The sequence below is a fragment of the Micrasema longulum genome, unplaced genomic scaffold, assembly GCF_059751315.1.
Source record: "Micrasema longulum isolate JH-2025_06_02 unplaced genomic scaffold, ASM5975131v1 h1tg001217l, whole genome shotgun sequence".
NCBI classification, from domain to species: Eukaryota; Metazoa; Arthropoda; class Insecta; order Trichoptera; family Brachycentridae; genus Micrasema; species Micrasema longulum.
In genome coordinates, this window is record NW_028278404.1 from 156,419 (window position 1) to 300,597 (window position 144,179).

The 144,179-nt window shown below is 32.4% G+C and overlaps 6 protein-coding genes, 1 non-coding gene and 1 pseudogene across 8 annotated transcripts; 3 read left to right on the forward strand and 5 right to left on the reverse strand.

The window, feature by feature from the left end:
- Positions 1-13,832: 13,832 nt before the first annotated feature.
- Positions 13,833-14,840, reverse strand: LOC148276445 (polyubiquitin-like; annotated as a pseudogene).
- Positions 14,841-21,402: 6,562 nt separating this feature from the next.
- Positions 21,403-25,478, forward strand: Ubi-p63E (Polyubiquitin-63E). The gene is made up of 2 exons (XM_088234245.1): positions 21,403-21,500; positions 21,898-25,478. Exon 2 carries the CDS (start codon positions 21,906-21,908, stop codon positions 25,329-25,331), a length of 3,426 nt encoding a protein of 1,141 aa, XP_088090371.1. The 5' UTR covers positions 21,403-21,500; positions 21,898-21,905; the 3' UTR covers positions 25,332-25,478.
- A 5,268-nt stretch (positions 25,479-30,746) lies between these two features.
- LOC148276447 (46 kDa FK506-binding nuclear protein-like) lies at positions 30,747-42,273 on the forward strand. The gene is made up of 8 exons (XM_088234249.1): positions 30,747-30,856; positions 34,666-34,893; positions 36,204-36,382; positions 38,116-38,297; positions 38,717-38,873; positions 39,828-39,977; positions 40,799-40,971; positions 41,264-42,273. The coding sequence occupies exons 1-8, from the start codon at positions 30,847-30,849 to the stop codon at positions 41,343-41,345; spliced, it is 1,161 nt and encodes a 386-aa protein (XP_088090375.1). The 5' UTR covers positions 30,747-30,846; the 3' UTR covers positions 41,346-42,273.
- A 650-nt stretch (positions 42,274-42,923) lies between these two features.
- Positions 42,924-52,307, reverse strand: Daao2 (D-amino acid oxidase 2). Its single transcript, XM_088234244.1, has 7 exons — positions 52,136-52,307; positions 50,835-50,938; positions 48,718-48,918; positions 47,760-47,988; positions 44,704-44,762; positions 43,880-43,997; positions 42,924-43,287 (listed from the first exon to the last, which is right to left on the reverse strand). Exons 1-7 carry the CDS (start codon positions 52,214-52,216, stop codon positions 43,069-43,071), a joined length of 1,011 nt encoding a protein of 336 aa, XP_088090370.1. The 5' UTR covers positions 52,217-52,307; the 3' UTR covers positions 42,924-43,068.
- Positions 52,308-56,333: 4,026 nt separating this feature from the next.
- On the reverse strand, positions 56,334-79,409 carry LOC148276449 (transcription initiation factor TFIID subunit 6-like). Of its 2 annotated transcripts, XM_088234247.1 has the most exons (11): positions 79,082-79,409; positions 78,677-78,965; positions 76,252-76,403; positions 72,837-73,016; positions 70,933-71,102; positions 69,148-69,316; positions 67,043-67,215; positions 64,521-64,708; positions 62,846-63,225; positions 60,022-60,117; positions 56,334-58,568 (listed from the first exon to the last, which is right to left on the reverse strand). In XM_088234247.1, exons 1-11 carry the CDS (start codon positions 79,322-79,324, stop codon positions 58,476-58,478), a joined length of 2,133 nt encoding a protein of 710 aa, XP_088090373.1. In that variant the 5' UTR covers positions 79,325-79,409; the 3' UTR covers positions 56,334-58,475. The 2 variants fall into 2 exon arrangements, with proteins under 2 accessions (XP_088090373.1, XP_088090374.1); XM_088234248.1 differs by lacking the exon at positions 60,022-60,117.
- TRNAT-AGU (transfer RNA threonine (anticodon AGU)) lies at positions 73,742-73,815 on the reverse strand. Its single transcript has one exon. It is a non-coding gene; the product is annotated as a tRNA-Thr (tRNA).
- A 292-nt stretch (positions 79,410-79,701) lies between the features above and the next one.
- IleRS (Isoleucyl-tRNA synthetase) lies at positions 79,702-83,855 on the forward strand. The gene is made up of 4 exons (XM_088234246.1): positions 79,702-79,851; positions 79,926-80,031; positions 80,177-80,378; positions 80,520-83,855. The coding sequence occupies exons 1-4, from the start codon at positions 79,724-79,726 to the stop codon at positions 83,705-83,707; spliced, it is 3,624 nt and encodes a 1,207-aa protein (XP_088090372.1). The 5' UTR covers positions 79,702-79,723; the 3' UTR covers positions 83,708-83,855.
- Positions 83,856-84,022: 167 nt separating this feature from the next.
- mRpL2 (mitochondrial ribosomal protein L2) lies at positions 84,023-91,116 on the reverse strand. The gene is made up of 6 exons (XM_088234250.1): positions 90,350-91,116; positions 88,332-88,444; positions 86,418-86,553; positions 85,768-85,848; positions 85,556-85,687; positions 84,023-84,277 (listed from the first exon to the last, which is right to left on the reverse strand). Exons 1-6 carry the CDS (start codon positions 90,579-90,581, stop codon positions 84,069-84,071), a joined length of 903 nt encoding a protein of 300 aa, XP_088090376.1. The 5' UTR covers positions 90,582-91,116; the 3' UTR covers positions 84,023-84,068.
- Between the last annotated feature and the right edge of the window lie 53,063 nt (positions 91,117-144,179).

The following is a 144,179-nucleotide window of genomic DNA, read 5'->3' on the forward strand; positions in this document are numbered from 1 at the left end:
TGAAACTCTCGACCCTTTCGATTACTTGGTTCGACAGAATCGGGGGATTTAGGGCATCAAGGCATGAAGTGTTACACAGTACATGGGTTTTTGCAATATTGATTTTTAAACCCATGCATGCAGAGTACCTATTTAGGCTATCTACAGTGGCCTGAAGAACCTTGACTGAATCGTCAATTATAACCGCTTCATCGGCATACTCTTAAGTCGCAGAGTTTTCGGAAGGAGGAGATGGTTTTTCCTCGATCTAGTGGAATTGACTTCCTTAAGATGAAGTACATGAGGATTATAAACGGGATATTTTAGCTTCGCTTAAAAATTATTCTTCATTTTAAATGAGAATATTTACTTCATAATTGCATTGTGAGTAATCAGTAAAATAATTTTAATTGACTCAATAGTTTTTTGTGATATTTATTGTCCTGTTTTATTGTGGGTTATTTTTATATATTAAATATATACTTTATATTATTTTAATATAAACATTTTCGAAACGATTAATTTTATGACATGTTTTAGGAATATCTTGTTCGTTGATTATGTAAAGTGGTTAGAAAGTTATTTATTCTTTGGGTAACCTATTATTCTTTGTAAACTTTATATGCATTCATATGAAAACAAAAATATCTTACCCTTAAATTACAATAAGACAACTTATTTACATCAAATTTGTAAACCTTTAAGACCGTTACGATTCTGGAACCCCAAAATTATTTCCACTAAAATCATTTAAACCGTTAATAACCAAAGCATATTCTATCAAAATAATTTAAATGAAAAATAAATCAGTTTTAGTTAAGTATGCAAACACGATGTCTAAATATTATTTTATTAAAAAATAATAAAAATGTAAACCTTGGCACTCATTGTCTCCTTTTAAGTAAACTTATTTGGTCTGTTTTAATCTGATTTGATCCAAAATTGGGGTTTCTCTTTGTTGCACTTAACTTAAAAATAAATAATTTTATAACGTCATTCACTAACTACAATCGATTTCGGTCGGTAATGGCCGACCGATTGATTAAAGTTAAAACTGGTGAAAAAAAATCTTACCCACAATGAACTTTTGATAATATTATTTGGTAATCGTGTCATACAAAATCTTTCGATAACGGTACTTGCTTACTCGATAAAATTAAAACAAATAAATCGAAAATAGGTCGACAAATTAATTGTTAAGATTATCGATTTCAGTAACTTCTGTTATGAAATTTAACGATTACATTTTTTATCTCAATAGTATTAAGAAGGATCAAGTACATTTTAAAATAATTTATTTTTAAGCGCTTTGATTTTTCTTATTCCTATTAGAAAAACACATATATATTACATACTTTTCAGTGGGAAAACAGATCTCGTAATTTTCTCAATCAAACAACTCTGAATTTTAACTAATTTTCAAAGCATTCTTGTGGTAAAACATTTCACTAGTAAGTAATTGTATTTATCTTCCTACTTTTCTGCAAGTTAAAGTTAGCTACTGTGTTATATTAGCACGTTGGTTTTAAATTTTGTGCAACCACTATGGGTAAGCCGGATAATGGGATTTTCATATTAAAGTGATTATTGTTCTAAAACTGGTAGACATAGACAATACATAAAACAAAATCATTTAACTCTTAAATTATTAATAATTTCATTTTTATGAGACACCAGAATTAACAATATATTTAAAAAGTACAATCTACACAGATTATATTAATGAGTTTATTGATGTGTATGTGGGAATTACGTGTGTGAAAATGAGTATATTTGTGTGATTAACTTACTGTTTTTTTATCTCAGTTTTTTCTTCTAAAAAACATTCATTTCTCCATAATATGCATATTGATTTTGAAAATACAATTAGTTATTCTCAATCTATTTCACATAATATTTTTATCGGTATTCGTAGTATGTGATATTTGCCTAAAGAAGACAACAAATTTTCAGATAATTGAAGATATCTCTAATTTTATGTACGAAAATGTGCATATTTTTATTAAAAATGTAAGTACAATACATATCTTCGACGGCAGCCTGCAATTGGGCACGTTCAAAAAATTCCATGAATATTTATTTTTTCATACTGACGTAACAAAAGTGATCAAGATACGCTGCGATTGGTGTACCAATGCAGTGCCCTATGCACCACTAGATCAAGAAAGGGAATGCTATTTAACATTTAACAAAATTTGGTTAAATATTTGTATAAAGCAACTTACCGACTTTTCCATGTCTACCGGTTTCGAGACGTACCTGTCTCTTCGTCAGGAAACCAATTAAACCAACATGCAAAACTCACTACACAGCTTCACCAATTTTTAACCCACCCGCCAAAATCCACTATACACCTTCTACATTTTTTTATATCCTCTCAACCGTAATTATAATAATACTTGCTAATTATCACAATAAATAGAAAATAACTCTTTACGTAAATACTATATACACAAATGTATCAATTTTTTTACCAAATAATATCAAACCTAATTTTTAAATAAATAACAATATTGGTAATTTTTTTACTAGTAATAATATTTAAGAAAACATCAAGAAATGATGATATTCGTTTTAAAAAACATACGAGGTGTCTTCACAATAACAATTTCTCCGAATTTGCAAATCACCTAATCAATTTTAACCATGACTTAAATAAATATATAGGAGTTAAAATCTCACATATAAATAATAAAGGATTAAAAGTCAACAATATAGAAATATTTAACATTTGAAAAGCTTAAAAAAGAATGTTACTTTGATAAAAAATCAAACAACTTTTCAATATATCCCATTATACGGTGTTCCACTGTAATGGTCACCCTATACCTATTAAACTCACGCCCCTCCCTTCATCCCCTCCTTTTTTCATAACTATTTCTCTGACTATTTCATATTTCCATAACATAATCAGTGCATGTTTGTCTTAATCAGTGCATGTGTTTATTAAAATGCATGTCGTGTTGGTTTAATATTTTTGTGCAACAACTATGGTGAAGGTGTATAGTGGGCTTTGCATGTTGGTTTGATTGGTGTCCTGACGAAGAGACGGGCACGTCTCAAAACCGGTAGAAATAGAAAAGTCGGTACTTACCGACTTTTGTTATATACAAATATTTAATAGCATTTATATCAATTTAAGTTTACGGACAATTGAACATATTTTTTAAATCCAGACGATGACAGATTATAATTATAGTAACGTTTAGACTTATGTATACTCAATGGCTTCATCTCTAAAAAAATATCATTTTATAAAGATTACTCTTATTAATAACTTCCTATTGAAATGTTAGCCCGGATAATGAAATGTTTTAAAATATCATCTATAAGTGGCAGGGAATTTTGATGAATAGGTATTTGAACATTATTTTTTTGTTACCCTCTTGCAAATGTGTACCAGGTACTGTGCGAAAAAGACAACTGCACATCGGACTGATTATGCCTAACTAAATTCAACATTTCGTTGTCCCGTTCTCCGCAACCTAACTCTGAACCAATTTTAAGAAAATTTCTGTGTCGGTACTTTTGCGTTTTCCAAAAAAAGTTATTATTTTATTTTTATATCGTTCGTCCAAAGAGGGCAGATAAAACTGGGCGCTTTGGGTTTTTGGATGTCGTAATCCCATTTGTCGGCCTCGTGGTGTAATGGTCAGCGCATTTGCCTACCATGCAAGAGGTCTGGGGTTCGATTCCTGACATGGTTGATATGAAATATTATTTAAAAATGTGTTTTTACACTAGAATATTTTATAGTCCCTAGACTGGTACCTGAAGCGTAAGCCTGATCACCTTACCTTCATGTAAGAAAAATGATCGAAATACTATATTAAGGGCGGAAAGGGAATGATGATGCACCCCATAATAAACAATTTATTGAAAAATAAAAAAACGAGAGAGACATGCCAATGGTAAATATCTATAGTGTGTAAAAAATCACTGCTCTGGTTGCATGATCCAGGGAGAAAATACGGGGATACGTTTGTGTGAAGAAAGGTCAGACCGCGTTTCTTCTTAAAATAAATATCTAGCTCTACTTGGATAATTATTTGAAGATAAATTATGCACGTGTATCAAAGGTGTCAACATGTACGTATGTCGCGCGTCGTATTATGTTTTCTGATAACACGTTGTTTTTTATTAATCTAGAAAATATCTCGGCACGCGAACATTGGCAAGGCTAGTCTTGGCGGAAATAACTGATTTTCACATTTCCACGAAGAGTTCGTAGACATTTAGGTCATTAGCAAAGAATCGGAAAATGAATGTATTTATTTCCGTGAAAAGTCGAGTGAATGAATGTCTTCAGAGAATTTCCCCGCTCTTGTGCCAAGTAAGAACATACGCAGATATTCAAAACCATACAAGTTTCAAGAAGCTGTTAAACCACAAAGAAAGCAATAATAGCATTATATCGACGACTTACAATTATCTACAGTAGCCGGCATTAAATATATATGGAGATATAGATTGTTTAATGTTTTATACCTATACATTAGGGTGGGCCGATACTATTTTTTTTCGAATTTTGAAATGAAAGGGGTCTAAAAAGTTGCCTTTTGGATTACTTGGAATGCAAAAATTTCAAAAAAAAAATTCGATACTACTTTTGGCTCTCAACCAGAGCTTGAAATTTTCGAAAAAGTCGATTTTTTGCGCTAAACCGGCTGTCAATTCGTATTTAGGTAAGAAAATCAGTCCAATTAAATTTTATAATGTGCATTCAACCTTATTAAATAAGCATCTAAGGGCGTGAGTTGCACTTGTTTTGTGATAAATGGGTAGCATTGTTTTCGTCAATATTAGCCAGGCGCTCAACGGAATCATTTCCACGGAGTGTAAACTTTTTTGCATTTTGGTAGTTGTAAAAAGTGTTCGAATTTGTAATGAGATTAAGTTATATCTTGACTAACAAAAAAATAATTTTATCAATATAGATAAATTACAAAATGTTCAGACACTGATAAACTTCAAACCTCGGTTGAGGGCCAAAAGAAGTATGAAATATTTTTTTAAATATTTTTTACGTTCAATGTGATTCAAAACGCAACTTTTTAGACCCCTTTCACTTTGGTGTCTAAAAAAATAAAAAACTTCATACATCACCGGCCCACTCTACTATACATCTATTCGTCCCAACTCAGCACAGGACTTTGGTTTCACGGATTTGGGACTTGTGTCTTAATAAATGTTAAATTAATATATTGTAAATAAAAAAAATAAAAAAAATAAGATTCATCGGGCTTAAGAAAGAGATTGCCGCCCTAATCGGCTTTGTAGAGCGTTGTCTTTGTCATTCATACAAATACCGGACTCGTGCGAGTTGACAGAGAGGACGCTCTACAAAGTTGGCAGTCTCTTTCTTAAGCCCCATGTATCTTAATTACTGACGGGTACTGTACGCAGAAGCAGAATATATTGAGTTATTTATTGTTAATTTTTTTATTGTAATCTAGAGGCAACAGTTACAATTATAGGTACGGAATTCTCGCAAATAAAAAAAAGTAATTTCGTATTTTTTTTTCAAGTTCGCGTATACTACATACCTATATGAAATAAAACAATGTTTTCATACACTTAGAATTTATATTTAATATTAATAAAAAGTTAACATTCTTGTAGTTTCAATATTTGACTCTTTTAGAGTCGTTCTTCTGTCCGAATCGACGACATTATATTTACTAAGGAAGCGTTCTTCGTCTACGTACGCTGTTAGTTGGACTCCAAATGCTCTGTGTCGCTGCTTGAGCAGCGCCAACGGTTGCATTTAGTAACCCACAATATGTCCTTAACAGTAGGATCTTCAATCCTGTTTATTGATTAAAGCATTATACGATGAAAATTAGTATACCCACCAATGAGCTCATTTTACGGAAGTACTCTGAAGAAAGGCATTTTTGAGAAGTTTTCGAGTACTGTATTTTCATTTAAGGTGGTCTTACTTGCAGCCAGCAGAGATGGACAATATAACTGACCAATACAAAAGTAGGCTACATTTGTTGTATAATCCCATGTGCTGAGAAAGTTTATTTTAACTTTTTACAGTCGCGGTTTTAAGTATTGTGTTTAGAGTCAAATTTTCTCCACAATTATTTAGGAGCAAATATGACGTTTTTACATCAAAACACCCATCGTTCAAGAGTTGCTTTCATGTCTCACGAGCAAATGAGAAACTTGAACCTCCAATTAATTTAATTATTTTCGGGCACTAATTTTTATAATTTTTAGTCCACCCTTCGGGATTCGAACATTTTTATATTTGACTCGCAAAAAATGTTTTTGCAAAAACGTCATTTGAAATGGGATCCAAATTCGGATCCCGGCCAAAAACTTGTTTTTAAAACTACCGATAAATAATCATTCTACGAATGCAAACACGTGTAATCTAAGAAATTTAACTATGTTTATCTCGTTCAAGCTCACGATATATACATTGAAAGTAAGTGGGATGTAATGATGCTATTATCGGGTTGAAAACACGCCATGCAAATATTTGAGTTACAAAAGTTATCACGTATATATTTAGAATTTAGATCATTATTTTAGTAAATAATACGTATGTATGTCGCACGCGATTCGATTTTTAAATACTTTTAGAGGTAGAGGCCCATTTTGTATAATCATAAAAAAACAAAGTTGATGTTTAGTATTTTAATTGTTCACGATTTATTTATCTGGTCTACAAATCATGAAAAATAATATTTTTAAAACAGAAATATTTACAAAAATAAAGACGCTACATATTTTTCACTAAATACATGTAAACATTAAATGAAAATTTAAGACATTAGTAGATAAAGGTGTTATGTGACAATAACAAAAACACAGAGATAACTGGGGTAAAAGTTTTGAACACCAGCAGAAATGTTTTATTTTATTTTATTATATATTTATATTTTTTTATTTTTTTATTTTATTCTATTTTATTCTATTTTACTCTATTTAATTCCATTTTATTCCATTTTATTCCATTTTATTCCATTTTATTCCATTTTATTCCATTTTATTCCATTTTATTCCATTTTGTTCTATTTTATTCTATTTTATTCAATTTTATTTTATTTATTATGTTCACTTTGCCTAGCTAACAAAAGTACATACCCCGTTCCAAGCTAGGCAATTACATTTTTTTATTATTACAATTCATGAATATAAAAATGCATCTTGAGTACTCTTCTTTAAATTAATCAATCCGCTGCGCAGTGGAATTAAATTCAGAATTCACGATAAAAAGTAGAAAGAATAAAGCTTTTTTAATATATTTTTTATTATTTTTAACTTATACACAGATACATTGTGTATTAAAGTGCGTTTTCAAAATAAAAAATGGCCGTCATGCGTTGACCCGATGCTTCAGTCGCATTGCAATCGCGAGCGGAATCGTGTATCGTATATTGGCGTGATGCGACAATTCCCCGTGTTTTATTGTATTTATTTATTTACAGATACGCCCAATTGGCATTTTTATGGACACATTTATATATGGAAAATTATTATAAAAAAAGTAGAAAGACTCAATGGTTTATAGTAGACTTTGTGGGAGTGGAAGCGGGCTGGAAGTTTATGCCGATTGTATTTTTTTAGTATTTTTCATTGAATTATAAAGCAATTTATATATTTTAAATAAATATAATACACATATTTTTAGATAAATATTTAAGTAAAATATAGGCAAATTTTGTTTTCGTCTTTTTGCAACAAAAAAAAACGCGTTGACATATAGTACACTTTCGCCCCCTGCCCCAGATATCTAATTTTGCAGAAATGTTCCTTGATATGTTTAATAAAAAAAAAATTAAAATTATATCCGAGTTCATCTAGCTTTTTTAGATATTTTTTTACGTAAGCAGATTGTTCTGATTTACTGAAATATTTTTCATCAAATCATTTTTATTCAATATCATTATTCATTTTTATCTTACAGTTTATAAATATATGAATATATATCTGTATCTCAGAGGCAGACGGATGCAAATCCAAACGTCAAATGTTGAACAATGGCCTAAAGAATCTACTTTCTCTAAGTGATTTCTAATAATTCAGAACATTAATTTGTATTTTCAGTATCTTAATACATTGGTTATTTCATTATAAGGCTTATATTTTTTCAAAATCAATGGACATGATCATAAGCTGGATACGAAAATCGAAATGTCATTTCATCAAATTCTGGATTTGCATGCGTCTGCCTCTGAGGTACAGATATATGCCTCAAGAAGAGCTATTTGATATTATGAAATCTAAAAAAAAAAATGTTCTCAAGAGCAGTGCAGGTATTTACGAAAATTATTGGAGATACGCACCAATTGTCTACTGGGTCGTTTGTTTATATCATAAATCTTAATACGCCATGATTCGTGTATTATGGATACTTAAAAAAATGGATTGTAAGTCATTACAGTTCCAGCATATTTAAAGAAAAAGAGGAGAAATGTTTAAAACGGGTACAAAACAGAATACAGCGCCACAACAGACCGGGAGGCCCAATTACAGTGGTGAATTACACCCAGACTAGAAAAAAATTACATTTATTTTTTGTGTTCTCACCGGGAATCGAACCCGCAACCTTCCGTGTGTGAGTCAAGCGACTTGACCGCTACACCACGGAGGCCGCCTATGTAGCAAAGTGATTTAAATAAAATTTCAAAAGTTTTACAAACCTTAATATATGAACAATATTTTGAGTCTGTCCAAATTAATTTTCTTGAAGACATGAATTGGATTCAACCCGCTTGGATATTAATGAATTACAACATAGATGAAGAACTTTTTTTAAACCAGCTAATAACAGGTCATAAGCCCTGTAAATACCAATACTTCTATATTACCCTCTTTAAAATGTTTTTCAACTCTGTTCTGATTTGTGAAATATTAATCGTAATTTGTTATTTAAATTTAATCAGCCGTGTACTTGAATTTCCACAAATGAATCAATAAGTGTATTTGCGTTTTTATACAAATATGCGTATTTTAATCAATTACGTAAGTGGGTATCAAAGTTCTAATGGATACCTGTTTCCTTATATAAAATTAATTTATCTGAGAATGAGTATGTAAGCTAACAGCATAAATATTTAGAGAATACAGGTTCTGACTTTTCTTTAAACAAATATATTCCTGTATTTTCTCCCTGGATTACGGCACTAAAGCAATGATTTTTTACTACTATATATCAACTATTGGCGTGTCCCCATCTTTGTTTTTTTTTTTATGATAAACCGTATTTCATAGGAGCTAGAACCTTAAAAGCGCCTAGTTTTATCTGCCGTCTTTGAACGTACCGTATATAAACGTGAAGACTATTTTTGAAAGAAGAAAAACTTGCCGACACAGAAAATTTCTGTTTGATGCTATTTAAAAAAAATCGGTTCAGTTTTGGGGTGCGGAAAACGGGAATGCGAGACCTTGATTTTGCCGATTTTAGTCAGGCATAATCAGCCCGACGTGCAGTTGTCTTTTTCGTACAATATTCGGGGAGGCACCGGCGAGAGAGTGACAGAAAAAACTTTAGTCAAATACCTAAATATATATTCATCAAATCGATCTTTGACCGCATATTATTTTAAGACATAGTAATAAAAAATATTGTTTTAATAACCTACATTGTGTGAACGCTTAAAATACAAAATATTCTGGAAAAACAGCATGTTAAAACAAAAACATGTTTTGTTTTGCAATAATGCTTTGTCTCGTATCATTAAAATGAGATATATTGAGTTTACCCTTAATGTATTTTTATTTTATGTATCCAATAATAAAATGAAATATAAAACAAAAGAGCTCGAAGGCTGCATACCAATACCAATTTTACATAACAATAATTGATATTACTAATTTATTTAGTTGGGATCAAAACCTCGGACTAATTCATTATATTGATTCGAACTCCGCAACACTACTACGACACCACAACCAGATGTAAGTTTTAGACATAATCAATAGTGACCGACCGAAGTGTAACAGTCACCATCTGCCAATGTAGTTTTTCGTTTATATTATTTATTTATTTTAACAATAAAATTAAATGCATAATTGTATTTGTTGTTCCCGCAAAGGTTTGTCTACGGGTTACATTACAGTTTTATTTTTTTATAAAAGGTAGGTACGGAGTTTAATAAAAAATAATACAATATTTATGTGCACACTTAAGATTCACTTATTTTTTAAATATGTTTTTGATGATTTAAAAAAAATGTAATGAAGTTTTTTTCCTCTCGATTTTCAATAAGTGAATTAGTTTTGGTACTACACTCCCCATTGTTCTATCTCCATAATAGTTTTTATGACAAGGCACTGTCAGCTGCTGTGCCGATACTTGTTGGGAATCTATTTCTTCAATTCTTCCATCTGTTGATGTTTGTGAAGTTAAAGAGCTGAAGCCTTTATTGATGCATCTGATCGAATAATTTCACCTACATAAGGCAAAGCCTGATTTTGGAAAAAAAATAAAAATAAAAATATTTGCGTTCTTACGATTTACCCAAATATTTCAATTTAAGGGCTATTTTTAACGAATTGTAAATAACTCACTATTAAAAAATGGGAATCACGTTGTGGTAGAGTGGGGTTCGAACCTTGGACCTCTGATCCGTGATTCAGTGACACTAGCCCCGGGACCATAATCCGGCTAAATAAAAAAATATATTTCAAATGATTTTTTAAAATTGTATACTTCTTGGACCAGGATTACAATGGGAAGATCACATTTATCTTCAATTTTATCTACAAATTAAAATTAAATTTTCCGTATAAAAAACAGAATATGCATACATTTTTTTCTTTTTTTTAAAACATGTTCAATTATACAAATATACTCACTTTCGTACACAAATATCGGGGATTCTTAATAGATAATCTAGGATAACTTTGTTAACTTGCCATTATAATCGGGGCCCAGATGGTTTCAGGTTATCGACAATGTTTTGGATTTGTCCAAATTTTAGTAGACATGGACTGGATTCAACCTCTAGATAGCTGTAAATATTAACAGCTCCCTAGGGGGTTGAATCCAATCCTTTTTTTACAAAAAATTTGACTATCTTAAAACATTGTTAATTTAAAACCTTTTTTTTATTATAAAGTAGTATTGAAATGACTTATGTAAACGGTGATTTACTAGTCAAGGCGTTTGCCTACTGTGCGAGGGGTCTCGGGTTTTATTCCCGACATAGTTGTATGTGGTATTTATTTTTAAATGTGTTATATAGTCCCTGGACCGGTACCTACCTGAAGCTTAGGACTGGTCATCTTATCTTCACGTAACCAAAATAATGATCTAGGTACGATCCCATTGATACCTATACCATTGCAGTGACCTATGCACCATTAGGTAAGATAAGGTAAATAATTATTATTTATTATTATAAATTTACATATTGGTAAATATTTAATAAACATTTAAATGGCATTAAAATTACAGTGGTCTCTCGGTAATCCGGCAGATATCGGATCTAACTCGGTTTAACTCTTAAAAGACTGTGGTAAATAATTCATTTGCGCGCGGCGATGTAACATCGTGCTACCATAAGCAAAAGACGGAATATCCCAAAGTTTATACATTTGAAAAAAGAACATGGAGAAATCCTGTTTAAAAATTCATTTTCCATAATTTATAAAAATAAACATGTAATTTTGCTATAACGGACCCAATCAAAAAATCATGAATACGCAAGTCATTTTACATGCGTGCGTCCCCGACTGTCAATAGCCGACTGAATCTGTTTCACACGAACACTGGCCACAGAACAGCGTCTCAGTCTTCCTTGTTATGAGTTCTATATTCGTGCTCTCTCCTGTACATATTAATTGCTGCATTGGCGTCACATTCATTCTTCGCGTAGCAAAAGTAAATATTTTTTGTTCTAAAATCCAGTATGGTTATGCAAATTTTACTTTCTAAATCCGGTGTGAAAACGCCCATTTGACATTTACAAAAAATACAACTATATCATTTGAAAAAATTAGAGATATATATTAAGTCTTGTATCGTAAGTGTGTATTATTGTATACATGTATGAATAATACCAGGCAGTATATAAAATACATCGGGCTTAAGAATGAGACTGCCGATTTTGTGGAGTGTCGTCTCTGTCCCGGGAGTTCGGTATCTGTATGCATGTATGTATGACAAAGACTGCGCTCTACAAAGCCGCAGTTTACCGATTACACCGGTAGTCTCTTTCATAAGACCGATGTACTCTATTTAATGCCGGCTACTGTATATAATACTGTATTATACACTACATACACGCAAGAGTTAACATAAACTTAAACTACAGTAACGAAAACTTCTCACTTCAACGGAGATTACCGAGCTACATTGACAAATCAATACATAGACACGCCCTATAAAGTAAAATATATTTTTTTTAAAGTGACACCAAAACGTACCCATAGTTCCAAATTTTTATACCAGGGCTGCATTCAACGATCATGCATATGCTACCAAAAATTGGCGGCTACTCATTTTAAGTATATAAAAACGTTTGTATTTTAACGTTAATAATCAACAATAGTTTTTTATGGATCCCAGATGGATTCTTTCGTTAAATGTCTTATAATTTCGGCACGTTTATTTTTTTATACTGGATTTCGGGGAACGCAAAAATAATATTGACGCACGCTTATTATATTTTAAAAACATATTCCTATCGGTGCAGCCCTGTAAACAAAAAGAGCTTCGCAGTTGCGCCGCTAGGCGTAGTGTGACATTTAAAAAACATGAAAAATAAAATAAAAATAAATGAAATTTATATTTAAATACCAATTGTTTTGAGCTTTGTGATACACTCGTGAACAAATATTTATCAATGAAAAGTTACAAAATCCTATTTACAACGTTTATCCGAAAGGTTTTTACACGCTTTCAAGGCATTTTGGTTTCTATTCTAAATGTCTCGCCTGGCTAGCGGTCGAAGAACGACTAAATACGCGTTGGGCATTACTGAGCGTTTGGGCATGAGTTAAGCCTCATCATTTTTGAGGACTCAGGGCATGTGTACGTGTATTATTAATATGTCAATTCTGAGCTACCCGCTTGGTAGCTACCTGTATGAAAACGCCGGATTACTGGCAGGACCGGAGAAGTGAAGTGCCGGATTATAGAGGGAATAGTGTATTTATATATTGAGCTTGGATTACATTAGTAAAACATTAATTGTTTATTTTTATAAACTTACAATATTTTTTATTGTAAAATTTTACAGTGCACAATGAAGTCAGACAAGAAGCCATTTTTGTCAGTAAATAGGTAGACCTAGAAACAAAACTTTGTTTTAATTGGATCATAATATTATATTGTTGTTTTTTTGCTTATCACTGCAATACGCAACTTCCGTGTATTGAAAGAAGTCTTATATTCGTAAACAAACCGTACCTGCGTACAAATAACGTACTAACTTCCAGTGAAAGTAAACACAATATTAAGACTTTACTGTCAGAATGCATTAAGTCATTAAAACAAGTTACGGGATAATCGCATTTAAATATTTTTTATTATTTCCACGAATTATTTCTCCCACAATATTCATTTATTAAAAAAATTTCAAAGCTTCAATAGAGTCATCTTTATTCTAGGCATATTTTGAAATCTGAAATCAGCATCTTGCACCTACGAGTATATTAAAAAATATTTGAAATATGTAGACTGTTGACTTAATGCATTCTGTCAATATAGCCTCCATGTATTGTAAATAAAATACAATCAAAGGAGGCCATGAGTAAATTTTTTGGAAAACTATGAATTTGTTGGCAGAAACTGGAAATACCAAATAGAACAATGATATTATCGAAAAATAAAGTCCATATTTCATTACCTGTAAAATATCTGATAACAATATTTAGAATAAATGCTTTTAATTGCCACCACGCAGACGAAGTACCAGATGGAGGGTTGATTCCTTCTGGATGTATTAATCGAAAAGAGTGCTCCATCTTCCAACTGTTTGCCGGCAAAGATCAACCTCTGCTGGTCTGGCGGGATCCCTTCCTTGTCCTGAATCTTGGCCTTCACAATCTCAATTGTGTCGGAAGGCTCAACTTGGTCTTTCCAGTCAAGGTCTTGACGAAGATCTGCATACCACCACGAAGACGCAGTACCAGATGCAGGGTGGATTCCTTCTGAATATTGTAGTCAGACAGGGTGGGTCCATCTTCCAACTGCTTGCCGGCAAAGATCAACTTCTGCTGGTCTGGAGAGATTCCTTCCTTGTCCTGGATCTTGGCCTTCACATTCTCAATTGTGTCGGACTCAACTTTTAGGGTGATGGTTTTCGAGAATCCATCGACTCAACAGTCTTTATATATACACCAATGTTCAAGTATGTACACACGCTTGCAGACAATGCAGACTGGCTGGATTTCCTCCCTTTACTTCACAAAAGTCAAAAGATGGAAGAGTTGAGGGAATGTGGATGTTCAAACATAGGCAGAATGGTGAATGTTACACAGTATGTAAAGTGGCCACTTAAACCAGCCAATGACAGGTCATTAGCCGTGTGGATGCCTAGACTTTTATATTTCATTCTCTATAAAGTTTTTTATCTCTGTTGTAACATGTTTATATTAATAGCTCCCTATATATATAGTTGGATAATTTATATAGCGCCATTTTTGTGAAAATCACCTCAAGGGCGATGTAAAATTAATAAATATCCCAGTACGTCTTGCAGCTACAGAGCGCATGGACGGTTGGGATTCTAGTTCCTCGTTTTCAATTAAGATCAATCAAAAATTATAACAGGTAGGAGCTAGATTACAGAATGTCTTGCAGCTACAGAGTGCATAGACAGTTAGAAATTTAGCTACTATCTGTTCAACGAGACTGGACCTCCGTCCACGTGCACATCACGAGCCGAGGGCATGCTAGACGTCGGCCACATTTGTCTAGACGGTCTGTAAAATGAACATCTGCAACCCATAGGTCAGTTTTACTAATACAAAATAAAAGGAGAAAAAGGTCATAGGCCCTGTAAATGCCTAGACTTCCATTTTCCCTTCTCAAAAATGTTTGCCCCTCTCTGCTGCGACAAATTTAAAGTCTTTCGTATTCCTCTTCACGTGTCATGTCGGGTCCCCCCGACGTTGACGATCACTTGGGAGAAAGCTTCCCTATCCTGAACAGTGCGAAACAGCTCCTTCTCAGTTCTAATCCTGGTTCATGCTCGGATGTTTCGAAGCCAGGAAAGCTGTTTTCTTAAAGTCTTTATATGTTTTAAATATTTTTAAATATATTTGCAAGGTGTTGATTTCAAATTTTATGCTATGCCTAGAATAAAGATTACTCTTTTTTTAAGCTTTAAAAAACAAAAAAAAGAAATAATCTGCTAAAAGATTTTAAAAGTTTTATGAGATTATCTCGTAACTTGTTTAAATGACTTAATGCATTCTGTCAGTAAAGCCTCGATATTGTCTTGTTGGAAAAAATAAGTCAAGTATGTGATGCCGCACAATATGATTTGGGTGGTGTTATGTAAAAACATGCCAAGCCACAATATCGAAAAAATTAAGCAAGTGTCAGCATCATGATCCAAAAGTGTCTCACTTTAAAAAAATTGTTTGACGAGTTTAAATTTACAAATTCTCTCTAATACCTCGATGTCGAGTAAACTAAACACCACGCAGCTGGACTTAAAATAATGTAGCACTGCTTTAAGATGCCTAACGTATTGTTGCGAATATAGAATTAAGAATAGTTCAGAAGGAGTGTAGAATCATATTTGAATTCATCGGACTGAGTCCAATAATTCTCCCACTTAGACACACTTTCGCCGCGCGCATACTTGAAGTCAGCGAGTAATATTGCCAGATCGCGAAGAATATAACCATAACACAAATGTAAGTTAAAAAAACGATTTGTTAATTTTTCTAAAATTTTATTGTGCACTCGGAAACATTGATTGACACAACAGAGTAGATAAGTCAGGTCATTTAATAAGAGTAATTGAATTAATGAACTTTGAACTTTAAATGTTAAACAAATTTGACATAAAACGGATATTTTTATATGATGTTAAATAATATTTTATGTTTTAAAGATAATGTTGGCCAAATGTCCACCACGGCGTTGTTTAATCCGAGGTTCAATTTTCATTATTTTTCGTATTATATGAGCAAAGTAAGGTAAAAAAATTTACTACTCTGGCAACACTAACGAAATTTTCATTTTGTTTCTTCGACAATCTGACAGATGGAAAAATAATTCTATTTTCAAGTAATGCATTTGTGACAAAAACATTTATTTGATAATTACACATGAAATGTGATTGCATCCTGTTTCTTTAAGATCCTAGCAGTGTTTCTACACTTTAAAAGGACACAACATGGCATGGTTAAATTCGAATCAGGAGTTGCGTACTGAGCGACGTCTACAGAGAAACTAATGGGTCAAAACGTAAACCTAGTCATTTATGAGTAGTTGAGTCACCTTTTGTTTGATGTGCGTATGCGGTTTCTGGACTATTCTTAATTCTATGGTTGCGAATTAAGATCAATATGTGGCTAACGTGATAACAATATTGCAAAAATGTGTTAACCCCGTAAAAGACGCTTTCTTTGACAATACTGCCGGCAAGTTTTGTTCATTACAAACGACAACTAACTATTTGTAATTTGGGGATTCATATTGGAAGTATATTTCAAGGTATTTTTACAGTTTAGAAAAAGAACCTCAATAAAATATATACTTTTAAAAATCTTACATTTAAAAAAAAATAAAAGAAAGAAAAGATAGAAGAAACGTTGTGTATTTATATTTTTGCGTTATTTTTATGACAAAGGTAAAAGTTTTTAAGGTGTTCTGTAAAAATATGTCATTCCACTTTTTTGTTAAATTTTGATATAAAAAAATAATAAATATAAATTTTTATCACCTTTTGTGTTCTATTAAGTACTTTTCATATATCAAATTCAACAGCCAAGCTAAATAATTAATCATATTTTTGAAAAATCCGCCTGATGTTATTTTTTTATTTTTTATTTATTTATTTGGAAGTTCAACAAGGATACATAAAATACATACATTTTTTAAGTAAGCATTACTAACGTTCTTTATATATATTCTCAATTATAAAACTCCACCATCTTTCATAAATTACATAAAATAAGTGTGTAAAATCAATTCAAGTAATAATACATATTAAGTTTAGTGAAAGATAAGAATAAAGATTGAGTTAAACATAAGAAACTACTTTTTTTTTTAAGAAAAGAAAAGAGAAAATAAAATATAAGATGTAATAAAATATACTAAAATTAATTTACATACACAAAAATAAGGGTATATACATCAATATATTAGTTTGAGTTGGCGTGGATTAACACATTTTTGCATAACACCATCCAGCTAGAATATTACTTGACTGACGTGCTAAAGCTAGGGTTTCCTAGGACAGCGGTGCCCGTATCTTAACGGCCGTAATGAACGGTGATGCGGTGGACAGCCGTCGTAGTGGTGACTAGAGAGTAGTTTTATTTTTTAACGGTGTTATCAACACTATTTTTATAGGAAACCACTCTCCAGTCACCGTTACGACGGCTGTCAACCGCATTAATGTTCACTACGGCCGTTAAAATACGGGCACCGCTGTCCTAGGAAACCCGAGCTTAAGTGAATTATTAAATAAAATAGTCAATAACCAGAGTTTGAAGGATAAACATTATATTAGAGATATATAATATTTTATTATGATGATATTTAGTAGTTTATTGCTGATATGAATAATTTAGTAGGTCGGTGTTTTTGTTTTTACTATACATTCGTGCGTTTTTTCTTGTAAAACTTTACTGATATTCCCCGGACACCATAAAGTCGCATTTGTTGTGTGTTGTGGAGCGGACTGGGGATTCACTCGGAGCAGCAACAACAGCAGCTCTAGAAATATACCTTTAAATATTTTGGTTTGGTTTAGTTTAAACTTATAAATAGGCTGGGTAAATGAAAAGGCCGCGAACCTGGTATTCTTCTTGAAATATTTTGACAAGCACCCGAAGCCAGTTATAATGATTTGAATTGGGATTTGGAGGCACTGGTCACAAATGCTAATGAAGATTTCTTGTCGTATGATGATATTTCAATAGTTAGCTTGATAAGATATTAATATTGCTAGAATGAATAGTAAAATTATGTACCTATGATAGGTGCACAAATGTTGAGCTTCGTGCCTTATGTAGATACCTAAGACTGAGATAAGGATTATCGATAAAATCAAGAAAGGAGTTCTGCGTCTTTTTGGACATGAAGAGCGAATAGACGGCGAAAGAACGGCTGAAAAAGAACTATGCGACTGTTGGTGGGAGCAGAAAACGAGGAAGACGTATGAATGCAGAGCAAGTGAGGTCTGTGTGCAGTGACAATGTGATATGGAGTTATATATATATATATATTATTTTTTTTGCACCACAACAGGCCAGGAGGCCCAATTACAGCGGTGAATTACATCACAGAACACCCAGGCTTGAGAAAAATCACATTTAATTTTTGTGTTCTCACCGGGAATCGAACCCGGAACCTTCCGTCTGTGAGTCAAGCGTCTTGACCACTACACCACGGAGGCCGCCTCCTCTATATATATCCTCTATGCATACTCTTACGGGGAAGCGGCGTGATTTGTGTGTTTGTTTTATTAATAGTAACGTGGGACGAGGATGATCAAGAAACAGGAGGCATGATCAGATAAACAAAGTCTAGTAGGTACCTAATTTCAAAATTAAACACATTCGATGGGCATGTTCGAGTTTGTGAAAGAAGCTAGGGTAATGTACCTATGTCAGGATTACCATACTCTCACTAACCTCTGCAGGGGAATGGCGTGATGACAGTAGTATTATAAAGCTTTGACCTCTGAGATCTTTCTCCTTTGTCTGCGAAAAGTGCATTAAACTTCTCGACTATTGATCCAGACAAACATGCATGTAAAATAAGATATAATACCTACCTACCATGCATTTATACGCGTTAGAAGTTAGTACAGTGACCTTACAAAATGTTTGTAACAAAAGTGTTGTTTTACGGTGTACACAGGTTTCTAATCATTGTATTTTTTATATTTTTTAATTCTCACTAAATTCCGGCAAAAATCCTGAAAAGGGCAGTTGGGTGGAGTTAAGTCTGCCACGTACTGTACGTAGTTGGCGCATTTGCCTACCATACTTGAGGTCCCGGGTTCGATTCCTGCCAAAATCGACATTAATTATTAGTTTAAAAGGTGTTTTACTCTGCAATATTTTACTGTTTCTGGACTGGCACCTGGGTACGTATTCTGATGGGAAATTGAAATTTATCTTCAATTTTATCTACAAAGTAAAATTACGTTTTCTGTATGAAAAATAGATGATGTTTACAATTTTTTTTTCTAAACAAGTTCACATACCGGTTACCGACGAAGACACTTAGACTTTTCATACAAATATACACACTTTCGTACATAAATATGGATGTTAGTTTAAACCGTCTCGATATGTTCCGATGAAGATAGCGTTCATAATCGCGGCCCTGAAGCGTTAGACAGATCACTACCTAATCATGTAACGCATGATCGAAATACGCGGCATTTGCTGAACCATTCGAGTGCCCTGTGTTGTGTACAGGGGATAGGGGAGAGGTATGATGATGATCTAATCTTTTGAAGCGGGTCGTGGTCCCGTCCGCGGTACTGACGCGGACTCGCGGATCAGAGGTCCGAGGTTCGAACCTCGTTCTATCACAAGCTGATGCCTATTTTATAATAGTGAGTTTTTTACAACTCGTTGAAAATGCCCATGAAAACAAAAATATTTAGGTTACTCGTAAGAACACCTTTTTTGTTTGAATTACGACTTTACTGTTAATTATAACATTGTGCTTTTAGTCGATTACATATTATGTATTAAATATCTTTAGCACTCACCAATTTCTTTTATTTATTAAATACTGTTTAACATAAGGTGATTTTTTGTTTTTATTTATTTTATGAAAATTAACAAATGGCAAAATTGAAGAAATGGAAATGTTCACACAGAGGCAGAATGGTGAATGTGTAATATAATAAATAAATAAATCGCTGTGATCGGAGAACAGCGACAGATGTGCGAAAATCGAGACACTGACTTTCTATTATGTTTGATCTTGAAATGGTTATATAAAGGCTTTGTATTCCAGGTTTGAAAAAACTAAAATATACACAACTGATTGAAGTATTAAATGCTATACTTTTGTACTCCATCGTTTTGCGTCGTTATTCTACAATTATGACGAAATATAATTTGTAAACCTGTGCTCATAATCATACCTAATAAATATATTATAATGAAATCCTATTGTTTTATGTTTTATGACTCGTGTACTTTATAGAGGAGTGCTGACAGTACACATAGGTACAAAATGTAAAAAAAATAGACGATACCTCCTAGGAATGATACATTTAAATGCAATATGCTCTGTAAATACTTAAATTTGATAAGAATCATAGAAAATAGATTATACATAGATATATATATACAAATATATATATATATATATATATTGTATTTATTAATTAAATAAAATATGTGAGATTAGAATTTAAAATTAATGTGATTGTTTTCCTTTGGCCTCAACTTTGACCAAAATTACAATATTGTTCGAAATTTTCCGCGATTACATAATGTAAAATCAGATTATTATTTAGGTAAGCACGAATTCAACGGTTTTATATTATATTTTACTTATGCAAGAAAGGTAACGAAATCCAAATTACTGAATTAATCATATTTACCTAGACGATTTGTTTTTATTAGAAAGGCGATTACCCACCTATATTTAAAAACGATTATTAGTTATTTATAAACAGAAAGTCAAATAATTAGATTGGGGCCATGAAAAACACATGGTGAGAAACAATTTTTTTTAAAAATGGGAATCGAATCCTAAGCCAAACGCGCTAGGTATTAAATTCTTATCACTACACAAGGTAGATAATATTGCAAAGTAAAGTTACAAAGTTTAGGTACCCACAAAAGAAAGAAAAATATTGTTTGATTTCCAAGGTCTGTTATTATCGATACCTACCTACTCAGCTGATACCTACCCGTTGTGAACTGTCAAAAGTCAAAGCAAAAAATGTTTATATTTTCAAAATGCATTCTGTATTAACAGTTTTTTGGCAAATAGTAGTGTATAATTTTATCTTCCTTGCAACGTGATTCATTATTACGATTAAATTCAATAACCTGCAGAAACAAGAAACTTAAATTATTATGATGAAATACGACAATAATACGACATTGTCATCCTTCCAGAACATTTGTTTGTGACGTCAATGCATTAAATCTTCTTAAGAATAAACTACCGTAGCAGTTGTTTACTCGTTTACTACGGTATATTCAAAAGAGACAACACTATATACAGTATGCCATTTTCATTATTGATCGCTTTTGCGAAGCTATAAAAGCGACCGCGGCACCCCCTGGCGCATATTACGCGAAATAAAATTGACAAGTGAATTTTCAGAGCTGCTAAGAGAGTTAGTGTTTTGTTCCTGATTTTTGTGATAAATAAACTGATTTTACAGGTTAGTGAAGTGAAAATATTTTAATTGTGTCATTAGTTATTCATATTCTATCGAAAATCCTATTTTGCAGTTTAAATTAAGTAAGATAATATTTTTTCCCGTTCACGAGTTCTAAAAATGACGCCATTTTATTTTATGTAGGGCGTTGTTTTCCTGGTAATTTGTTAGATGATTTAGTCAGTAAATTTATCGAGTCTCATCGTTTATTTTAGCGTTTATTGGCAAATTAGAAAACTTATAGTTTTTTCATGGTTGTTTCAATGACTTATATGACTTCCTAAGTTGTACACGTCTCCATCTTGTTAAAAGTCTTTGTTACATTTTTCGCAATTATAAAACGCAATTTTAGTATTTCTGTCCAGCCTTGATTGTATGATAAAATATAATTTTTTTTCAGGCTGAAACATGCAGATCTTTGTGAAAACTTTGACTGGAAAAACGATAACCTTGGAGGTTGAGCCTTCAGATACTATTGAAAATGTAAAGGCTAAAATACAAGACAAAGAAGGAATCCCTCCAGACCAGCAGAGGCTTATTTTCGCTGGCAAGCAGTTGGAAGATGGACGCACCCTGTCTGATTACAACATCCAGAAGGAATCTACCCTCCATCTTGTATTGCGTCTGCGTGGTGGCATGCAGATCTTCGTCAAGACCTTGACTGGAAAGACCATCACCCTAGAAGTTGAGCCTTCTGACACAATTGAGAATGTGAAGGCCAAGATCCAAGACAAGGAAGGGATCCCGCCAGACCAGCAGAGGTTGATCTTCGCCGGCAAGCAGTTGGAAGATGGACGCACCCTTTCCGATTATAACATCCAGAAGGAATCTACCCTCCATCTGGTACTCCGTCTGCGTGGTGGTATGCAGATCTTCGTCAAGACCTTGACTGGAAAGACCATCACCCTAGAAGTTGAGCCTTCCGACACAATTGAGAATGTGAAGGCCAAGATCCAAGACAAGGAAGGGATCCCGCCAGACCAGCAGAGGTTGATCTTCGCCGGCAAGCAGTTGGAAGATGGACGCACCCTTTCCGATTATAACATCCAGAAAGAATCTACCCTCCATCTGGTACTCCGTCTGCGTGGTGGTATGCAGATCTTCGTCAAGACCTTGACTGGAAAGACCATCACCCTAGAAGTTGAGCCTTCCGACACAATTGAGAATGTGAAGGCCAAGATCCAAGACAAGGAAGGGATCCCGCCAGACCAGCAGAGGTTGATCTTCGCCGGCAAGCAGTTGGAAGATGGACGCACCCTTTCCGATTACAACATCCAGAAGGAATCTACCCTCCATCTGGTACTCCGTCTGCGTGGTGGTATGCAGATCTTCGTCAAGACCTTGACTGGAAAGACCATCACCCTAGAAGTTGAGCCTTCCGACACAATTGAGAATGTGAAGGCCAAGATCCAAGACAAGGAAGGGATCCCGCCAGACCAGCAGAGGTTGATCTTCGCCGGCAAGCAGTTGGAAGATGGACGCACCCTTTCCGATTACAACATCCAGAAGGAATCTACCCTCCATCTGGTACTCCGTCTGCGTGGTGGTATGCAGATCTTCGTCAAGACCTTGACTGGAAAGACCATCACCCTAGAAGTTGAGCCTTCCGACACAATTGAGAATGTGAAGGCCAAGATCCAAGACAAGGAAGGGATCCCGCCAGACCAGCAGAGGCTTATTTTCGCTGGCAAGCAGTTGGAAGATGGACGCACCCTGTCTGATTACAACATCCAGAAGGAATCTACCCTCCATCTTGTATTGCGTCTGCGTGGTGGCATGCAGATCTTCGTCAAGACCTTGACTGGAAAGACCATCACCCTAGAAGTTGAGCCTTCTGACACAATTGAGAATGTGAAGGCCAAGATCCAAGACAAGGAAGGGATCCCACCAGACCAGCAGAGGTTGATCTTCGCCGGCAAGCAGTTGGAAGATGGACGCACCCTTTCCGATTATAACATCCAGAAGGAATCTACCCTCCATCTGGTACTCCGTCTGCGTGGTGGTATGCAGATCTTCGTCAAGACCTTGACTGGAAAGACCATCACCCTAGAAGTTGAGCCTTCCGACACAATTGAGAATGTGAAGGCCAAGATCCAAGACAAGGAAGGGATCCCGCCAGACCAGCAGAGGTTGATCTTCGCCGGCAAGCAGTTGGAAGATGGACGCACCCTTTCCGATTATAACATCCAGAAGGAATCTACCCTCCATCTGGTACTCCGTCTGCGTGGTGGTATGCAGATCTTCGTCAAGACCTTGACTGGAAAGACCATCACCCTAGAAGTTGAGCCTTCTGACACAATTGAGAATGTGAAGGCCAAGATCCAAGACAAGGAAGGGATCCCGCCAGACCAGCAGAGGTTGATCTTCGCCGGCAAGCAGTTGGAAGATGGACGCACCCTTTCCGATTACAACATCCAGAAGGAATCTACCCTCCATCTGGTACTCCGTCTGCGTGGTGGTATGCAGATCTTCGTCAAGACCTTGACTGGAAAGACCATCACCCTAGAAGTTGAGCCTTCTGACACGATTGAGAATGTGAAGGCCAAGATCCAAGACAAGGAAGGGATCCCGCCAGACCAGCAGAGGTTGATCTTCGCCGGCAAGCAGTTGGAAGATGGACGCACCCTTTCCGATTATAACATCCAGAAGGAATCTACCCTCCATCTGGTACTCCGTCTGCGTGGTGGTATGCAGATCTTCGTCAAGACCTTGACTGGAAAGACCATCACCCTAGAAGTTGAGCCTTCCGACACAATTGAGAATGTGAAGGCCAAGATCCAAGACAAGGAAGGGATCCCGCCAGACCAGCAGAGGTTGATCTTCGCCGGCAAGCAGTTGGAAGACGGACGCACCCTTTCCGATTACAACATCCAGAAGGAATCTACCCTCCATCTGGTACTCCGTCTGCGTGGTGGTATGCAGATCTTCGTCAAGACCTTGACTGGAAAGACCATCACCCTAGAAGTTGAGCCTTCCGACACAATTGAGAATGTGAAGGCCAAGATCCAAGACAAGGAAGGGATCCCGCCAGACCAGCAGAGGTTGATCTTCGCCGGCAAGCAGTTGGAAGATGGACGCACCCTTTCCGATTACAACATCCAGAAGGAATCTACCCTCCATCTGGTACTCCGTCTGCGTGGTGGTATGCAGATCTTCGTCAAGACCTTGACTGGAAAGACCATCACCCTAGAAGTTGAGCCTTCCGACACAATTGAGAATGTGAAGGCCAAGATCCAAGACAAGGAAGGGATCCCGCCAGACCAGCAGAGGCTTATTTTCGCTGGCAAGCAGTTGGAAGATGGACGCACCCTGTCTGATTACAACATCCAGAAGGAATCTACCCTCCATCTTGTATTGCGTCTGCGTGGTGGCATGCAGATCTTCGTCAAGACCTTGACTGGAAAGACCATCACCCTAGAAGTTGAGCCTTCTGACACAATTGAGAATGTGAAGGCCAAGATCCAAGACAAGGAAGGGATCCCACCAGACCAGCAGAGGTTGATCTTCGCCGGCAAGCAGTTGGAAGATGGACGCACCCTTTCCGATTACAACATCCAGAAGGAATCTACCCTCCATCTGGTACTCCGTCTGCGTGGTGGTATGCAGATCTTCGTCAAGACCTTGACTGGAAAGACCATCACCCTAGAAGTTGAGCCTTCCGACACAATTGAGAATGTGAAGGCCAAGATCCAAGACAAGGAAGGGATCCCGCCAGACCAGCAGAGGTTGATCTTCGCCGGCAAGCAGTTGGAAGACGGACGCACCCTTTCGGATTATAACATCCAGAAGGAATCTACCCTCCATCTGGTACTGCGTCTGCGTGGTGGCAATTAAAAACATATATGCTATTTCCTGTGATCAGATATTTTACTGGTAATGAATACGGACTTTACTTTTCGATAACATCATTGTTCCATTTTGTATTTCCAGTTTCTGTCAACAAATTCACATTATTCCAATAAATTTACTCATTGCCTCCTTTGATTTTGTTTTATTTACAATATGTCAAGGCCATATTGACAGACTGCTTTAAATATTTAAAATATTTTTTAATAAAGGTGCAAGATGTTGATTTTTTTTTTTCTATGGCCTTTAATAAAGATTACTCTTTCAAAGCTTTAAAAAAAAAAAAAAAGAAAATTGTGCAAGAAATAATGCGTTGAAAGAATAAAAAAGCTTCAAATGCGTTTATCTCAGAACTTGTATTAATGACTTAATGCATTCTGTTAGTAAAGCCTCCAAATTCATAATAAAAACCTTCTATTTATCCGGTTATTTTGATTTATACATTAATATTTTTTTTATTATTGAGATACTTCTTTATGCGACTTTAATTTTAAAGAGCTTTTACCCACTCGCTGGTTGATATGTGTACAATGTGGGCCAGTTCTGTGCATCTTAATTTTCTTTGATTCACACACTCAAAAACTTGCATAGCTGTGGAAAATGATCATTGACTGTTTTTACAAGTTCCGATGTACCATTATCGTCTATATGAATTATATGTAAAAACTGTTGTTTTATCCCAAAAAATTAAATACAGTCAAAGGTATTTTAGTGGGGTTCCACATATCTTGAGCACACAAATGGCCAATTGTTATATTTTTTGCAATTTTGAGAATTTTTCACCAAGTTTCGGTGCAGGATGTTATCTTTTACTGAAAAAAAACCTAATTTAGTTTTTTTACAAGATTGATAATGAGGAAGTTCAGTGTATTTTTCATTTGGTGGACTATTCAATATTGTTTAATATTTATGTATCGTGTAATCAGTGCTATCATTTTTTCTGTTTTTGAAATTACTTGGCGTGTGTCATCTCAAGTTGTCTTCCCCTCCCGATGAGTTCTGCTAATTTGTCAGTTAACTAACCCGGAAACTTATCACAACTCTCTTATCATTGGCTGATCTGGAAAAACTAGTAATTTCATGCAGAGTAGTTTGTTTAAATCAGAATATTTTTTTTTATTCATTTTCAAGAAATTTCGCTTTACAATTGAATGCTCTAATTTTTATCACATGTAAGAATACATTTTTATATCCGATTTCCCGTAGGGCTGTACTTCCTTATTGTTTATTGATCACGTTAGTCTATGGACATCTGCTACAGGAAATTTAGACAAAATCATAACACTTCCATACCAACACAATACATTGATAAACTTTTGTGCATTTAATGCTGCTATTTAGTAAACTTAAAATCAAAAGTGTACCAAATAGAAAAACTTTTAGTTTGTGACTATAGAAAGACTTCAATCTTGATTTGCCAACAAACAGGATTTCTGACTTGGCCAGTTTTCCTTGCATGCTCACGATATGCAACATTTCTGGTGGCCTCGCTGTACAATTTAACGACGTTTTTTTAGAATCTCCATGAATTCACTTTATTTCATTTTAAAAGAGAAATATTTTAATTCTTGTGAAATATTTGAAATTTTTGTATTTTCGGGGCCATTTTTAAAGAGTTATATTTGCTATCAGAAAATGGGATTCAAGCTGTGGCAGAGCGGGCTTCAAACCTCGGACATCTGATCCGTGAGTCCGGAACCAGAACCCGGTTTCTCTCTGCCTAATTTTAATTGCCATTTGATTATTACCTAGGCAAATACATGGTCATTTTTCACCTTGGCTCTTTTTTGCATGCTTATGCATATGCATAGGTTTTAGGAATTGGGTCACAGTGTTTTGCCTTCCACCTGTCAGTTTTTATAAAGTGAAAGTACATAATACATAATATTATATTCTTATACCTATAAATTATACTTTCTTTTTCATCTCTGTAGATATATCATATGATAATCTTGAAGAGTCTCTAGAGAATTAATGAATGAATCTTTAGTTTATTTTATAAGGATTTGGAAATACCGGATAATTGCATTATTTACAGCAGAAAGCTTTGGGTCAAATAATATTTCTGTCTTTCTTTACAAAATTGAACCACTCTTAAAAACTGTGATTTTCTTGAAAATTAAAAAAAATTAAGGAAAAACATTTAATCTAGTAATAGTTGAACAGGTTAATTATTTTTAACATATATATTTTTTAAGGATACGGGCAAAAGATGAATCAGGGCTAATGTTTTTTATTAAACATCATGGCTATATTTACAAGATGAGAGTTTTGATAGAGACATGGTACAATAATTACAATTCAGAAAAGTATGTACATTTTCTAAGTAGGTTGTGCCATCAGGATTGTCAATGTAACAATGCAATAATTGGAAAATAAGTTTATTTCATAGAATAAAGCTGCTCAAATAATTCAAATTGATCATGTTGACCCCTAATTTTGTATGTACATTCTGATTCACTTGAATTTTCTAAAATATATTAATTTTCAGCTATATATTCCCGTAAGTAATATATAAGTAAGTCAGTTGGTGGTTAAAAGTTCAGTTAGTTTGTTTAGATAAAACATTGAAAAATCATGTACTTTAAAAACAAAATAATTGGATTTAAAAAAAGACACTAAAGTTTCATACAAAATTACTGATTTATGATGTTTTTATTATCTCCTGTAAAGTTATCATTTACTGACATACGTTGTATTCAAATTAAGGCATCAATATATAATATTTTTTAATTAATGTGTGAAGAGTCATGTTTTAGATAGGTACTGCATAATATTAACTTTCATCATAGGACAGAAATATGCTACTACTTCGATCAAGATACAAAGTGTATTTACTTTACGATTTTAAACTTTTATTTATCCAAAATTTTTCTGAAACCTATTATAGTATGTGTTGAAATGTCTAACAAATAATGGAAAACATATTCAATGTTTTGTTTTATCGACAGTCTTATTTCTACATGGTTAAATTCTAAGTCCATATTATGGTCATAGGAGTCGCCTCTGTGCCCACTCGATTCGAAATTCACAAAAATAATAAAAATAATTAGCTGATTTATATACCGCCATTTTGGTGAAAAATCATCTCAAGGCTGCATTACAATTGTATACTTAAACTTACATTCTAACCAAGCTAAAGTGATATATTATATTTTCCGATTTAAAATTGAGGGTATGATTAACTAAAGAAGTGAGATTTAAGTCGGGATCTGAACTGACTAGAACTGTCGATGATTCGTAAGTTTGAAGGGAATTGATTTCAGGCAGAGGGGCCGGCAACAGCAAAGGAACGATCTCCGAATCTAGTGTTTGGGGAGCGCCGGATTTTGACAAGATTTCATCTGCCTGAATCAAATGCTGACCTAAGAGTAGATTTTCTTTGACATGTATTTTCCCTAATACAAAAGCCCGATAGGTATCTTAAAGCCATTTCATGAAGGGATTTGAATACTGTCTAGCAAAGATTGTATTTTATTCTCTCTGGGCTTTTTAACCAGAGCAAATCTCGAAGCTGTGAGATGTAAGAATATTTTTTACTCCCGTAATAAGCCTTGCTGCTGCATTAAAAAAATATATGTTTATTTTAATTGAAAACAAATACATAATTTTATATAATATTCCCAAGGAGTTTTTGTAAAAAACTCATTAAGGGACATGCAGATAGCAATATTTATTAACAGACGTTTTTATATTTTTAAACAGATTGAAGTTTATCAGTTTGGTATTTTGTAAGATTTGCATATATTCCATTACAGTATAATCTAGATGCGAAACGACAAGCATTCACAAGAGCTTTAGTTGCATCTACAGGAATATTTCTCTGTATGGATTTGATTTGTCTGAGATGGAAGAAACCAGCACCTACCGTTTTATTAACCTGAGATTCAAGAGAAAGATCTGAATATAAATGAACACACAGTAGTTTAACATTAGTACGAAGGATAAGATCACAACCTTTGATTGAAATTGGAGATCGGCCTAAAAGGTGTTGTCGCTGTCAATAGAAGCTCAGTTTTAGATGGATTGAGTTTGAGTCTGTTTGATTACATCCAGTCATTGACGATTTAAATGCATTGAAACACGCGATTTTCCAAATTGTTTATATCTTAAGGAGAGCAGTAGAAATAGATTTGTTGATCATCCGCATAACAATGAAAAAGTAACCCGAATGAGTGAATAATTTTGGACACATTGTTGATGAACAATGTAAAAAGCATAGGAATAAGCGCAGAACCTTGTGGGACGCTAGATTTAAGAAGGGTAAATGAAGACTTTTTACTTGAAACTTGAACTGATTGCGTTCGCTCCAAAAGAGAAGATTGGATTTATGCCTTAGTAAGCCCAGAAATTCGAAAAGTTACTTCTAATCTTTCAATAAGAAAACTATGGTCATTTGTGTCAAATGCAGCACTCATGTCAAAGAAAGTAAGTAATAGGTATTACTTACTAGTTTTTCAGACTCATTTGCTAGAGCTAAATCTGATAAAATTCTCAACAGCCCTGTTTCAGTTGAGTGGAATTTTCTATAAGCTGATTGGAAGTTAGAGAGCAAAAGGTAATTATTTATGTAAACTAAAATCTGTTTAGCTATGATTTTTCCTAAAATTTTAGATGTTATTGGAAGGTTAGATACCGGACGAAAATTCACCAGATCCTAGGGATTCAATTGAGGTTTTTTAAAAGTGAAGTAACTATCGCTTCTTTAAATGAATTAAGAACCTGCCCTATGCTAATAGGTTTAAGTTTAAGTTCTTAAAATAATAAATGTGTATATGTATATGTGTGTATATATATATATATATATATGTGTGTGTGTGTATATATGTGTATGTATGTATGTAAATGTGTGTATATGTGTATGTGTGTATGTATAGGTATTAAAATGTGTAAAGGAGTAAGTTTATATTTTATTAGTCTGTGCTTTCTATTTACTTTGCTTAGCTTGGAACGGGGTATATACCCTTGTTAGGTGGGCAAAGTGAACATAAAATTGTAATTATGATAAAATGTTTAAATAAATAAATTTTATCTACCCCCCTAAAGAGCGTTCAGAATCAGAGTTGGTAGAAGGATGAAAGAAAGACCTGCAATATTTAATTGTAAATTTTGAATGAAGTATTTCAAAAACCCTATTTTTTCTCAGTAAAATTTTGTTCTTAAAATTAGCGAAAATATTACAATTTATTTGTAGTTTTGGCAACACTATTAATCTAAAGTATTTAAATTAAAATTTCTACAAATACCCATGTAATAAGATTTATTCAAATGAACAAATATTTTATTTATACCATGATTTTCAAATTGAATTGCATCAAATACTTCAATACATCTACCTATTCTAGAAAAAAAATGTTGCAGTGAACGAGGAACTTGAACTGACAACACTAAACAGGCAACACCGATCCACACTTTAGCAGTTTAGCACGTTTTTCGAGAAGTTGGCGCGCATCATTGTAGCGCTTTAATTTTTAAATAAGCGCCGTAATTTTCAACATTCATAATGTTTTGGGGTAAGTTAATGAAGTATTATCGATTTTCCATCCTTTGTTCATGAATCTGAGGTCATTTTGTTTCACGCATAACCGACCGGCCACATTCCAACCTCAACACGTTCACCATGCTTTTTCAACGTCATAATGCATGTAACATTAGATTTTACGTATTAATTATCAATAATATTCTAATTTAGTATTTTACCGATGATTCTTTTAGCTAAGCATTCTATGCCACACGATAATTAATCGTAAAAAATGTTCGCAATGAAACGATATTGGCCCAGCATTTCCTTTCGCATACGCGTTATTTTTTTCCACGAATTACTTAGATTTTGTAGGTACCGTAATGACAATGAATTATTTACACAATTCTTTATTCATCAGGAGTTTCGTTTGAATCTCCGATTCCAATGTTTGATTAATATTTTTATTTTATTGTCTAATTCATACACGTTTATTTAGTCCACATACTCAAAATCTTTCCAGTTCTGGTAGTCAATTTGTGACTTTGTCTGCACATTCAACACCACTACAAAATAAGTGGTGTTTAATTAGTATAAATTAAAAGTCAGCTGCAGTTTTAAAGTTAAAAAATAATTTTGTCAATTAAAAAATCAAGCAGGCTATACGTTTCTGTTAACATTTAAGATCTAAGGAATATTTTGACGCGCAGCGCCGCTGCAATGTAGCGACGCTCTAGTGCAGTTTAACTGTTAATGGAACTGTAGGTATAGAGTAGCGGTTCCCAAAAAGTGTGCCGCGGAACCCTGGGGTTCCGTGGAAGTGTCAAAAGGGTTCCGAGAGTTAAGGCGCATTGTCGTAGAAAAAAATACACAACGAACTCACAGAACCCATTGACAAATCAGACCAAACCATTCATATTAACTGTGTCGGAGTATAAGAATTTGATCAATATTAAGAATTCATCCTCTTTAAAACAAAATTTCGAATCAGATTCAAATTTAAATGACTTTTTGATTGGACTTAAAGAATACACCGCTATCATTGAGAAGGCTATCATGGTTCTGCATCCGTTTGTATCGACTTACCGATGTGAGACTGGCTTTTTAGTTCACGTCTACACTAAAAACAAGTTAAGAACAAGACTGGATGCTGCTCCAGATCTCCATTTTCAATTGTTGGACATTCAACCTAGTTTTAGTGCTATTATAAGTAAAATTGTGACAAAACAAACATTCTTGACATTAAATATGCGCAGTAAAGATTTTTAATTCAAAATATAGTCTTTTAAAGTCTAACACTATAACATGCAAACAATAAGGTTTCATGGGTCCTAAAAATAAAATTTTTGTTAATTTACTTTTTTATTGTCGAGATAGGGTTCCGTCAAAAAAGGTATATCAATTAGGGTTCTATCTGTGAAAGTTAAACTAACATAATTGATAAATTTGATGAAAATGTGCATTGTTCATTATTTTAATCTCAGTTTATTTTGCCTACTATACTTGTAAAATCTTTGGCATTTTTTGTCGATTTAAAAAAAATAAATTTTATGTCTGTTTTATGTCAGCCCCAAATAGGTACCTACATAAGTAAAATAAAATCAACTGGGTTAATAATGGAAGAAAATACAAAGAAGGACACGTTTAGTAAACATATGTTTTTAGCTATGTTTAAACGAGATTTATTTATTTTTTGTTTTATATACCGCCTAAGCCAATTACAACAGTTTTATGAAGAAAGATATGTGTAAGAAACTGAACAAAAAGAACAAAACTATATAGCAAACACAAACAAAGGCAGTTTGTTAATAATGGTATACAATATATTTTAAATTTAAAAATACAATCAAAATATAAGATTTTGAGCTCACCCATGCCAATACATCTTCATCCTGCACTGTGCTAATGGCAAGGGGATCTACAAAAAGCCGGAAGATCTATCCCAAAAAATTCAAATTTCAGTGACGAATTGACTAATCTACACATTCTGGACATTGGGGCATAAAAACAAAAGTTGCTCTTAGAAGATTTGATAAATAGCCGATTTTGGCTTCTGGTGACTCGGTTGGGAACATGAAAAGAAATTGATTGCAACTGAGATGGGACATAGAAATTGACATAGACATCTATGCCAATTTCGGGAATCCTGCATCGTGTCCATTGATTTTTTAAAGCTGTCTAGATATACTTTCGTGAAATATTTGAACTTCTTGTACTCCTATTTGTATTATTTTCTCAACTGTTGGAATAACATCTGTCTATCCCATGAACTATTTCTTCTGTATTGTATTTTTAAAAGACTTAATGGTGAAAATATGGAGGCATGGTAAATGATCGAGTAAATAAAGGATCCAGAGCATTTGTACATTTCATTTCTTGTGAAGACTCATAAATATAACAAACACAACATTGTTGACAACTAAAGTTGTCAACGATCCAAGTAGTGCGTTGCCACATGCATATGGTTGCCATATTTGCCTAGGGCCTTGTTAGGACATTCTGAAATGTGGAGGTGTAGTAACAAAAAAGGAAATATTTTTTTAAGATATAAATTTATTTTTCTTACATTACAGAAGTACTTGCTGACCATAGTTCTCAGACAATTTAACTTTTTTCAAGCAGTTTCTTTTGCCCTTTTACATATCTGTTGAACTCCGCGCAAGTCGTCTTAAAATTTACCTAATATTGCAATATTCATTCTACAGTCCCTGGCTGCAGACAATTTTTTTAACCTATCCGCTGGGCCAACATCAATGAAAATACTATTTCCACAGTAGAAGAGAGTTAAATGTTGTGAGTTTGCAGGGCAGGAATTGAAATGAAATGAAATACTCGCATAGTTTCAATAATTGACAAAAATAAATCAACTCTATCGAGGCAAGTTAGGCCTCTTTGATGTTCTTTATATACTTACATAAATTGCGGCAAGCATTTGCCACCCAATGTCGCCCTGGCCGCTGCTCCGCGAATTCGGGAGGATCTACTCGTTTGTAGTCAGTACAGTTGCGAAAGATTTTTTGTTAGTTAATAGCATTGCTGCATTGCTGCATTGTGCAAGTTTAAATCGGGACATTGTGGATTTTGTCAGGATAGAGGGCTCAGTAACGGCGACAATCCCGATACAGCAATTAGTCAAATATCAAATAATAATAGACAGATTTGAGAAAGATTTTTTGTTATGTAGGCGGCCTCCTCAGTGGACCAAATATGGGTTCGATTTGCGGTGATAACTAAATGTGATTTTTCCCAGGGTGTGTGTTCTGCGTTGTAATTTACCACTGTAATTGGGCATCTTGACCTGTTGTGGTGCAAAAAAACAAACATCATTACTATTATACCGTTCTCTGTGGTCACGCAGACATTTTTCATCTCTCTTTTATTTAATTTTTGAAATTTTAGTTTCAGTTATTCTAATATTCTGTATGCATTTTATGTTTTTACATAAATTTCTAAATAAATAGTAAAACGAAATAAAAAATATTGGGATGGATGGCAACCCTACACTTGCGATACACTTCCATTTAGTCAGCAACATGCTTACTGTTCTTTAATACGTTCGCGAAGCCTTTTTTTTTTCATAGCTTCCACACAACTTTCTTATTTTCAGGAATATTTCACATCTTGATTGGACTTTTTGATTTTGTTTTGTATTGTTTTTTGTTTTTGATTTTAGGTCAATTTTATTTGACTAGCATACTGGGACACTTGTTGCGGACTGTTTTTTTATAGGGATATCTCTTATCATAAAAATAGTTACTTCAGTTTGACTTAAGCTAAAGTCGTCCCTTCACTACCAATGTCTTTTGACGTTACAGCACTGTTTCCAGAAGGATTTTTTAAGAGTTAATAATTGGTTTTTAGGGTTGATAATGGAACCGCAGAAGCGGTACTCGCAGACGGTGAAGAAGGCCTTCCATATCTCTCACGCGGCCATGGACACAGCCACAGGAGACGGGGACATCTGCCAGGTGATGGTGGTCGTGGACGGCCAGAACTTCCTGCTCTGTACTCTGCAGAAAGGAAAGACGATCCAAACCCCTCTGGATCTCTTCTTTAGAGAAGGAGAAGTCATCTCCTTCATTACCAATGGTAAGACTACAAACTCCTTTTCAAATTTGCTAAAAATACAGTCATCAGTAGACTGCATACTCTGTGAAATATGTACCAAAACATCTGTGATTCATTTTATATGAAGTATAGTACCTACAAGGCGATACTTGTCTTCCTATTATATTTCAGTAGTTTCTAAATAACAATGTTTTTAAAAAGTTTTTTCAATTCAATTTTCTTACATTTTTTTTCATATTATTATTTTTAAAATGAGTTTATACCTTTTGATTATTTACAAATTATTCTTTAACTTTTTTCCTTTGTTTCTCTTCGTATCTCTTTAATATATTTTTCACACTTTTTGAGTATTTGTGAATTGTTGTATTAACTGTTAGTACAAATTTATTCATAAATCTTTATTTACTTGTATGTGTATTTTATAATGTATTTTTTTCCCTATATGTAAAAGCCACAAATTTGAATAATTTATTGAATAAAATAAAAAAAATATACATATTTCAATTAAACTTATTACATTCTTGACTTTTTTTACAATAAGGAAATACGTATTCAATGTTTTACACTGTATAATGGTGATTTAGTGTGTAGTGTAATTAATTGGATGACTCAAGATTGGAAAAATGAAAGCAGATTAAGTATAGAATATTTAATCTTGAATGCTATACATGGGATAACCACGCATTTATCAAAAGGAATTAACTATTATTAATGTAGAACAGGAGCCCTGTGTGGACGCGAGAACCGATGCGGGAAGAATGCCAGGAGTTGTTAAAGCCCTAGTGTGAAGTTGGCATATGGTATGACTTGAAGTTAGGTTCGCAGCAGCGTTGCCAACATGACAGTGTGTTCAGTCCTCCACAACACCTTTTTATTTTTAGTGTTTAATATACTTACATTCACTTATAATACTTATATCCACATTGCCTCTCCATAATTATCCACCCCGTGGTTTAGTGGTCAGCTAGAGGTCTCAGATTTCATTTCCGGACTGGCACCTGAAGTGTAAGACTTATCATCTAACCTTCATGTAAAAATAATTATCGAGATACACTGCAGTTGATGTACCAATGCAGTGCCATATGCACCATCAGGTGCGAAAATGGAATGATGATGATCTCTCCATAAAAGAGAAAAACTCTTGTCCTTAGAAAAGCCCGTTAGTAAATTAAAAATTATAATTCTAGACTTAAGTTGTATGAAATGGATCAGAAAACTGGTCATAGTTGTATAATATGTGCACCAATTGGTTGATACCTTGTATGCGAATGCTGCACTGGAGTTTGTGATACTTCAACGGGACCAAAACTTCAAGTATTATTCTTACTTAGGTAAATGTCACGTTCATCTAACGGGATACCTGGACTTAGAATATGAAGATCCTAGCGAGGGGGAAGAGGAGGACGATGAGGAGGAAGTTCCCGAGTTGGTAGAACAGCAGAAATCCAAGAAGGCAAAGAGGAAACTGGAGGCATCTCCAGAATTAAATAATCTCACCAAAAAACAAAAGGTAAAAACGTAAAAATATTTGTTTATGATTTAAATAAATAAAATAATGACAATACTACAACTAGGTAACTTCAAAATCAGCATTTTTGAGTGAACCACTAAAAACATCTCCATGAATACTACAAATAGACAAGTGGTGTATCCAAATCATGGTAGTATTGTGATTGTAATGTGTGGTAATATTTGGCCAGTAAAGTAAATATGTTTTACTGAAATGCTATTGATAATATTGTTATTAGCAATAATATTTACAAAAATGGTAATTTTACGCGATAAACATTTACTCAAAATTATTATTCTCGATAAAAATTCTTCGATGGTGGAGTATTTTATATTTTATTGAATTTTTAGTAAAAAAAATTTTTATAAAATAAAAAGTAACCGCTGACCGAAACAAGATTTTCAGTCAAAATTGAAACGGAATTTAGGTTTCTGTTCTAGTTTTGGCCGAAACCAAATTTTATATAAATAAATTAAAAGTCACTTTAAAACCTAGAAGTGTTCATTAAAAAACGTGTAGAATATACACAATGAAAGAAAAGGCATAAATTTAATTAGTAAATTTGTTTATTTTTAGCGTTTTTTAAGTCATTATGTTATACCTGTAACTTATGTGTGACGTTTCTTCAATGTTCGCTATAGGAACATTAACTCATTAACTACAAAGGAATTACAAAAATATAAATATGAAAGATTTTAGAACTACTAACAAATCACAAAATAGACAGTGGCAATACAATAACCAATTATTTGAATAGACAATAATCCATACGACACATCCCGAATGCACGTTTCGGTCGAGCCGAAGTTTCAGATAATTTTTGGTCGAAATCGCGGCCAAAACTCATTTTATTGGCCAAAACTGGGCAAAACCGAAATTTCGGTCTGTCACTAAAAGTACATTTTTTATTCGAATTTATTGCGACACAGAGTGAAAACATTTTTGAGAAGGGAACATGGAAGTCTAGGCATTTAGGAGACTTTTGATCTGTCATTGACTGGTTCTTTTCTCAGCCCTGTAAATGCCTAGACTTTCTCCTCTCCAAAATGTTTTCCTTAGCTGTCGCAGTAAATTTCAATTTTTGTAACTCTCCAGGGAGTGAAATCCAACCTTTCCTACAAATGTTTTGACATACTCTAGAGTTTTTGTCAATAATATTTTCAAATTATTATATCACTAAAAAAACATCATGAAAAGAAATGTAAACATGACTTATTTTTTGTATTGCCGAAATATTGAACAAAAGTAACTACTACGTGCCGTGGGGTAGTTACTACATTACTACAACTAGGTAACTTCAAAATCAGCATTTTTAAATTAACCAACGAAAGCGCATATTTGTATCTTCCTCCGTGTAAGCTATAAATAGGCAAGTCGTGATTCATTAAAACCAAATTATGATGATTTGAATGCATGATTTTCTATATATAAAGTTTATATTTGAAGCACTAACTTTGTGGTTATTCATTATAATAAAATAAATAGAACAACTCTATTTGTAGCATTCTTGGAGGAAGATAAAAATATGTGTTTTTAGCGGGTAACTCACAAATGATTTTGAAGTTACTTAGTTGCAGTAATATCCTTTTTAAGACAAAGCAAGTTTAATAGCAAGTATTTATAGATGAAAACTGCAGTGGTTATCGGAAAGAAGAATGATATTGTTAAATGAGACTAATCAGTCAATTGTCTATATCTTACTTATTTAAACTAAAATCAAAATCTTATTTTAGAAAGAGCAAAAGAAGAAAGAAGCCGAAACTAAAAAAAAACAAGAAGATAGCGATGACAGCTCTGATGATGATTCCGTAGACATTCAGAAACTTCTCGAAGAAGATGACACAGATGAAGCTGATGACTCCTATATGCCCAATGATGACTCCATGGAGAAGCTCGAAGATGATGACAATGAAAGGTATGTCAATTACATATCAGCTGTGTTTTTATAAGAACTTTAAATTAATTGAATTACCGCAGAGTTCTTCCGGGGCACCGGTTCTCAAAACTCAATAATTTGCGGCTTTGGGCCCTGGTGAGGTCCCATTATTCATATCCAAAGAGGAGAATAAGTGTTTTGCTGGCCTTAACAATTGATCAGTTTACATCCTTAATAAAAACCCGAAATAAATAATAAATTATTCGTGCAACAAAAAGTTATTAATTCTATTTTTCTTTTTAATACTTAAAATGATTACATAATATAGCGTTCTTGTACCTTGATGGAATGGACTAGTTGAAAATGCTATATGCAAATGGTTGGAAAAAGCTAAAACATAAATTATTCTCTACAGTTTATTATTTTTAAAAATTAACTAATCATACATTTAATTTTAGTGATGACGATGATGATGAAGAGGATGATGATGACGATGATTCATCATCAGATGATAAGTCTCCCGAAGTGATTACTCCCGTCAAAAAGGACAAAAAAGACAAAAATAAGCAACAACAATCTCCTCTGCAGAATGGACACTCTGAAAAGAAAAATAAGGTAGTACACAATTGTTCTTAAAGCCCATTCACATTTTGTAACAGAATATCAACATATCGATGGCTCCGTTCCATAGAGAAATAGCTAAAAAATGTGAAGTTTTGACTTATACTATTCATTGTATTTAAAAAGACCCCTTTTCAATGAGGAAGTTCAATGGTATTAAAAAAAAAAAAATTTTGTTAATAGACTGTAAAACTAAAAAATTTTTTTTCTTAATTTTTATATATTGTATTATCGGCGCTACGATTTTTCAAAGTTTTGTATTTCTGAAATAACTCCGCGTGTAACGTCAGAGGTTCATTTCCGCTTATTCTCATTCAGTTCTTCCTATTGGTCCAGAAGCGACAAGCAGACCGGAAATCTTCCATAGCTCTCAGATCATAGGTTGATTCACATAAACCAGTGATGTCATTTAAAGTAGTGCGTTTTTATCAAAATATTTTTTATTATTTTTTCTGTACATTTTCAAGAAACTTTGTTCTACAATTGAATGCTCTAATTTTTACCCCGCGTAAGAAAACATTTTTTGTATCCAATTTCCCGTAGGGCTGAAGTTCCTCATTCTACAAAGGTATAACTCCTAAAAACTATTGGTTTTCTCTTGTTAGACAGGTGTTTTCTTATGGAAATAAATAAACTGAACAATTTCTCGGCTCCTTAACTAATTAAAACGTCATGATAATTTGCATAACAACTTTAATCCTAAAACAAGTAACCATTGTGTATATATTTCACAGGAATATGTACGTATTTACTTCACCTAAAGTGATATAAATAATTATTTGTTACAAATCAATTTAGATTTGTCAAAAATTTGGTCAGCCATTACTCAAAACTTGTTGTTTAATATTTATCTCTGTATGGAACTGAGCCATTATGCATAATGCAAAGTGGCTTTCAAGAATTAAAAAAAAAATGTTTCTCAGTATCATTATCTTAATCTTATTTCAGAATAAAGAGAATGAACAAAAAAAAGGTGAATCTGTAGAGAAGTCTCCAACGACTCCCCAGAAAGAAAAGAAAATCCTCACAGGGAATGTTGCCATCGAAGATTTGAAGGTGGGACAAGGGGCTGTTGCTAAACCAGGAAAAATGGTTCAGGTAATTGCAAATCATTTAAATTTGGAAATGTGCTGCGAATGTGATGTTGCTTATCATAGGAATATGCATTTAAACTTCTAAACAAAAAATCTCTCATAAACATAGTACGAAATTATGTTCAGATGGGCATGGTTGAAATTCTCAGTCGCCTGTTATACCGTGTATATAGGCCAGATGAATTGAAGAATACAGTTCTGTATGTGAAATTGAGCCAGAATATATTTAACTCAATGGCTACTCGAGTAAATATCTTGAAAATGAAAATCGAGTGTAGATTAGTCACCATGTTTGACCAATGAAGTAAAAAAAAAAACCTGCATGGAACTTTGCGCGTTGAGTTACAAAACCTGATCCAGAGGGCTCTACTTACTAAGAAATGTCAAAAAACATGTTTTTCATTATATCACAGTAAACAACATGAGTTGCAGCCAGTTTTGCAACTCATCCGATTATTTATTTTTACTCAATGTAGTGAGATTTGTGACTCACAGTTGTCTTGTTTTGTAGATTTTTCAAAACATTCATTTGTAAATTATAATTCTTAATGTTTTATTTTTTTTAATTTGTCCAGAAAGGGTTGTGTAACTCTACGACTCAATTGAATTAGAATAAGTAATAGAAATATTTAAGGGTGAATTAGAGCCCTCGGGTGCTATTCTGAACTACTCTCGCGGCACGAGAATCAGTTTTCTCGTGTATTTTGTATGCAAATACGCGAGATAATACGGCCGCAAGAGCGTTTGGAATACCAACCCTGAGGAAATAGTTTTTTTTCTACCTTTTCCTATGATATGTACCATGAGCTGTGTCAAATGTTCCAGGTACTGTACGAGGGTAGACTGAAGAGTAACAACAAGATGTTTGACAGTTGCCAGAAGAATCCCGGGTTCAAGTTCCGCCTGGGCAAGAATGAAGTCATTAAAGGATGGGATGTGGGTGTAGTAGGAATGAGGATCGGAGGCAAGAGAAGAATTGTCTGCCCACCAGGAATGGCGTAAGTTTTACTTCATTTTAAATTCCTTCTTTAACAAGCACACATCCAAAAAAGTCACTTTTCAAAAATCATTTTATCTAAATCTTTAATTGAAGTAGATTTTATGTTGATCTCAATTCGACGGAACTCGTATGCTGTGTTGTTGAGTTGGGACATAATATTTATGATGTTCAAATAAATGTTTTATAATCATAAATTACCATTGTAATTTGGACTCGCTAGTGGATATTATACAATCAATGTGAATGGACATTAAATGTAGAGTAGTTCTGAAATAATTTTGTTATTTCAGCTATGGCAACAAAGGATCTCCCCCACTAATTCCAGGAAATTCAACACTTGTGTTTGACGTCGAGTTGAAAGCGGTAAATTAATCAGTTCACGGAATAAGAACAGTACATTGCCATCAACACTGTGAGAGTTTTAATATTAAGTCCTATTATTCTAAGATATTTGTTTAATTAATGAGAATATGTTACTTCAATATTACAACGTAAGGGTGAAAAATAACATCTTGTTTGTTTGTAATGGAAATTATGGAGTGTGTTAATTGAATTTCGTTAGTTATTTAGTTCACTCGAGGTGCTGTTACCGGTTACCACCTCTGATGTTTCTTAATTCGTTAAAAAATATATTTCAGTATTTTGGTTAAGCTGTCTAAAATAATATAAAAATAAACATTTCCTTACTTAATACAAATCTGTTTGACATTTTCAATAAGGTGGCCTCTAATCTCATTGAGTTTATTCATTAAGCTCATTTAGTTATAAGGTTTCAGGTAAATTTAGCATTACTAGCTAATGTTACCTTTATAGTTCGCACAACATATGTTTTCTTTTTATACTAAACTAATTAGTTCCTCACCGGTGACTTATTTCTCTTACAAGTCAAACATAGTTTTATCACAGAATAGGAATTTAGCTATTTGTTTACTACAGTACATAGATTGTAAGTGATGTGATACATTAAGAATATAAGTTCCATTCATTAATTAAATGTTATTTTACTTCTCTTATACCAGTAATTAATTTTACTAGAAAATTCTACCGCAAAGATAAAGAAATTAAAAGATGTTTTGCATTTAGCATTTATTTTTGTATTCCAGTTTTGGGTGTATTTTCTTATTTATACATTTTTCTCGTAATTCATTTGAAATATATTAATTGATAAAAAAATTCAAATTGTACTGTCTAATTTCAATAGTTTTATCAATTAACAGACGTAATGTGCAACATTTATAACTGATTTATTTTTCTATTGTATTATTTTTATGTTTCTAAATAAAGGTCTTAAATTTGTAAACATGTTTTTTATTCCAAATTATATTAATTTCTAACTCCAAATTACAAGTTTAGATTATTGAAAAATAAGTATTAATTATGTCCCCTAAAATCTTATTAACATTAAATATGTAGCAAAATCAACAATTATTTGTGCCTAAATTTTATATGCATACATATTTTATAAACAGTGGATGTTCGTGAAATGGCTTAACATCGGCAAAATGTCTGCTTTATTAGTAGGGTATTTAGGAATTTTTAAAATTAATCGTTTTATTCTGTAGAAGTTTTTCACATTGGTTTTTTTTTGGTAGAATTTTGCAAATATCTAAGCAGTGAATATGTCAATGTGAATTTTAATTAAATTAGAGAGGAAAATTTTGCATAAAACTGCATACTTAATTAAAACACTGTTGGACTTGTGTCCCGACTAATTAAGACGATCAATGAACGCAATTAAAAAAAAAATTAACAATGATGGAAAAGACAGATGTAAAAATTGTTACTAAAAGACACAATAAACATAAGACGAAATCAGTGTCATAATAAGCATTGTTGCAGAATATAACTTATATATTCTATTTTAAGTCGATTTATATAATACTTTATGTACTTCTCAACTAAATATTGTAAGAACTGTCGGGAGTTTAAAATAAAATAAGAAAGCACATGAATATTAATAATTTTATTATTCGCTAATTTATTTAGTGTTCTGCCATACATAGTTAAATATTCACAGGATTTCTTTGACAGAAAGATAAAATTAAATGCTATAAATTCTTAATAAACAAAAAATATTTTTTTTTTACTTCAATCTTCATAACTTTGATCTGGTCTTCTTGCCGATTGCCCCTTTCAAAATTCCTAAGACTTCCCCTGCACAGCCCCAGAATAATGTAACTCCACTTCCCCCGTGCCCGTAATTGTGGATAATTACTACCGTTTTATCCTTAGTTTGAATATCAGATTGTTCCACACAAACACTTCCTTCTCGAGACGGACGTAAACCGACCCACTCGAACAAAGTGTGGGAGTTCTGAAAAAAAATAGGCAATGAAACTAAATACAACAGACTCCCGTTTTACATGATGGATACATTCCACGCAACACTGTATAAAGAATAATGGTGAATAGATTTCCTTGTATAAAAACTAATCCAAGATAAAAAATAAAGTTCATTATCTTATTATTTTTTTTCTAGAGGCAAGTATCGGACAATAGCCATACTCATTTATGCTTTTAAACTAGTATTTCATATCGCCCTTGCCAGAAATTACAGTATGGTAGGAGAATGAGGCAGACTTATCTTCGCTCGATTTTCTTTTGCAAGATTTTTACTTGAGAGTATCTATTGAGTCGAAAACACTTATCTAGAATTCTGTTTCACATGCAGAACTGTATTCTTCATCATGAATTATTTATACTTCTCCGTAAATGCCACATAGCTACTAAACTAATAAAACAATAGATTGGTGTAGTCGTTAGAGCAATTAGCTACCATGCACCAAGTCTTAGGATCGATTTCCGAAAAGGTTGACACTTTGAATTAATAAGGTATTTATATCATCACAATATTTTCAGTTTCTTTAAAAATTATTAATAACAAAAAAATGGTTTATTTTTCTCACCTGTAATCCAGGAACAATATGTTTGCATCCCTCAAATATTATTTTACTGTCCTTTGGACAAACATTTAAATTGTAATCATTTTCTTGACCAGTTCCACCCAAAACTACGTTGAAATTGCTAAAAAAAAGCATTTTAAAACAAAACTTTTTTATTGTGAAATTTATTATGAAAGTACCTAAATATTAATTTAAACATCGACTAATTTTTGTTGTTGTTTTTAATACCGCATTCTTTAATCTCTTAATAGAATATTATGCGGTGGCTGGCAATTTTGATTAATCGGTATTCAAACATTGTTCTTCTGTAACACTCGCAAATACCTCTCCGATACCGTGCGAAAAAGACAATTGAACGTTGAACTGATTATGCTTTAAAGTACCTAAATATTTAAATGCATCAAAACATACATATTGATGAAAACATGTTATTAATTTATGATTGTACAAAACAAAATAGTTTTTATGTTTTGATTTCAATTACATGTATTAACATGAATGAAGATTTATTCCAGTAGAAATGGGATTACCTCAACATTCAATAAATTGTTGGCTTCTCCGTGCTAACTTAATTATTCTATTCACACTTGTTGTCAGTATGAAAAATTAATATAAGTATACCATAAAAATATGTCATATACCTTCATGTAACAAAAATGATCAAGATACACTGTGTTTGTTGTACTAATGCAGTGCCCTACGCATCATTAGGTGCGGAATTGGAAATGATGATGACGAAAAAGATACCTTTTAAATACTGAAACTTCTACATAATTATGCACATAGACGCTGAAGGGGCTAAAGTAAATATCCTTTAATTTACTTACTTCGGAATTATGTAATTTGGACCACAAAAAAAGCAGTATGTCAACCATGGAGTATCGACCTGAAACAAATTATTTATTTGTTAAGAGTACTAATTTTTTTTCTCAGTTTTAGCACTTTAAAAAGAAAATATTTTTAAAAGGTTGATTTGATTATTTTATAATTATTAGGACAATGCTATCACTATGCCTAGGACTCTGGATAAAGGGGTCAGAGGTACAAACACCAGGCGCATGTGGTGAATATTATCAGTACGGATGCTGACAAAAAATAATCATGTTCTTACTTTTAGTAGCTACAATAGTAGAGATATCTAATTAATATCAATTTATCATAGAATCACTTTTGTAAAGTGTGCTTGAGGTATTAATTTACCAAAATTGTGGTATATAAGTTTTCCATTAAAATAATAATGATTGATAGCTATAAATTAATGGAGCACAGGAGCAGGCGCGTCTAGCGGTGAAGCTGTAAACATTAGGGTGGGCCGATTTTTTTTTTCCGAATTTTGAAATGAAAGAGGTCTAAAAAGTTGCCCTTTGGATTACTTTGAATTCTAAAAATATTTAAAAAAAAGCTTGAAGTTTTTTGAAAAGTCAATTTTTTGCGGTAAACCGGCTGACATTTCGTATTTAAGTAAGAAAATCAGTCCAATTAAATTTTATAATGTGCATTAAACCTTATTAAATAAGCATGTAAGGGCGTGAGTTGAACTTTTTTTTGTAATAAATGGGTAGCATTTTTTTTGTGAGCCATTGTTTTCTTCAATATTAGCTAGGCGCTCAACGGAATCAGTTCCGTGGAGCGTAAACTTTTTGCATTTTGGTAGTTTTAAAACGTGCTTGAATTTGAAACGTGATTGAGTTATATTTTTACTAATAAAAACATAATTTTATCAATATAGATAATTAACAAAATGTTCAGACAGCTATAAACTTCAAACCTCGGTTGAAGGCCAAAAGTAGTATGGAATATTTAAAAAAATAATTTCTATGTTCAATGTGATCCAAAATGCAACTTTTTGGACCCCTTTCACTTTGATGTCTAAAAAAATAAAAAAACTTCATACATCATCGGCCCACTCTAGTAAACATAGACAGTATCTAAAACTCAAGATGTTCTTAAATTTTGGCCAAATTACAATAACACGCTATTAAAAACTTTATACATTACGTTATTAGTTATTAGATTAGTCGTTTTTTCTTCGCTAATGTGATCATGAGTTAAATGATTTTATCTCGATGAGTCTCGTATAACATGCGCGTGCACGTAAAATTCAAACATTTGTAATAGGACTGGACTTAAAATAAAGAGTAGTATCTAGATTCCGGCGTATACAACATATACTATTAAGGCCAAGGTAAGGTACCTCGACAGATATTCAGTATGTTGATATAGGATATACGCATACGTAGGTAAATATGTGTACTGAAAATATTATTTGGATTTATAAATCACACGCACTTTCTTTCAACATTTTCTGCTATAATTATACAAATATTTTTTTTCCATATTTACAAATTTTAATAATAAAATACATATATACATATTATTTCCAAATACTCCAAGGATGCGTCCGTTGACAAATACTACATAGACATGCCCTATAGAGTAAAATATTTTTTAAGTAGTGGCACGAAAACTTACCCATAGTTACTAGGCACTGTTTTTTTTACTAGGGCTGCATTCAACGAGCATGCATATGCTACCAAAAATTGAATGGTACAAATATTAAATAAATTTGTATATTAACGTTTATGATAAAAAATCATTTTTGGTGGATCCCAATCAGGTTCCTTCCTTAAATTCCTTATAATTTTGACCCATTTATTTCTTTTCTCTGGATTTATATATATTAAAATCACGTTTATTATATATTAAAAACGTATTCCTATCAGTGCATCACTGCAACTAAGAAGAGCTCTGCAATTGGACCGCTAGGCGTAGTTTGACATTTAAAAAATATAATATTTATATTAATTGTTTTAAGCTTTGTTAATCACTCATGAACAAATTTTACCAATAAAAAGTTACACAATCCTATTTACAATGTTTATTCGGATAAGGTTTTTATCGTTTTCATGACACAAGTAGGCATTATTGTTTCTATTCTAAACGACACACCTAGCTGGCGGTCGAAGAACGACTAAATACGTGTGGGGGCATGACTGAGTGTTTGGGCATGAGTTAAGTGTAATCATTTTTGATGGCTCAGGGCATGTCTATGTATTATGTCAATGAATGCGTGGCATCCACAGTATGTATGTATGGAATGCGCCTGATGAACACCTCTCTATCACAACTTGTTTTCCTAACACGGTTATATGCAACGCTGCGCTGACTGCTGTGGTCCTAGAACCCACTTCGTCTGCTCCAAGGCTTGGGAGGTAATCAGGGACAGGGGGTGGTTTTAGCACAGGATTGTACCTACTGGTGGTATTAGGACGATTAAGGTTTTGTGAGGGGTCAATAGTGTTATGGCGATCATGTTTTTTTAAACAGGATTGCAAGGGAATTTCATGAGAGTTTGATAGGATCATATTAGGGTCTGCGTTAGGGTTTTGCTAGTATTGTCTTGATAATTTGATGTATGCATGTTTTTCTTTCGTCGTTTGAGTGCTTATTGTATTGGGCAAATTCTGTGAATGTTTCCAGGATGTGAAGTAGTTTGTTTTGTTTGTATTATTATGTTCTTCTTACTTTCTAAGCGAGATCCGGGGGGGTATGACTACGGTCCAAATTTGAAACTCACACAGTATTCCTTAACTGTCATACGGGGAAACTAGATTAACCGCCATGTGAATTTGATTGATCACAAATTGAAAATACTGCATTGAGGGGTACAATGAATGCTTTTAAATTTGTTTTAGTTATTTTTGCGGTTTGATTTAAAAGAAATACTAAATGTTCGCTAAATTAGTATGTAAAAAATTAGTAGTGAATATTGGAAACTTAAGAAAGACACTCTGTTTTATAAATAGTTTTTGGAAAGGGCAGATATATTACGCAGTAAGTATTTAAATAAAAATATTTAGAATATGTCCATGAAAATACTAACTCTTGCAACTTGTCCCCTTGTTGGAAAAACTTTTTCATCGGGGACTATGTATCGCGAACCAAGTCCTGTACAGTTAATAACGGCATCATAATATCCCTCTTCGGCAAATTTGTTTAATGATTCAACTTCCTGTTTTACAATATTTCCTCCAGCTTGTTTAAAACGCTCCATTAAATATGGCAACAATAATGTAGGTTCACATGTGAAAGTAACATAATGTGCTCCAGATCTGCAAGAAAAATTTGTTCTTAAATTTTGTTTCTTCAGAAACAATATATTTTTCAAACTTCCGTTATTATTTTGAGAACTTTACATGGTTAAGACATCATCAAACTATACCATTAAGGGTGGCAATGTACAAACATGCTATTTTTTTAAAAGTCAGTTTTACCAGAGCTCTGTGATCTTATAGTCTAAGATTTTGATACTTTTGAAACAATGCGTGAATACTTTAAAAAATATGTAATTTGTGTTTTATCTCAAATAACAGAATACTGGAGTCTGGACTCCCCGGGAGTTATTGAGATTGAAATTTATAGCAACTGAGAGGGACACACTGTAAAGTGGCCGCTCAAACCAGTCAATGTCAGGTCATAAGCTCTGTATATGCCTAGACCTCCATATTCGTTCTCTAAAATGCTTTCCCTCTGTTGCAATACATTTCAAGAATAAAAAAGTAGTGATATCAAAATCACAAAAAATTTTAGGCTTACAAAATTTAAAATTACCTTTAAAAAACTTTGAATTATGCCATGTGGCTATGAAATTTGATCCGTCGTCTTTTCTTATTAAAGGATGAACTTTTTTCTACTAATTTTTTTATTAAAAAACCGTCATAAGATTACAACTAGATTATTTTACTGTTTTTATGTGTTGACATAAATATGTAGTAAAATTTTGTCTGACTAATCGTATTTTAAAAAAATATTTTTTAATTCTTTATGAATTGTGTACTTACTTGTAGTTCATTGTAAACGTGTTATTCCACAGACGCATTTCACCCTCAGTTAATTTCTGAAACCCATATGCTATATCCTTCCATATTGGAATATCCAAACTCGCATCGGTGCTTAGGTCTAAAACTGGAATAAGACTTGCACCGGCTAACCCTTGCTTCCACAACTCATGAAAAAATTTATGAGTTTCACTACTCCAACTCCTATGGAAAAGATGACTCAATAATTTATTTAGAAATTGTGATGGACCATTACAATTTTATGAAAATTGCGTATAGGAGTAAAAATAAATAAACGGTTATTGTTCCATGGAATGGAATCAAAAAATATCTTTTTTAAATTAAGACTGACGAGGCAAAGTTGCTGATATTTTTTTAGCGCACGGATTTTCATAAGTAAATGATTTGCTTATTAGACAGATATGATTAAAGGGGTAAGATATCAGCATCAGATAAAACATTACTCAATATACATTATAACAAATAACACACTATCTGATATGTTCTCTGAATATTGAATTGTGTAAAGGTGTACAAAAAAACAACATTTTATAGCAAATGATTTTCAGAAATAACATTTAAATTCATTAAAACGTATCGATCATTCAGTTCATTAGTGAGACAAGTCTGAGTGCAGTTTTATGTTAAATTGTCTTCTTTCTACAGAATAAAATAGTAAATTTTACTTGAATAATTTCAAAAATACTCCAAATGTCCAAATAATAAAGCAGACATATTGCCAGTGCACTCATTCACTAAACATCAGTAGGAATTTTTTTTTTTTTACACAAATCAACAATATTAGATTTTGGTGACAATTATTAAAATACTTTAGTCTCATCATAAACATTCAATTTGCAGAAAAGTGATGTATTTAACCATTTCAGACCCTAATTAATTCCTGTGGATACAATTTTTTTTTTTAATATGTGTTTTTTATCTTTTATACATTAGAAATTATTTGACATACTTAATTTGTTTATAAACAATAGGTATCAAGGTGATAATCAACTGACAAAATTCATTGAAAATGTGTGTATTATCTTGCTATACACGTTTATTTAATAAAAATAAATTAATTGAAATGAAAATTGACTGAAATGTGTTTAAAACTTGCCTTACATATTATTTAAAAGAATGACAGAAATTCGTTCCAAAAGAAAGAAACCAGCCAGAAATCATCTCTTAAAGTTAAAAACGAACTTTTCTCTGTAAATGCTGATTACTGACTTATACGAAAAATAGAGACGTACTTAGGGGTTCCAGTAATCAAAAAACAAACTCGCCCTTTTTGAATTTGGTAGGTATGAGAGTATTTTTTTTGTGTACCTATATTTGAATGAACACCGGGGATGAAAGAGTTAATAATGTGTAAATTAATCATGAATAAACTTGTTTTAAAATGAACACTACAAAAAGATTTGAAATAACAAAAAAATAAAAATAGTCTAAGCCATAGAATTATAATATATTACATTAATTCTATGGTCTTTTTTTTAAAAAACAAGAATAAGAAAGTTAAATGCTTTAATGAAACGACAAACAAAAAAAAACCTACCCCGGAAAAATTTATATAATGTGAGATGGTTAATAGAATCAGTATTAAAGAGTTATGTGACAATAAAATATTATTACCATCTAAATTAAACGAAAGCATCACATTAAATTCTGGGCAAAGTAAAGAGGGACATTCAATCAGTCTTTTTTTGGCAAATAAAATCAAAGAAATTAAAATATTTTTATTATTTATCTTTAAGAATTTAGTCAGAAGTAAATAAGTATCCAAATCATTCTGGGCCATTAGGAACGCAATTTATTCTTCACAAATATTTAGAAGGAATTCACTTCTGTCGTAGAGGGCAAAGTCAAAGAACAGATGGTCTCATCGTCATTTTCACAAAGGCACATTGTCGAAGTAAATACATTTATTCTCAATAAGTGCGAGGTTAAATTCTATGGTCTTAGCACATAATATCAAAGTTTTCGTATGTCAGGTATATCAAAGTTAATATAATGTGAAAGGACTGATTGGTTCTTGGGTAACATAATATCAACTCCATTGTCTGAGGTAATTGTAGATTCAGGTAGAAGTGAGAAGAAGCTGATGTTGATATTCTTACAAGACTTTCTCAGCCGGAGTATTTCCTAGGATATAAGGTGTCCAGAGGCCGGCCGAACCATCTCCTGTTGTATGAGGAGTTACGTCTTTAGTGATTATTGTAACCTGAAATAATTATCTTTATAACTACAAGCATAGTATGAGATTTAAAAATAATTACTGATTTTTTAAATTGTTATTGTTTATGTTTCAAACAAACAAACCGTCACCCCATAAGGGTAGGCAGAGAGGATAGTATGCCCATGTCACTCTGTCTTTGGATACAGATCTTGCATCCCTACATTCATACATCCATACACGCCCGCCAATTGTTTCGGAATATCGCCTTTTGACATATCCATCTCGAGTATTTTTTCGACTCTGTCTCTCTTGTTTCCTTTCTGCATCCATCAACATTCGCATTGTAAATATTTTTAGCCATTCTTTCGCTGTCCATTTGCTCTATATGTGTCCGAATCAACTCCTTTCTTGATTTTTTGATAATGCTTATCTCAGCTTTACAAAATGAAAGGATCTCGATATTTGCACACCTTACATAATTTTACTACACATTTCCTGAGAGATCGCATTTCGACAGCATTTAGCCAACTTTTATCCTTGTTTTTCCAATTACATCCTTCGCCCCCATACATCAGGGTCAGCACCAGGACCCCACTGTGAACCGTCAATTTTGCCTCTTTGAATGAATTACATGTTAAGTGTAATAGTTGTGAGTTTATTTTTGTTATTTTAAATAATATTTTTTTTGTACTTTTAACTGTATATTGTAAGATATATCTGGGCGTTTATTTTTAAATAAATAAATAGATATTTTGCTGTAACTGGTCTAAATTACGTTTTTTTTTAAATTCATCATCATCCCCTTTCCGCACCTAATGGAGCATAGGGCACTGCATTGGTACACCAATCGCAGCGTATCTTAATCATTTTTGTTACATGAAGGTAAGATGATCAGACTTACGCTTCAGGTGCCAGTTCTGATACTATGAAATATTCTAGTGTAAAAACACCTCTTTAAATAATATTTCATATCAACCATGTCGGAAATCGAACCCGAGACCTCTTGCATGGTAGGCAAATGCACTGACCATTACACCACGAGGCCGACAAACCACTGGCCTAAATTATGTTTTTTTTTTTAAATTACATAAATTAAATTATTAAACAGTATGCATATGAAATTAATTTTTGTTTTTTAAATGCCTGTATTTCAAAATATCTCGTCTTTTGCTTAATGTAACACGACATTACTGCATCGTTTGCAGAGTTTTATTTAGGACAGTTTTTTAGACTCTTCCTTACCTCAAATGATGGATAAGCCTCCTTTATCCTTACTGCGCAACCAAACCCACAAACCCCACCACCAATAATCGCTATTTTCATTTTAAAATGCGTTTTCTATTAGAGAAACATAGAAATAATACATAAATATTTACAAAAATACTAAGAAAACGTTCACAGTATAAATGTTAACAACATAATCTATGCACGTAAGTGTATTTTAATCTAATCATGTCTTGGGTGATGTTTTAAAACCTCATAAGTAAGAATTTTGTTTGAATGAAATAATTGACGACTTTCGATTAAATCGCCATATCACTCTGTCTATGCATACAGACCTCGCATCCTCTACATTCATACATATTCTCATGCGCGCACGCCGATTATTCACACTCTTTACATGTCCATTTTCAAGTATTTGTTGGATTTGATTTTTGATGCTTTTAGCCGTTCTTTCGCTCTACATCTCCCAAACCAACACAGCACCCCTTTCTTAAATTTGTCGATAATGCTTGTCTTAGCCTTGGTGCACGTATCTTGACATTAGTGCACCTATAATACATCATTTTACCACACATTCACCTGAGAGATCGCATTTTGACAGCATTCAACTTACTTTCATCATAGTTTTTCCAATTCCACACTTTGCTCCTATACATAAGGGCCGGCATCAGAACTCCATTGTGATCTGCTAGTTTTGCCTCCTGCAACAAACATTTGTTTGCTAAGGTAGATTTCAGTGCACCGTTCACCCTTTTCCCGGCACTCACCCTCCTGTATATTTTTCAGATACACAAATTCTTCCACCTGATTCAGAATATCTCCATTCACACTGATCTCAAATTTAGTATTACTTTCAATAATATAACTAAGCATTCATCTATAACTTTTGAAATGAGAAGAATTTAAAATGAGCACGTACAAAACGGCTCACAGCTGGCGTCACGGCATTTAGACGTCACACGTCATATCCACCAACTGCGCTTTTAATAATCATTGCGTATAAATATGTCGCGAAAATGTCATTCATGGCGTTAGTCCCATAGGGAAGGAAACTTCTCATTTTCGGGTAATTTAAAATACGCATATTTTAAACCTTTGTAAAAGAATTATCAGAAGATGCAATACCATTACCACTGTAATTTTTGCTTATTAAATAATAAAAAAAAACAAGAAAAGACCGTATTGATGAAAAATATCTAACTCCATTTTTTATGTGAATATTTCTGTTTTTGAATAGTACATATTGATATTGTCAATTGTTTGTAAACCAAATAAATAAATATATTACATAAAGGTATAAGCGATCAGTCTTAGGTTTCAGATGCCAGTACAGGAACATTTAAATATTGCAGTGTAAAACCATCTCGTGGCCTCGTGGTTTAATGGTCAGCGCATTTGCCTACCATGCAAGAGGTCTAGGATTCGATTTTTGATATGAAATATTTATTTTAAAATATGTTTTTACAGTACAATATTTCATAGTCCCTGGACAGGCAACTGACTGATCATCTTATCTTCATGTAACAAAAATGATCAAGATGTGCTGTGATTGTTGTACCAATGCAGTGCTCTATGCACCATTAGGTGCAGAAAAGGAATGATGATGACGATGAAAACAACCTCTCCATGTCATGTCGGTGGATGAAGAACACAGTTCTGTGTGTGAACTCTCAATTAAAAATCTTACATTTCTTTTTCTCTGTTGAAATATCTATTAATCATGATAAATCAATATTTGTCTGTAAAAATTTGGACATACTCATAATATTGTTGACATACTCAGTTTTGATGTTTGAATAAAATTATAAAAATTATCAGTTAATGGCAATTTATTCAGCTTTATCAAACTACTGTTTATGACACCTTTGTCACTTTTGATTAGATAAGAAAATGTAATTGTAAAAGGCCAATTCGCTATTTATATGACACAATTTATTACAATTTAGAGTGACAATAATCTCAATGGACAATTATGACCATCCAAAGAAGGTAACCTCTTTTGGAAAAAGATTGGCACTATCAGGGACTTGAGTATTATTATCAGTAATATTAGACTTGCCATCTTATTGGGGTTGCCAGAATTATATTCGACCATTTGATAATGTTCAGCTGCCTGACTGCTCTTCCAATTGGCATAACCAGAGTCAGGTTGGTTCTGGAAGCCGGGAGGTAAAACAGTCTGTTTCAAAAAACAATCATTGATGATGTATGAAAATAAACCTCCCTACTTTTAGCAAGCTCTCTCTTTCACACACATATAATATGTACATACCTACTCATACACGCCGCCCACACTTGCACCCTCATTCTTTATCTCGCACACACACATCCTTACACCAACACGCAATGTACCCTCCCTATCTCTCATACACATATCCTTTTACACGCTTCCTCATAAGTCGTCCCTTCAGTTCGTTTTTTCTTATGAAATAGGCAGAAATAATGACCACAACTTAAGACAAAGCTATGTACCTTCTCTAGCCATCTTAAAGAAACGCCCGAAACATTATACTATATATCCTTAGAACCCTGACCTCCCTTCATTTTATTGGTTTTTAAATAAATATAGTTTTATTCTTTTTCTTTCCTCGGTTCCTTTTTCTCTCTCCTTCCAAACTCATCATCTGATTCCACATTCCTCATCCTTTAATATGTATAACATAATGTACTTTTATTTTAGTTAACATGTGTTCAAGCCTCAGGAGTAATAATGCGTGAACCTATAGAGAAGCCCTATCACTATGTTTCATAGAACGCAAGTGATGTTGGTTTGTTGGTTAGCAACCAATTGGTGGCCATTTTGTTTTATTTGAGAACATAAACATAACGGTTCGATCGGATGCTTTTGTAGCTGTGCTTGGCATTGTTTGTAAATAACTTGGATATTTACGTTATAATAAATAAAAATTGACTATGGTGAATTGCAGTATGTTTGGTTGCAGCAGTAGGAGCGTCAAAGGTGTTAAAGGAGTCAGTTTACACAGGTAATTGATTTCAAATATTTTCCCATGATTTACATTGATTTTTGGCATTTATTGTCCCCTCACGTGTATTATGTTGCTTAAAAACTTTCCTTATATCAACATATTTACTTCAGATACTATTTTTTCTCAATTTGGGAGATAAATTTATGAATTAAGGTATGTTTACTGTTGATAATGACAGTTGATTACGGGCAATATGTCGGGGCCGCACTAGGCATCCATATAAAGTTTGAGTTTTTGTTGAGTAGAAGTCGATTAAAATTTTACTCGAAAATAGCCAATGTTAACCTTGAAATCGCATCTAAAATGACGTGTCCAAATTTCAGGCCACTACGACTCGCCATTACGGAGATGTGAAGGACAAACAAACAAATTCAACACAGGACTTTGGTTCCACGGAGTTGGGATTTATATTTTCATAAATGTAACTTAAGTATATTGTCAATAAAATGAATAAAAAAATAAACACACATGTGTATTTTCAGTTTTATAAAATAAATATAGGCGAATTATAGAAAGATAAATTGGAATAACCCTGCAATAATAAATACAAAGGTACATATATAAAAATATTTACAATGCAAATTAATATCCATTTGGCAATTCTCGACCTGAGCACGGCCCATTGTTTTGCTGCGAACTGTGGCTAACTTAATACCCAATAGTCATTGAATGGTTTTTCTACGTTTAGGCTCCGCTATAGCTTGGCTTTACTCTGAGGTGCAAGCCATATCTCCCCATTAAAAAACAGCTGTTATTTTTTATTAATTAGGTTTTTTATGTATGTATATTATGATATACATTTTGGTTATTAGTAACATTTTTGACCAGCTCTTTTTTTGGCCAGTCTGTTTTTTGGTTGGCTGGAAGATCTTGTTTTTAGCATGAGTCTGCCAAAGTACTTATTTTTTGTACCATATCTTTATATAAACAAATAAATAAGGCTACTTAAGTAAAAAACAGAGACACAATATAGCTTAATGTATAAAGGGCTAAAACTGTATGCTGAGATGCCTGAACGTACGAAGGATGAAAGAAAACTTATTAATTTAAAAAAAGATGTTATGTTTATTGTAAGAATGTAGTATTGTAAAAAAATTGTATAAAGTAAATTAAATAATTGTTAATATACCTACACAGTGATATTAACTAACTTAAGGAAACAAATATAAACTACTTATTATAAAATCGTTAGGCTCCAAGGGATTAAAAGGGTTAAATAATGAAAATCATTTTATTCATTAGGTCATAACTCATATTTATTTACAATATTTGAGTTCGTCCAAATTTTTGTTTACAAAATACTGGTTTCACCCCCTCGGGAGTCATTAAGATTGACAAATTACAACAGGGATGGAGAACACCTTAAAAAAATGGAATATTAAAACTAACTGGTCCAAGAAAAAGTTTAAAAATTAAAAAAAATGTTTTCAGGCGTTGCCTAGTGAAATGAAATGTGAAAAAATTGAGTCAGATGAATCTCTTCACAACAATAAAGGTTTCAGCTCTATAACTTTACCAAAATCAACAAATTGAAGAAATATGGATGTTCAAACATGGGCAAAATGGTGAATGTTACACAGTGTGTAAAGTGGCCACTTAAACCAGCCAATAACAGGTCGTAAGCTCTGTAAATGCCTAGACTTCCATATTCCCTTCTTTAAGGTGTTCTCCATCCCAGTTGCAATTTGTTAATCATATTTATTTATTTATGAACCAGAATTGTCAAAAAAATATATTATCAAAATCTAAAATTGATCAAAGTGGTTACATAAACTTGTCTTTCTATGGATAAATAAAAAGTTTCACATAATAAACAATAATGCCACAAAAGTTACATTTGCACATTACAAAAACATTGAAAAATAGTACATCCACTTCATGATTTTAAAATGTACAATTTATAAAATGAGTTTTAATAGAGCTTCAAATTTACAATAGGGAAAACAAATCGGTAAAAGATATCCCACAGATTAGTGTCATAAGGCTCTATCTGAGCCTGGATTTCATAACTTTATTTACGATTGCTGAAAATCATAAAATCCAGGGAACAACAGTTTCTAACACAGCATATATAAAATAAACATATTTCTTCTTAGCATATTGCGAACTATAAATGGATAAGAGTATAATTTTTCTGGAATTCAAATTGTAAAACAATAATACAATTACCTTTCTGTGTATGTTTAAACTTCCACATCTGCAATTTTTAAAGTGACTTGAATAACTCAAAACATTGTAATTTTTTAATGATTTCTGTCTATCTTCAAAAAAAATCTAAAGGCAAGTACCCACAAGTATTTTGTCGATTTGGGTTGTGTGATAAAATCGTCATGATCATAGAACAATGACGCATGTGATTTTCCTCAACTTTACATAAGCGGTTTTTTTTTTGACACTTTAACTCAACAAGTACAAAAGTATATATATCCCTTTATACTTGGGTTTTATATATATATACTAGCTGACCCGAACGTTGGGTTGCCTTGAAAAAATACTTTTTATTGATAAGTAGGTACCTAGGTACTTGTTTATGGTTGAATTCCAAACCATAAAATAAATATTTTTTCAAATATGGCATTCTTTTTGCAAACGTCAAACTTTGGTCTTCTCACCAACAGAGGGGTACGTATGTAGGAATACGATTTTTAAAAATGTATTGAATTTAATATTATTTTAGTATTACCAAAAATCCAGTCAAAAGAAATAAATGGGTAGAAATTGTAAGGAATTTAAGGAAAGAATCCGATTGAGATCCACAAAATACAATTTTGTTTGTAAACATTCAAAAACAAACTTTTTTTATACACAAAAAAACAACATCTTTCCATTTTTTTGTAAATGCATTCTCGTCGAATGCAACCCTGGTAGATCAATGAATGAAACATTTATGCTCCTCAATTCTTTTTTACACATTATATTGAAGATTTTAATATCTACGAACAGGCACAGATCTGCATAGATCTATATTTCTCTGAAAACCGCACTCAAATCAGTAAAGTTGTTTAGGAGTTCAGTGACATCACACATACAAAGGAATTATATATATCTATAAAGATTTACCTTTTTTTAAATCTGCAACATAAAATAAATAGCCTTTATAAAACCTTTTCAGGATCTACAAAAAAGCCAATGTATCATTTTTCGCACATCCATTGTTGTTCTATGATCATGACAAAATAAAACCCATCATTATTTAATTTAAAACAACTTTTTGGTGCAACTGGTTAATAATACGAAGGTAAAAATTCAGTACTCGTGTGCAAAGACACACTTTGTACACGAGTACTGAAAAATTGGGGAATATAACGTATTTTTAATACCCACTGATCGTAAAAGCTTTTGATGGTGAATCATCACATTTATTAAGGATATTATGCAAGGTGGGAGAGGTCATCCAGTTCTGGGGGAGGGGGGGCGTTTCCTTGTCCAATGTAGATTGGTTTGGGTACTACTGCTACTGGAGGCTGAAATATATACATAAATCATAAGTTATGCCATGAGATTTTATTAGTTAGAGATTCAACCAAGTAACTTAGGTCAATAACAGAGCAGGCATTCAGAAACGTATGAAAACATAATTATATCCATGTTGATTTGTGAGTTGTCTTATTTTCATATTTTTAGGCTAAATTCAAAACATATATATAATGTCCAAACACCATTGACCCATTCAAACACATGCCCTGAGCCCCCAAAATATTATGACACTTAACCAATGTTCAAACACACAATGATGCCTAACGCATATTTAGTCGATCTTTGACCACCAACCGGGTGTGATGTGAGCTTGACATTTAAAATCGAAATCAAAATCAAAATGCCTGCTTGCGTCGTGAAAGCGTGTAAAAACCGTTTGGATAAACATTTTGAAATGGATGGAGTAACTTTTCATTAGGAAGTATTTGTTTGTAAGTGATTGACAAAGCTTAAAATAATTCATTTTTAAGTACAAGTATTATTTATTTTAAATGCCAAACTATGCCTGGCGGCACAAAACCGAAAGCTTTTCTTTCGAACAGGTGTGCACTGGTAGGAATACGGTTTTAAAAACATAATAAATGTGAGTTTAAATTATTTTAGCATTCCCCAACCAGTAAAAACAAATAAATGGGTAGAAATTAATGGAATTTAAGGAAAGAATCTGATTGGGATCCATATAAAAACCAATGTTGTTTTGAAACATTTACAAACTTTTTTATTTATCGTTTTTTTTTTAGTATTTATAGTGTCCCCGAATGTAGCCCTGATATAAATAAAAAAACTCGGTAACTATGGGTATGTTTTCATGTCACTACATTAAAAAATATTTTACTCTGTAGGACACGTCGTGTATTAATAGGTCACACGATGTCAAGGTGCTGGTTAATGCAAAAGTTATATTTGGTAAAATAAACCATTTTTAATTCATACAAAAATAACTTTAATACGAGTTGAATGGTAGTCCCACAGTAGTGTGGCGGACACACAGATCAGAGGTCAGATGTTTGAATATTGCTTTATTGCTACTTGGTAATTTACAATTTTTTTAAATGGCCTCGAAATATTTGAGAAAATCAAGAGCCCAAGACTTTTTTAAAAAGTTGGCTTTGGGTATCAAAAGATTGAAAAAAAGCCAAAAAAATTAATAAGAATAATAATATAATGCTAATTAATAAATATAAAAGACAGACATATACGGAGTTAAATGTTGTTGATTTTCATTTAAAGACCTCTAAGCAAAAAATAAATGAAACAAATGAAATAATTAAAATTAACAAATAAAAATAAACAGAAGACAAGTGTCAGGATATATCAGCATGTAAATAAATATAATAATATGGCAGATAAGCGAGAGAGAAAGCTATCAAATAAAATCCCAAACCTAACCTACAAAATGAAAGGATACAAATGAAAGCACCCATCGCAAAGAGCATTTACCTGACTGACTGATGTTTGAGTGTTGGATGGAACGTTTACTACCACAAGCTTTGTTCCGCTTGGTGCCATTCCACTAGTGGTTTTAACAACTGCTGCCTAAGAATAACTTGAGTTAGACTTCATAAAAAAATATCACAAAAAAAAAACAGAAAAAAATTCATGTTATAATAATAATAATAATGTTTGGATAATTTATATAGCGCCATTTTTGTGAAAATCGCCTGAAGGGCGCTGAATCACCTCAAGGGCGCTGTACATAATTATAAATAAGCGAGTTCTAATTTTTTTGTATGAAAACAATGAAAGAAGTAAAAAGACTATCTATATTTAAGATCTATGGTTACGATGATTGAATTAATACAAACACCCACATGCGGGGTCAGAAGCTCATCATGAATTTCCCCCCAAATACAAAAATTTCAGTTCCAGCAGAATGGTTTCATGACTAGCATAACTTGATAAAAATGATTGTTCGCTCCACTACGTTCAAACGAAGACTGCTCGTTTATAAATCATTAAATAAAAATATATGTAGTTATGCATATGTGAGGAACTGGTTAGAATATAAATTTTGTCAGTAAGACAGATGATTCATGATTCATTAATTCATTGAACAATTTAATTCATAATAAAATATAAATTTTATAAAAAAACATTTAAGTTTGTAAGTGAAAATTCTTGATGGAAGTTCATTGTAATTTATTATATAAATAAAAGACGAGTGATACTTTAATCCACAAATTTGGAATATCCAGTGACCGGTTTCATCGCTTTCGCGACATCTTCGAGACTGGTATCCTTATTAAGGAGTTCAATGTATTTATACAAAACAGAGGTAAGTAATCAAATTTTTTTCTTCAGGTTAACTAATGAGTTGATATAATGCTATTTTATTGAGTTTAAGTATTTTATTTCAATTATTTAATTTAAGTAAATTATAATATATTTAAGTATTGTATTTTATTTAAATCACACTCACAAAGGATGTAAAACTAAAAATAAAATAAAATACTTAAACTCATAAAAATACCATTATATCAACTCATTAGTTAACCCGAAGAAATTTTTTTGATAATGATCCTTAAGATAAAAATAACTTTATTTAATTTACTTTCATATGATTTTTAATTATCCATCCTTACCTCTGTTTTGTATAAATACATTGAACTCCTTAATAAAGATACCAGTCTCGAAGATGTTGTGAAAGCAATAAAACCGATCACTGGATATTCCAAATTTGTGGATTAAAGTATCACTCGTCTTTTATTTATATAATTTTAAAAAATCATATTGTTTAAAATTAGGTAAGATACATTGATGCCTCAGTTCTATAGAGGAATTACTCAAAAAATTTAAGTTTTGAGTAATATTATTCATTGTATTAAAAAAACATTATTTTTCAATTCTACAAAAACTCGAAAAAATATTGGTTTTCTCTTGTTAGACTGATGTTTTAATTTGGAAATAAATGAACTTTTCTCAGCTCTAACTAATTAAAACGTCATGATAATTTGCATAACAACTTTAGAGAAGAAAGAAAAGAAAAGAAAACTCATGTAGTGTCCATGCGGCTCGACTGTGGAATCATCTCCCATCGAATATCATGTTACTTCAGTATCTCTGTTTAAATAACGACCGAAGAAAGATATCATTTCTCTTCCTTAATCTCTCCTCCTTTTCTCTTTCCTCTTTATTCCTTTCCCCCATTGAGTAATATAATTGATTTAAGGTAATTTATATACAAATACAGTTATTTATATTTTTGTGTAATTGGCTTTTTTTATTTTCTATTGAATATGTTTTGTAACTTGAATCATATAAATAAAACTTTTATTTTATTGGTGTGTTGGAAGAAATTGCCATTGGCAATGTACAATTTACATTATGTACAAAAAGTTACATAAATAAATTTAAAAAAAACAACTTTAATCCTAAAACTAGTAACCATTGTGTATATATTTCACATAAATATACACAATATGCTTAAAGTGATATAAATAATTATTTTTTAGAAATCAATTAAGATCTGTCAAAACTTTGGTAAGCCATTTCTCAAAATTAGTAATTTCTATTTTGAGAAATGCAATTGAAGTGCATAAAATTAATATAATTTAAATATAAAAAACATGTTTCACTATGTGGTTTGAGATTTTAAATTTTGTTTATAAATTTAAACAAACCGCTTTGATTTTTTACCTTAGTTATCATGTTAACTCTTGTTTGTTCATAGTATTTCGATACTAATAAAGAAGAAACTAGAAAACCATTAATTTTTGACAATAAAGATGGTGGCTTATAGCTCGTTTTTGGACCTTTCTAACAAATTAACGTTTTTAATAAAATTAAAAAAAAAAACTGTATTCGAGGATTGTTCTGAAGATTTGATTAATATTGTCAATCACACAATACACGCATAACTTAAAATAAAGCAGAGGTCACACGAGGACAATACTGTCCTGTCCCAGCTCCGTGAACATCATCATTTGTGCAGGACAGGACAGTTGGACAATTTTACCTTTGTTCAAACGCAAAACGCTTCAAAAATGGATACATGATGACGCGTGCGGCGGTGGGGGTAAGGTGTTTTCTTACTGAGATAGCCATCATGTCTATCTTTAGGACAATGTCTTGGACCATTATGGTCTTGTCCACCAAACAGGTCCAAAGATGGGACAAGACAGTATTATCCCGTCTTCGTGTGACCCATATATAAACATTTTGTTGTTCTAATGTAAAGTTGATTTTTTGTAGATTCACAAATTGTACTTGAAGATATTAAAATGGCGATAGTAATGCAAAACAGTAAAAAAAAATAGTTTTGTACCTGCTGCTGGCTTCTCACAATGGTGGCTTGTTGATTGCCGGCCATCCCGCTCACTATGACCTGCTGCTGGCCAATGTTCTGGTGCTGTTGCTGGCCGATGTTCTGTTGCTGGACGATGTTCTGTTGCTGGACGATGTTCTGTTGCTGGACGATGTTCTGTTGCTGGCCAATGTTCTGTTGCTGGGGTTGCTGGATGATGATCTGCTGGGGTTGCTGCACCCCTAGTGGCTGCTGCTGCCCGGGGTTGGGAGGCTTCTGGGTCACAATGACGTACTTCTGCGTCGGCGCCTGAATAGCGCTGGCCGCAGCTGTGGCCAGGGCTCGGCTTATTGCCGGTGTAGATGGGCCTACTACAACTGTCCGGCCGCCCTGATTTCCGCCTGCAGAAAAGCATTAAAGGGTTAGTGGTGGGGGGCTTTCAACGTGCAGGTCAGTGATTAGTAACCTATGACACACGTGTCAGAGGCAACACCCTGAGACATTTTGAGTGACACGCATCATTGACTCAAAAATCAAGTGATGGCTTTGATCACAACATTTTTCATAACATACTTTAGTGAGACCTTATTCTAAGCGTTGAATAATATTAAAACAAATGAAAGAATTTGACTGACTGATAAAGTTTATAACGCTTGCAATTCAGCAACAAAAATTTCACTGACGTAAATATTTGTTACTGCTTTTATTAAATACCATATAATAAATAGTTCAAGAGCAAAACTCTTAGTTTCAGGGCTGCACAAATTAGAAAGACAAAAATACCGAACACTGTCCAAGTGGAACGGAAGGTCGGTTGAATGAGTTCTTGGTTGTTTCCTCTTCACTAAGCAAATGCGGATAGTTCCTTAACAAGGCCACATCCCACCAGATCCTCATACAATAGGAAGAGCAGCCAGAAGGAACTATCTAAATATAGCCTTGTACCACTGGCAGCTCCTGAACGAAAACGTTGGTAGTGCATTTCTTTACATTTTGTCAACTTGTATATTATTGAGTTCAATAATATGATAGGTCTGATGTGATAAACGAGCAATAGTATGACAGCCCGCGCATCGGAACCAGAAACGCTAAATACGCCCAACATAATACGCACGTTATAGTTAACTAAATTTGTACTAATATCATGTCATTACGCATGCTCAAAGTGACATTACAAACGAACTTTAAATCTGCGCATGCGTTGGCAATGCCCAAAATATGTACATTATCTTCTCCCTCAAACGCACAATTCATCGGTATGAAGCATTGTCTGTCTCGCTCAAGTGACGATTTTAGGAGATATGATGTATTTCTTACAAATTCAGGGTAAAAGATTGTGCAAAACAGAATATGCACTGGGAGGATTGCGCATGCGTAGACAAGATGACAAAATCGTCCGCTAGAGTCGATTTTTCTAGATCTTTTGGCGCTAGTATCGAATATTATGATGTTTACGTGTACAATATTTCAACGAATCCCTGTTTCTTTCTGCCTACTTATAACATATTTTTACTATCAATGAAATTACTAATTTATTTACACAAATTTTTACTTGGCAGTGCACTGCACTTATGCACATACTAAGGAACCGCCTCTGCCTTGTACATAATAATAACTCTCATTAAGATAAAATAAAACCCTGCGGCAAGAATTTTAGAGGTATACTGTGTAAAACCTTTTACCCAATTTGACTAACCTGCAGAGGGGTATATGCTGGGACGAGGGGCGGGGGGCTGGATGGTGGGGGTAGAGGTCACGACGGTGACGGCAAGGGGCGTGGTGGGGGCAGCAGTGGTGGAGGGGGGTGGGGCAGTACTGGCGCTGCTCCCCCTAGATTTGGAAACCACGGAGTGAAGAGCGGCACCCAGATATCCATACTCCCGCCTGAAATTTCAAGAAAAAAAGATTTGCAGATGAAATATTGCATACGGAATTTCATCACCTTTGGAAACAGCAAAATGTCGCAGAGGGTCGAGTCTGGTGAATACTGTGTTTGGTTTTTTATCAAAAAGTCGTAAACAAGCCGCAAGGCGTAAGTGGGAGTGTCATTCTGTGTACCAATGTGTACCAGCGTGTGTACCAATCTAGTGATTAAAAAATAGGCACTTACAATTACGTATTTAAATATTAAATTGAAACATTCCATATATTTTTATTCAACCTCGTAATATGAAAACAATTTACTACTATTATGTATTTCATCAAATATTTTTTTTATATGTTTGAACCACTATTCTTATTCTTAAAGACGGGAGTCAGTACTATATAAGCTCCTGACGACACTGTGACGGGTCTCCGTGAATAGTTCTCGCCCTCCAAGCCCAAGACAGTATGAAGCACTAACTTTGTGGTTATTCATTATAATAGCGACATTAGCTTATTTTGGGAATTATAAAATAAAAATACTCCAAAACCTGTCGATAATAGAAGAAAGTGGTTAAAAACGGTGTTTTTATTTTTAATTTAAAGATATATTTCTTTTTATAATTCTAATGTTTGTGACTTTTTCTCGCTCCTTATAGTTTAGCTAGCAGTTTTCAAGTATGTTTTGACTGGCCTTGCAACATGTGGTCATGCGCTTCATGCTGCAAAATTGCTTTGCTGCGTCTCTTCTCATATTGCGGCCGTTTTTCCTTCAATGCTCGGTTCAAACGCATCAATTGTAGTCGATCGGTTCCTTGGGTTTAAGTAGCTCATAGTACACAACACCCAGCTGATCGAACCAAATACAGAGCATGGGTTTGGAACCATGGATATTCGGATATTGTCAATGTTGATGCATGACCGGGCTTACCCCACGATTTTCTACACTTCGGGTTATCGTAGTGTATCCACTCTTTATCACCAATCATGATACGATGTAAAAAAAACCCTTTTCTTTTCTACCGTTGGAGCAGCTGTTCACAAGTGAAAAAATACCATTTTACATCTCCGGCTTCAATTCTACGGCATTCGATTTCCTTACTTTTGAATTATTCTTAATGCTTAAAGTTATTTCAACAGAGAGGGAAAACTTTTTTGAGAAGGGAATATGGAAGTCTAGGCATTTACATGGCTTATGACCTGTCATTGGCTGGTTTAAGTGGCCACTTTACACACTGTGTAACATTTACCATTCTGCCCATGTTTAAACATCAACATTTCCTCAACTCTTCCATCTGTTGACTTTTGTGAAGTAAAAGAGCTGAGACCTTTATCACGTGGGTGAGATTCATCTGGCTGAACCAAATCACCTACTAGGCAAAGCCTGAAAACAATTTTCCAATTTTTATACTTCTTCTTGTACCAGGTAGTTAATTCAACAATGTTTGAGTATGTCTAAATGCTTGCAGACTGGCTGGATTTCCTCCCTGGGGAGTTATTCATATTTAAATTTATTTCAACACAGAGGGAAAACCTTTTCGAGAAGGGAATATGGAGGTCTAGGTATTTACAGGGCTTATGACCTGTCATTGGCTGGTTTAGGTGGGTTTCCTCCCTAGGGAGTTATTTAGCCAGTCTGTAAGCATTTGGACATACTCAAACATCATTATTAACGCTTTTAAACGTTTGATAACCGTTGATTAACTCCTAATGATTAAAAAAGTTCATTTTGCGTCCAATTCTTCGTCTTTATACTTTTTCGGTGCCCCAGAGTGTTTTTTATCTTCAGCATCAAATCATTATTTTAAAATAGCCTAAACCAAACTGTGTATGTTGTTTCCGACAGAGCACGGTGGCTGTAAGTCTCCAGAAGAATTCTATGTGCTTCAGATGCAGATTTTTTTTGAAAAAAAGTAATGCAGTAAAATTTTTCAAAAATGATTTTTTGGCACGAAATTCGACATGTTTAACACAAGGAAAAAAATGCTGTTTACACTTTGGCGGAATAACATATATGTACTGTCATTAATGGTGTCCTTCATGATGAGGTTGGCTGTAGTATTGACCGATGTAAAAAGGCTAATAAAAGTATCAAATATTAATATTTTCGTTTTTACACATTCAACAGCGGAGGTGCTTCAAATTTTCAAAATATGTTAATTAATATTTTGATTAAATCATCATCCGAAGATGGGAAAAACTACCCTGAGAAGAGAATATGGAGGTCAGGCTTATGACTTGACTTGTTCCTTACTACATATTATTTTCTTTTTCAGGATTTTGAACTTTATACTTAATCCAACTGGACACAAATAAATTGTTAAATATAAAAATAAAAATTCATTCTTTAAATACCTGTATTCATCAATATTGTCTGGAGGGTTTCTTAGAGTTTTCAATACAGGAGCAAGGATTTTAACCAGAAGATGTTTAATATGTCCGGCAGCTAATTTGTCTGCATTGGTAGGAGCATCTATATTTGCTTCTATTCTTTCACCAATCCATCGTACGCGGGGAATTATAAATACCTGCAAAATAAAAAAATAATCATAGAAATCAAGTTAAAATATAATAATATACAATAAAAAAAACATTTTTAGTTTTTTTTATGTTTTATTAAATGTTATTAAATATTTGTATATAATCACTTACTGACTTTTTTATGTCTACCGGTTTCGAGACGTACCCGTCTCTTCGCCAGGACACCAATTAAACCAGCATGCATTTTAATAAGCAACCGTTACATGCACTGATTATGTTATGAAAATATTTTATGTTGTGGGAGAAATAGTTGAAAAAAGAAGGAGGGGATGAAGGGAGGGGAATGAGTTTAATAGATATAGAGTGACCATTACAATGGTACATCATACAATGGGCTATATTGAAAGGTTGTTTGATTATTGATCAAAGGAACACTATTTTTAAAAGTTTTCCTAGCTTTCTTGTATAAAAACCAGGTTTGATATTATTTGGTAAACATTTGGATACGTTTGTGGATATAGTATTAACGTAAATAATTCTTCACCATCTATTATCATCATTATTATTATTATTATAATTACTATTGACAGGATAGAAAAATTGTTTGATTGATTTTTTCTTTAGTTTTCTATTTAAAAGAGTATTCATGAAATCAATTGAACTTATATCCATTATTAATAGCATTAAAAAAATATATAATAATAATTTTCGAAGTTAAGTCAAATCTACAAAATTTAACTTATTGTCTTTTTAGACATTTAAAAAAAAAAATATTATTAATAACAAATAAAAATACAATATTACAACTAAATACAATTTTTTACATTAATCATATACATATATATTTACATTAACGTTTCCCATTAAGTAAAAGAAATAAACAATTCTTGTGTACATAATGGGGAGTGACGTCTTACAATAGTTTATTTTATTTTAATTGATAATATTTTTAGAATAACATAAATAAATTACAAAAAAGATGTAAACGATGTTTTCAAACAGAGTTACATAAAGAAGAATTATGGATGTAATTTTTCACTTCATTCTTAAATATATTGTATTCCTGACTGTACTTTTTACTATCTTTGTTCATTTCATTAAAGAAAAAAATTCCTCTGTAAGTATAATGATGTTGTGCAGTAGTTGTTTTTAATTTAGGAATTAAGATATTACCACCTGTTCTAGGTCGCGTACTTACGTTTTGAGACCTAGAAATACTACTATTTATTTTATCTTTATGTATTTGAAGCAAACAATTATTTTTATATAGCAATTTTATATAATAGTTTTTATGTTTATTTATAATTTTCACCAGTGACCGAGTTTCGTCAATATTGACATTGTCAGACTGTTATTATAATTAAAATGCAGTCCTACCAAGAAATGTCAGCAGAAAAACTCAATCTATTAAGTTAAAATAATGCAGTGATAATTTTTTTAATTATGAAAAACGGTATGAAGGTACATTATATTACATTCTATTATATTATTTAATACTTAAGTACACAAATATATTTATAACAGTGTGAATATACTATTACGAACAATGCTTGAATTTATTTAGATACGTTTAAATTCCTAGAGGCTTTAAAAAAAGAAATTGCAGTGTTCTTTAAAGTTCATATTTAGAATAATAAACATAATCAGTTTAAAAAAAAAATTTTTTACTGAAAAATTAAATTATTTAGGTACAGAAAATATAAAACGTATTTGTGCCATAATACAAATTTTCTAAAATGATGGTATTCATAAAGAAAAAAATAAATTCAAATGCATTTGTGAAATAAAAAAATATTGTGTATAACAAGTGGAATAAAATCTGAACCTAAACAGACTGGTAATATTTTTTTTTAGCTTCTGAGGGTATTTTCAAAGTCCTGTAAAAATGAATGTTCATAATACAAACAAATTTGTTATCTTGAAATTAAAATGTTGAATGTAAGAAATGTGGCTAAGAAATGAATAAAAGCAAATCTCACTTTTATAACTTCAGATCCTAATTCAGATAACCCATGGATGGCACCATATAAAGAGGCTAAAGGTGCCCTTTCATTTTGTTGAAGTAACTTTTCAGCGGCGGAGAGATCTTTTGGCACTGTGCCTTCTGTCACTGGAGCGGGTGGTGGATTTAGCGCTCTGCTAAAAAGTCTGAAAAAAATATTATCTGTTACAGTTACATATTGTACTGTGTAAAGAAGGTGAGAAAGAAGAAAAGAGAGTGAGAAAGGAGGTAATTCTTCATTATCATTCTAATTTCAGTGTATTTTGATCATCTTTTACATGAACGTAAGGTGGTCAGTCTTAGGTTTCAGGTGCCGGTCCAGGAAAAATGAAATATCGCAGTATCAACAACCGTTAAAATCAATTTATTATATAAATAAAACACGAGTGATACTTTAATCCACAAATTTGGAATATCCAGTGACCGGTTTCATCGCTTTCGCGACATCTTCGAGACTGGTATCTTTATTAAAAAGTTAAATGTATTTATACAGAACAGAGGTAAGGATACATAATTCAATAATTCAGCGGTGGGCAAAACTTTCGTATATTGGAAAAACTAGTGATAAAATTGGACAAATAATAAATAAAAATAAATGCACTGCAACCTTTTACAATAATAATTCCTTAGCTAATTTGTTGGTAAATACTAAAGACAAAAAAGATAAGTTTTCCAACTCAGGAACTTACCTTCTTAATTGTAACGACTGTAAAAATACATGCTACGTAGGCCAAACGGGTAGAGCCTTTAAAACACGCATAAAAGAGCATATACAATCATGGTCTAATAATAAAGATAATTCAAATTTTGCCAATCATTTAATAGAAAACAAACATTCCTTCGAATTAAAAAATAATGTAAAAATAATTCATATTGCACCCAAAGGCCATAAACTTGACAAATTAGAAATTCTCGAAATTAATAGATTAAAAAATAAACCCGACGTAGAATTACTTAATGAACAGATAACACATGTGCATTCTCCATTACTTTACCCATTGTAATATAATTTTACTTATGACTTTTTACCCTTTGTTTTTCAGAAATCATTATTTACAAAACCACACTCACGAAGGATGAGACACCAAAAATAAAATAAAATACTTAAACTCATTAAAATAGCATTATATCAATTCATTAGTTAACCCATAGAAAATTTGTTGATAATGATCCTTAAGATAAAAATAACTTTATTTAATTTACTTCGAGTTTTATTTATATAATAAATTACAATGAACTTCCATCAAGAATTTTCACTTACAAACTTAAATGTGTTAAAATCAATATTTCACGTCCACCCTGTCAGGAATCGAACCTGGGTTCTGAGACTTCAAAAATGGTACGCCAATGGGCCAACCGCTACACAACGAGGTGGGCTTATCCCCTACTCGATTTTATTATTCAAGATTTTTACCTGAGAGTAGCCATCGAGTTGAAAACACTCGTTCTATTTCAAATACAGAACAGTATTCTTCATCCGCCAGGATAAAGAAATGTAATTTTTAGCTAGTCGGAATCAGAAACATAGAAACTGTGTAGAACACCATTAACAGATTAATGACACACACATATGCCAAATCATTTTAATTGAAGTCTGGTACCAGGAGTAGACCAAATTTTCCTTAAAACTTTTGCTATCACTCCCACTTTGCATAACAATTCTGTATTGTATTATTCACAATGTAATATAAAAAAATTGATGTAGAAGCTCTCTAAATACAATAACAATCTTGCAACTGAGTCTATCTGAAAAACCTTATACCTTGTGACTCGGGTTTGAACATTGTTGGTGGATGTATTGAAATTCTTGCATATCTGAGCCATGAGACGAGAAGCGAAGTCTCGCAGCGCCCAATGGTTGTCCATTTCTGGTCGCATACAAAGTTGGCGAGACACAATGCATGTCGACACTGAGGGTATAAGCTCGTGCAGCTGCCATGCCGGAGACAATAAAATAATTAGTAATTATAAAAAAAAATATTATTTTACATTAATAATAATCCAATAAAAATAAAGATTGCAATTAAAAACATGAAAATTACTTATTTACTATTTGAAAAAAAAAACTACATGAAAATGTTTTTAAACCTTACCGGTCCAATGTCGAATCTCATTTGACATCGATTTTTTCCATATTCATACTTTGGAAAATTATGAAATATAGATAATAAGGCCATTACTATGTACATTTCAAAAATTATTTCTATAATTTTCCAAAGTATGATATATGGAAAAAAATGGTGTCGAATGAGATTCGACATTGGACCAGTAAAGGGTTAAAGCAAGCCAAAAAGTATGAATTTTCAACAAACATAAAAAAGCACAAAAACCTACTGAGATTAGAATTAATATGTGAATCCTTAATTATGTCTTTAGAAATAATGATTTTCAAATATGGTTAGGTTGAATAAGTTTAAATTTTTGTTGGTTTCGCATGGATCAACTTCAAGGAGATAAAACAAAAAGACACAGATAAAGTACATATTAGATATTAGATGTTAACTGTACACGAAAAGAGCATTTACTACATTTAAATGTTTATAAAAAAACATTTAAAAATGGCATTAAGGCAATAATCCAAACAGGGGCTCATTTTGATAGTTCAGTTAATTTTCTACTTGAATGATCCTAAAAATTCTACTGACGAAAAACTTATGCAGAATTTATGGATCATTACAAGAATATTTCTAAATGTTTTAGATGTGAAGCAGACATTTAAAACCACATAAACCTAGTCGTTGTTGATAACATAATACATATGAATAAAAAGGCTAAATTACTGGTGCGTCAAAAAGGTAAATTTTGCAGGACAGTCAACTAAAGATGATTTTAAATAAAAAATGATCATAACTTATTTATTATGAATTAATTGCAAAACATGTAGGTAAGACAGTGTTATGTAAAACTATTAGGGCTATGTAGGATAAACACTAAAAACAGATGTAAACCTAAAGAACAATTCGTAAAAATAATAAATAAAGATTTAGATATTGTTTTTGTTGTTAACGCTAAAATTTATATCAGATATCCATGGGAGTAAGCTCATATGAAGCAACATAAATTCTAAGTAAAGATATATCGTGGTTACGCCTTGGGAATTGGCTGTGTGTTTTTTAGTGAATACATACCGAGTTGTAGTATGTTTATGAAAATTGATACGTTATCATTTTAATTGTGGTTAAAAATATGTTTGAAATATTTGTTGACGTAAAAAATGTACTTAGTAAAATTAATGCACCTAGCCAGTTTCCAAGGTGCAACGACAATATATATAATTAAATTTCAGCTAAAGTGAGGCATCGGTCACTTTAGCGGCCTTATTAGACTCGATATGGATATAATATAGAGAAGGCAACGGGAAACCACTCTGGTCATCTTTTCCCAGGAATCACTATGGCTAGTACATCCAACAAGAAGTTGTCCTGGCCTCGGAGTAGTGCAGGACCGATATGCTTTCGCTGTAGTGATCGCCAACATTGGGGGGGACCTGATAAGGCGCCGTAAGAAGATGTATATAAAGTTCAAGCACAAATCAACAATACAATATTTTTAGCAACTTTGAATACCTATTATAATTTGGAATGTAAACTTTTTATTTGGACATGTCAAACTACGAACTGGACAATTGACTTGTAAAGTAAAAAGAAGCTTTAATAGTATACTGACATATTTTTCTAGATACAGAGTTTGATTGTCCAATAGAGCTTTGACCATTCTCATCAGATAGATCAAAAGAGCGAGGTTATTTTGGACCACGTTGACTTTGACTCCTTCAGAGATAAATGTACACATTCTTGGCAGCATTTCATGAAGTCCAGGGTCACACGCGAGTGATTGTAAAGCTTCCTGCAATAATAAAAACACTACAATACTAAAATATTTACTCATACATATACTCATTAGTGAAATCCAGCCTTGTTTACAAACATTTGGGCATACTCAACACATATTAATTTCTTTCTGTTATATTTTAAAATTGATCAGCGTAACTGATTGGTTTAGTGGTTTGAAACAAAGATAAATATATAAAATATAGAATGTCATAGATTTAGTATGCCTATATTAAAAAATATTCTCCATCTCTGCTGAAATATCATTAAACTTTAAAATAGGAACTATTTTTTTTTTTTAATATTGAGAATTCTATCGCAATTAGGTAACATGTAACATTTCCAAACATACTAAAAACATTTATTTTTTAAAAAGGAATAACCCGCTAAGCTTCTATTTTAGAGGCTGATCAGCAGGTGGGAAAGAGAGGATCACGGAAAGAAGTTATGAAAAATGTACCATGACACCCAGATCGATTGAGAAAAAATCTTTCTAAGATTTTTTCTTGTAACTGGTGGAAATTGAACCCGCGACATCATTTTCACAGTTATCTGTCTAACCAACTGCGCTACAGCTCTTTGGTTTAGGTAATAAATGATTTATTTTAAGATTTACATAAATTATGATACTAATAACTACTCAATAAAGGTGTTAAGTAAAACATATGGAATGATAATTTCATTTTCATTTCAATAAATTATTTTTAAAAGTAACAAAAAAATAGAGAAACTTAATTTCCTAGGCCCCGACGAGATTCGAACTCGTGATCTCCTGTTTACTAGACAGGCGCTTTAACCAACTAAGCCACGGCGCCTACAACACCTGCTGTCAATATTTTATAATACACTCTAATAATAATACAAACACAAGTACATAACTCTTATCAACATAATTGAATTGATAAATAAATCCATCATATTAATATATCGTCAGTATGTATTATAAAATATTACCAAATAAAGACAATATTTTATGCATACTTGTGTTCTGATAATTCAATGAAATATACAACGGGGGCCTTTTTTAATTGGATGGAAATAACTGTGACAAAACATGGGAATACATTTGTGTTAGAGCAGGGATCAAACAATAGATTTATGATCAGGAGTCCGCGACACTATTACAGGATCACGATATGACAGTGTCTTTAATGTATATTAAATTAAAATTAAAATAATGATTCAATTTTAATAATCTAAGAACTGTGAATAATTTTAGAAAAATGAACAAAAAACTTGTAGATTAACCAGAAAAAATGATATGGTGGTACCTGCATAAAATTCGCTAAACTGAATATAGTAAGTAAATAAAAATAACTAGAAGGCAGGAGGTAGTTATTGACGACTGTTATATGGTAGGAAACTAAGCCCTTCGGGCTTTGGTTAATTAGGATCGTGGGTACATAAAAATATCAGCCATTTGGGCCTCAATTTTTTTTTGCAGTTCAGAGCAGTCTAAATATAGTGAAGAAGAATCTCTCACTTAAAATAATTCTACCAAAACCACACAGAATGAAAAGATATATTAAATATTCAAGCAAAAAGTTTGGTTAGTAAGCAAAATTGAAAAGTGAATAATCTGTAATTTAAAATAATAACAACAGTCAACTTTCGCCGACTGTTACATGATAGTAAATTCTGCCCTTAAGGCCTCAATGAGTCGGCTCTGCGGGCCTTAATGAATTTGTTCTCTTGGCCTAATTAAATCAGCCCTACTCTTAGGATCTCGGATGCGCTATATTAGTTATCCATAATTTAAATTAAAAACAATATTCAAGAATTATAAGAATTATTTCTGAAATAACTCCGCGTGTGACGTCAAAGGTTCTTTTCTGTCAGTTCTTCCGATTGGTTCGTTTACGATAAATAAAACGGATATCCTTCACAGCTCTTAAATCATTGGTTGGTTCATGTGAACCAGTAACGTCATTTAAAGTAGTGCGATTTTATTAAAATATTTTTTATCATTTTTTTCGTACATTTTTAAGAAAATTTGCAGTTTAATGGTCTAATTTTTACCGCACGTAAGAAAAAAATAAATTGTATCCAATTTCCCGTAGGGCTGAAGTTCCTCATTATATTTATAGTACATAAATTGCTACAGGGTACAAACTTATGACTGAGAAAGGTAAGTGCAAACCAAAAAAAATATTTTTGAAACATTAGTTATTCAAACAACAAATTAAGAATAGTCCAGAACCGCATATGCACATCAAACAAAAGGCGACTCAACTACTCATAAATGAGTAGGTTTACGTTTTGCCCCATTCGTTTCTTTGTAGACGTCGCTCAATACGCAACTCCTGATTTGAATTCAACTATACCGTGTTGTGTCCTTTTAAAGTGTAGAAATACTGCTAGGATCTCAAAGAAACAGGATGGCATCACATTTTATGTGTAATTAACAAACAAATGTTTAAGTAGCAAACGAATTACCTAAAAATTGAATTATTTTTCCATCTGTCAGATTGTCGAAGAAACAAAATGGAAATTTCGGTAGTGTTGCCAAGGTAGATTTTTTTAACCCTACTTTGCTCATTTAATAAAAGAACTGATGAAAATTAGACCTTGGATTAAACAACGCCGTGGGGGACATTTGAACGACATTATCTTTAAAACATCAAATATTATTTAACATGATATAAAAATATCAATTTTGTGTCAAATAAAATTTGTTTTATATTTTAAGTTCAAAGTTCATAAATTCAATTACTCTTATTAAATGACCCTTTATTTATCTAATCTGTTGCGTCAATCAATGTTTCCGCATGCACAATAAAATTTTAGAGAAATTAAAAGAATACTTTTTTTTTAACTTACATTTGTGTTATGATTAATTTTTTTTACCATCAAGCAACATTACCCGGTGACTTAATGTTTGCGCAGAGCGAAAGTGTGTCTAAGCGGGGGAAATATTGGACACAGTCCGATGTACTCAAATATGATTCTACGCTCCTTCTGGACTATTCTTAATTCTATGATCATAACATTCTGCCGCGCTTATAACTTAAAAAATAAAATTTTAGGTAAAAAATTATGTACAGTTTCTCATTCTTAGATTTTCAGTCCTTCAATTACCAATGTTTTTCCAGATTATTATGATAACCTGCAAAGCCGTTAACAACATAATATTGGTTCATGTAATGGTCGTCGATTCGTGATAGTGTTCAATGGTCAATCAATAAATATCAAACAAAATGAAGAAGCTGGGTAGATATTTCGTATTTAAATAGGAAAGAGGATAAACATACAGCTCTCCGGGCTTCGTCAGACCCGACGCAGGCTTCTGTGATTTCCTTATAGTAAAGTTGCTGTTCTACACTAAGTTCATGAGTGGCCAACTGTTTGACGTGGACAGTTTCCACGTTACGCAATTTGTGCATTTTACCACTTCCGGGTTTACCTGGAAAATAATTAGTAACTTAATAAGATGAAATTGAACATTGAAATTTATTACAACAGAGAGGGAAAACATTTTTGAGAAGGGAATATAGAAGTCATTTTATCGTGTATTTACTGTAATGTTTCTATTTTTGTACAACACAAACAATACTATTGTCCTACTATGTACAAAAACACATTGTAATAAACAACAATATAATAAATTTAATAACAAATGATAACCGAGTAATACTTAAATCCACAGATTCGGAGTAACCAGTGACCGATTTCAATGCTTTTGCAATGTTGGCGCAGTTACCTAGAAATCCATGTGTTTATGCCGTTGTCAAAACGGTTGTAAAAAAATGTAATTACTGATATTTGTAATTGTTTATATTTTAAAATTTAGTAATAAAATTTTGTAAAGAATATCTGTGTATTTTTATTATGTAAATTTTTTTTCTAACATGACTCTAAACCAGTGATTCCCAAAGTGGTCTATATCGACCCCCAGGGGTCTATGACAACCTGCAAGGGGTCTACGTCAACGAAAAAAAAAATTGGGGGTCCACAATAGTGGATCTCAACATATGTACACTGATAGTACTTCTGTACTTCTGGCTGCAAAAAAACATACCCGTTACTTATCCTGTATTATGGAATATAGCGAGCAAATTTTTAATTTCCTTTCCATCGTCATACCTAGTGGAAAGGGGTTCAGCGCTGTTACCAATCTCCTAACGAAAAAAAGAAACAGACTGGACATCATTGGCCGAGGAGATTTAAGATTAAACCTGACAAAATTGACGCCAAATGTTGATAAGTTATTATTAAAGCATCAGGTTCATCCATCCCACTAAAAACATTACTTATTGCTTAGTTTATTTTATGTTACGTTTATTTTATATAACAGATACAAAATTTTATTTTGAGTAGTTTTAATTTAAATTCAATTAATAAATGTATAAAACTTAACATTTGTTTTAACTTTAAGTTTTTAACACTAAACTTCACTACAGTTAGAAATTTATGAAAAATCAATATCAGGTAAGTAGGGGGTCTACCAAAAACCGAAAAACATGGCAAGGGGTCTACGGCACAAAAAAGTTTGGGAACCTCTACTCTAAACAATCATTATTCAATATAATGACCGATGAAAAATTTAGTTTTTCTGAAAATCTAAAAAATATTTTCATTTTGTTTATTGAATTTTTTAATGTGAGCAATAAGTATATTAAAATATAACATTTGATATTCAAATTCTCAAATTATGAATTTGCCCTATAAAGGGTGAAATGAAGTATTACAGGGTAAACGCACGAGTTTGTATGTTATTTTAATGAGTTTGAATGCATATAATTATTAACATTTTACAAAAGAGATGGAGAATGTTTTAGAGAAGGATATATGGAAGTCAAGGCATTTACAGGGCATATGACCTGGCATTGGCAGAGTTAAGTGTCCACATAATACATTTGTAACATTCACCATTCTGCCAATATTTAAACGACCACATTCCCTCAACTCATCTCTGTTTGAGAATGGCCAGGTTCAATTAAGTGTTAATGCAAGTGTGTCACAATGATATTAAGTGGCTTAATTGCAAAATTTATTCGCACACAAGAGTTTTTTTCAAAATTTATTCTGTATATTAAATTATGTCGGCCTCGTGGTGTTGTGGTCTGCATGTTTGCCTACCGTGCAAGAGGTCTCAGGTTCGATTCCCGACTCGGTTGATATGAAATATTTATCTAAAAGGTTGTTTTCATACTAGAATATTTCATAGTTCCTGGACTGGTACCTGAAGCGTAAGACTAATCATCTTACCTTCATGTTACAAAAATGATCAAGATACGCTGCGATTGGTGTACCAATGCCGTCCCCTATGCACCATTAGGTGCGGAAAGGGAATGATGATGATATTAAACAAAAAATCAGAAACGTGTTGTCTATATTTTTAGTACTCCTTTTTCCCTCTACCAATTGCAAAACAATATTGTTTTTTTCCTTCTGTTACACCAAGTAATGTATTTCATCTTTGTAAATGAAGGAATACCTCGATAAGCGTCTTTTGAGAGGCTTGTCAGCAGGTGGGAAAGAGAAGGTATGGAAGAAAGTTATGAGAAATACACTCAGACCAATTGAAACAGGCCGAAATGCAGATTAGTGTCGTTGGAAAATTGGCTTCAGATAAAAAAAGCAGATAGAAATGTAATTTTCAAGGTATAACGCAACAAAACATATTTCAATTAAAAGGCGATCTGTTGGATTTAAAGATGTTACAGTTATACACACCCGCAGCATCTTTGTCGTTTGTTTTATTGAGTTTTGAAATTGGGTCTACCGATTCCAGTTTCTGCACCTCTTTACTAAGAGGAGGAGGATTCTCAGGGACAGTTGGCTGTACACCATCTACACACAGCCAGTGAGCTCGTAAGGAAGCTTCTAGAGGTACTTTCGGAGCTGCACCAGATAGGATTTCATTCAAATCTAACTCCTTTTCTTCTATGAAGTGAAGTTCTCTTCCACCGCCCGATGCGAAACGAAACGGAAGAGAATCCAATTGGTAAAAACCATATTGAGGCTAGAAAAATAAGAAATTTAGAATTGATGAATGTACTGCTTACAAATAATTTTATACATTAAATACTTTTTAAGCCACGTAAAAAGTTTAAAAATTAAAATATATATTGTACACACCTCGATATTTTTAATTTTCAAGGCATGATCTATGTCATCCGTAGCCAGTCTTTGCCTTTTGGAGTGGTGCATAAATTTTGCGGCATCTTGAATCACTGTTTTTAACCTATACGAAACGTCATCCGCTAAATCTTTGGCGGCTTCATCCGACAAAAACCCTACTCCTATACTTTCAGCAATCACTTTCATAGATTCGAGAGATAAAGACGTACCATACATTAAATCTGACTCGGCCATTTTCATATTGAATTAGTAAGAAAAGTATTTAAAATTATTTGACAGACTGACAGCACTAAAGAGCCGCCATTTAAAATACAATACAATAAATACAATGCTTAGATACTTGATAAATAAGTGTAAAATAATCTGTGGAAACAATTTCTAATTTTTTTTAGACAAAGATAATATTTGAGTTGAGGTGCGTTCAAATATTTGCAAATTCCTTAACGGTCGTTTTTTTCTGGAAAAAAATTGTCAAGTATTCGACTAAAATCATACAAATCTGTCACTAGTTTTCGATCACACTGAAAAAATACCAAAAATATCGGCTCTCTATTTTGAACGCAGGCTTCTCGAATATCTGTGGCCACACGTCAAAAATTCATCAATTTCGCTCTATCGTTGTCAAATTCGTATTTCATCATGCCGGTCCAGGTGGACAGGGTTCCTGAAAACATCAATTTTCCTCAAGAAGAAGAGCGCATACTTGAATACTGGAATAAAATTGACGTTTTTCATACATGTTTGAAGCAATCTAAGGGAAAACCTAGGTTAGTATTCATTTGAAAGATTATGTATTCATAAAACCTTTAGGTATTTAAATATAACCTCTTTTCTTTCCCAGGTATTCATTTTATGATGGACCACCTTTTGCAACAGGTCTACCCCATTATGGGCACATTTTGACAGGAACAATCAAAGATGTTGTCACACGATATGCTCATCAACAGGTAAAATGCGAATATTAACGACATATGTTATTACAAGTGCACGCTTTTTGAGAAATAATTTAATCCATATTATTATTTGCTTAAGAACGGCGTTAAATAATTTCTAGTTATCTGTTTTTGAATGAGTTAAACGATTATTTTGCAGGGTTTTCACGTTGACAGGCGTTTTGGGTGGGATTGCCACGGGTTGCCCGTAGAGTTCGAAATAGATAAGGATTTGGGTATCAAAGGACCGGAGGATGTGAAGAAAATGGGAATTGACAAGTATAATGCAGAGTGCCGGAAGATTGTCATGAGATATGCTGACACTTGGGAGGCTATTGTTACTAGAATGGGCAGATGGATTGGTAATGTCTACATGTCTAAATTTATAGACTAAACATAAATCTGATTTAATACACTAATAATTTATTAAAATGACATTTTGCTCTATAAAGTGTAGATTAGATATAAGAATGTTCATCAGTTAAATACATTTGTTTTTTCAGATTTCAAGAATGATTATAAAACTTTATATCCGTGGTTCATGGAATCAATTTGGTGGGTTTTTAAGGAGCTCTACAATAAAGGATTAGTTTACCAAGGGGTTAAAGTGATGCCGTACTCTACTGCATGCAACACTCCCCTATCCAACTTTGAATCTGGTCAAAATTACAAAGAAGTGGTCGACCCCGCAGTTGTTGTAGCATTTCCTCTCGAGGATGGATCCAGTCTCTTGGCCTGGACCACAACTCCTTGGACACTTCCCAGTAACATGGCTCTGTGTGTTAATCCTGGTCTTACCTATGTTAAAATAACCGAAATAGCTACTGACAAAGTATATATTCTGCAAGAAAACAGAGCCGAAGTTATTTTCAAAAGTGCCGAAAATTACAAGATCCTCGAGAGTTTTCCGGGTTCAAAATTAAAAGGGTTAAAATACAAACCTCTGTTTGATTATTTCGCGGATCAAACTTCCAAAGGTGCTTTTCAGATTTTGGTTGACAACTATGTCACCGATGATTCCGGTACTGGAGTTGTTCACCAAGCTCCGTACTTTGGGGAGGATGATTTTAGAGTCTGCCTAGCTGCGGGAATTATTACGCGGGATCAAGATCCCATATGTCCCGTAGATGCCAGTGGCAAGTTTACTTTACCCGTTAAGGACTTTGTCGGACAGCATGTAAAGGATGCCGATAAAAATATAATTTCTTTTCTCAAAGCCAATGGAAGACTTATTCAGAGTGGTCAAGTCAAACATAGTTACCCATTTTGCTGGCGATCAGAAACCCCGCTTATCTACAAAGCTGTACCTTCGTGGTTTTTGCGAGTCGAGCATATGACTAAAAATTTGTTAGAAAGCAACGCATCTACTTATTGGGTTCCGGAGTTTGTTAAGGAAAAGAGATTTGGAAATTGGCTACGCGATGCTAGAGATTGGGCTATTAGCCGTAACCGATATTGGGGAACTCCTATTCCTTTGTGGATTTCGCCAGATGGAGAAGAGATCGTGTGTATAGGAAGCATTGCAGAGTTATCCAAATTGACAGGAGCTACGATTACCGATATCCATAGAGAAAGCATCGACCATTTAGAAATTCCGTCGTGTAGACCCGGTAAACCTCCACTGAGAAGAATTACCGAAGTGTTTGATTGTTGGTTTGAGTCTGGATCCATGCCCTACGCCCAGCAACACTATCCATTTGAAAATGTAAAAGAGTTTGAAGATTGTTTTCCCGCCGATTTTATAGCAGAAGGAATCGATCAAACACGGGGATGGTTTTACACTCTGCTGGTTATCTCCACATCCTTGTTTAACAAGCCTCCGTTTAAAAACTTGATTGCAAATGGCTTGGTGTTGGCATCTGATGGTCAAAAAATGTCAAAGAGAAAGAAAAATTATCCCGATCCTCTGGAAGTGGTCTCCAAATATGGCGCAGATGCTTTACGCCTCTACCTTATTAATTCTCCAGTTGTTCGAGCCGAGAATCTTAGATTCAAGGAAGATGGAGTGAGAGATGTTATCAAAGATGTCTTCTTACCTTGGTATAACGCATTTAGGTTTTTAATGCAGAATGTAGAAAGAATTGTTCAAGAAGATAAAATTGATTACATTTTCGATCCTAAACTTGTGTCTTCCACTAACAAATCTGATAATGTCATGGATAAGTGGATTCTTTCCTTCACGCAATCACTTCTCGTTTTTGTCAAACAAGAAATGGCCGCATACAGATTATACACGGTTGTACCCCGTTTGACCAAGTTTATTTCTAATCTCACCAATTGGTATGTCCGGATGAACCGCAAACGCTTGAAGGGAGAAATATCTCCCAGGGATTGTCAAATTTCCCTAGACACACTGTGCAGTGTTTTATCAAATATGATCAGTTTGTTGGCACCCTTCACACCTTTCCTTACTGAACTGATGTACCAAACACTAAGCAAAATAACACTAGGCAAGGGAGGGGACAGCATTCATTATGTGATGCTTCCTAATGCTCGTCCAGAACTCGTGGACTCAAATATAGAACGAGCTGTCCAGAGAATGCAAAGTACTATTGAATTAGGAAGAGTTTTGAGAGATAGAAAAACCATACCAATCAAGTACCCGTTACCGGAACTCGTGATTATTCACCAGGACCCCGAGTACCTGAAGGATATAGTGTCTCTCGAAAAATATATTTTAGAAGAAATGAATGTTCGTAAAATAACTGTGAGTTCTGATAAACTTAAATATGGCGTAAGCCTGAGAGCAGAGCCTGATCACAAAACGCTCGGGGCCAGACTAAAAGGTGATTTTAAGGCTATAACGCAATCCATCAAAGGTCTGACTGATGATCAGTGCCAAGCTATAATAATAAAAGGTTTTGCTGAAATATCAGGACACAAGATCGATCTATCAGAAATAAGATTCATTTTCCAAATGACAGAAGCGAATGAAAAATACGAAGCTCATAGTGATAATGATGTGCTTATTCTTCTGGATGTTTCTCCCGACCAAGAAATGATGGATGAAGGCGTTGCGAGAGAAATCATTAATAGAGTTCAAAAATTGCGCAAAAAAGCCCACCTAGTTCCTACCGATGAGGTAAATGTCTACTATTCTGTGAGTGACACCAAGAGTGATATTCAGCGTATTGCTGCATCTCATAAAGACTTTATCGAAAATGTAATCAAGGCACCGCTTCTTCAGCATTCAGAAAATAATAATTCATTCAATACCATAATACAAGAAGTTCAGGAACTCAAAGGAGTTAAGTTGAATTTGATAATAACTAATCGAATCGAAACTGTTTTACCTGTTCTGCCATGGGCCAATGTAGTGCTTTCCGGGCTCACACCCAGATATGGCGCCAAGTCTATGAGAGGAATGATTTTATTGAAAGATTTCAAAGGTAACACTGTTACAGTCGATACTCTGCGCCAGGAAGTGAGTATCATTTTTGGTATCTACGGAATGAAGTTTGATTTATGGATTGGAGGTAAATTGTTAACTAATGGAGATATAACCAAAGCAGTTGGGAAAACAATTTGCATCTCGAGTGTGAAACCCTCTGAGAAGGACACGGTGGCACCAGTTCCTTGTTGCAAATTCTCTAATGCTGAAAATGGAGGTAAAAAATTGACCTTTATCCTGGAAAACCCTTGTGGAGAAAATGTTATAAGTTTGGAGACAGCTAAAAAAATGTTCCACTGATGGAAGGACTGGGCATATTTTAATAAAATATTTATTGAAAGAACTTATTTAAGAAAAGTTTTACTTTTGTGTGTAATATTATTTGATTAATTAAAAATGTTATACATGAAACGATTTTAATATGAATTATATCTAAGTTTCTAACAAATACGACTCCTATGTTAAATTTTAATTCCTATTTTTATTCTATGAATGTGATTGGGTGATTCTAAGATAGTTTTTACATATTTGCGTATGAGACGAGTTTGGTTTCATTTCATTACATTTCATATATATGTATTCATAAATATATGCAGGGAAATAAGAACAATACTCTAGTCTAGATCTAGATGATTTATTGAACAATATTTTTTTGCAAAAATTAACTAAGATCCATTGTAAAATAAATAGTTTCCCTTTTGGGTGTTAAGGGATGCTGTATAAACTTGGTTGGTTTCGGAGGGCGGATTTTTCTGCCGTGGCGACCATCCTTCCTGTGCCATAAGCCAGACCGCGGCCGATTACCGAGCCAGCGATTTCTTTGTGGTGACCCTATAGGTGTGGAACCGTGTGCCACATTTGATAAGCGACCTAGAAATGGTAAATTAACTTGCATATTAATAAATTGAAAATATAACAATAAGCAACTTATTTTTCTAATAAAGATAGAGCAACAACCTTTTAATGAAACAACTAACATAAATATGTAGTGCTTAAAACTGTCTGAACATTTTGTTAATTATTTATGTTTATTAAGTTAGCCTTCTTTGTTTATTCTCAATGTAAACATATTTAAAAAAAAGTATATTGTACCCCAGTGAGGTCACATTATTTTTATTATTAATTATAGTTTATAATGGAAAAAATATGAATAAATAAATTATTACTGTCATTGGATTACTTCCATAGATCTCTATATTTTATTTTCATTAATGAATTCTTATACATATTATTTTTATTTATTTATTTGAACGCCTGTAGGCCCATAATCAACTAAATATTTACATTAAAGTTAAATCAAACTACAGCAATTAAAAAACAGCAAGTGCTCCATCATCTAGCGATAATATCTATGTAAAAAAAGTAATTGTTTAAGTTCATTAAAATTTTGATACATATAACAGTTTCAATTGGCATAACCAACCTGCCTGTGGTTATGGCGATTGGAAGAGCAATCAGGCAGCTGAACATGATCACTTTGGAGAACGACATCTTTCACATCAATGAAACTATGTTTAAGAGGAAAATACTCTTGCTATTCAAGAGTATTATGGCTTTATAATGTCTTTATAATATCGAGCCATTGCTCAAGGGTTCCTGGGCTGATATGTTGTCCCAATTTAACGCCTTAAATATTTAGTTTTATTTGTAATTTTATTTTGGTCAGATGGAAGAGTTGAGGAAATGTGGATATTAAACAGTGCGTAAAGAGGCCACTTAAACCAGCCAATGACAGGTCATAAGTCCTGTAAATGCCTAGACTTCCACATTACTTTTGAGAAATGTTTTCCCTCTCTGTTACAGCAAATTTAGCAATAAAAATGAAGTTGAATTAAATTATCTTGAGAATTTAATTCTTGAATAAATCTTACCCTGCAATCTAAGATTGTTATTATTTGTAATGTGACTAATAAAATTAATTAATAATATCAAGCAATGATCGCCAAAGCGTCATAACTGACAGAGTAATATTTTACGGGTGAATATTTCTTCTCAATTATCAATAGTCTAAACAGAGTTGGACTCTCTAAATGTATTCCTTGTTAATTTATAAGATGTTTTCTTCTGTAAAATATTGTTTTTAATGGTTAAGATATTTTTGTCATGATCATGGCTCGATATGCATGTAAAGTAATATAATGTACATACCGACAGTAGCTAAACAACGATGATCAAAACTGAATGTGTGTTTTGAAGGCATTTGAAGAATGATTCTTTCATCTTCTCTTCTCAAAATGGTTGCATAAGTTCCCGCTGCATGGACATATAGCCCACCATAACCTTAAATAGTGTAAATAGTGATTAATTATATTGATATAATCAATGAAATCCGAATTATTGAGATAAAAAAACGCATATACCTGGAGATTTCTCTACACAATTTACTTGAGTATTGATTGGTAGGGATCCCAGAGGGTAAGCATCTCCTTCTGAAGCTCTAACTGGAAAGCGAGAAATAAGTTTTTTACTATTTAAAAAAATTAAATATTTTGGATAAATCAATAAATGGTTTAAAATCTACTGAATTTCATAATTATGTACAGTATTTTTCCATAAATATTTTTTATTTGGTTTTGAAACTCTTAGGTAGATGTTTTTTTTTATAAAAGTTCCACTGAACAACATATTTACAGTTATAATAATAAAAATACTTTATAGTTTTATTCCACTTTTATTTATAAAATAATTATAAATAAAAAAGTATTTTTATTTTTATAATTAAAATGCAGTTCCACCAAGAAATGTCAGTAGAAAAACTCAATATATTTACAGTTTGCCTGTTACAATACATATGTATTTTAATTAGATACATTTTTTAACTTATCATTTACATACCAACACGTTTAATATTGATATAAAACTATATCTAAACCTTAATTTAAGAAACTAGGAATAAAAATTTGCAACAAATTGAGTTTTGAAGAAGCCAGGTCGTCTATGTGGGACATTTTTGTATATTTTCAAGACATTAAATAACTGAATTATGAATGATATAAAACTATAAACTAACCAGGTATTCTGGAGACATGCCTTGAAGTCTTGATAATATCACCAGCCTTCATGTTTTCCGTAGCTAAAATATACTTTAATTCCTTTCCAACTGCAACTAAGGCAATGTAAGCTGTTCTACAGCCATCTTGCATAACCTAAGAATACATTTTTAAATGTTATTTATTTATTGATAATAGCGCCCCACCAAATATCACCTAACCATCTCATTTGTGGGCGTCTTTGGGGCCTTTTATTCCTTGGTTTTCACTCAAGGACGCGCTTCGTCCATTTGTCATCAGACATTTGAGCGATACGGCCTGCCCATTTTGACTTCAACCAGCCAATCCATTCCACCGCATCACATACTTTGGTATGACTGCGAATTCAATTATTTCATACTTCTCTGTGCAACTTGCAACTTATAAGGTGTAACACATTAAGGTGTATTCAAAACTAAAGCACTTTAATAAAGTTTTTTTAAATAATTATTTTCATGCTTACAATTTGCACACATATTATTTGGGTGCATTTTGAACTAGTGGGAAATAACTTAATGTTAGAAAATTATAATCAAGTTGTGGCAGAGTGAGGTTTGAACCACGGACCTCTAAACTGTGATTCTGTACTGCGACCCTTATAAATTAACTTTTAAACTGTCTCTTAAAATAAAGTGATAGTTCAACAATGTTTGAATATGTCCAAATGCTTGCAGACTGGCTGGATTTCCTCCCTAGGGAGTTATTCATATTAAAATTTATTGCAACAGAGAGGGAAAACATTATTTAGAAGGGAATATGGAAGTCTAGGCATTTACAGGGCTTATGACCTGTCATTGGCTGGTTTAAGTGGCCACTTTACACACTGCAACATTCACCATTCTGCCCATGTTTAAACATCTACATTTCCTCAACTCTTCCATCTGTTGACTTTTGTGAAGTAAAGGAGCTGAAGCCTTTATTATGCGGGTGAGATTCATCCGGCTGAACCAAATCACCTACTAGGCAACGCCGGAAAACAAATTTTCAAATTTTTATACTTCTTCTTTTACCAGGTAGTTTATTCAACAATGTTTGTTGAATGTTACACAGTGTGTAAATTGGCTACTTAAACCAACCAATGACAGTTCATAAGCCCTGTAAATGCCTAGACTTCCATATTCCTTCAATAATGTTTTCCCTCTCTGTTGCAATAAATTTAAATATAGTGATAGTGTTGGGAGTAACATAAACTTTGGAAATTACAAATGAATATGTTTTTTTCCACGTGAAAAATACCGAATATAAGGACTAATAGATAACATAAGTTTCACTGTACTATAGCTAGCGTAGTAATGCTGGAAAATTATAATACTTCATTATTTATTATTATTATTTGTTATAGGCAAGCGGCCTTTGCTGGGCCTGTATTGCAATGGGAAGTTAAAGTTTACCTTAAATTTTGTCTACAAAGTAAAATTAAGTTTTCTGTATGAAAAATAGAATATGCATACAATTTATTTTTTTAAGTTTTCAATTACAGGTTACCGAAGAAGATAATTAAAATTTTTATGCAAATATACGCATTTTGATACATAAATATTGATTTTACTTTATAGACAGTCGAAGATAACTCTGCTAACTTCCGATTGTAATTGCCCCCCCCGGTGCACCTATTGCCTATATCTGTGTACTGCTTTTTGTTTGCGTTCATCCTCCAAAAAAGCATCCAAATGGTTTTTGAACTGGTTTACCGAAATGGAATAGATGACTAGGCTTGGCAATTTATTCCAGCCAAATCACCCTGCTGGAAAGGTAGTTTTTTTTTTGGATTGAGGTGGAATTAGGGACAATAGAGCTTCCAGTTATGACCCTGTAAATTTGAGTTGGGATTAAAATGATATATCTCATGCAGGGGGCAGTCATAGTACTCGTTGAGTATCTAATAAGTTTCTTACTTGAATTACTTTCTCTTCTCTGGGAGGTCCTTCAGTTGGGCCATCTCTGATCCATTTAATCCAATGGTATTGCTGCTTTATTCCACCGCCAATTCCCTTGGCCACAATACGTCCTGAAATTATTTTAATGAGTAGGTTTATCCTTATGATGGAAGGGGGGAATCATACAGTTTACAATTGAATTATGCCTATGTCGATAGGGCATACGTGATTTTGTTTATTTAATTTTTTAGTGATTCAACAAAAACCTTTAGGCAAAGATTTTAGGTGAAATAATTCAATTAGATGAATCTTACCCGCATAAATAAAGGTTTCAGCTCTTTAACTTCACAAACATCAACAGATGAAAGAATTGAAGGGCTATAGATGTTCAAATATAGGCAGAATGGTGAATGTTACACAGTGTGTAAAGTGGCCAAACAGTGTTAAACCAGCCATTGACCATTTTACATTTATTTAAAACTTTTAGTTGTGTTTTTTTCGTTTTTTTGCATGCCTTTGTACGTGGGCACAATTCAATTAGTCAATTGCATGATTAATATTATTTTTATTTAAAAAAAAAAGTTAGTGTTTAATATACTTTTCAGGGTGTGTGTGTGTCTATGAGAGAGGGTGCATGTGTATGTATATAATGGAATATAAATTGCAGGGAAGGGGTAGGAGAAAACTTTATAAACATTTTGGCTATATGATTTTAAATATTATAGTAATGTGGTTATCCAAAATCCGAAAATTTAATTTAAAATTAAATTGTAAAATACATGACTAACTTGCACTGAGGGAATAATATTGGCACACCTAAAAAAACTCATTTTTACAGGAGAGCAGCTATACACACCCACGCTATCACTAGGCTAACATCCATTATCAGAAACAAAGGCAGAACTCTCACTTGTGCCTTCTAGTTTGAAATGTTTTCAGAAATGACTTAATGATCATTGTGCCACTATTATTTTTTGAGTGTGAGTGAATAAATATAGTAAACTTTGTCATTTCTGCTTTTAAGACCACACAAATATTTTTGAGCTGTTAATTATGAGGATCCAAAAATATATTTAGGAACAATATATTTTGCATTCTTCACTCAAAACTACACTTTCAAGGCATAGATCAGTGCTTAGAAAATACTATAAGGGAGAAGTTTGTAAAATATATAGGTGGGTCACTGAGGTATAATAAAATAGAGATGTTACTTAATAGAACGATACTTTGAAATAATGTTTTCAAAAATGAGCGTTGCCGAGTAAAGATTGCTGTGCAAAATGCGTGGTAGAGTAAAAAAGGCCAACTGTTTATACTAGTTTACTGTGAATTCAAAGCTGTATGTTGTGCCTTTTTACGCTGCTTCACATTTACTGACTACAAGTTAAGTTCCCAAACTTAGGTTTATTAAAGTGCCCATATATATACATACATATACATATATATATGTATATATATTTACATATGTATCAATGAGGGGGGAAGATAAAATATTGAGGGCAAAATAGTTATATATACGGTAGATCTGAATACACTGTTGGCTACCTACTATAGTTAAGATGTTAGATTCATGGACGGAAGGCTCCGGGTTCGATTTCAGGTGAGTGATTTTTTTATTGATATGTGATTTATCGACTTTTATTAGTGTCGGAATATATTATACCCTCATATCAGCACTTTTTCTGATTGGGAATATTTTGTACAAATATATATTTTTTTTTTAGGAATAACCCGCAAACCCTCTTTATTAGAGGCTTGTCAGCAGGTGAGAAATAGGATATGGAAGGAAGTTATAAAAATATACCACGACACCCAGACCAATTGAGAAAAAACCTTTCTTGGATTTATTTCTTGAAACTGGCGGGAATCTAACCCGCGACGCTAGTTTCACAGTTAGCTGTCTTACCAACAGCGCCACAGCGCCTGTCATTACATATTATATAATGTAATGTAAAATATGTAAAGTAAAACTATGTATTTTGTCATAAATAAATAAATCTAATATATCTATAACTCACTGGACCCGGATAACTAACCTGAAATAGGATCCCTTCCAGCTAAGTTTGTAACAGAGAGAGGTTGGACGGTGTATTCTTCAGGAAAGTGAATTATTCTTCTGTAACTTATTCCGAAACCAGGTTTGGGTTTCACATTTATATGTGGCTTACTTTTATATCTTACTTGCGTAAAATTTGTATTACATTTTGAGACATTAACAATTGTTGATGTTATCGAAAGTCGTTGTACTAGTTTTACTAGAGAAGACATGCTGATTTAATAATTTCAATTACAACTTAGACATGGTCAATATAAAAATGAAAACTGAACAAAATGACAGAAAGACTTTTGGTATTTTGAGGTTATTAAAAATGGATTGCGTTTCAAACTTATTACAAGTCGTTCAGCGATCACCGGGCGAAGAGACGTGTTCACAAAGTCAGAGTGGTCAGAGTTTCCAATGCGCTATTATTTCGAACGCCATCCCGCTCTTGAAAACACTTATCTCGCGTATTTTGTATGTAAACACTCGAGATAAAAGCTTTTTCTACGGCCGCGAGAGCGTTTGGAATAGCAGCCCAGGGTACGTATTCTGATGGTAAGTTAAAATTTATCTTCAATTTTATCTACAAGGTAAAATTAAGTTTTTTGTAAGAAAAATAGAATATGTTTACATTTTTTTTAAAACATGTTCAATTACCGGTTACTATTATTTTCACATAAATATACACACTTTCGTACATAAATATCGATATTAGTTTATACCGTCTCAGTACGTAACAATGAAGATAGCCGCTCATCATTGCGGCCCAGGGCTGGTATTCCAAACGAAATTATAGCGCGCTATAATGCATATTTAGTACGTAAAAACGCGCTATACCGCGCTATAATTTTGTTTGGAATACCAGCCCTGGTTGTATTACAAGTAATTGAAAACGTTTGAACGTTTTGCAGATTTGATAACTTCATGCCACTTCGTTGGGGTGGAAATTTCTGAAAAAATGATTTATACGTAACAAAATGAAAGATGATTTACATCAATAAGGATTATTTACAATATAATTATAGAAAATTAAATGTACAATCTAACGCATTTAATTTTTTTTTGTAAAAATTTTAGTAAGTATTTGTTTTTTTTTTTCATAATGTACCTAAATATTAAAATTTTGGACAATTTATTTTAGTCGTAAATAACTGAGTAAGAAAATGGGAAACAAGTTGTAGTAGAGTGGGGTTCAGACTTTAGATCTCCTGATCTGGAGTCTATGATACTACCACGGGGCTATAACCCACATTTATTTTTTTAAAAATTGGAAATATGGTAATTAAGTACAAGGAACAAAATAAACTTGTTGGTAAATTATTATAAACATTAAAACAATGGTAAGATAATTAGTCTTACAATTTAGGATTCAGTCCAGGAACCATGTAATATGACATGGTTTGAAATCGCGCTAACTATTTCACCACCCACGAAGAAAAGACACGAGCAAAGTTTGTAGGTATTAAAGTAAAACAAGATATCCTTAATTTTTTTTTTCTATAACTTTTCCCCGTTTGACATAAAATAAGATATGCATTTTTTTGCAGATACCACAAAATAAACAGGTAGTTATAAATAACATGACCCAAAAGTAAACTTAAAAATTGACTGGCAGACCCTTCTTTCAAAAATTTTAAAGCTTTTAAAATAGTATGTCGATATGTTTTTTTTTTCTAAAGTCAAACCTTTTTCCGTGAAAAATTAATTTCTCCTTGACTTTTCAACGAAAATTAATTGTTGTCAGTCTACTGAGTGATTTTGAAAGTCTCAGGGGTTATTATAATGTCTTCAAGATGTCAAAATACTTAATTTGAAAAGCTCGACACAATAAATTTATCAAATTTTGCTCCGTTAAAGTTTTTAACCAAAGGCGATAGTTTGATAAAAGCTTTAATGAGTGTTTTATTTATTTAAAGAGCTTTACAAAATAAGTTTTATTCATACATATTTAAAAAAAATGTTAACGAATGAAAGGTGACACCTTAATCCATTTCGTTTTATAGACCAATAACTAGTGCGGTTTTAAAGTAGCTACATAGGCTGCAAATGTTATAATATGGGTAGGGTAATTTTGAAAATAGTTGAAGGTGTTTTTCTACATAAAAATTACCCCCCCCTCATTTGATTTAGATTCATGGATTAGTTAATCGTGATGAAATAAGTATAAATATTATTCGAAACACGACATACAAAGCGACGATGGTTTAAAACTATATAAAAAATAAAGTGATAAGTAATTGAAACAATGTCATTCAGATAAATTAAAATAAAAGAAAAAGTGACAAAACAAGGAGATAATGGGAAGGAAATTGATAATGGAGTAGTGGAGGATGAATGAAGGAAACTAGGAGTGGAAAATTGCATTTGATTTGATGACGAGAAATACTGAGCAAAAAAAGACAAAACGTCTATTCTCAGTTATTTCGGGAATCAAGCTTGTCAGTTCTCTTCTGTACCTATAATATGGAGTGTTAAATATATCTAGACTATTGACGTATATGTTTCACATATTCAAGGGATGGTAGAATTTTTCCAATGATTAGTTTTAATGTTAGGAATATAGGAAATTTAAGACAATCTAGTGGGGACACCGTTAGTAGACTTTTAGGAAATGGTCTGAAAATTTAAATATTTGAGTAAATAATAAGAACTAGAGTATTTATCTTTAAAAAAAAAATAGTAATTTAAATCTTCGAAGCCACTGGAGAAAACGAGATTCAATCTAAATCCACGGAAGCATTTCCTGAGCAATAGGGTTGTTGATAATTGGAATAAGCTGCCACAAGAGCTGATCTCAATGTGAAGTCTCAATGGGTTCAAAAATGGACTAGATTTGTTTTCGGAAATGTTAAAGTGCTACAACAACTAACTTTAGTTTAAATAGATTTAAGCATATCAGCTTTAAGCTGCTCGCTTAAAATAATAATAATAATAATTTGAGAAATGCAAATGAAATTTGTAATCCAATAAAAAATACGAAAAATAAATACAAATGTGGCAATAAATACTTTGATTCGATTGAGATATATCTAAATATATTGAGATATATTGTATACAAAACGGCGATATCAAGCATTTACCTATAGTAGGGCCAATTTAATAGGTCACATTTGACATTTGTCTGTTTTAGCTTCATAGTGAGGTGACCTGCTTAAAAACCTCGAATAAAGTTAATGAATCGATTCGGACTTCAAACATAAAATATGTGAATTGAATTCAGTTACTATGAAAAAGTACTTAAATGTACTGTAATTTTATTTTTTAAATCATAAGTCAAATCCCTGTCCCATTATTAAGTTCTATCGTAAATTTAAGGAAGAAAATAAGGTAAGTACATAATTTAACAAAATTATCAACATTCGATTTTTCTGGGTAATATCCCTAGTGTTTAAAAAGAAAAAGGGTTTACTGATGCAACATTGTAACGACGTTTAGAACAGAAAAAGTTTATCATGTTTAGAATGGTTTATTAGTGAAAGTAAATCGTAAAATTACCTTATTTTGTCATTATTACAATAAATATGTAATCGTAATTGAAAAAAGTTAAGCAATTGTGCAGTTCTAAATTCGAAAAAATAAATAATATTTTATTACCAAGGTTATGTTGTTGAATTTCGATGCAGTGTCAAATGTGACATATTAAATTGGCCCTACTATAATAATTACGATGTTTTTTAAAAAAATGAATGGTTTGTGTAGGAAGAAGAAATTGCCTTAAGGCTCTATACCTGCTCCTATAATATATGTATATGAATTGTATATTTATGTTTATAAAGTGTCTAAATAAGTAAATATAAATCCCTGTATAATATTGTACTTACATATTATTATACTGTGTTCTGTACGTTGCCGTTCATTTGGATATTCTCTAAATGTCTTTGTTTTTGTATAAAAATCTCGTTATTCAGCATTCGGTAGCTCTTTGGACTCGGATGCAACCATTTGCAGTACGCATTTGCATTTACTGTAATATTACTACATTTGGGTACAGTAGGAGCAATACGAATATAATACCACTAACCCATGTACGAAAATACATTGTGTAATGAATAAAATGAACACGATCATTGTAATCGTTAATATAAATTTAATTTAGAAATAAAAATCTAGTGACAGCTACATCATCATTATCATTCCTTTTCCGAATCTAATGGTGCATAAGGCACTGTATTTGTACACCAATCGCAGCGTATCTTGATCATTTTTGTTACGTGAAGGTAAAATGATCAGTTTTACGCCCCGGGTGCCAGTCCAGCGACTATGAAATATTCTAGTCTAAAAACACAATTTTAAGTAAATATTTCATATCAACCATGTCAGGAATTGAACCCTAAACTTCTTGCATTGTGGGCTAAAGCACCGATCACTATGCCACGGGGCCGACCTACTTATATCTACATAAATATTTGGAATAACTAGTTATCGGTCTCATTTCTTTTACGGTATCTTCGAGATTGGTATATTTATTATAGACTTAAAAATATAGATTTATAAATAAAACAATAAGGAAAAATAAGAAGAAGAAGAAGAAGAAGAAAAATTCACTCGAGAGCAATCACAATGGAAAATGAATACATTTATCTTCAATTCAAGTTCAGTGTTTTTTTAAATCAAAATAAACATTTTTTCTATTTTAATGTATAGTTTTATCATTGCTATGATTTTTTAAGTTTTGTAATTACTCCACCCGTGACGTTACTAGCTGTCGTCAGTGAGTTGTCCTGACATTTAAAAAGCGAACCCCGTATATATGAAATTACGCTAAACATGGGCTCCCGGAAACCGGAAATATATCAAAACACATAATTGATTAAATTTGGTAAGGTATCAAAAATAAAACACTTTTATTGGATTTAATTCTACTTTTATTTTTTAAAAATATATATGACGCGTTTCGTCTTGTTAGGAGATTATCAAATTAAAAGTTTGATAATGTCTTAACAAGACGAAACGCGTCACATATATTTAAAAAAATAAAATAGAATCATTTCGATCAAACTTAAATGTTATTCTTAGTTATATATTATGTAGGTGCATATAATATGTATTTGTATGTTTGTTTTGAATCAACGTTCGCCTATTGTCAAACCTTATCTTATTGTTGACATTATATCGTATTTACTGCATTTTGTGGTTACCTACCGTATTATATGCATTATATGGGACTCGTCGCACATTACTAATTTAGTGTGTATCAGTTAGATTTTAAAATAAAATGCTAGTTTTTCAGAATACGGTTTTGAAATTTAACATGCTTTTAAAAAAAAATTATAACATTTCTAACAAAAAAAAAATTATAAAAAAAAGGTTTCAAACTTTTTACCAAGCTCTTTCTTGTACCATTTTTAATATAATTACAAGTTTTAAACAATATTTTTTTTATATTTACGCACCCACACACACGCATCCTCTCCCTCATTCATTCCCATACACATGAATACAAACGTCACACACATACAATTACGTAAACTCTTTTCTTATATATTATGTGTCATTAGATTTACAGTGGATGTTTTAAATTGGCTCTAGTATTGTTAATATTTTTCTACTCATTTGGTTTATGTAATAGCTGTAAAAATCCCAAATAAAATAAAATAAATAAATAAATCCAATAAAATTGTTTCATTTGGATACCTTACCAAATTTCATTATGGAATTCAACCAATTATTTGCATGCACAACAAATAACATAATTGATTGCCTATTCTAAACTGCTGTTCTCTAGTACTTGTAACGTTTTAAATTAGTTTATTTTAATTAAAGCGTATTTTAATATTTTTTCGTATATTTTAAGAAACTTTGCGGTACAATTAAATGCTCTATTTTTTACCGCGTGTAAAAAACCATTATTTACATAGAAATTTCTGTACGATTTCAAAAAAATCTTCTTGTTTATATACACCAGTGTTTTGTATTGTATTTGGTATGTATAAGCCGTTAAATAAATAAATAAATAATACGTATTGTTGCATGACATCTTTTTGCTATGTATTTGTGTGTCGAGCTCAGCGCCACAGATGGCGCTCACATTCGGCCATTAGTAATTGGAAAATTTTGAAATGGAAAAACCGGATCTATGCTGGGAAAGCCAATATTTTACTTCCGTAACTGTAAACACATTTAAAGGCAAACAAATGTCCTGTCGTTGATTGTCGGAGATTTTTGGATACACATACCGGCATGGCAGTAAAGCGCAGATTGCATTATTATTTAATCCCGCCTTTTTTATCGAAAGTTGCAGATAACGACCATTTTACAAAATGTCCATCCACACAGTGAAATGTTGCGTATCATGTTTTTGTAAGCATTTGATAAAGGATTTTATAATAATTTTAATTTGATATAATAATAAACCTTCAATCCAAAGCTTCTAGTCCCTAAGATTGATATAAAGAAAAAAACATCACCATAATACGCCTATCCGCACTCGATGGTGCATAGCACACTACATTGATACACCAATTTGTACCTCTAACTTCTTTTTATTTGATTTATTTACTAACTGCCGAAACCAATTTGTAAAAAAATTATAACAATAAAATTAAAATATATAAGATACTAGCTGCCTGAACGTCGGCTTGCCTTGAAAAAAGACTTTTCATTGATAATTAGGTACCTAGATACTTGTTTGTGATTAAATTCCAAAACTAAAAATTGACAATATTAAAAAAAATATTGAATTTAAGTAGGTACTTGTTTATGGTTGAATTCCAAAACATCAAATAAATATTTTTTCAAATATGGCATTCTTTTTGCAAACATCAAGCTCCGGTCGTCTCACCAACCAGAGATAATGTAGAACTATTACTATCACCAACAAAGGGGTGTACTTATGCAGGAATACGATTTTTTTAAATGTGTTGAATTTAATATTATTTAAGTATTACCAAAAATCCAATAAAAAGAATTAAATGGGTAGAAATTATAAGGAATTTAAGGAAAGAATCTCATTAAGATCCACAAAAAACAAATGTTGTTTGTAAACATTTAAAAACCAACTTTTTTTATACACTATAAAAAAACATCTTTCCTAAATAAAACATTTATGCTCCTAACTTATTTTTTACATATTCGATTGAAGATTTTAATATCTACGAACACGCACAGCGCAAAGATCTATATTTCTCTGAAAACCGCACGTAAATCGGTTAAGCCGTTTAGGAGGAGTACGGTGACATCACACGTACAGAGGAGTTATATATATAAAGATAAGTTAAGATATTTTGTTTTCCCAACAAAACGTCGCGCCGCGCCGTGTTATTTTGTTTTTACATAAAATAACAACACAATATAATAATTAGGATAATAGAATATCACATACTACGATTACCGATAGTAATATGTGAAATAGATTTGAAACAAAAAATATTTTTTTACAAATAAAAATGCGAAAAAATATTTTCAATCATAATTTTAAAAATAAAATTGTTAAAAAACCGTCTCGACGAACACGCGACATGTTTGCCTTGACAATCGTGACGTCGAGATTCGTGAAATATACGACGGTCTATTTAAACGGCCACAAATGACGGTAAGAATTTGACTGAATCGTGACGTTTTAGGGACGTGGTCGATGTAATGAAGCGTTTTCGTGGGAATCAAAATTTGAACACTATTTTTTATCATAAGTACTAATAATTTACTCGAAAGTATTTATAGAGCATTTTAATTCACAATTGCAAAAAAAAAAATTCACTTGGAAAAATGTGTGCTGTGCTGGTTGTAGCCAATTTAATAAATATGGCGGCGATCTTTAAACACAAATATGATTCATTTAACATCGACTTTACCCTTGTGTAGCCGTTTTTTTATTAAATAATTCTTATGGCATTGTTTTGTAATATGTCCAATTTGTTAAATTTTTCATGGTTTGATAAAAATAATAAGCTGCTACAGAAGTCAATATGTGGTTCAACAATTGAGGGTACTATTTGCAAACCCAGCAAAATCCATTTTTCTTTATTTTGAGCAAATCGCAATAAACTGATGAAACTGGTATGTATGTACTATATGTAAGATTAGTTTTTATAAATTTTTATTTTCTTTTTCTTATTACTTCATTTTCAATTTTTTACTAATTTTGTTTAAAATATATGTCTGTTCTTTAACTACACTGTCTGTTTTTAAAACACGTAAAAGCCTACACGGCGTTTAAATAAATAAATACTTAACTTCAACTTTTTTTTATACTTAATTTTTTTATTATAATCAGCAAATATTTTACACATAAGCAGTGATGACATAAGCATGATTATGTCAAGAAAAAGTAGTGAAATAATACATTTAAATTATACGTTCCAACTTTACAATACTAAAGCAGAGGTTTCCACGTTTGCAACCAACCTGACAATTTTAAAGTCAAGTTCTTTCAAATAAAGCCTTATTTTTGACTGACAATATTGTAATTACTGTAAAAAATTGTATTCTGAAAAAGTTTCAATTAATATTTAAGTTTTTTTCGATTTTGTATTTTGTCGGGTTTGCAAGTGGTACCCTCAATTGTGTTGTAAATAATTTTTCATGAATCTTTATCAACAAATTTTCGATTCTCCCCAAATTTTTTTAAATTATTTTTTTTTGCTACTAGTTTTTTTATGAAATTTTAGTTTAAAAATGTAAGAAAACATGCATGCATATATTATGCCACCGAATTAGCAAGGAAGACCTTTCCCAGCTTTTGCGAATAACCTCTTAAGAATAAATCTTAATTTACAATATTTAAACGTACACGCGTACCTACAACTCATTTATTATTTAAAAAATAAAACAATACATACGTATTTAACAAAACCATTCATTTTAATTTTAATTATTCTGTCATTTTCAGACAGAATTCATCTAAAAGAAAATTAATGTAATCGCCTTTAAGAAAAATTAAAATAAAGAGTTTTTCGTAATGCCCCACAGACACCATGCTGGGCAAAGTGTTGTATTATCGCAAAACGCAAATTATTCCGAAATAAATGAAGCCTTTAAACTGAACTCCATTTGCATAAACTGATTTCGTTTTAATTAAGCTCTGGGTGTTTAGTATTTTTTAAAATTTCCTGAATTTCCATACCTCCATTGCTACAGACACGAATGTGGAAAAGGCGCAATATTTCGTGTGTTCTGTATTACATTTAACCTTATTCTAGAATCCACAGGGATTCCTACCGACAATGTTAGTATGTATTATGAAAAACATACAAGGGAAAATAATATAATAATATTATGATATTTTTTAAAATTCAGTAATTTTTTTGTTAAATAAACGTAAGTTTTTGTGTGATAGGCTCATTTGCACGAATATGGAACCTTTAAAAAAATCTAGGCTTTAACAGGGCTTCTGACTTGTCAGAAGATAGTTTTAATAATTGACTTATGGTGCTGCAGAAAAAAACGTTTATAATTTGATTTAAAGTAAGATATAATCATTTTACCTATCCACAAGTCTAGAGACTATTTGGTGGGATTAAATTTTTCAAACAGGTTTGTTTTACACGGGTGTGGCCTAACAAATAGGTAACCTTATACCTACGTGTAGGGAACATCATCATAGTTCAGAAAATAAAAAATAGTGTTTTGTAAAAGTCTTATAATATGGAAATTCCACTTTTTTTATTACATTTTTGAAGTAATAAAAGTCTATGAAATATTGTTCAGTAAAAAAGTTTTTTTTGCTGATTATTAGAAGCATAAAGAATATTTTTTAATTTGTAATTTTAAATTCCCGCAAAAACGGTCATTCCATTGGCCACGCCCCTAATACGTCTCGATTTATATTTATTTGTTCCCGACCATTCAAATTTATTGACAACGCTGTCACAAATCTTGGGCGTCACAACTACCAAGACCAAACATGTCGCGTTTTTCTAGGGACGAATTTTTGGAAAATTTGTTTTTCAAATTTATGTATGAAAACATTTCTCCACAATATCCATATTGATATTGAAAATATAATTAATTATTCGAAATCCATTTCATATATTTCTATCGGTATTCGTAGTATGTGATATTTCCCTATTTTCAAGTTATTCGTCATTTTTTTAAATTTAAAGAAAATTACAACACATCTGTACGTATATCGCTAGGCTAAAGCAACAGTGAGATAAAACCGAAATTTCCAATTTTCAGATAAACACGCAGATATGTTAATAAATTAAGTTAATTAATGTTTTGAAGTAATAATAAAGTATTCATAATTTACTTGAAATAATTTAATTCAGTCAGACCTTTTGCAAACCAAGAAGTCCAATTATCTCAAAACGAGTTTTTCAGAGATTTCTCACTATTGGTTTGGTCTAGCGATATGTAATTACATAATACATTTGATAATTAAGAAAACATTACTATAACGCACAAAGAAGGCATTTAAGCAGTTTTTAATGTACCAAGTAGGTAGTTGTGAGTGATCATTTTATTTATTTAACGGTTCAAAGAACCTTTTACAAAAAAAAAAAAATTTACAGAAATAATCACAGCAGTGCACAATAATCATGTAGTACATAGTAAGAAATAATAGAATAATTAAAACTAAACAATTTAGTAAACCTATAATGCAAAAAGTAGAAAAGAAACATAACATTTCTTAATAAAAGAAAGCAATAACTATGAGAAAATCTTATGTACTAAATATAAATATAACACAGTAAAGTTGAGAATAACTAGATAATAATAATAAAAAAATTAATAAAACATAAGTACTATAAAAAAAAAGTTTTTTAAGCAATAAAACAAAAAATAAGAAATAAAAATAGTTAAATTACTAAATAATAATACCTCTATTTAGTGAAATCATCATCATCAGTTGGTTGGAAGAAGTTGCCATTTGGCAATAAATCCACCAATGTACAATTTAAAATTATGTCTAAGATGTTAAATAAAGAAATAAAAAATCACGTATTCCAGGAAACAAAGTAAAATTTAATAATGTATTTAAAAATAAATCCATTATTTTTCTAAAAAATAACGAGTGAGAATTCGTTTTGATTCATGAACAGAATTTGTATTGAAGACATCGAATATTTGTTCTAATTCATTTCCATACCTATGTATGCTGGGTATAGGAGAGTACATTTCAAAGTTGGTCCGCGAATTGTTGCAAAAAAATAATTCCTTGCTTCTAGTGCACCTACTAGGTATTCGAATTTGAATTAGTTCAAGCAGAGCAGGGCTGTCAATTATCGATTTTTGTAACATTCACTATTCTGCCTTTATACGCTTACCTGCGCTTGATGGTGCATAGAGCAATATAATCCAACCGCAGCATATCTCGATCATTTGTAATGTACGCGAAAGGCAAGATGAATCATTTTAAATCATATGCCACATCATATGGGTATTTTAAAATGGAAATATGAACAGAGAAAGAGAAAATGTCTTGATTAAGATTTTGCAAATTTGACACATAGTCCAGGAATATTAGACCGAAAATAGCCATAAACATCAAATGTTTCATTACCAGCTGATTTTTTGCACATGTGTTCTAGATGTGGTACTTACTTATTACTAAAAACTCCCCATCTCTCCTCCGCTTGTGTCTTAAGATATTTTAATAAACAGGGTGCCCGGTGGTACAATATATACTCAAAACCGTTATAACTTTTAAACCCCACCAGTTAAAATGATTTGGAGTATGACGTGATCATAAAATTTGAATTTTATTTGTTATAAAAAAACATTGGTTGAAAGAGCGGCGTTGTTTCGCTATCGTTAATATTTTATTTTAAATTTTAAAATTTCATTAATATAAAAATATGTATATTTTTAAATATACATTATATATATATATCTGTACCTCAGTGGGAGACGGATGCAAATCCAAACGTCAAATGTTCAACCAAAGCCTAGAGAATCTATTTTCTCTAAGTGATATCTATACTTAATAGCATTCATTTGTATTTTCAGTATCTAAATACATTGGTTATTTTATTATAAGACTTATATTTCTTCAAAATCAACGGACATGATCACAAACTGGATACGAAAATCGAAACGTCATTTCATCAAATTCTGGATTTGCATCCGTCTGCCTGAGAGGTAGGTACAGCTATATTATTACCATATTGCGAAGGTTAAAGATCTAGGCATCACTTTTGTGAGTTCCCCGACATTTCATGATCAGATCGAAACAGTTTGTAGTAGTTCGTTGAAGATGTTAGGATTCGTTTTGCGTACTGCCAGGGTTTTTGGTAGTACACGAGTACTGAGAATTCTTGATAACTCGTTGGTGCGAAGTAGACTCGAGAGTGGCTCGATGATTTGGGGACCGTGTGAGTTGAAGTACTCTCTTATGGTGGAGAGGGTTCAGAATAATTTTTTTCGGTTTCTCTACATGAGAAAGTGCGGATATTATCCATGGCTTTATCCCACTGAGTTCCTCCAGGGTATGTTTGGTTACAGCAGTTTGAAGACTAGAAGGAGTGTGTATTTAACAACGTAACTTCTTTCGATTGTTGCGCGGTATTATTGACAACCCTGAAATTATGGGGAGCATTAGCTTTTAGGTTCCGGATAATTACCTTAGACAGCGTCAGCATAGACTGTTTCACATTTCAATATACAGGACCAACCTGCTAATGGTTATGCCTGTTGGAAGGGATATCTCTATGTTAAACAATATCACTTTGGACATTGACATTTTTCACGTCTCTGGGGGAGTTTTTCGTTACAAGATTCTCTTACTTTTTTAACATAGGTATTATTCTCTGGATATTATGTAAACTAATATGTTTTTTTAAAAATATATACCTAATTTTATATTATTATTTTAATTATTTCTATGTGTATGAATCAAGATATTCCATTTGGTAATGTACATATATATGAATAAATAAATAAAATTGAAATAAAAAAAAAAATATACATATATATACATGGTAATAATAAATATAAATGGGTAATAAGTGTCCTGATGAAGAGACGGATACGTCTCGCTACCGGGAGACGGGAGAGGTACGTGGTTACATACAATTATTTTCTTTCATTGAATAAATAGAATTTCCTTCCCATCTTCCACAGTAATGTTCCGTGTACACGGGAAATTACTTAAGACCGCTGTACCTACTCATTGGAAAAAGCTTATTTCAACGGACGCGTTTTTCTTATCTCTTACGCTCTCGTGGATTTTTTACAATTTATTAGCGGACACGCAAAACGGAGATAATACGGAAATGTGGTTTTAAAAGTACTAAATGATACTAGTTTCATTTTTGGGCCGGTTAGTGCGTCCGCGTCGGTTTCAATAATGTTTCGATTTGTTCGAATGAAACTTAATTCAGCAGGGAGAGAAAAGATTTTTAAAAGGGAATATGAAAGCCAAGACATTTATTTATTTTATTTATTTTATTTGATTTATTTGGATAACCAACAGCTATAATTATCTTTTATGCATATAACAAAACAAATAACAAATAAGCCAATTACAGGTTTTCACAAGTAGCATCACAGTAAGTTAAAAAAGATTCTCGAACATAAAATGAATAGTAACTAAATGTAAATTCAAAAGAAAAGAAAAAAATACTACGAATTATTTCGAAAGCAAACGCCGTACGTCATTAAGATTATTTGCAAATAAATCTATGTTAAATGATTTATTTATTACATTAAAATTATTAAAAGTTCGCCATAAATATGAATGTTGCCTATAATTAGATGAAACAAGAGGTATGTGAAGAAGAGGGTTATTTCTTAAAACTTTGGAAGGAACATTGATAGAAAGTTTGCATAGTAGTTCAGGACAGGTAGTAGTAGTAGTTTAGTTATAGGGCTTATGATCTGCTGTAGCATGATTTATTTTTTTAAATTTTTTAAATATTCATTATAATTTAACAATAGGTATACAAAATACAGTATTACATAAAAACAAAAAAGTGGCCTGAAAAAAGACAAAGACATGGCCTAAGTGGCACACATTTTATTTTAAATTTCAATGCTACTGGAAGAATACGATAGACAATTAAAGAAAAAAAAAAGTGCTAATATTAGAAAAAAACATTTTTGTTAATAAAAATGAGAAAAGTTTACTATGCTATTCATTAAAAAAATAAGCTATCTGCTTTTTTATCCATATTTTCAACAAAAAATTCAATCAAAACAAATAAAAATAAATAATCACATTGCCCTTACGAAATGCCCTGAACAGTCTTGGAGCTATGAAAAATAAGTGTCTTTGCCCTAGTCTGAATTTACAATAAAGGATGTCAATGGATTTAAATGTTCATTTTACATACTGTGTAACATTCACCTTTCTGCTTATAATTAAGCATCCATATTTATTTCATTCTTGCATCGATTGATTTTTCTGAAGTTAAGAGGAAACGCGGTCGCATTTTCTTCATACAAACGTATTTTAGTAATTTCTCCTTGAATTATGGCACTAGAGTAATGCTTTAATTACTCACTTTAGGTATATATCATTAACGCGTGTCTATTTTTTAGTTTTTTTTTATATATTGTTTCTTATGGAAGCTAGGTTCCTTCAAAAACCCCAAAAAGCGCATAATTTTGTCTGTTATATTCGGACGTACACACTTCAGTTTTGGGGTGTGGAAAACGGGACAGTCAAACGTCGATTTTATTGATTTTAGTTAGGCAAAATTAGTCCGCATTTGCTAGAGAGTGACAGAAAAAACTATTTATCAAAATTGTCAAATGTTTATCTTAAAAACCCAATTTCAAAAAAAAGCGTGAAATCTAGTCTTTGTCTACAATAATTGGGACAAGATCAAAATATTGTCAATAAAATCAACACGTTTAAGAAGAAGTATAAAAATTGAATCAATTTTCAGGCGTTGTCTAGTGGGTGAAATAATTCAGCCAGATGAATCTCACGCGCATCAATAAAATTTAAGCATCTTTATTTCACAAAAATCAACAGATGGAAACATTGAAGACTTATAGATATTCAAACATAGTCAGAATTATGTTAGAGTGTGTGAAGTGGCCACTTTATCCAGTTACAGGTCATACACCCTGTAAATCCCCTAACTTCTTAAGGCAGTTATTCCTGTTTTGAAATAGAGCAATCTCTCAATCTGTCTTCATTGGAGAAACGTTGAACGTAGATGGACCTATAAGACAATGCTATAAGTAATGTCCCATCTCTGTTCCAATCAATTTACTTTCACGTTCCCAACCGTGTCACCAGAAGCCAATACTTGCTATTATACAATTTTTTAAGAGCAACTTTTGTTATTTATTTTATTTTATTTTGTTTTTTCCTTTTGCACCACAACGGGCCAGGAGGCCCAATTACAGTGGTATCACAAAACTCCCAGGCTTGAGAAAAATTACATTTATTTTTTTTTTGTTCTCACCGGGAATCAAACCTGGAACCTTCCGTGTGTGAGTCAAACGTCTTGACCATAACATTGATACCCCAATGTCCAGAATGTGTAGACTAGATCTTATAGATAGATCTTCCAGCTTTTCGTAGATCTCTTCGCCACTAACACGGTGTTGGATGAAGATAGATTGGCATGGGTTAGTTCGAAGTCATATATGTTGATCGTGTATATGAATATAATGTGTAACATTATATTATTGCCCTCGTTTGTTTTTGTTACATAGTTTTATGCTCTTTTTGTTCAGTTTCTTGTACTTGTATTATGTTTCTTCATATAACAGTAATAAAATATATGTTAAAACGAAAATCCTTGATCCAAAAGCGTTCTCCATCTCGGCTGTAATATGCTAAATGTCAAATCACCCTATTTTTTTACCGTGTTGTGTGGATTTGAACGATACGTGTAGAATGGGTCAAAATTATTGGGCTCGCCTCGAATCGAAAGAAGAAATATTGCAAAATTGTGGGTTTTTATTTATATTTTGTACAATGTATTGTAATATATTATCTTATAACTACAAAAAAGTATTTGCTAACCTTTTAACATTATTACTAATCGCATCTGCCCCAATTATATCAACATTTATGCGCCGCGCTGTATAATACTCGTTAGCTTTTTTGTTGGTTTTTCGAGGAAAAAGTCAATAAACCCGCATTACGAAATATCAAAGAGTTTGAAGCCATTGTTGTGGCTACACAGCATTAAATTATTTTTATTAGACCTACAGTAGGGATCCACGTTCATGGCCTGACACCCGATGGAAGTACGGCCACGACTAAATTCTGCAAATCAGTTGTAAATTGTATTTTCTGATGGTGTTTTATTACCAAAAGTTAAACGAAGCGAATCTGGGTATTAATATTGAGTTAGGCTTTTTCCAAATCGTGAAAATTGTTCCAATGAAAAAGTTCTCATGAAATTTATATTTTTAAACGAAATTGTTTTTTTTTATACTCTTGCTATAAACAAACAACTCAGGCCACTTCTGAGCTGTTACTTAATTAAAAACTTAAGCAACTTTTGTATCACGTTTAAAAACACCGTCGATGATCATGGTTAAATAAAATATTGCGGGGTAATTACTTCTTCTTTTAGTGCCTTGCCGGGTCCCCCCGACGTTGGCGATCACTACAGCAAAAGCATATGTATCTGTCCTGCGCTAATTTTACATTTCGCAACCAGGACCAAACAGAAAGGATGACCAGAGTGGTTTACCGTTGCCTCTGGTGGATTTTCTGTCGGGGTTACTTTCCCTTAGCTGGTTGGTTTTGGTTTTGAGGCGCCAAAACCTCGCCTTTCATCCTCTCGTTATCTGTTATGATCACACCGTTATAAGTGTGATCCCATTGCCCTGGGTTCGCGACATGGACGCTAACGAGTTGAAATAGTCAATAGTGTTGCCGATGGAATGCAACTGGGCATTCGCAGCATTTTATAGAATCACATCCTCGAGCAAGATGTGACTCACTGTGAACCTACTGACAGTTCGAACCCCTACAACAAGGTAAATTCAAAATCTGGATTTTTGAGTGAGTGATTTTAGACCACTAAAAACACATTTTTGTATCTTCCTCCATCAATGCTACAAATAGACAAGCTGTGTATTTAAATCATCATCATATAATTTGAGTGCATCATAACTTGTCTATTAAATAAAAATAAATAAATCCGATTTTAGCTGCAGTAAATACTCCGCGATATGATCACTGTCAAATTACTAATCGTTCAATTATTACGTAGAAATAATATTTTGCTAACGAGCAAGTTCTGGCTAGCGGCTAAGACAGGCAAAATATTTTCCAGAACATTTGAGACCAGAACAAAACTGCTCTAGCATACCCCTGCCTTCGGGCCTGGTCTAATTGTTATTATTATTATACTGTTATGTTGGTTTTGTATTGTAATTTTTATTGGTGTACAAATTAAAAATAACTTTGTTGAATTATTTATATTTTTCTGGTATAAATATATAATATATACGAAAAAAAAATTATGAACATTTTATCTAAAATAAAACGTCATTTAGTCTTCTGCGCTGTAAAGATCCAATACATAATTATTTGTGAATATCGTCGCAACAATTTTTATCGAAACTCAGCTAAGCAACGCCATAAAACTACCGCACTCCTTCCATGCGCTTTGAGCGTAGACCCCTACTGTAGTTTATTTTGTATCAGTAAAACTCACAGGAATCCACAATTATTTTGGAATACTTGAAACATCAAACTGGCAGCACTTAATCAAAGCTTGATTTAACGAAAAAATTAAACACGGGACAATGATTTTTTGGGTTATTATACCGCGGTTCGTTCGAACTCTTCGGATATTTCGGACCGAATTAGAGCGTCCAACATAAGGGTCGATGTTATTTGCGCAACTATACATGTAACGTTTTTTACCTAGGATTTATGTACCGTGTTGCGGTCGGTGGTATGCTTACTTAGGAATGTGTACTTGCCAACATATTTTTATCGATTGTTGCGCGGTATGGTATATAATCCTGAGATCATGATGAGTATTGGTTTGTATGTCCCTTACAATGAGAAATTCAGAATTCAAATTCAACACTACGGGAAATCGAATACAAAAAATGTTTTCTTGCGCGCGATAAAATTTGTATTTTTTTATTATATTTATTTAATGCACAAAATACACAATTTTATCATAGACACAATTATATGTTTTTTATGTCCCGACTTCTTAGAAAATTCCGTGTTAAGTCGGGACTCTTCGATATATAAATCAAAAATATTTATTTACATATAAAAAAACAATATCCAAGTAATCAAAACAATATGCAAAATAATCAAAACAATTATTAGAGCATTAAATTGTAGCGCGAAAAAAATAAAAAATATTTTAATAAAAACGAACTACTGAACGACGCGCGACGTCACTAGTTCATATAAATCGACCAATGTTAAGACTATAAAAGATATCCGGTTTACTTACCGTCAACGGACAAATCGGCAGAACTGACGGAGAATAAGCGAAAGAGAACCTCTGACGTCATATGCGGAGTAATTTCAAAATTACAAAATTTTAAAAAATCAGAGCGCTGATAATACGATATTTAAAAATTAAATTAAAAACTCATTTGGCTTAGTTTAATAATCTATTAACCAATTTAAACCATAAAAAACCGGCGAGTTTCCTCATTACCCAAGACAATTTCAGTATATATTGTTACACATTCCAATACACAGGACCGACCTGCCGATGGTTATGCCTGTTAGAAAGGCTACCGCTAAGCTAAACAATATCGCTCTAGATGTTAAAAGGTTCCATGTATTCCAAGAGATTTTCCGAAGCAGGATTTTCCTACTAGTTTCTCAGGACAAGGGTCTTTTTTATTTTTGCCATATGTAGGCCTTAAATTTTAGTTTGTATTGTACATGTTATTTTTTAAATAAATAAATAAAAATGAAAATGGGAAACTTGAGATTGAAAAGCTATATGCAGATTGTTCATCTGAAATACTTTGTTACCTTCAAAACCTATCTACTACTCTACGAGGTGGACTTTTTCTCACTCGATTCCCTTTTTAAAGATATTTTATTAAGTTGAGCAATGGCTCAATGGCTCAATGGCTCAATGGCTCAAATGGCTCAATAACTCAATGGAGTCGAAAAAATTCATCCAGGATTCCTGTTTCATTTTACACCCAGAAACCAATTATTAATTCAAACCGGACAAAGATGAAATTAGCTGAAATTTTAAGAATCAACTAGTACATACAAATCAGAGGATCATGGAAAATACCAAATTTACTTATGTGAGCAAAAGGATTGCGGAACTTAAGTGGAACCAGGGGGATTTGGTTTCTCGGATGTCGGACGGTAAATAACCAAAATTTGCTGACATCAGAAGAGTTGTAGGTCCAAAGTGGCAAAGGGTGGTAGCTGACATGGAATTATGGAGGACCAAACATGAGACCTTTGTTCAACACTGGACTCGAGAAGAAGACTGAGTAAGAGTAAGTAAGTACATAATTATTTCTAGAACCTGTAGTCCATTAATTTACGGTTAATCTTTATGTATATCATTAGATAATATAATTTCTTATGTGTCTTGAAAAACGGAATCCCATTATTCTTTAATTCAGCTCTGAAGATTTATTCTTATTAAGGAAAAGAGTCATAAATTTTGTAGGATTATCAGGGTCTTATACAAAATTGTCCTCGCCGGCAAATTACTCTTAAACACACACTAGAAAATGAGAAAAATGAACGAATTCTTTTGGCTTACGGTGGATACACAGGGTACAGGCAAAAATATTTTCATTTCATTTTATAATATTTTAACATTTATAATTTACATATTTATGCTTTATTAAGTTGGTTCATAATATCTTAAGAACTGACATAAACATTTAATCAAGTAAATCAAGCATTTTCAGTGGTATTCTGATTTAAACCATTATTTCTTTTGCCAAATATTCAGTGATATGAAAATAATATAGTTGTAGCTTTATGTTAGTATGTATGAGGTTCCAGACTTAATTTCTAAATGAACGAAGAAAATATAAAAAACAAAAGAAAAAAACCGCATATTCATTTATTTATACGCGGTGTTTCAGGGACAGACCGCGAAACTCCCGAGAAACATTTCTCATGGTAAACTTTAAGAAGAATCCCATTTTTTTGTTTCCAAAACCTCCCGTTCATCATGTTTTTTTTTAAATTTATAAAATTTGAAAATGAAGTAAATCCTTAATTTCTCGGACTAGCATCCCTTCCACAAACCCCTACCCCTCTCCTACCCAGCCACTTCCGTTGCTCGCGTCTGGTTCGTATCGCTTCGTTGGTCAAATTCATTTGTCTATATTTTTTTAAAATCAAAATTTAAGATTTACTCCATTTTCAATTAAAAAAAAACTAAAAATGAATCGGTTTTTAAAAAAGTTTACAATGGGGGAATGTTCCTCTGAAGTTTCCTGGTCTGGCCCTGAAACACGCGAATATATATGGGTATATACTCTAAGCGTATATACGGCCTAATCCAGTTTTAACCATTAGATGAAGAAACGTACGTACAACAAATTGAACAAAAATAACATAAAACTATGTAGCAAAGACAAACAAACGGCAATGAAATAATGGTATGTATACATTTAAAAACACAATCAACATATAAAACTTCGAGTCGACCCATGCCAATCCATCTTCGTCCCACACTACATGTCTATTGTTTGTGATAAAATCATATTAAAAAATTGAAACGTCACATAAGATTTTTCTATGGAAATGACCCGAAATTCGGTAGCAAAAATATCTGTATGAAACAAGATGGATAATTTATTCTTTCTTTTCGAGAGTGAGGTGAAGCAGTTGGCCATATATGACTTACATTTTTCGGAGGTTCGATGATTTATAGTTCACATTCACCACCAAAAAAAAAGTTAAAGTCTGAAAAGGAAGAAAAATGTTCGTAATAAAAGTAACAACGCCAAAGTTATGAGCATGAATCCCGCGACCTTTTTTGTGCGGATCCTAACTATCACCTCTCACGATAAATGCAATCATTTTGTATTGTATCCTTATAAAAGTTTTCTTTGAAAATAATATCTCCTCGTGGCAATACGTTGCTTGATTTATTGAAGGATTTCGATGTTGATTTAAGGGAACCCGAAGTGTATATTGTGCCAAAAGAGGACAGATTTTTCAGAAAATATTGTCCGAAGGAAAACAACTTTCGGCGGTTATTTCGGACGGATAAAATAAAATAAGTTTTCTGTTTATTTCCCTGTGGCATACTTTACGAGAATTTACTTTTGATTCTATGGAGTAAAGAGAACACAAGAAAATGTAACTAAGAAAATTTGCACTAAAGATTTTCTTGCGTAAATATTCGTCGTTCAATTCCTCGGATTGCAATTTGCAGATAACGAAAGGATTGCAAAAAGTGTTCTTTATGAACAAAATTGTAAAAGAATTTTACAGTAACTGTGTCTTTTGACGGTATAGCATTATTGTGGCCTTGAAAGTACTCTTTCGTGTCGATTGAGGAACATAATTGAGGGATGGCTAAACTGAAGAGTGAACTAAAACCTTGGTCGTGTGTTTTCCACTAGATGGTTACTCTTAGGTTTAAATTTAAAAAAAAGGAAATCGAATAAAAATAAGTCCGTTGCTTAGTGTAGTAGTTGGCGTTTTCGCCTCCAATCTTTAGTCCAGATTGGAATTCCCAGCAAGCAGACTCTATCGATTTAAGTTAATCAATATTTATGAACTAATAATCCTCCTGGCATAAATCTTAGACGTTGTTATAAAGAAATGCAGGAGCATTGGAGCCTTAGAGTATATGATGTATATACTCTAAGATTAGAGCATCGGATTTTGTAAATTAATTCGCTTCTTTCATTTGAAGACTTTGAATGAAACCATAAAGAATTCCTTTCGACTACGTGACAGTGAAGAAAAACGCGGGAAAACCGTTAAAAAATCTCCCTTTTTTCTATGCTGAAACACTGACTGCGAACGATCTCTTGTCAAGCGCTGGAGCTTCTCGTATTTGTAAGTTAGCTTATAACGTTTTAAATCAAATTATACAGTTCCGTGCATTTGGTGTATAGTGTTTTATGTCATTAATTTTATTAAACAGTAACTTGTACCACAGTTTACCAAGATAAACACCTTTGTTAAGCACTGAATACAGTAACAAATGATACCTTTTCTACTGCTGTTGGTAACAAATAGCTACCATTTCAGCAGCTGGCAACGAATGGCTATCGGTTTTGATCTTCCTGCACGATGAAAGACCAAAGGGAATACAATTTTAATCAAGACAATAATGGATCTGCACTTGTGGTGAATATGCTTAATTACCGTAGGAATTGTGTTTAGGAAATGTATGCGCAGTACGGTAAAGTACCTACATTTGACTTGAAATGTAGCGTGAGGCGTGAGGTTAGGTCAGAGATGGCGAACTTTTTTTCTGCCTTTATGTCTTTATAATCTATTAATATGAAAGCACTATCATTAAAGATGGGTTTACACGAGGACAGTGCAATAGACAAGATAATATAGTCATCTGCTTGCTTCGTGAACAGCCTAGACTCCTGGAGAGGACAATGGGACGATACATCAACTTGATTGTAGTTCACACGCGGAACGCAGTGAAAATGAATACGCAACGAAGCGTTTTACGAAAATTTTTATCTGTTTTATTCCATGATGTATTGCAATTGTTAAAAAACGAACTAAATAAAATACATAAACATATATATATATATATATATATATATATATATGCACGATACTCTCCGATTCCGCGTTTACATTCTTTAGGAAACAAATTTACTTTCGATATAGACATTTTTAATTTATCAATTTTAAATCGTTTGTACATGCATTATTTAAAACTAATTATTAAAGTCAATATAAAACATTATCTTTCATGCATTTTTTTCTTTGTTCTTGATGAGTAAAAAGTGTTTTTGTTTATTTTTAAAATTATTACCATGTTTGTTCTTACCTGAGTTATTTTTGTCAATGCCCCCTGAGTGTATTGTAAAATTAAATAAACAATATATATATATATATATATATATATATACGCGCACACATTAAAAATGTACCATCATTTAATATTTGTGATTTCTATTTGGAAACTTCGCTGGTCTGCCTAATTTTTATTTTGTAATTTAATCATTGTTGACTGTATGTTTTTAATTTTTAAAAAAATGTTTGTTTATTTTTTTATTTATATCGAAATACATAACATGTATTCCCCATGCGTTACAATAACTCATTTAGGGCCTTAAGATAATTATATTAATTATAATATACACACACGACAGAATACATAATTATTATAAACACAAAAATATTATATCAAGCCAAATAAAGATCAAAATACAAATACACTTATATGTTAATTATTGTAATACAGCTTTAGGCAGCTTTTGCCTGAGGTAATACAGCTTAAAGCTGTGAGCCACATTATTAGAGCCTCGAATACCCTCAGGAAGCCTGTTATATTCCCTATCAGCCAGGTACAGCAGAGAGTTGAGACCAAATTTTGTAGTTCGAGTATCAGATGGATGTATATTGTAATACAGTATGTTTATGTAAAATAAATAATTAAATATAAGAAAAAGGCGAGCATATTGTCTTAAGGCTATTTCTTCCTACCAACCCAAACCATTTAGTTGGAGAAAAAGAAAAGTATGTAATATAAAATCTCATAATTTTATACAAAATAAACTAAAAATCTACACTTTACTATGAAGTGGAGATGGGAAGGAAAGAAAAAGGAGAAAGGAAAAACTAAAATATTTAGATAGTGACATTTCAATTTTGATTCTTCAGGTCTGAGTTTGATTTCTCACTTGGTGGACGTGAAATATTGATTTATAAGGTTGTTTGAACTGTAATTTTTTCATTGTTCCTTGACTGGCACCAGGGCCCCAATCCCAGTGGGAAATGAACATTTATCTTAAATTTTATCTATAAAGTAAAATTAAGTTTTCTGTTTGAAAAGCAGAATATGCAAACATTTTTTTCTTTAAAACATGTTAAATTATAAGTTACCGATGAAGATAATTTAAATGTTCATGCAAATATACTCATTTTCGTACATAAATACCGATTTTTCCTTATAGACAGTCGAAAAAATCTCTGTAAACTTCCAATTGTAATCAGGGCCCAGGGCCGCGATAAGAAATACTTTTTTCATCGGCGCTTATCAATACGGTATAGAGTAAAATCGATATTTATGGTCGAAAATGGGTATATTTGAATAAAAATTTAAAGTATCTTCGTCGGTAACTTGTAATTGAATATGTTTAGAAAAAAAAATGTATACATATTCTATTTTCCTAACAGAAAACTCAATTTTTCTTTGTAGATAAAATTGAAGATAAATGTTAACTCCCCGTTAAAATTTGTGCCCTGAAGCGTAAGACTGATCATCTTATGTTCATGTAACAGATGATCGAACTACGCTGCATTTGGTTTATTGGGTTGATCATAAAGATTCGCGAAAAACGATACAATTTTATATATTGCGTTTATTTATTATATTTATTTGCTATTAAACAAGTCAATTATGAATTTCGTTTTTTTTTCACATACGTATTGAAACTATTAAATATAAAACACGTTTACTTTATTAAGTGGTAGGACAAAATTGCCATTTAACAATAATTTAATAAATAAACGAAATACACAATGCAGATATTATAAATGTATTCTATCAATACCTAGAGTATAGTTCTATCTAATGATGATACTGCATATTTCTGCTCTAGAGTATGAAACTGCATATTTCTAGAACCTTCTACGGGCGGTCAGTGCCGTAAAGGAGCAACTAGAAAATTGTATGTTTAAAGTAAGCTGGAAATATCTGGAAGATTCCACCACAATTCCCGCCATGGAATTTTCTATATGCACTTTATCTCACTACTGAACGGCCCAGATAATACCTGGCTCCTTGGTTGCATGAAACTACTTTCAGGAATAACAAGGTGACCATTATTTCTTTAGAACATCATAAATAGCGAATTCACTAAATATTGTAGTTAAGTCTTGACTAAGCTAATCTTTGTATCCCGGAGCCGTGAAAACACGTGATTATATAACCACGCGTTGTGTCCCGGTACCGTGTTTTCACGCGGTTTACCAGCTGTCTAAAAAAGTGCATTTTATTGACATGTAGAGACTTTTTTTAGTACTTTTTCGCTGCTGGTAAACTACGTGAAAACACGGGACCGGTAAACAACGCATTGTTATCAAAAGTGTGAGGCCCTGTATATGTGCGAACATTGCAATGCGCAATGTGGCTCTCCATAAAGGCTAATGATGGAAAAACTATCATACGACAATGACTTATTGAATTATTTCAAATAAATATGAGAAGTTTCAATTGATTTAACCAAGTATTTTCATAATTATGACACTTTTAAGAAACCCTTCACAAAGCATGAAATTTCACAAAAATGGGCCGGGAACAGGGTAAATTCTATGTTTCTTTGGCCGGTATTTAAAGTGTTAAGATTTAAATACTAAATAATTCTGGGTGAGTTGCTTTTAAAAAGCTACGTCATAAAAGTTGGAGATTAATAATTGTTTATTTCAAAATAGACCAAAGGGGTTGCATGGAAATATGTAAGACAAAGCAACCCATTTATTTTTTAACATCTTATTTACAAAGTTTTTTTTAAATAACCTTAAAGGCATTTTTGCTGAGCATTGTTATTCTAAGCATTTATTCACTAGGCTTATATGTAAATACTGAAATATATGTTTTTTTTTTATACGGAAATGTTAACTTTTTGCTTTTCTTGCGCTGAGCAATTATGTTTTTAACGAGGTAGTTCAGTGCTACAGGGAAATTGATACAACAAATGTTTTCTAACGCGTGGTAAAATTAGAGCATTAAATTGTACAACAAAGTTTCTTGAAAATGTATGAAACAAATATCAAATATTATTTTTATAAAAACGAACAATTTTGAACGATGTCACTAGTTCTTCCGAATCAGCTAATGATAGAGTGTTGTGATAGATTTCCGGTTTACGGAAACCCAACAATCAGCAGAATTCACCGAAGAGAACTTGCGATGTCACATGTAGAGTAATTTCAAAACTGCAAAACTTTAAAAATCAAAGCGTAGATAAAACGATACGTAAAAATATTTCTTTTTTTTGGGCTTAGTTTGATCCTAGTCTATTAAAAAAATACAAAACAACCAACCGAACTTCCTCATGATGTTATATGGTGAGGGTGGCAGTCTTTGAACGATTGGATATATAAAAACCAGCATGTCAAATGTCAACATATCGAAGCATGCGAAGGACAAAATCTATAAAGGTGTACTAGTAAAAAGTTATGGGTTAAACGCAAAAAAAAACGCTTGTGGCGTTCTATTCTCTCAGTTAAATCCTACTATAAATGGCATACTGGTAGAAACTACAGAGTGAAAATTATTTTATGTACAATATATTTATTGAAAAAAAAAGTTACTTCTCATTATTTTCCCAAATATTTTGAATTTCAGACCATTTTCTAAAAGTCGTAAATAAATTTTGTTTCAATAATAAGAAAAAAATTGTGGTAGAGTGGGGTTTGAACCTGGGACTATTGATCCTTGAGTTTTTAACGATGGATCACATCCTGGTGAGTTGAATGGTAATTTTCGTAGTCACAAAAGTTTTAAAATAAAATAAACCAATTAGCGAAATTTTTAATCAATTGATTTTGAACCAAGTTAAATATGGTATACACATTTGTGAGGTTATTGTCTATAATGTCAATTCAAAGATGACACACAAACGTGCAATGATTGTACCTGAAATAAAGACCGATAAAGCAAGTTATAATTTTTTATAGAACACAATACAACATATTGTTGAGATAGTGCGGGTATTATTTATTTATTTATTTATTTATTGATTTACACGCCCAATGGGCTTTTACATATTTTAGAAATTACATTTAAGTGCAGCAGTGAAACATAAGTATGTAAATTTGGTTAAAATAAAAGATAACATAAGAAAAGCTAAAAAATACAATAATAAGTAAAAATCAGGAAATGTACCTACATAGGTATATGGTACATAGAAAAATATTTAAAAAATTTACATATGAAAACATACACGCATACATATACATACATATAAGTTTATACATTATTAAAGAGATACATGAGAAAAGGAAATAGTAAATAAAGAAAAATATTAAGAAATTTTACATAAATTAATTTATAACCTTTTGAATAGTTAACCTATATTTATATAAAGACAGACAAAATATATCAACTTCACCATACTCGTTACCTAGCCGGTGTAGTCTAGGTATTGGTGAATTGTAATAATAATTGTGACTGCCAGGAGATTCAAAAAATAACGTTAGCTGCCGAGTATTTCGAAGAGGTACTTTCAAGCTGATAACACTAGTTAATTCCGGGACGTCCAATACGCCATTCGCTATTTTATATAAATTTAATAAGTCATTTATAATCCTTCTTTTACATAGAGTTGACATATTTAGTGTACATAATAAATTATCATAATCAATATTTTCAGCGGGTATATTAAGTTTGTAATTGATGAATCTAAGGAATTTACGTTGTACTCTTTCTAACTTTAAAATATGAACATTGTAATAAGGTGACCAAATTGTTGAATTGAATTCTAAATTACTTCTAACCAAGGCAGTAAATAGCACTTTGAGGGTAGTGATGGAATTAAAATCCTTTACAGTTCGCTGCAAATATCCAAGACATTTCATTGCCTTATTAGTGATGGTATCAATGTGAGGAATAAATGTCAATTTTTCGTCAAAAACTATCCTTGGCTATGCCGACCGAGTTTCTCCAGGGTATGCTTGCTTACAACAGTTCGGAGACTAGAAGGAACGTATATTTGACTCCACATTTTTATCGATTGATGCGCTGTATGATCGATAATTCTGAGATTATGATCAGCATTGGTTTATATGTTCCTGATAATTACCTAAGACAGCGTCAGCATAGATTGTTTCAAAATCCAATATACAGGACCAACTTGCCTATGGTTATGCCTGTTGGAAGAGCTACCGCTATGCTGAACAACATCGCTCTGGATATTGATCTGTTCCATGTACCTGAAGGGGTTTTACGGAGCAGGATTCTCCTACTACTTTGACATGAGTCTCTTTCATGTATTTTTTTCTTTTTTATAATATGTACAAATTGAATTTGTGTTTTTAATGTATATTTTATATTAAAAATAATTTAATAGAATAATTGAATGGAATATACTGAAATTTTAACAGTATTGCACATAAAATATAGATCTTTAAAAGAGAAACATCGCTCAGTACATTAACTTTGTTGCTACAGTAAAGACATGAAGAGCAAAAGAACTCGCGCTATAAAGAGACCACATGACGTGGTAACGTCAGACAGCCCAAAGAGTCAGCCCAACCAAGTCAGCACTCAATTCGTAGTCCAAGTGCAGCCAGTTCAACTTATCATTGTCATTACTCTCGTGTTCTGTATATTTATTCGCCATGTAATAAATTCCCCTTGGATAACTGACAACGTTTCTGTCAGAGTTAAACGCACCCCGTCGTCCCGACGTGAGTTGAACACGCCCCGATGTTCCGACGTGATGTTCCTCTAGGATACCAGAGTAGGATGCTCACAATTATTGTAAAATTAACAAGTAAAACCACCAAGTTATTTCAACAAATAATTCATACAATTCCAAGATTTTCAGATTTTAAACATTAAAAAAAAAACTGTTTTTTTACGTCATAAAAAAACGTGTTTTCCATAAAACATTCATGAATTGTGAAAACATTAATCCATTTATTCAGATTAAAATATGCTTTAAAAGGCGGTAATTTTATACAGATTTGTCTTGTTTACCTATGGTCAGTGTGTATTTGAAAAAAAAATATGCATTAATTTTCTAACCGCTTTGACTCTATCCCATATTTCTCTAGCAGTAATGGTCGCCCCAAAATGCCGATCCATTGTGTTGGTCCTATTCATGAGGTGTAAAAAACTTTATAATACCTGCTATACAAAGCTGGAGATTCAATTTATAAGTTTAGATGTTTGTGACTCAATCCTCAATATATTAGGGAACTCGAAAAACATTATCCATGCTGTTATTCACAGCGATGTTTATTGCCGTGAACTTTTATGATTTTTTTTTTACTGACCAAAATTGGTTTACAAACTAAAAATAAAATTACAAAGGGTATGTAGATAAATAATTTATAATAACGTTTCTACTTCTCTAATAGATAAAAAACTCGTGTTTAGAGAGGGAGTTTGTTACGGTACATTTAGTTTTATTTTCTAAACATGTTACTTTAGAGGGGGCTCTCGACAAAAAGTCACGGTGACTTTTTGTCACAGTGTCAAGTGCTATGGAAATATATGAGAGTGCGCTCACTGTGGCGACATGACAAAACGGTGACAAAAATTTCCAGCGTGACTGTCACCCGGCCCCGTCCTGTACATTGCTATGGGAGTGCGCTCACTAGGAACTTTTTGTCACTCTGCCGGCAGACGCCTACCGAATGAACGTGTGCTGTTAATTTTTCAGTTGTATTTAAGATTAAAATATTACAACAGTGATGAAGAACATTTTAGACAAGATAATATAGAAGTATAGGCATTTACAGGGCTTATGACCTGTCATTGGCTGGTTTAAGTGGCCACTTTACACACTGTAAAACATTCACCATTCTACTTGTATTTGAACATCTTTATTCCTTCAACCCTTTCATCTGTTGATGTTTGTGAAGTTAAAGAGCTGAAACTTTTATTTATGCGGGCGAGATTTAAGATGGCTGCTTTTCTGCAAGAATATGATATTGACAACGAATTGTTAATATAAGACATAGAGAAAAGGCCGGCATTGAATACAAAAAAATTAAAGGACTTTTCTGATGTTCATTTGAAAAGGAAATTGTGGGACGAGATTTCAATTCAACAACAACAAATCATCACGACGTTTCGACGAGCTCTATCTTGTCATACAGATCTCGCTTCCTCTACATTCATACATCTTCTCATGCACGCACGCCGATTATTCTTACTTTTGACATGTCCATCTTCAAGTATTTGATGGACTTGATCGTGCCATGTCTTTCTCGGTCTTCCTCGTTTTCTGCATCCATCAACATTTGTATCGTAGATCCTTTTAGCCGTTCTTTCGCTGTCCATTCGCTCTACATGTCCAAACCAACGCAGCACCCCTTTCTTGATTCTGTCAATAATGCATGTCTCAGCCTTACACACTTCACGGATCTCGACATTTGTGCACCTATCATACATCGTTTTACCACACATTCGCCTGAGGGATCGCATTTCAACAGCACTCAACCTACTTTCATCATTATTTTTCCAATTCCATACTTCGCTTACATACATTAGAGTTGAAACTAGAACTCCGTTGTAAACTGCTAGTTTAGCCTCCTGCGATAAACATTTGTTTGCCAAAGTAGATTTTAGTGCACCGTTCACCCTGTTCCCGGCACTCACCCTCCTTTCAATATCTTTCTCGGCCTTTCCGCCCCTAGTAAACATACTTCCCAGGTACACAAATTCTTCTACCTGATTCAGAATATCTCCTTTCACGCTGATCTCACATTTAGTTATATTTTCACCCCTTTCAAAAACCATCACTTTCGATTGATCGACATTCATAAGCAAATCGCTTTTCTTGCATACATCGTAGACTTTTGTTACCGAGAATTGAAGGTCTTCTTTGCTGCTAGCAAGAAGCACGGCATCATCCGCATACAGAAGACAGTTAACAGTAACCTTCACACATGCCGTGCTGTCCTTATACAGTGACAATTCAATTATTTCAAAACTGTTTATTGACATAAGTAAATAATTTTAAGAACCATAGAGGATATTGACGTAATTCAGAATACAGGGAGTTAAATATTCCTTTTAATAACCGTTCATTTACCCTGGATGTACCCAGACCCAGTAATATTTCTTTCGTTTGATTTTCCTTTTGCGCAATTCAAGAGCGCAAATCACTACGACCTCTTTAAAATCCAACGCTAAATGAACATTTTGTCACCAGTAGTGAGTAGTGAGCGCACCCACAATGACACAACGTGACAGTGACAAAAAGTCACAGTCAGCGGTCTCTGTAAAACTAGATATTATGTTCTAAAAGAATTATATTTTTTTACTGTATGGAGGTCAGAATAAAGTCAGTCTCATTTATTTTTTTTATTTTTTATTTATTTATTTGTTTTATTTTGATTTTTTTTTTGAAAAAAAAAGAAATATTTGCGTTCTGATGATTTACCCAAATATTTAATTTTGAGGGCCATTTTCAACGAGTTGTAAATAACTCACTATTAGAAAAATGGGAATCAAGTTGGGGTAGAGTAGGATTTGAGCCACGGACCTTTGGTCCGTGAGTCCGAGACACTAATCACAGGACCACAATCCGAAAAAACACCTTATAAATCATATAAGACAAAGTATTTTATAAGTATAATACGTTGAATTATTTCATTTAAATTATGTATTGATAATTCTTGATGGAATTCCATTGTAATGATGTAATAACTTATATTTTCATATAAATTATTAATTTAAAAAATACTTGGTACACTTCCACTTATTTATTTTGACCAATTAGCGCTTTCACCCTCTAATGTGCATCTTCAGACTGGTGAATATTATACAGTGTAAGGGTAATTTATATAAAACTAAATATTATCTTAAGTGTAGGTTCATTTAATTTTTTTTTAAATGTACCTACACTTAAGATAATATTTAGTTTTATATAAATTACCCTTACACTGTATAATATTCACCAGTCTGAAGATGCCCCATTAGAGGGTACATTTAACTTTTTTTTTTTATAAGTTTTTTTTACATTATTTCATTTCAATTAAACCTATTTATTTATTATCGTTTAACAGACACTATAGAGGTATTAATAAGATATTTTGTAAGTTATTAATTTTTTAATTGAAGATCATTCATGTAAATTATGGTTTGAGGGAGATCATTGAACAACCTCGGAATTTGCTGCGTCCGTTCTCACGGTACCGAAGGGCAAGTACGACAAGATGTATGAATGTGGTAGAAGCTAGGAATGAATGCTAGGATAGACATGTATAGTGGTTCATCCTCTATGCCTACCCCTACGGGGAAATGAAATGGTGGTAGAAGTACTTTTAGTAGTTCATAAAGCTTGTGAGGTGTTAACGTATTGGCATATATGACTAAAGTTGTTTTATTTTTGATGTTTGAAGCGCTTACTTTGTGGAACATTATTATTAAATAAATTAAAATAAAATCACTTTGTTTTAATTTGTGCTGTACTTTAAGAGAACGGACGCAACAAACTCCGGTAACAACTTTACTGTCATCGGGCGGAGGAGCTATGGTTGGCTGGGCCATGTACAGGTAAACATCGTTTTTCGCCAGGGTTCCGTTCCAAGAGACACCGGCGTAAAAAAATCAGCGTAAAATGAACACAAATATAATGGAAGATATTAGGTTAGGTTCCATGTCAAAATTCTAAGAACAATCTAACATGTTTATTTAATACATATCCTATATATATATTTAAAATAAATTAAAATGCACTTAATAAATACAGTTTAAACTCGTTTACGAAATCAATAAAATCTATAATAATAATATATTTTTTTATAATAAATACTAACTCACCAGTTTGTCGGCACTAAATTAAACGCTCTCACTTTTTGAAAAAAAAACACCTTATTTCATTTACTTTGATTGTTGCTTCTTTTCTTGCAGAATCATAGCATAACTACAAATATTTGAATATTTATTAGATTTTAATAATAATAAAATGAAAAATATCATCATACCTTTTTATTTTTCTTAAAAACGAAACGAAAACTAACTCGAAAATAATTTTACACAAACAATAGGCTGCTCCCGTACACGGTAATAGAATAAAACAACGTGAAAAATTGTCTCTGCAATTAGAATCGCGGCGCCTACTGTCGTCTGGTGTCGGTCAAACCGGGGAATCCCACGCCGGCACCAACCGGCGTAATTGTAAAACGGCGTAAATCGAACCGGCACAAAATGATGTTTATTTGTACTGCGAATGCCTCCTGAGAAGCTTAATCAAGCTTGCCTACTTTACAAGTCATTAGGTTCTCGGCGTCCTGGACGTCCACTGATGACGGTTCATCGGCAGTTTATGTCAGAACTACGCATGTCCAACTAGGGAGCGGGCATGGAATGATGACGATGATTATGTCCATAATTTATATTTATTTCAAGATTGTATGAAGTTCGACAGTAAATAAATAGTACGCTATCTTGTAAATAGAGCTTGTGAGGTGTTAACGTATTGGAATTTATGACTGGACATTTGCCAATGCGGATTCAAGTATTATTGTTGAATTATTTATCACCCATATAATGTAGCCTGTACATCCTTGGCAAGTAGGTAATTTAGTTTAAGGGATGTTTGCTCAATGTTCCGTGAGGGGTATAGAGTATAGAGTATCGAGAACGAGAACTGACTATTGGGTATACTGGGCTGTAAAGCAAATTTCCCCTCTAGATTGCATCGGAGTACTGAATAGGTCTTATTTACATTCAGTGGACTTATTGGTACTACAGTTGGAGCACTATTAGTTCAGATAGGAAATTGATTCTCGGTGAGAGGAAGGGATCAATTCTCGAAATGTGATATCAAAATCCTAAACAATTATTAAACATGCCGATCTAATTATGAAAATCTTACGACATTTAACTAGTGGCGTATAATTAAATAGACACCTTACAAGGAGCTGTTAATGGAATTTCAAATCGTGGATAATTGCTTTCCTTGCTTTGAATGTTTTTAACATGGAATTAAGAATATTTATTTATTATTCTTAATTCTATGGTTTTTAAGCATATTTCTCGATTAAGACAGGTTCATATGACGGCTTGTAGCTATGGCAACAATTAACATAATTGTGTATCGTTCTCTTTATTTCGAATTCTTGAAGATGTGGGAGGGGAGTGGTCGGGATCACCAGTTGTGATGGTCACCAATAGGAAAATATCAACTTTGTGTTCCGGATAATTACCTTAGACAGCGCCAGCATAGACTTTTTCACATTCCAATATACAGGACCAACCTGCCAATGGTTATGCCTGTTGGAAGGGCTATCTCTATGTTGAACAATATCACTTTGAACATTGACACTTTTCACGTCTCTGAGGGAGTTTTTCGTTACAATATTCTCTTACTTTTTTAACATATTATTCTTTGGATATTATGTGTACTAATGTGTTTTTTTAAATATATATACCTAATTTTACCTAATTATTTGAATTATTTCTATATGCATGAATGAAAAAATTCTATTTTGTAATGTACATATATATGAATAAATAAAATTGAAATTGAAATTGAATCACTACTACGAATACCGATAAAAATATATGAAATGGATTTAAAATGAATTATTGTATTTTCATACATGAATGTGAAAAATAAATTTAATAAAAATATGTTGCTAGAAAAACGCGACGTGTTTGGCTTTGGTTGTTGTGACGTCAAGATTCGTGATAATGTTCTGAACAAATTTCAATGGCCAGGAACAAATACACATGAATCGTGACGTTTTACGGGCGTGGCCAATGAAATGACCATTTTTGTGGGAATGGAAAAATATTTTTTATGCTACTTATAATTAGCAAAAAATTTTTTTTTTGCTGGACAGTATTTTAAACACCATTATTTATTTATTTTATTTATTTATTTTATTTTATTTTTGCACCACAACAGGCCAGGAGGCCCAATTACAGTAGTTAATTACATCACAAAACAACCAGAAGAAATAAATTTTGTGTTCTCACCGGGAATCGAACTCGGAATCTTCCGTGAGTGAGTCAAGCGTCTTGACCACTACACCACGGAGTGGTACTTACTTATTACTTTATTGCTTATTACTTTGAAACTGTAAAAAAGTGATATTTCCTCATTGTAGTGAAGATCACTCATTAGCGATTGGCTAATTGTCGATTCTATTACTGGCTCAGTAGGTAGGTCTATTAGCGTGTATACGCTAAGCGTATATTATGTTTTTTAGCCCTGCACTACAAGTTAAAATGTGCTCTAGAAGGTCTATTGAAATCCCACATCCAACATCACACGCGTGGCCACACTTTGGTCTTCAAAAGGTTGCTTTACACTTTATAGCAAAATGAAAATCAGTACTTACATGAGTTTTGAACACTATTTACAAGTATTAATGATTAAATGAAATACAATATAAAATGAACAAAATTCGTCATTTAATGTGTTCCTAATACAAATAGGCACTGAATTTATTCATAATATTTTTACTACGCAGTTGACAATAATTTCGAAGTGCGAAGATATTGGATCTTATTTGAAAAGGTGTTTTTACACTAGAATATTTTCATAGTCCCTGGACTGGTACCTGAAGCGTAAGATCGATCATCTTACCTTCATGTAACAAACATTAACTAGATTCACTGCAATTGGTGTACCAATGCTGTGTCATGCACCATTTGGTGTGGAAAGCGGAACGGTGATGAAGTTTATGATTATTATTTTAAATCAATTTGATTGTAAATTGCTTACCTGTAATTTATTTGAGTTTGTTTAAAAATATTTGAGGAAAATACGAGTATGTTGTAATCATTAACAATAAATATTGCGTTTTTTTACGTTTTCAAAGTAATAAAGGTCTATGAAATACTGTCCAGTAAAAAAAAATTATTTGCTTATTATTAGTAGCATGAAAAACACTTTTAAATTTGTAATTTTGAATTACTGCAAAAACGGTGATTTCATTGGCCACGCCCCTAATACGTCACGATTCATATTTATTTGTTCCTGCTTTTAAAATTTGTGTAGAACAATTTCACGCATCTAAATGTCACAACAACCAAGGCCAAACACGTCGCGTTTTTCTACAGACGTATTTTTATCAAATTTATTTTTTACATTTATGTGTGAAAACATGTCTCCAAACTATCTATATTGACTTTGAAAATACAATTAATTATTCTAAATCAATTTCATATATTTTAATCGGTATTCGTGGTATGAATATGTCCCTATTACTAATGCCACTATGGTTGCATCGTTTGCATGTAGCCTGTGATGTTAACGACTTTATCTTAGTTCTATATTTACCACTTCCTCTATTCTTGAAAGCGTTTTTAAACATTCCTTTTGTTTGTGTTAGAAAAGCTTTTTGGCTTATATATTTAGTTACAAAGTCCCGAATTAAGTTGTAGTTACTCTGGGAACATAATTCATATGTATTTACTTTAAATTATAACATTTATAAATAAATATTCCATAAAATTTCGAGTGCGACAAAATTTACGCTCTAGTTCAAGAATACAGGGCGAGATACAACTCAAACCTCACAGGTTCAAACATTTCAACATGTTACCTTGCATACACAGTACAGATTCTAGTCATTTGAAGTTTAAATTTTATTGTTTTATATATCTCACTAGCGGACCCGACAGACGTTGCCCTGCCCAAACGTTGGTTTGCCTGCTATTATCTTGGAAAAATACTCTTCATTGATACGTAGGTACCTAGGTAATTGTTTGTGGTTGAATTCCAAAACTGAAAATTGTTAATATTAAAATATTTAATTTAAGTAGGGTCGTAAAAATTTGTTTATGGTTGAATTCCAAAACATAAAATAAATATGTTTCAAATATAGCATTCTTTTTGCAAACGTCAAACTTCGATCTTCTCATCAACATAGTGGTGTACTTATGTAAGAATACGATCTTTTAAATTGTATTAAATTTAACATTATTTAAGTATTACTAAAAATCCTTTTTTGTCTTGGTTTGGTCTTTTCATATTTTTTTGGTCTTTTCATATTTGTCTACAAACTAGAAAAGTGTGTTTATATGCTAAGACTGTTTTCAACCCCTATACTGAGATCTGATTGTGTTTATTGACAGGTTGACCGGAAACCATTGGTTGAAGCTATTGGAATGTTTATACGGCGGCTTGAGGATTTAAGTTAACCGGTGTTGAGGAGCGCTATCCTCATCACGTATCCTTTGTATTTTGACTCGCAAAAGGAAAATCCGAGGAAAAACTAATTAGATATAGCTGTTATTTGTAATAGGCTCATTTGTAATCACACGTGAACGTGGCTGAGATAAAGTCTGGAAAGCCCTGACACAAAAGTTCAAACCCGAGAAGCAAAAATATTGGTTACCGACCACTGACTATTTTTAGTTTTCAGTGCTGTCCTAAAAGACCACCCCCGTCAAATTTATAGAAAAATACTTCAGCGAATATGGCAATAGAGGTTAGTGATGTAAAATCTGCTTTAACAATCGAATAACTAAGTAATCAAATAATCATAATTCCCTTAGTCGAACCTGACAATCCGTTATATGAATCACGAATCATAGCATCTCCATATTGAGTAACATGTCTTATTTTTCAATTATAAATAGACCAGAAGATAACCAAAAAAGCCTTTTTTTTTAATATAAAAAAAAATGTTGCGAAAACAGGCCTTATGATCTGTAGTTGGCTAGTTTAAGTGGCCACTATACACATGGTTTAACATTCACTATTCTGCGCATATTTAAACATCCAAATTTTCTCAACTCTTCCATCTGTTAACTTTTGTTTGCGTTTGCGGATCAGAAAAGAGACCATAAGACCTTTAAAACAGATCCGGGAAAGTGGGTGAGGCTTTTAGTGTCGACTTTTGTGAAGTAAAAACACTAAAACCTTTATCGTGTAGGTGATTTTAATCCAGTTAAACATATTTACCTACAAGGCAACGCCTGAAAACAATTGTCTATTTTTTATAACTCTTCTTACGTCAGTTAGTTTAATTAACAACAGCCAATGACAGGTCATAAGCCATGTGAATGCCTAGACTTCCATATTCCCATCTCAAAAATCTTTTTACTCTCTTTTGAAACAAATAAATATATGAATAACTCCCCATAGAGAAAATCCAGCCTGTCTGCAAGCATTTGGACATATCAAAACATTGTTGGTAAAATACAAGTTATTTAATACATTTTGACGGAAGATTCTAAGTAAAGAAGATTAAATTATTTAAGTCTCGTCTACAAAATATCTATTAATTTCCACATTTAAATACGTAGTTAATTTACTTATTCATTTATTTAGTTTTGTTTTTTACATTTCAATAGTCTGTAAAAAAACAGGTAGGTGAAGTTTGAATACAAATCTCTCTCAAACCACGTGTCAATTTTTTTCAGAGTGATATTTTTTTTATTAATATTTAAAGCTTTAACTTTCTGGTTTAAGATTTGACTAAATGTAATTATATATTTGTATATACCACTAACAGACTTTTCTATGTCTACCGGTTTCGAGACGTACCCGTTTCTTCATCAGGACACTAATTAAACCGACATGCAAAACCCACTATACACCTACACCGTAGTTGTTGCACAAAAATATAAAAACAACATGACATGCATTTTAATAAACAACCCTTACATGCACTGATAAGGTTATGAAAATATTTTATTTTTTGGGAGAAATAGTTGGAAAAAGAGAGGGGATAAAGGGAGGGGCGTGGGTTTAATAAGTGATTCATGAACCATTGTAATGTACACCCTATACCAATTAAACTCACGCCTCTCCCTTTATCCTCTCCCCGGGTGGGTTATGCATGTTGGTTTACCTGATGAAGACACGGATACGTCTCAAAAACGGTAGACATAGAAAAGTTGGTAAGTGGTTACTTACAAATATTTTATAACAATTAGTGATATTTATTTATTATCTTATTAAGAAACACTTAAAACACAAAAATTGATGTATTTTTACTAAAGTTTCCGTGCTGAGGACACACTTTTACATTATTTTTGTATATTTTTATATTTCTTAAGGTCATTTAACCTTTTTCATTAGCAATTTAGCAGAAGTAATAAAAAAAATCTCTTTCCATGACTCACTTTTATGCATTTTTTTTTAGGTGTGATTGATTAAACATCTCATGTCTGTCATACCTCTGCTCCGGAATATCTAAGGGAACTATGCATCCCAGATGAACTAGCTGACAGGCGTCTTACGCTTAGATCAGCTACGTCTACGGCGAGAGAAAAAGTTATTAGACCTCTACGCAAACTGCGCACTAAATTCAGTGAATGCGCGTTTGCGGTCGCAAACCCTATGACATATAACGCTCTCCTAGCAGAGGTGCGAGGCTGTGAAAGTGAAGTGATGTTTCGGAAAAAAAATAAAACCCACTTGTTCTACAAATCATTTGAATAAATTCGTAGCATGTAAAAACAAAATAAATTGTTTTGATGAAATTACAAATTTGAAAATTTAAATTACAAATTTAAAATTTATTTATCTGTAGAATCTCTATGTAAAGTTTATTACGATAATAGTTTTTTTTTATAAGTAATCCATAATAATAATAATAATAATACCATTGTTTAGTCTAGGAGCGAAGAAGAGTACAGTGGCTCTATCCTAATTAAGTTTTACAGAGGGTACTTTGATTTTAAGTTTAGGCCCCTGACTGGTTCGATTTTAATTAGTTGTAAATAAGTTTTTTTGCATGTGTATACATTTAAATTCCTTTGTATTTACATACAGATCGTATTTTTGTTAGATTCATACATTTTATCATCCACGCATGCCAAAACTTTTTACTAAAAAAAACGTAAACTTCAAAAATAATCATTGTATATTTAAAAAATAGATTAGGTGTTAACACAAGTTATGACAGCCTCGTGGTGTAGTGATCAGTGCATTTGCCTACCACGTAAGAGGTCTCAGGTTCGATTACCGGTAAGGTTGACATAAAATATTGATTTAAAAATGGGTTTTTATAATACAATATTTCATAGTACCAGGACTGGCTCCTGAAGCGTAAGACTGATCATCTTGCCTTCATGTAACAAACAAATTATCAAGATAAGCTGCGATTGGCGTACCGATGCAGTGCCCTATGCACCATTAGGTGCAGAAAGGGTAATGTTTTTTTTTTGCAGCACAACATGCCCAATAACAGTAGTGGATTACATCACAAAACACCCAGGCTAGAGAAAAATCACATTGAATTTTTGTATTCTCACCGGGAATCGAACCCGGAACCTTCCGTGTGTGAGTCAAGCGTCTTGACCACTACACCACGGAGGTCGCCGATGATGATGTCAGTTTATTTCCAAATTAAGAAAACAAAAGGACTCAACACATAAAAATACAATGCATTAGTCAACAATGTATTCTCCTTCTTAATTTTACAACAAATTAGTTAATAATTCATTGCATCGTCACCGTACAATGCGCAAATATTTTCAGCAGATTTGGCAGCTTTATTTCTCGGCTGAACATGAACAGAAAGGGTGTCAAAAGTTATAATTTTTTTTCTACTTGACATTTTATTTTGAAGACTTGTAATCAAATAAACTAATGTATGTAACGTAAAAAAAAAAACCTTGTAGAGCAAAAACTTATGTTAACACCCAATACTTTGAATACATTTAGAATCTTATATAAATCTAATTAAATTTAAATTCTTGTAAAAAATATTTGTTAATATGATAAAATAAGAAATGTCGTAAAAATCTGTTTTAATATAATTTGATTAATACTGTTTATCAATAAGATAAAAATAATAAATTGTTGATAAAAATACAATGACAAAATAAGAAGAGAAGATTGGTTTGAATAAATCAAAGAACAAAGTATCCTTAATAAGTAATCAAATACAATATTTATATGAAAAACAGTTTTATTAATCTAAAATTTGTCTTTTTAAATATTTAAAACTTGATTCTTTGTTACCAATTTTCATAAATCAGTAATTTAACATTAATTTCCAAAAGTTTAAATAATTTCTAAAGTGCATCTCTAACGTTAGTGTTGTGGAACTAATGTGATAACAGTTTGCTTGCTAACAGTTATGAAATTATTTTTAAAATGAAATTAATTTTTAGATAAATTTAAAAACCTGTCTGATTTAATGTATTTGTTGACCTTTTTTAAAGCTTGTTAAATTGATGAACAAGTTTTGATAAGCACTTAAAAACATTTTTAAGCATTATGACATAATTTTGTTTGTAAATTATTAGTCAAAGAAAATTTTTATTTAGTTAAAAATATTACTACGGCCTATATTAAGAATTACTTTCCCATATTATTAATTAAAATTCTTTTAATAACCATTACAAGCAAACGTACATGCATCTTTAAATGAAAATTTGATTTTTATTTAAATGAATACTTAAGTCGTCATCTACTGGGCATTATTATTATCACCTTACGCCCCAATTCCTTCTAAAAGAAGTTCTCCATCTTTATTGAAAAATTTATTAATTTTGAAGGTTTTTTTTAATTAATTTATGTATATTTTATGTTTAACGTTTAACATGTACAAATATATTTTGAATTCAAAGTAAGTTTGAAATTTTTTGCAACAGAAAAGGGAAAACATTCTTGAGAAGGAAATATGAATATCAAAGTTAGTCTTAGTAAGCTATAATTTGCAGATTGTTAGTATGTAAATATATTTATTTATCATATTATTTTTGACCCGCCGTATAAACGGAAAAAAGAGTAATTGACTGGAACAACACCAGATTAACTATTATGGAAGGAATAACTATTCCTAGATATTGTAATAAATATGGCAAAAGGACACTACAATACAGCAGTGACGAATGGTGATTTTATTTACAGGTAAGCTATAAAAAAATCATATATTGTACCTACATAGAAGGTACATAATATAATGTAAGTAATATATACTATAAATTGATATTTTTCTGTGGTTCTATGTGATACAACAACTCTCATCTATGAAATCAACTTAAACGACGTAACTTCTTGGTATATTATACATTATTTTAATACAAAACTCATTTAAAAATAAATAAAAAATATCACTATGAATTCAGTCGAAGGTATTCAATTGAAATGTCAACTGGCCGAATTGTTCTAGAAATTAATAGTGCTAAAAACGGCCACGTCAAGCGCATATGTCCTGCAAAATGAAGCATGAAAGTAATTATCGTCTCATGTCAAAAGTACCATCTCAAAGAAAAATAGGCCTTAAGAAATAATGTTTGAAATACTGTTTTCCAAATCAAGAATCTTCTAATAATTTGCGTAATCTGCAAGTTTAATCTAGCAGAAAAAACCCCCACTGGGGTAAGACATTCAAAATACAGTAAGCTTATTAGTATGAAAAAATAAGCTGGAATAATCGGCTAGTTTCTTGGCTCACCGCAGGCGCTGGGCGCGCTTTATTAATATCAATATTTATATTAGGATAAAAATACGAACGGTGGAAATGATTTTAAACAAATAATGATTATTTATTTGTTTTTCTGAAAATAAAGTTACAGTAAAACATTATTATGGTCAGTCAAATATAATGGTAAGCTGCGCATAATAGCTTTTATACACGGTTCGCCCTGCAATACAGCATGCTTAAAATATGTAACATGTTACAAAACAATATTAAGAAAGGTAATATTTATACAGGAGTCAGACGTATGATCAAATGGTAATGGATTTTTTTTTTTGTATTAATGATAGTTTTAATTTTGAACAATTATATAAATGAATACAATATAAAACATGGTAAGTATAATATGTAATGTTTTAAAAATGAAATTATTGTATGTTTAGTACGAAACAATTGAAATAACATACAAGAACCTGTTGACGAATTGTATGCTTACAATTCAGCAGGACTTTTAATTTTAAGACTACTGTGTAAATATATTTTAGAAAAAAAACATTAAATTTAAATTACTTTTATTCTTAAACAACAGTATGCATAATACATATTAAATCAACTAGTAATGTGTCCCAAATTTAGCAAAATGTAAACTCTCGCCTTCCACACAGCATCCAGGCTCTTCATGGGCCTGGGCTTGGAGGGTGAGAACTATTCAAGGTAACCCGTCAAAATATCTTAGTCGTAGATCTTCACAGGTCGCAGTGACGCCAGGAGCTTGAATAGCACTGACCCCCACCTCTACGAATAAGAATAAGAATGTGTCCCAAACTCGATGAGATCAAAAACCCTGTCTTGAGTTGGAAAAAAAAAGTAAAGTGGAGGGATCTATTATGTTTAAAAATAGAAAAATTTAAATTATAGCGTAAATAATAAATCTTTATTACTATCTGAACAAAACGATCCACTATGTACCCACTACAATATGATTAATATTTTTAAAAAATGTAATGTCTCGCAGCAGTCTCCTTCCAAAAAAAATACAGATATCTACGTTCTTTAAGTTAATTAAGTACTTATCAACAAATAATTTGTACATGCTAAAAATACACAAAGCTGTTTTCTGTCTTTGCGAGTCTATGCTTGGGTAATTGGATTTGAAGACGTTCGTTTCTTGTATCATACAATTTTAGATACTTAAAATTAGTTTGCAATATTTCCCCGAAAATAAAATGCCTTAAAGCAGCGCTGCGAATAAGCCTTCCAGCAAGACATTATAATACATGAAACCTCTAATTAAATGGCGACTCCTTTAACGAAACATTCCCCAAAGAAACATACATGTTCTAATGGCTACACTTCAATTTGGAATTCCGCACCATACTAGTCTCGAGTTTTGATAATAAAAGTATTTTCAAAACGTGTTTAGTATAAAACAGCATTTATCGATATTATTCCTGGCCGATTATTTTTGTTTCCCGTTCTTCCATTGACTCATCCTTATGGTACCTACCTAACATGAAGATAGAAGATTAGAAAATTATAAATATTTTTTGACATTACATTAAACATTGCATAAGAATTCTTGGAATAGTTGTGCGTCGTTGTTAAAGTTATTATAATAAATCATTTAATATCACAATGTATAATGAACTTTCATCATCATGTGCTCAAAATAGAAGAACATCTACATAGCATCAAAGGAGGTGCATTTCCGTGCTCCTCTCCTTGATTAAAATATTTCCAACCTTTTACAAAACGGAATGAAATTCGCTAATGAAAGCACTAATTGGTCGTATAAATAAGTGAAAGTGTACTAAGTATTTTTATTGGTAACTTAAATGTAAATAATAGTAAATCAATTATCACATTGGAATTCTACTGAGAATTGGCAATAAATAATTTTAATCAAATTAATGAAATTTGTTTTTTCGTTACAGTTTACTTTTCGTTAACAATATATATTTATTAAAAACATGACATACTATTTTAGTTTTATTTCTTTGAGCAAGAGAAAATAAATTCTGAATTACGTACATAATTTGAATTCCAAAGTACAGATTTATAATTGAATACAAGTGTAGCCGGTCGGAATTCACGAATATATATAAAATGGAATATTGAGGCGCCAATTTAAATCAATACTTAACCGGGCAGCGTCAAAACACATTACCGTATTTCTTTCGAGCGAGCACCTTGAACGCACGTCTATTTATATATATATATATTAGAGTGATGCTTAAAAATAAAAGTTAAAAAATTCAAAGGTTCACCCTCCCATTTTGATCTCTCATATGTAAAATGGAGTTAACTAAAATTTGGTTGGATTTCATTAAGTTTTAGGGGTCGCTACCAGGCTTTAAATTTCATAAAAAATGTTAAAATTTTAAAATAATTTTCATTAGTAATTTTTAATATTATAAAAAAACCTTATCTCACTTAACACTTTATTTTTATACCAGGAAGACTCCAATCTAACCACACAACCCCTCCCTTCACTTTAGACCAACAATGAATCCCTCCTTTCATGGGGTTTACTCAATAAAGTAAAGAGTATAAGTTTCGACACAACCGCATCTAATACCGGGTCTCAAAAAGAGGCTTGTATTCTACTTGAGCAGAAAATGGATAAGGAAATGATCTGGCTAGCATGTAGGCATCACGTTATGGAAATTATGCTAAAATCAGTTGTTCAAAATGAAATTGGGCCTTCGTCTGGACCAGACAATTTATTATTCAAAAGATTTCAGAAAAACTGGCAATTAATCAATAAAGAAGAGTATACGACGTAAGAAACTGATGAAGAATCTATTGAAAAGCTCCAAGATGTGAAAGATGAAATAATCAATTTTGCTAAGAAACAAAGCCCAGAGATGATTACAAGGAACTCTTGCAACTAAGCATTGTATTTTTGGGAGGAGAACTGGAAAATGATGTGTCATTTTAAAAGCCTGCAGGTCTTCACCGAGCACGTTGGATGGAAAAGACTATCTACTCTTTAAAATTTATTCTTGTTTCGAAAACAATTCAGATTGACAAAACATGAGGAAAAAGGTTTGTGAGAAATCTGTATTTTTACAGTCTTAATCTACATTAAGTATTGGTTCCAAGCTCCATTCGCTTGTTCAGCCACAAGAAACGACTTAGAACTCCCCAAAGATGTAAAGATGTATGATGATATTAACCCTGTCATAGCTAGAAAAGCAATAAATAAAGTATATGGCCATTTATGGTATGTCTCAGAGGAACTTATCGCTTTATCATTTTTTGACGACAAAGTGGGAAATGAAATTAAGAAGAAAATGGTGGAAGCCCTAAATAAAGAAGGAGCTGATTTTTGCCCGAAAAGAATTAATGTAGACATTGAAAACATTGGTAATAAAAATCTAGAATATTTTGTCACTAGTAACATAAAACGATTATTTTTTATTATCGAATTAAGCTCCGGTTTTCTCAAGAAAAAAGTTGAAGACTGAATCAAAGACAAGGAATATATTCAAAGTAAGGAGATAGTAACAAAATTTAAGGTAGTCAATGATACAACAGAGAGAGAGGTGTCCTTAATCTAAGAATGCAACAAAATACTGACCCTAGATGAAGACCAGAAGCAGTATATTTTACTTCTTGTGAAGTCCTTTTGACAAAAGTTCCCGAACTACAAAAAAGCAACTTTGCTGTCAGCATAATGAGTTTTTCACGTGTCAATTGTGCATCAAAATCTTTTTGAGGACTCCAAACAACTAATATAAGCTTATATTGATTCTGTAATAACTTTTTTTTTTAATTGTGACAATTAAAGAAATTTTGTAAAAATCTGTGTTTTTTGTCTAATTTTCCTCTTGTTTGTTCACATCCCGAAAGTAAATTGTAAAACATATATGATACAAAATTAGCTTTGGATAACATATATGGACCTTAAAACCTCATTTTAGTTTTTATTATGTAAAAAAATATAATTTTATAATAAATACATTTTTTTTAAATGATCACTTTTTGGGATAATGTTAGATTTTTGAAATCTTTAGTAGCGACCTTTAAATTTTTTTCAAAAAATCTCAAAAAATTAATTTAAGTTTCTCTTATTAGGTAGAACAAAATGGGAGGGTGACCCAAGAGAAAAGAAACAAAAAATATTTTTGGGTCTTTTAAGCATCACCCTAATATATATATATATATAAATATTTAATGTATTTTAATTGGACTGATTTAAAAATATTTTTTACGACTCGTATCTTAGATTAAAAAAACACACGGTTTTAGAATTATAAAAATAAATAGAAATAACGTCCAAACGAAAGAAATCTTTTTATTTTAGCTGTAGATTTTCATGACAACGAAATTGAAGGAAAATAATAAAAAACTAATTAAGGTTTTAAGTGATAGTCTTTTTAGACTAACGTCAGTCCAAGCAAAGTCTGCGGATAGAAACCCAGAAAAAAAATCATTTTTAGTTTTAACTTGACGACAAGGTAGATGCATTTAAGTTTCTCGGAAAAAGTTTTTTCTAGCCTGAAATACCACGAAAAGTTTTACATAATAATGAATAGTCCAGCGTTTCATTTAATATTCTTTTATTGTTCACTTTAGGATTGCACAAGTTTGTTTTCACGAACTTTTTAATTAAAATGTAAAGTGTTCTTAGAAATGCGTTAAAATATATTTATTTACAAAGATCTCTTACTTATTTAAATTTATTTAACAGGGAGGGAAAACATTTTTGAGAAGGGAATATGAAAGTCTAGGCATTTACAGGGCTTACGACTTGTCATTGGCTGGTTTAAGTGGCCATTTTACTCACTGTGTAACATTTACCATTCTGCCATGTTTGAACATCCACATTAGTGAATTGTTGCTTATATTCAACTGACATAAAATAAATATCGTACACAAAATTTATTAAAATTACATATTCAAAATGCTTACATTTTCAATGAACGACTTTCAAATTATCCACAATATTACCTTGGCTTTTGAAGCCCACATAAACAGAATTATCAATTACATGTTAGGTTTCTTTTATTGTATCGGGAGATAATTTAATCAAACATGTACTCTTAGAATTCTATATTTTAGATATTAATGTGTTCAAAGTCAATTAAGGTTTGCATCTCCCATTTAGAGCCCTGAATATACAAAAAAAAACACTTTAACCGAATTGCATTCATACAATTACAATGTATATCGAATTGCAATTTTAGACAGTTGGCTTTGAATACAGGTCTATATAAATCTACATAATTGTCTAAACTCCAAACACTTCTAATTTGCAGGAACACGATTTGTACGTACAAACTATTAAATAACTTGGTAGATTCTCCTAGGTCTCTATATTTAGACCAGAAAACAAACCTTATTTAATATTTCTAAATGTTCCACTAAATCGTACCTGAACAAGATATTATATCTACACGAATAAAATTATATTAATGTGTCAATAATATTACTAGTTATGTACCATTATTTATTTTACATTATGTATTATAATTATGTGACAATTGTTTTTGTCACTAATCGGACCTTAGAAAATGTATTTTTCATATGAAACATATAATTTTAAATTAAACTTTTAACTTTCAAATAAAAAAAAATAAAAAAGGCTTTGTAAATGCCTAGATTTCTATATTCCCTTCTCAAATAAGTATTTCCTACATATGTGTAGTAGGGTGTCCCAGACTATAAGTGGACAGTTACAGTATCTGGTACATCGTTTTGAAAATTAAGTTTTATAGCTTCTGCGCGCTGTTTTCGCTTTTCTGTACGAATTCTTTGGATGGAGGACTTGCTTCTAGGAAATTCGTCAGTGTTGTGGCCAAGTTCTTCAAAAGTTGCTTCAATAATAAAGACAGAATCTCTCATACTTAACTGACACCTGTCTAATGCCGCCGCCAGTTTCGGAGGAACGAAATTTTTCTTCACAGAAGTTTTAATAGTATCGGGCTGTTTCCTCTCAATTGGAATGGAAAAATCTTCTTGTAAGTCCGTTACTTCAGAATCAGAAGATGAAGTTTCTTGTAATGGCTCATGAGAATACGTAGAGGGTGTTATGGATGCCAAATAAGTGGCCAGCCGCTTTTGCTCCAGGATATTTCTAAGCTCGCCTTTTCCTCCTTTTCTGTCAATTTTTTGTCCACTCCAGCTAAATGACCGGGTCGTCCTGGCTCTCTCTGCTTTTGTAAGAAAATCTTATCTTCATTTATCTTTATTAATTGAAGCGTATCGGCATGTGCAATATCAAATATTTTTTTTGTATTTGTAACAAACTCTTGTCGACACTGCTTAAACACATCTTGAGTTTTGTTTGCATCTTTTTGCAAATTTCTCCAATCTTGGTATAAGGCTACAAGTTTCTTAACACAGTTAGGTAAAGATTTAGTCAGTTTACGTGCCTTTTCTTAATAAATAATGCACTCACGAATAGTAAGATTTGCACTTTCATTGACGCTTAAATTGACTTTGCGAATATTATAAAATAAAACCGCCAGCACTTGTCCATTAGAGGGAAGTTTAGAACCTGTAATTTGATGTTTTATATCCCAACCAAAAATATTTCCTTTTTAGAACTGCGTAACTCCACAGACATGTTGACACAACGAAAACAATGCGTTTACTAATAAAAACAAACACGATATAACATGCACATTAACGCTTAGTTCGCGCGCGCCGTACTATGTAAGTTCTGACTAGTTCCGATGCAAGTCGACACGGGTTGCCGTGATTCAATTTACGTGAAATTGTATTTATAAGTGTTTTGACATCATTCAAACAAAATTAGAGGGTATGCATTGAAAAAATAAAACTTTAATTCTTCTGGTACACCCTAATGTGTAGTAATGTATATTTCTTGAATAAATAAAAAAACGTTTTTCCTCCCTGTTGTATTAAAAATCATTTTTTGCAATATCTCTTGTAAGTATAGGAAAGCAATAGTCATAATAAATGCTGAGTTACGAGTATCATTCTAATAAATATTTTTCAAACTTTTATAACAAATATTTGTATATTAGCGGGCTTATTGTCAAATGGCAATTTCTTCAAACCAACTAATAAAATAAACGATATACAAAAATAGAACCAGCAACATTTGTAGGTATATAAATTTATTAATATTGATACTAATTTTTAATGGGTAAAAGAGGATAAAGAGAAAGAAAAAAAGAAGAGGAATAGATAGTGAAAGAAGATGTTTCTTCGATCTTGTTTTTTTTTTCTTTAATCTAAAAATGGTTGATCTTTATACTAAACTTGAAAAAGTAAGTAGAACTATCACTTAGAATTTTTATACGATGCGGAAATTTCAAAGTTATTTAAAGTGACATTCAAGCAAAGGAAATCAATAGTTGTAGTAAAGCTCGAAGCTCCGCTGATTATGTGCCAGAAAAGTTTGGCGGAATGTCTGCATTCGGTATTCTTTCTGCGAGTTACAAGTTCTGTGTATGCTCCTCTGCAGGTGAGTTGAGATGCACACTTGTACAGTTAAAGTTTCCTCTAGTTAGAAACTTGCATCTAGCTGAGAAGTTGAATTAGTTCAAGCAAATGAAAGTCTTTCGTCATTTGGAGAGTACCCACCAGCCACCTGCTACCCAAGCACACGAGAAAATATTCGTCGAGACGAAAACGAACGCCAGTACAAATTTCAAGAGCTTGCATTTAATATTGATCGCGTCACGAGGATCGATAGGCGCACGTATGACAGGTTTGCGGGTTTGAAATGTGCAAATTGCGCTCCTAACACTGCTCTGAACTCTGAACAATGACAACAAACACTCACCTTATACTGGGTAAATTATTTGACTTCTTGGCTCAGGGCGCGTAATTAGAATGCCAAATGCAGAGTATTTTAATTGTCTATTACATAAAGGTCAGGTGATCAGTTTTGCGCTTTGGGTACTAGTTCAGAGACCGAGTAATATTACAGTGTTAAACCATATTTAAAACAGATATTTCTCATCGACCCTGCAAGGGATTGGACCCGAGACCTAAAGAATGGTAAGTGAATTCCCCAACCACTACAATACACGACGAGACCAACTTATTTTCACGTGATTTTTTTTCCCCATATTTGTACCTCAGAGTAGCCAAAAGTGAGATTAAATTGAAAGTGATCGATATGGTCAGTAAATTTTTTTCATGATATGTGGTGCTGTAAAAGAATGCTCCGGATTGCATGGATGGCGATACGTTTCAATGCGTCAATACTGGATGAACTAAAAATGAGGGATCGACTGTCAACTACATGCTAGAAGAGAATCCTACAATATTCTGGAAAAATTGCCAGGAGAGAACCAAACAGCCTAAAAAAGCTCGTTGAGATGGGCAGAGTGAAGAGAAGATGATCCGGAGGCTGTTCACCTACCCGGTAAAGTAACTTAATAAAATTACCCTTGAGTCTTCGGTGACTGATGGTCTTCTCTATGCTCAAAACTGGACTGCCTGGAGGCAGATTACAAAAATAATGACGCCATCCCAAGTCTCGAAGGCAAAGATGAGAGGAAGAAGAAGCCATTAAGTCGATACAACTCGTGCAGAGTTCTGGCTTCATTTCACATACAAAATTGTACTCTTCATCCTTCTGAACACAGATTAAACGGCATGGAAAACATGACTTAATAAATTATTGAAGTTCAAAATGATTCTGTTGCGGGGAAGTTTTTTTTATTTCTTGTTCTACTAAAATATGTACAGAGCGTAGAGATTTGACTCAAAAGCGTATTATTCTGGATTTTGGCATTCAAATTGTAAATGAATTTTCAATAAACAAACCACAAATAAAAATAAAAATTTGGTTTATTGGCACGAAAGCGAAACCAGAAAAAATCGTTCTACTAACGATCGTAAAACCCTTTCGTTAGAAATCGCTCATAGTAAGGATTCCGTATGTATTTCAGCTACAAAATGAATTTAATAGGACGTCATTTTAATCACTGCATTGTTCATTTGAGGAGACAGCAACTCTGCAGACGATACTAACTATTTAAATTACAGAAGACAAAACTAACTCAAACTAACTTTGTTTAATATGATAATGTTTTGAGTTTTTTTAGTGACATACATTTCTTGGTGAAACTGTATTTTAATTATATTAATAAAAATACGAATAAGGTTTAATTCCATTTTTATGTTTCGCCCTACATACCCCCTTTTTCTATCTGTTCCCCTACATACCCGTCTGAGTCATAAAATAAATTATTAAAGGTACATGGTATCCGACAAATTTACATCCAGGAAGTATTGATAAATTTTTGGTCAGACGACTACGGAAGGAGGTCCCAACTAAATGCCCGTACGAGCTACTTGATACGGGCACAGCCTGAAAAGCCATCATCAATTCAATTATTTGTATGAAAATGGAATTTTTAATGGATAAATAAATAAATAAAATTTATGGATTTCGCCAATGATCGGGTTTCGTCGTAATTTATGTCGTCGAGACTAAACAAATTCTTTTGTTTTATACAAATGTAAGCAAGAGTTGTCAATCATGAGTTTATGTAATTATCGGAATGAACAAGTTTTCATTAAACGAATTTAGGTACATCATCATCATCATAAGCTTGACCGTCCTAGGTGGGCTTTGGCTGAATCCAGGAGTCTCCTCCATTCTCGCCGGTCTGCTGCCCTTCCTCTCCAGTTCATCACTTCCTACATTGTCATATCTGCGCTGATAAAGTCCATCCATCGCATTTTGAGCCTTTCTGGTCTTTGTCGTCCTTGTGGCACAGATATAGTTAGGCGTTTTATGGGGGTTTCGTCGTCCATTCTAATCATATGGCCAGCCCACCTCAAGCGTCCCATCTTGTGGATCTCGGTAGATACCGTATAGCTCTCTATTGTACCGACGACGCCAATGGTTGTTTTCTCCCACAGAACCATAGATAACTCTAAGCATTCTTCTTTCAAAAGCTGCAATAGTTCCTTCAATATTCTTTGCCATAACCCAGGTTTCAGAGGCATATTTCAGGGTTAGTTTAATCAGAGTTTTCCACGGGATTATTTTAGTATTTTTTTGTACTTGTTTGGACCGTAATTGTTTCTGAAGCGCGTAGAAGCAACGGTTGGCAGCCATTATTCTCCCCCTGATTTCTTCCTGTGTAGTGTTGTCACTGGTGACTGTGGAACCTAGGTAAGTAAAGGCTTTGATCACTTGGTACACTGTAATAATAATTTTATGATTTTAATTGAGGTAACTTCCATGGTGAAGAGGTCAAAACACTTGACTCACACACGGAAGGTTCCGGGTTCGATTCCCGGTGAAGACAAAAATCAATGTTATTTTTCTCAAGCCTGGGTGTTCTGTAATGTGATTTACCACTGTTATTGAGATTTATGGCCTGTTGTGGTGCAAAAAAAAACAATACGTAAATTTACAACTGCTACAATTACTATCATCACGTTATTTCCCCGTAGAGGTAGGCGGAGCCTCACACGTTCATCCTGACATATATTCCTCGCTTCTTCCACACATGCCCTTCAGTTGTGTCAGCTTTTGATATGACATTTAAATTCATATAATTATTATTAGGTACATTATATGTACCAAAATAAGTTCAATTTTAACTCATTCTTCCCCACATTCGTATAAAATCATGATTGACAACACCTGCTTTCACATGTATTACATGTTAAAACAAGTTGTATCCTGTTTTTTTAAATGTTATTTAGTATTGTTTAAATTCCTTTAATAGTGCTTTTTCTTTCTTTTTCTTCAGTAAAAAATATTTCTCTTTATCATCATCATATATTTTTATACACAAAAATATACTATTTACCCAAGTATTAGTTTTAAATAATACTACAAATATTTTTTTAATTTTTTTTTATCGTTTAGTGTTATTAAAAAAAATTCTTAGATTTTTTTTACCGGCTCACAGTATTTCTATTATTAAATGATTATTTTTTCAATAATTTTATAACTAGTAATATTTTATAGACTTAATCTTTTTTAGACTTTCTAAATTTGTAAATTAATAACTTTGTTTTAAATTCTCTGTATTACTTATAATTATACTTACACAAATGTATATTTAACTGTATTTGTAACTAATATGTAAAATGCACCAAGTTCCATTTCAATATAATAAAATAAATGTAAAAATGAGCACCAAAAGTAAAAAAAAAAAGTAATTTATGTATTTTTTCATAAATACTTTGTATACTACGGTGATTGTAAAGGTAAAATTGTATTTTTGTATTTGCATGTTGTTGTGGTGAGTGTCCCGACGAAGAGACGGGTATGTCTCGAAACTGGAATAAAATAAAATAAAATAATTTTCAACTAATATGTAATGATTTTTTTAATTTTTTTTTAATTTAATTTTTATTTTTCTTTCTCTTCTTAATTCATTTTTATTTTTGCTCCTTTCTTTGTGTAAAATGCATTTCTGTCTTCATATTTAAAGATGCACTTCTGTTCTTCCCACTTTTATACTAATATGTAAAGATGATATTTTTGATATTATTCTTTTTCTTCTAAAAATCATTTATATATTTTTTCTACTTCTTTGTAAAATACATGTCTGTCTTTATTTGTATGTATGTAAAACACGTAAAAGCCTAAAAGGCGTTTAAATAAATAAATAAATATGTAAAACACGTAAAAGCCTAAAAGGCGTTTAAATAAATAAATAAATAAAAAGACAAAAAATAGACATAAATAATAAAGAAGACATAAAAAGTCGATAAGTGGTTAAATACAAATATTTAATTACATTAATCAAAATGTTCAACCACAAAGTTAATGCTTTAGGTTTCGGAATAATGCACTTAATTGTTCTTCTCCCATAGTCGAAAATCTTTAATGTGTTGATCATCCAAACAATAATAATAAATTTCA

Excerpts from the sequence above, each read along its gene's own strand:
- Ubi-p63E (XM_088234245.1), top strand. The coding sequence starts at position 21,906 with ATGCAGATCTTTGTGAAAACTTTGACTGGAAAAACGATAACCTTGGAG.
- LOC148276447 (XM_088234249.1), top strand. Across the intron at positions 38,874-39,827 it reads ACTCTGAAAAGAAAAATAAG|AATAAAGAGAATGAACAAAA; the intron begins GTAGTACACAAT and ends ATCTTATTTCAG. Across the intron at positions 40,972-41,263 it reads GTCTGCCCACCAGGAATGGC|CTATGGCAACAAAGGATCTC; the intron begins GTAAGTTTTACT and ends TTGTTATTTCAG.
- Daao2 (XM_088234244.1), bottom strand. The coding sequence starts at position 52,216 with ATGAAAATAGCGATTATTGGTGGTGGGGTTTGTGGGTTTGGTTGCGCA. Across the intron at positions 44,763-47,759 it reads CAAGGGGACAAGTTGCAAGA|GTCGATACTCCATGGTTGAC; the intron begins GTTAGTATTTTC and ends AATTTGTTTCAG. Across the intron at positions 43,288-43,879 it reads ATATTGTTCCTGGATTACAG|AACTCCCACACTTTGTTCGA; the intron begins GTGAGAAAAATA and ends ATTTTTTTTCAG.
- LOC148276449 (XM_088234247.1), bottom strand. The coding sequence starts at position 79,324 with ATGAAAATGGCCGAGTCAGATTTAATGTATGGTACGTCTTTATCTCTC. Across the intron at positions 73,017-76,251 it reads CTGACGAAGCCCGGAGAGCT|GAAGCTTTACAATCACTCGC; the intron begins GTATGTTTATCC and ends TTATTATTGCAG. Across the intron at positions 60,118-62,845 it reads TTGTGAGAAGCCAGCAGCAG|GCAGCAGTTGTTAAAACCAC; the intron begins GTACAAAACTAT and ends AGTTATTCTTAG.
- IleRS (XM_088234246.1), top strand. The coding sequence starts at position 79,724 with ATGCCGGTCCAGGTGGACAGGGTTCCTGAAAACATCAATTTTCCTCAA. Across the intron at positions 79,852-79,925 it reads CAATCTAAGGGAAAACCTAG|GTATTCATTTTATGATGGAC; the intron begins GTTAGTATTCAT and ends TTTCTTTCCCAG. Across the intron at positions 80,379-80,519 it reads TAGAATGGGCAGATGGATTG|ATTTCAAGAATGATTATAAA; the intron begins GTAATGTCTACA and ends TTGTTTTTTCAG.
- mRpL2 (XM_088234250.1), bottom strand. The coding sequence starts at position 90,581 with ATGTCTTCTCTAGTAAAACTAGTACAACGACTTTCGATAACATCAACA. Across the intron at positions 85,688-85,767 it reads TTGTGTAGAGAAATCTCCAG|GTTATGGTGGGCTATATGTC; the intron begins GTATATGCGTTT and ends ACACTATTTAAG. Across the intron at positions 84,278-85,555 it reads TCGTTGTTTAGCTACTGTCG|GTCGCTTATCAAATGTGGCA; the intron begins GTATGTACATTA and ends TACCATTTCTAG.